This window comes from Lipophrys pholis (genome assembly GCF_963383615.2).
Source record: "Lipophrys pholis genome assembly, chromosome: 4".
In the NCBI taxonomy this organism is placed as follows: Eukaryota; Metazoa; Chordata; class Actinopteri; order Blenniiformes; family Blenniidae; genus Lipophrys; species Lipophrys pholis.
In genome coordinates this window covers 11,279,824-11,424,002 of record NC_137637.1, presented here as the reverse complement: position 1 = coordinate 11,424,002, position 144,179 = coordinate 11,279,824, and the positions used below count along the sequence as shown (strand labels likewise).

Genomic DNA, 144,179 nt, shown 5'->3' with positions numbered 1-144,179 from the left:
CCTCTTGAAGCTGATTTTCTCCGTCGATTTCCGTCTTCCTTCTTTAAAATGGCCGTCCTCCTCATGTGGCTCATCCCTACAAGTCGAAAAATTGCGCAACATCACCAGCTCTTAAAAACAAGATGGTCCTGTTGGGAATTGGCTGATAATTAATGTATTATAGTAAAATAGTTAAGAAATTATATCTACTAATTTCATGCACTTTTTATTTCGGCCATGAAAACTTGCTGTTCGTTTGCTTTCACATTAGGAAGAACTGTGTTTTTAACGTTTTTTTCTAATGTGAATCTATTTCCTTTTACTTCTGGACCAACTCTAACATTAGGATTGTCAATGTGTTTACTGCCTTAAACTCACATTACTTTTCCTTTACACTGCAGCTGTTTGTTTGTTTCTATGTGAAGACTGTTCCAAGAAATTCTTGAAGACGGAATTTTCAAAGGTTTAATGGACAGATGAAATGAGAGTGACTCTTGACGGACCAGATGGAGTGACCTGTGGCAGGATGAGAAATGGGCACAAAGCTCCACATCAAGGTGGAGGTTGGGTTCTCTTCTGGGCAGGTAATAGGGATGCAAAGATACCTCTTTTTAAAAGTGCAATACTAACCTTTGGCTACTTGCTGATACCGAGTACCGAAACAAGTACTTAACAAACGCCATAAAGCCTAATTCATACTCCGTAGGCAAACAATATGTGAAGGCTAAGTTGTCACGAACCACCTCTGCACCTCTCTATATTGATGATACACACATATCCAACAGCCTTAAAGCCTTAGGCAGTGCGTAGCATCTATCTACACACTGCCTTAGTCTCACTGTAGACAGACTGCAAGACCGAGTTCACTGTCCCACACACACTAGCATGCTGGTAATGAGTGTATCAGTCATACATTGATCCTGTTTAACATGTAGCATTGCTGGTTTGTGAGCCCTGAAACTATTTAGCATGTAGCATTCAGCACGGACACCCTGAGCAGTTAATCACCAGTGACGTTTGGACCAGTAGAGTTAGCCCGATCTTGCTCATTAGTTTTTGTTGCCAGTGTTGTACAAACTAGTGTTCGCCTCCTCTTGATATTTTGGCAGATCATATCTTGCAGTTTGTCATTCTCATTAATATAAAAGACTCTCCAAACTGCAGACATCTCTCGTGTTCTCTTATTTTCCTGCTGCCGAGGTTGCCGACGCATGAAGTCACGTAATAACCACGTGGTTGTGTTGGGTATCTGTAACGAGTATGAGTACGCTGTGCAGTATCAGACCCAATACTGGCGTAGATATTGATGCATCCTGAGCAGGCATCATTAAAGATGAATTTGCTGGACCTTTCCAGGTTGAGCTGGGACTTAAAACCAACTCCTAGAACTGCTGCCAGTTTTTTGAGGACACTTTCTTCAAGCTGTGATACAAAAAAAGGCCACATCTTTAGAGAAGATCATGCTCTATATGCACCACAATGCTCCGTCACATGCATCAAATGTTTACCAGTAAGTTGAACATTTACCATGAAGGAAAACCGTGCATCCATGAAATTGACAAACTCCATGGATGTAAGGTTTATGACGGCTACTGAAACGAAGGGTGGCTATACTGGAGGTAATGTTTACTTGTAGATTTTCAGTTTGTTCATCATCTTCACTGTAACAGATGAATATAAACAAGTGACTTGAGAAAATGTTTGTGTTTCATTTAGTTGCCAAGTAATTCTGTGCACCAATATTTGCTAAATAATTCTGCACTCTAAGATATTCTCTTAGAAAGGCAAAACTGGACATCAACCTCCTTAAATATTGAGGTTCAAGCTTTATTAACATTTTTCAGATTGAGTAAGAGCCGTGTAGTTGTTAGGAAGTAAAATAAATCCTCAAAAATATAACTTGCCTAATAATTGGGCACACACTGTATTTCACTTTTTATTGTCCGGGGTTGGAATAAATTAGAGTTGGGATTTTTGAGTCAAGCACAAATGAAATGATAAAGTCGAAGCAGATAGTAATGGAAGTTATGTTTGTTTAAAATCGTTTGATTCCGCAGCATCTGCTGTGATTCAATTTGTCTTTGGAGTGAAAACAGCAGGCGATGCAACGTTCTCACCAACTTCGAAAACCTGACGAGAAGTGAATCTTGTCACTTTGAAGTGTCTGTAGTTTGTTAAAAGTGTTACTCACACCTGATTTGGGTCTCTTTGAGTTCTTCAGTCATCTCGCAGTGAGAATGGAAGGATGGATGGATGGATGGCTGGATGGGAGGATGGATGGATGATAACTAAATAAGAAGCAGTTCAAATATAACCTGAAGTCTGAGGTGCATGATGACAACCGCATGGTGAGGGAGGAAGGATTTCCTCCGTCTGTCAGTGAAGCAGGACAGTGACAGCATCCCATCACTGAAGCTCCACCTTGTGCCTGGAGATGGTGCTGTACAGTGGATGCAGTGGGTCGTCCAGGACTGACAGGAGCCTGTCCAACACCCGTCGCTCAGACACAGATGTCAGACTGTAAAGTTCTGCGCATGCAACAGAGCCTGCCTTCCTCGCCATTTTGTCTGAGAGCGATTTGATTTCACCTGAAACGTTGCTGTGTGAATTGAGACTTTGTCGCACACTGAAGCATTTTGAAATGTGTAATTTCAACATGAGGGAGTTGTGACTGAATATGTCAGTGACTTTTCCGAGTCACAAAAACACAACTAAAGATTATATTTAGAGATAGAGGCAGAATCTCAAAAACAAGACAAGAAAATAAATGCAGTCCACAACTTACCATTAAAAACCATCTCTAAATATGCTAAAATTCTCTCTAACTTGTCTTCAAAAAGCTGTTTTAATCACAAAGATGTTAAGTTTTGTAATTGTAATTCACTTACAATGGTTTGTTTTGAGAAACACGGTGAAGCTCTTGGAATACATAGACTCACGTTGATCTCATAAATGTTTGTCTTCATTAAATCTATACGTTCCTTTTCTTTTATCAAACTCTGTCATTCCTTTTTAATCAAGATTTCTTGGAACATCTCTCCTATGATTTCTTAACAATTCACACCCTGTTCGCCACAAATATTTTTAGTTTTACTTTTGGTTGAGACCCAGTTTTGATACAGTAAAACATAAATGGACTCATAATGTGAGGCTGCACTCTTTGTTCTAATGGACGAGTTACTTGCATCTGCATTTACTTCCTGCACACATATAGACTATCCAAGCTGAATTGTACGGTTTCAAAGTTCTCTGTGAAGATCCTCAGCACTGAACAAACTGTAAGTTGGATTTTGGCTTTTTGAGACAAACTATCTGCGTGCCGGGTGTGGTAGAGCTGTCACACTTTGTCGTACCAAAATATTATTCCACTGTAGGTGTGACTGTCATTATCACTTGTAAAAAACTGATCAGCTCAACCTGGCTTTCAAATGAAACACCAGTAATCCCATTAGAAAAGATATGAGGGAAGTGTGAGGGGTATGAATGCACATGCTAACCTGCGCTGAAACGCAGCAGAACTGTTTAATATGTTCCGAAATGTCTCCGACTCATCGTGTCAGAAAAGGAGGGTGGAAAGGAATTCCCTAATGTTAAACGCTGTAATTGAGCTAAGATTGCTTGAAGTGGAAAACGAAAAAACGTCCTTACACGATTCATTCTTCTGCTGCATTAATAAACTTTCCAAAGCAGAGGAAAAAGGAATAAATGTGCTAACGTTAATCACTTCAGGGTGTTCAGCTTCAAACTCCTCTTGTACTACCAAGTATAGCATGAAAAAAAAAAGGAATTCCAAGTGTGAGTCTCAAGTTTGCTCGGAATTTCATTTCAGCTACTTATTGCTCGCATCTGGGAGAAGATTTATCATTAAGGCTGGTTAGGTGAACTTTGGCGTAATTCTTTAAAGTCATTTCAGTGGAAAATTCTTGAGGGAAAATTATAAAGCATGAAAATAATCATCTATCACTGTCTTGATCGCTGGGGGGGGGGCTGCCCAGGTGTAATTTTGCAAAAAGCGATGCCCTGTAATAAAAACTGCAATGGAAACGAATATTTTATATATAAAATTGTGGTGCTAAGAAAAGCAGTGATCCACTGAAGCATCCTGTGATTATCAAGTAACAATCCTTCAACAGTAGATCCCTGTGGAAGGTGCAAGGTGGAGATCGGACTTGGTTTTCCCACTAAAACCCACCAAAGCGTCACCAGATTGAGATATGGAGGATGTAGAGACCAAGTCAACACATCCAACATTCATGTAAACATGTAGAATGGAAGGATGAAATCGTAAATGTGGCAGGTTTTCAGGGTGAGACCATGTGTTTCTTTTATTCTCGTCATCACTGAAACTCTTGAAGGTAATTTCTAGTAGAAATAGCTTCGGAGAAAATCCAGTGATCCAGCTCAAAGTCAGTTTGGAACTCATGTCCATGTTTTAAAGCTCCGCGGGAGCCGTTTTCAAAAAGTTGCATTTCACTCCGTTTCCACGTTGACAGAGATGGAGGATTTTCAAAAAGTTGGGCCTTCCTTCATTTCAGCTACACGGTTTCCAAGCATTTTCAAAAAGTTCCACACTCGGAGCAGTTTTCAAAAAGTTACATTTTCAGTGGCTCCAAGCAACGGTGGATCCATACTTTGTTTGAAGATTTAATAAAGACACGATCATTAGGTATAAGTGGATGGGATTGGTGGTAAAAGTAACACTAATTTACATTTGACGACACACACGATGTCAGAAAGATTTCTAATACTCTCGTTAAAGTTACTCACTTTCCCGTTTCCTCACTTTCCCGTTGTCTGTTTCCAGCATATCAACTTCACAAAGCGATTTAAATACAGATTGAATCCTGCCCCTCAACAGACGCCACCGTAAGATAATGACTGACTTGTCAATGGATTTAATCTCATGAGTGGATGTCAAAACTTCAAGATGCTGCATCGATTTTAAGGTTCTTTTATTAGTTTTTAGGTGTCTTAATGGTTTTGCACCCTGCTATTTATCTGGCCTACTTTTACCATATCGACCCTCACGGGCCCTGAGGTCCTCCGGCGACGGCCTTTGAATTGTGCCTAAAACCAGGACCAAGACCCAGGGGGAGGCTGCATTCAGCTCCTGTGGCCCCCGTCTGTGGAACAGCCTGCCGGGGGGAGCCTCAGGGCTGCAGAGACCCTTGAGGTTTTTAAAAAAAGGTTAAAAACTCACCTTTTTAATCAGGCTTTTTAACTGATTTTTATATATGTGTATAAGTATATATATTTCTTTATCTACTTTTATCTATGATCTATTTATCTACTATTATTAGGTTGTTAACTGAATCTTTTATCTCCAGTGAAACTGTTAGCGGATGCTACACTGGTGGTGGCCACATTCCCCACTGGAGGGGCGTTCCCGTGGGTCCCCCCATCCCAGGCACCTGGTCGGTCCCCCACATATGTTGTGGGACTTGCCGGTCTGCCCGGGCTGGGGGGGTGGGGTGGGGGTGGGGGGTTTGGGGGGAGTGCCCCCTGTGGTTAGAAGCTGTGCCACTCCCAATGTGGACGGCCCCCAAATGTGGCTTTTCCTCACCTTAAGCCCTCAGTACCCTGCCTTGTCTCCAGACCACTAGGCATGTCTGCATGTGTGTGTGTGTGCGTGTGAGTTAATTTTATCTATTGTATCCTTGCACATTTTCAATTATTACAGCTAAGGAACAGTTTGTGGTGCAGCAGTGAGAGTAATGGATTATGGATTACAATTACAAAGAGTAAAATCAAATTTTTAACATTATTAGTCATGGAGGTGGGGTCTGCATGGCTGTCAAGAGACTGAGTGCTGCAAACACTTCGAACTGATGACTGTGTCCATCAGACCACACTACCCCATCCGTGAATTTTCCCAAATAACTGTGATTTTAGTTTATGGACCAGGTCCTAATTTTAATCAAGCTGCTGAGCACATATCTGCCTGTTCCCATAGAGCTGTCAGTTGATCTGGAGAGCAGCCAGTGAATTTACTGGGGGATTTTAATGAGTTATAAGTTTAAGTAATAATGATCTTAACATGCCGACGGGGTCCACAGGGGCTCACATGTCAAAGGCTAAATTATCTTAATCCTACCAAAATATTACTCCCATCTGTAACAAATGTAAAAGAGATGATGCTGCACTGATCCATATGTACTGGCTATGCCCCCAGCTTCAAAGATTCTGGAAAGATGTCTTCCAAACTCTATCAAACGTTTGAAGGAAAACCTTGGATCCTAATCCTGCCATGGCCCTGCTACATCTGACGTCTGCTGAGCGTCGTATGGTTACCTTTTGCTTTGCTGTCAGCAAGACGTGCAGTCTTGCTGAAATGGAAAGGTGCTGCCTCGTCTAGACTCATCAGACAAATTCTATAGAACCCAGGAGCCTTTCTTATCTTACTTCCATGACACTCAAACATCTGCTCAAAATATGTCCTGACTTGACCTTTGACCCACAATACACTGTGTTGTGTATTGTGGGTCTGTGGGGCTTGCCTTGCCTCACCACTTGCTAAATTATAAATATGGTGCCTTAGTTTAGTTTAATTTTGTTTTGAAAAGTTAAGGTGGGAGTGGGAGAGGGCAAGTGCATTTTTATTAACCAGGTTGCAGTTCTTTCTGCGACTGTTTATTGTACCCATTGCCACTTGTTCTCTGCCATTACGTACATGGAAATGTAACTGCCCAACTGTTTATGTTGTTATTGTATTTTGTTAATTTATTGTCATTTTTTGTTTGCTTTAAAAAAAAAAACAATAAAAAAATATTTGAAATCATATGCTGAAAGATGTGCTGACATCTTAGATTTTATTTTGTGAAGACATTGTCACTCCCACTGAAGGAATTTTAATACATCCGAACAATAAGAAATGGACATGAAAATCTGCCTGGTCCGAAAGAACAAGGCCTTCTTACAAGGAGATAAGCTCAGAGTGAGGGAGCTGCAGGAGTTCAGAAGGATAGCGAAGCTGCCAAACCACCCTCCGCCTCGCCCCGAGATGAAGCCCTCACAATCAACGAGCAGCTGGTGACCTCCATCTTGCACAGGGTCAACCCACACAAGGCCTCTGGCCCTGACCGGCTCAAAGGCAGGGTGTTCAGAGACTGCTCCACCCAGCTGAGTGGAGTCCTCACCAGACTCTTCCAGCTCCTTTTGGACTCTGAGTCTGTCCCTCATCCGTGGAAGGAATCCTCCATCATCAATAATCCCCCCAAATCTCACCCTAAAGAGCTAAAAGAATACAGATCCAGGGGCTTTGACCTCCATGATGTGGAAATGCATGGAGCGAGTGGCCGGAGACTGAATGTCAGACATTCTCTCACACAAACTGGACTCTTCTCAGTTTGCCTATAAGGCAAAACGTGGGGTAGCAGGTGCATGTCTCACACTTTTGGACACTGTCACAAAACAACTGGACTCTTCACACCCCCCCACCAGGATTTGATGTATGGACTACTCCTCTGCTTTTAATAATGTGCACAAAGACAGCTTACTGCACCACCTCTCACACCTTCAGGTTCAGGTTCACCCTGATTTTATGCATTCAGAATTTCTTTTACACGACAAGCCACAGCAGGTGTTTTTACACTGTTTTAAATCCAGCAAAGTGATTTTAAACACAGGCGACCCTCAGGGTTGTGTTTTATCTCCCATTCTCTTCTCTGTGTTCACGAATAACATCTCTTGTAACAGTGAAGGAATGACACTTTTTAAATACGCAGACGACATGGCTCTGGTGGCTCACCTGGGGCTGGCAACAGCGCCTCCACCCGCTGAGGAAACTGAGGGCTTTTAATTTCAGCAGAGGCATTTTTAACCTTAGTTTACACCTCACTCATTGAATCCATCATTACATTCAACATCTCATCCTGGTATGGCTTCTTCTTGATGAAACACCAAACAAAACTCTCCCGTGTTGTTAAACAGGCCAGCAAAATCATAGGTTCACCACAAACTCCGATCCCTGAACTGTACAAACGCTCTGTGATCAGGAAAGCCACCCTGATCACTCCTCTCACCCCCTCCATCACTCCTTCCAGTTCCTCCCATCAGGCAGATGCTTCAAAGTCCCTCTGGCCCCCCAAATACATTAACAAAAAATCCTTCATCCCAAATGCAATAGCCACTCTAAACAAAATGAAATAAGAAACCAGACTGCACATATGTATATCTGTGTTTCTTTTTTTTTTTATCGGCTCTTGTTTCCTGTTTCCATATAACATTTATTTTATGTCTTACTTTTGTCTTAATTGTGTTTTAAATATGTGTTGTATCTTATCGTTTGGGGCCTTGTCAAAGAAAAAAATCTATCTATCCATCTATCTATCTATCTATCTATCTATCTATCTATCTATCTATCTATCTATCTATCTATCTATCTATCTATCTATCTATCTATCTATCTATCTATCTATCTATCTATATCCATCTATCTATCTATCTATCTATCTATCTATCTATCTATCTATCTATCTATCTATCTATCTATCTATCTATCTATCTATCTATCTATCTATCTATCTATCTATCTATCTATCTATCTATCTATCTATCCCTGAATACGATCAGTGTGAAATCATCAAACCCTTTCGGTTGCATTTTTATAGGCAATACACTTAATGGTACACGTCAATTTAAGCTTTTTACAATTTGTTTTGCTTTATATCTACATTTGTTTACCATTGCTCATTAGCTAGTGATCCATAGCCCTAGCCCCCCCTATAGGCCACCCTCCAAATATCAGCTCAATTGAAAAAAATTTGTTAGCATGCTAACTAGCATGCTAGGCTAGTACCTGTTATCTACCTGACAATCACACAGGTTACTCCCCAGGTGTCCCTGACCTAGAGTCTGGTCTTATCTCACATGCTAATCTGCTGTGCATTTAGCCTAGCATTAGCATTAATAAGCATTAAAAGCATTAGCATTAAACTAACAAACTAACTAACTAACTAACTACCTACCTACCTAACTAACTAACTAACCTCTAATCTAGCTAATCCATAAATTTTTTACACACACACACACACACACACACACACACACACACACACACACACACACACACACACACACACACACACACACACACACACACACACACACACACACACACACACACACACACACACACACTAAATTAAATCAAATTCGTACTTCAAGGAAAAATTGGCCAATCATATCTTCTTTTTTTTTTCCTACCGACCAACCCCACAAAAAGTGCCTTGAGAAACTCAGAGAAGCTAAATATCAATGATGTCTGCTCTTAGTTAAAGGAAAAATTACCAATATTACATAACGAGTTACTTTTGTTTCATTGAGATACTTGCAACACAGCCTGTGTCAAGAAATTATATAAACAATGATATTTATTACTTAGAACTAAATACATTCAATGCAAATACATGTGAAATAGCAGGAAAATCCGTTCAGGAAGACATACTGCTTGTTTGCTTGCTTTCTTACTTTATGATAATCAGTCTAGTGGCCTTTGAAGTGCAGAATTTTACCATGAACTTTTCTCAGATTGCCTCCTTGCAGTTCTGAAGTGTGAAGTTTAGTAACACGGTACTGCCTTAAAAGATGAAATACATGGACAATCAAAGAGAGCAGTTGAAAGTGATGGTTGTCAATCCCATGCTGAGTGTCTATTTCATGCTCTCCCAAGTCAAAATATCTTCTGCTCCCACTTTAGCTCAGACTACATGATTGACTTGAGACACTTTCAGGTGTATCGCTGCTGATTGGACGTTCGTCATTCACCTAATGTAACGTTCAGCGGTGGTTATCACTCGCACAGTCCCTGGTGAAGGAATGACCAGGCCACCTTTGTTTCTGAGTTGAAGAAGGTGGTAGTTGTCGCTGGAAAAAAAGATCACCTACAATTTTAACCACACTTGGTCACACAGGGTCTTGAGGGGGTAAGCCGCTTTCGGGCTTCTGCCGCTTGGCAGCGGTAGAACGCCCGGGCCCCGCTACACCCCAAGCTACCCCGCTACAAGGGGTTGCTTGTTTTCTATCATCATTTGCTCAAACTCTGAAAATCATGTTCCTCTTTTGTTGTTGCCTCTTTGTTAATTCATGTTCCTGCTTCATGTTACTCTATAGATAGAGCTGCTCAGGCTGGTTTAATCTAATAACAGTTGGAAAGTATTTGGATCAGTGTGATACCTGCAAATAATATATGTAGCACGAACAAGGGTATTTTATGTTATCCCCCACCCATCACCCAGGAAGGTGTTAGAAGGCTTCCTAAAGGAGATAGTGAAAGGCGATCACGGTGGCGTGGCAGTCGGACAGCACTTTCACTTAGTGTGATCATAACAATGAGACGGCGGCGCAAGTTAGTGACGTCGACCATGATGGGGAAAGAACTACAAGTTTCTGAAAATGGACTACAAAAAGCGCATTTGGGTTTTATATGATCTAAAGTTGTTCAAGGCAGATTATTGCTTTGGTGACTTACATGATCTGCTCCATTTTTCCGACATCGTGAGTTTCCCTGAACGCTCGGATGAGTGGGTCCCTTTAAATGTTGTCGCCGCAAGGAATTGTGGGGCAGCAACGAGACACGCCACAGGTGGCGCCATAAGGCATCCAGTGTTTTATATCTATGGTTTTGACCACCTGCAGTTAATGATGTCATCAGAGTGGGAAAGAGGATGGATTTTATCTCCATATTATGGAAACAACTCCTCAGAATCCAGTTTTCGGGCAAATATTTTGATGAAATTATCATTTCTTGAGGAAAATTTGTTGTCTTTCAGTCTGTGTGGGTTTCGAAGCAGTCAGACATAAACTTTAGACACGAGGAGGCGCAGTTTGACTCAGACGCACAATTTTGCTCCATCTGACTCAATGATCAATGTGGCTTGAAATCGCCGGAACAAAAAAAATGACAGCGTTGTTCTCTCTCGTCAAAAAGGTCATGTTTTATGGAATTTTCCCCACATGAGTTACATTGTCTTGTTCGGCAGGTTCTTGACGCGCTTCTGATCTGCTCACTTTTGCGATCAGAGTCACAGTTTAGCCACAGTTGCCACTTGTTCAGGGTGTTCTGTCACGGCTGTTTTTGAGGAGACATTTTGGTTTTCCCATGTATTTGAATGAGAGGAGGGAGGCGGCGGGATTTGGCATTTGAAGCTTTGATGGCTAATAAAAACAAAACCGCTCAACTAATCAAAATGTTTAACTGAATCTTTGAGCAGGAGTCTCTCCTTTGTAATTTAATCGTTTTTTGAAGCCGATATGATATTCGCCCTCAGAGGAGATAGCGTTTGCTAATTTTATTTTGAAAGGCAAATTGTGGACTTCCTTTTGGATTTAGGTCCAGGGTATGAGCACGTGATTTATCGGTCTTGATGAGACGAACAATTGAGTTTTAGTTTGATCTCCCTAAGACATTCCTGCAGGCCGTTTAGTGTTTCTAGGTGGCGCTAGAGAGCACATTTTGGCACTCTGGGGGTTATTTTTTTATATTTCCTTCAAGTTTTCGCCAGCCTTGATTGAGTGTGCCAGATTTGGTGAGTTTTTGAGCGTGTTTAAGAAGAAGAAGAAGAAGAAGCATTACAAATACATTAGGGTCCTGGCTTTTCGGGCTCAGTCCTTAAAAAACAAACAAAAAAAAAAACATTCACTACCTGACAGAAAATTAAACATGAGATGGGAGCTTTGTCAAACTCAACTGAGTTCTTTTTTTTTTTACCAGTTGGATTTATTTCCAATTTCTTTCTCCAAATTATCTTACAAAACAACAACAAAGAAACATGCAGATTAATGCTGCACCATTAGTGAACTAATCATTTAATGTACAGCAACTGATCAGTGATAGAAATCACACTTTGATATTTACAAATGTTTTGCCTCTGGCCACTATTCCCTGTACATTTTTCAGATGTAAAGAAGTGAAATGAACAGAATGGTCCGAGTACCTTCCGGCCATTCGATTTTCCTTTTCATGTCGGAAAATGGGAACTGGAAACCATTGGTTTCTGTTTTCCAATTTGATATTGGTCTCTCAATATCAAATTGTGCAACCCTAAATGTGAAGTGCACAATGAGTATATGGACCTTGGTTCCTCTTTTCTGAAGTGAAGCCACAGTTTTCTGAAATCTCACCAAACTGTATATTTCAGCATAAAAAAGGCTGTTGGGTTTAATTAACATTGCTTGATTAGTTGGTACTTGACCATTTTGCCTATCTCACTCACCATATTTCACTGTTACGTGTCACTAACATTCTGCAGGACCTATGACAGTGGAGCTGAAAGTCCCTGGTCTGCAGCGAGTTCCTCTATGTCGGTTTGCTTTTTGTTCTCTGTCTGCCTGTCTTATCTTTTTTTCTCTCCATGCATCTCCTAATTCCAACTGGAACAGCAGAAAGTCTTCACCTCTCAGTCTGGTTCTGCAGGTTTCTTCCTGGTAAAAGGGAGTGCTTTTTTTTGTTTTATTTCCTTTCCACTACTTACTCAAGTGGAATTGTTGGTATTTCTCTGTGTAAGAGCCTTGAAATGACTGCTGTATTTGCCACTATAGAAATAAAATTGAAGTGAATTGAATAGACATTTGATTCAAATAGATGTTTGGCGTTTCCCCCTCTACAAGTCAAAAGGTTTGCTATCCTTGATGAGAGAAACAAATTCAATGATTGACTTTAAACGGTTCATAAGTGACAGCTGCGTCTGTTCAGCCCACCGGAGTCTGGAGTGATAGCAAATCCAGGTTCAGAGGATTTTAAAGTAACAGTAACTATTGCTGACTGATTTAGTCTATTGTTCATTGCTGGCTCTTAATTAAAACACCCTTCCAAGACGGATCGCAGGAGCAACATATTAAAAGACAGTGTTTATACAGTAAAAAAGACGTTGTATCATCAGGCCCAGTTCAATGGACACACCCTGAGTTTTCCTCTTAAAGGTCTGTAGCATTCATACAATGTCAACCTCTGGCCTGCTTCAAATGTATAGTTCAGGGGTTGCCAACAAATGGCTCCAGAGCTGCATCTTCGTCCCTCTGCAGCGGCTAATTGAGCCTCGGTCCCACTGCAGTTCATCCCGGAGCGGGGGAGGGCCGGGGCGGCACGGTAAGGCAAAGCACACCCAGAGCCAACTGTGTTGTGAGGCCCCACGACAGAGAGTGCGGTAAAATGGAGGCGGTGTTGTGAACAACGTGGGGATGTAACGTCATTACGCAACAATAGCGGCGTGAAGAGCGCAGTAGTTGCGGTCACAGCTCACGGTAGCAGCAGTTGCGCGTTGCAGCTCCCAGCGTGTTCTGTTCAGTGGTAAACGAGTCCAAATGGCTCTCTGAGTGTTAAAGGTTGCCGACCCCTGGTATAGGGCAAATAAAAGCAATAATGTCTGACAGTCACGATCACGTCGTTGCACAATCACCGTCCCCCCCCCCCCCCCCCCCCCCCCCCTCTAAGAAACCCTAAAAATTGAACAAGTCTGCACATGAGAGGGAAACACTTGACAAGTCAGACACACAAGAAGGAGAAGAAAAAGACAAGGACGTCATTCAACCAGGCATAGAAGGGACGCGAGGAGCCAACAGAGGATGAAGCAGGTAATTGCCGACAACACATGACGTGAGAAGAGCTTTGAACAATGAGACAACAAGGACTGTTTACATTTTCCTGCGAGGGATCACTTGTGAACGTGCAAACAGCGCAAAGTTGTCGCGGTTGCTGGAGAAAAATAAATAAATAAATAAAAAGATAGAGGAGGACCGGAGTGAGATCAGTGTGAATTCTTTAACATTTATAAACCACCATTTGTATCCTGTCTCACACCAAAGAGGAAGCAAACCTAGTGTAATTGTGCATGCAACTAATCCGTCACTACGTATAAGTAAAACTGAAGTGTGAGAAGGAACAATCGGTGTGATTTCTATCTATTGCTTCTCTCATGGAAAAAATGGTAGAAATTACAATTCCCAAACTGTTGGAATACTGTCTTGAAGGTAAATCTGACCCATATGTTATTCCCACCAGAAAAGAAATAACACAGAGTGTTTGAAACATTTTAGCAAAAATATCAGCATATTGATAGAAATGTAAAATCACGTCACAACAAAAGTTTGAAAAAAAATGTTTGGCACATAAAATAAAACAACTACTGATCACGTTTGGACGGAGGACTCACACACGCCAGACAGAGCAGTGTCGAGACAAGTGCTTCTTTTATCAAATAACACAGAAACACGGGGAACATAGCAGTCAAGAACACAGTGAGGCCCTGTTTCATACAAAAACACATTGTTTTTTCAACGACAACTACATAATTTTACATCTGAAAACAATGTAATTTTCATGTAGGGCCAATCATGGTGGCGTATAGATGGATGACCAAGTTGGATTACTATTCCGAGTGACTCTCAACTATAAAACTACCAAGTCTCAGGAGAATATGGACTGGGAGTCATGACTGTCTGGAGGTAGACATCTAGTCACTCATGCGTAGAAGAACATGGCACAATTTTACTCACTCAAGATGAAATTGGGCTGAAAGTGTGAGTGTTTGACCCCTCTTGTCTAGATTATATGTATAATCTATCTTGTCTGACAGGGATGCTGGGGATTTTCAGTCCCCATGGTGGCATCATATGAAAAAAAAAGGCTCGATTCTGCATTGAATCTCCCTCCAAAATGATTGACCCAAAGCAGCAGGGTCGTAGTATTCAGCCATGTAACATGGGGTAAAATAAACTGCACTCATCAGACAGAATTTTTAGTAAGTCCAACAAGAAGGAGGTGGATAGAGTCTGTAAATGTCATTACTAATTGCATCTGAACATCTTCACCGTTCGCCGATGATACGCTGCTGTACTAACATACTGAGCTCGATGTAGCTGTACAAACATAAGAAGCAGATTATATTTTAACTTAGCGAACATATAGTGTTGTCAGATTCACAACACTCACCTTATGGGCTCCCAAAAATAGAATAAATGCTGCAGTGGTTTGTTCTCAACACTTTCTTCTTCTCATCCAAGTCAAGTTCCGACAGTTCAGTATGAGAGTCTGTTGCAGAAGTAGCAGTTAGTGTAGCCCGGGGCCTTTAGCCTTGAGCACAGATAGAGTCTGGCAAGCTCACTTTTTTTTTCCATCTCCAGTAACAGATTTCACTAAGATTGCTGAAAGCAACTAAAAAGGAATCCTCTTCAATCTTTATAATGTATCCAGTTTTCTATCGTGCACTTCTTCAGCATGTAATTCATCTTAAAAGCGGTAAACTTAATTCCATTGTTCTTGGCGCAATTCCTCCAACTGCTGATTTTATATGATTTTTCTCTTCTTTCCTTTCTTTGAATAGTGGTTTAAAAGACGGATCATAGCCCCCACATGCCCAACTGACGAGTCAGTATCAAAGAACTCAAACGTTACAAACGTCAAACTCTCCTCCCAAAGACATTGTGCTTTGCAGAAACAAAACGGCTGATGTAGCACCAACAACACATTTCCACGGCTATGTCTGGAAGATCACATAATTAGTACTGAAAATAAGTGCAAGCTCAACATAAAGTCAATTTCAGTAAAACCTTCTGGTGCAAAATACAGTGAAATGTCAAGAAAAGAAATCCTATATCACCACCTTACTTGGTGAGTCTGTGGGGCCAGATTGGAGCCTTTTGCAGCTTTTGTTTGACTCCCCTGGTGTATTAAAGTGAAAAGTGAAAGTTAAGCTGAGAGGAGTCACAGTGCAGCAAAGCGTTGTGGGGGAAGAGAGCAATTTTGTGTTGCGCCAATGAAATTTTGTAGTATTTATATGACAATGACATTAAAATGATTGATCGATTGATCGACTACATTTCAAAATGAATATCCGGACACCACCACAAAGACCGAATATTCATATAATTGTTATGTGTTTAATGCCACGGTGTTCCTATTTGGATATGTCAAAATAAAAGCCTCTGCCATTAACAGTCGGCAAAAAATGAAGTGCTTTTTATTTGGAGAATATCTTTCATGTCGCATGACACACAAGTATATCCAGAGCACAATTCTCTCAATACTTTAATTTATTGATTAAATTTGTACTCAATAACAGATACGATTGTGCAATACACTACTTTTTTTTTTAAAACATACTCAAGTAAAAGTGAAAGCACTGAGTTTCAAAATGACTTGAAAAAGTACAAGTACACAAAAAAGAAGACTCAGTTACAGTAACACCAGTAAATGTAATTTGTTACTTTCCACCTCTGCTTAGGTCAATGACCATATCAACAGCTATTTACTTACAGGTTACTATTCTGACTTTGGTAATCCACTTTAGTCATGGTTATAGCAGAGGTGCCCAGACTACGGTATGTACTTCAACTGTGGCCCAATGGCCATTGTTCATTGGCCCCCGAGGAAGTTCTTCAAATATTGCCCATGCATGTGTGCTTGATGGTATTGCACTTCTGTGTTTTAATACAAGGTGGAGCATGAACAAGATAGGTCAGTGGTCAATTATGTTTTTGAATCAAGAGTTAATGAGAATACATATAAAATCCCAAAAGTTTAAAGTCTTGTTGTGTTTACTGATTTCAAAGAAAAATGTTGCACCTTGTAACCAAAAGTGGGAGAAGTAAACAAATGCAGGATAGAAGTGCACGAAAATTCTGACAAATTCAGTGATGTACCTCAACTCATTTACACGACAATGCTTTCAATTGAAAACAGAAAACTTTTGTTTCATTTTAGGGTTCAGTTTACATGACAAGGGAACTTTTCTAAAAACACTGCTACTGCTACTGTGCACCAAGTCTGTAGTGGATAGTTCTTCTGCACGTGCACAAGTAGATGGACAATAACATTGTTTGCCTCCACAGTGTCGTGACTCCCAGTCCATATTCTCCAGGGACTTGGTAGTTTAATAGTTCAGTCAATAATAATCCAACTTAGTGGTTTGTCCATAAGAATGTCCGTGTACTCACAATTGTCAATGCTTTGAGTGTATTGTTCTCTCTGCTTATAGATGAGTGGTTTTAATAGAAAAACAAACAGCACCAACTTGTGGCCTGGCAGTCTAAGTACATTGTTTTCAAAGTTTCTGTCGTGTAAACGCAAATCTTTTGCAAAACAAAATATAAATGATACGTTTTACTTTGAAACTTTGTTGTGTAAACAGGGCCTAATAATGACATCTGTGAAATTAATACTATCCAATTAAATGTAAGAGATAAAGCCTGAAACTTAAACCTTCTCTACTGCGTCACAAGCCACTATTGATGTTGGTTTCAATTTTTTTTTTTTTTTTTAAGGAAATGTTTTAGAAGTTTAAGCTTCAAACAATGAAGCTATGTCATTTTTGGTAAAATCTTTGTATAAGAAAAGTGTAAATTCCACCGATCTTTTCAGATACTATTACAATCCTCTTTTTTATCAACCTTTTAAAGGATTTGACACAACAAAGTGGATTATAGGATCATATTTCAATTGCTGTTTTCCTGTCAAGAGGAAACTTTTTACAAAAAAGGAGCAAACTTTCATGAAATAGTTCAATCTTACCTGTAACATTAAGGTGAGGGTCATTGATAGTTCCAGCTTCTGATTTTGAGTGTTCTTGATATTTTCTGACCTTCTGAAAAGGATTTACCTTGCAAGGTTAAATAGATTGCATTCTATTTCTTTCACAGCTAAGTCCTTGTTTGGTCAAATTCTGAAAAAAAAAAAAAAGTTTTTATTTGACCTGTGTCACCCTTTGAAGAAAAAATAATAACTATTTAACATGCAGAGTCATATGTTAACCTTGTTTTTCTAATTTGCAATCCTTTTCCCATGTGGAGATGCTATATGTCTACTCACACAGTTGGAAGCTACTCGGTCACAGTCCTCTGTCGTTGGCCGCAGTGCAGCCCCACAAGGGCAAATTGGGGTTAAGTGCCTATATCAAGGGCAGCCTGATGATAGTCATTAAGAGAGAGAGAGAGAGAGAGAGAGAGAGAGAGAGAGAGAGAGAGCAAGAGAGAGAGAGACGGGAGGAAAAAAAAAGATCTTTATTCGTTTTACTCATTCAGATTTTTCCAGCTGCTCTGTGTATTAAAGTGGAAACCATCACCTAACCTGGTCCAACAGCCCGGGAAATATATTAGTAATTGTCTCCTTGGCAATCAATCACGAAAAATCACATATGGTAGAGCAAGCAGACAATTTTATTTTTATTTTTTTAGAAATCTCATTCCTGCCTTGAATATGAATCTGTCATCTGACTGTCGCTGCAACTTGTGACAGTAGCCAGTCTCCTCTGTGCATTCGGCCTCGTGCTGCTCAGGCAGGACCTGCCAGTGGTTATGAAGTCACCCACAGAAACTTCCAGGGCCGAGCCACTGTCTCCTGGCCCTCCATGCCCAACCGGCTGACTCCTGTTCTAAAGCGGAGGGATCTGGGTGCTCATCGAGTGGTTTTGGCCTGAGCCCTCCCCAATGAGTCAAAGCTCCCTGGTGACCTCGCTGGACTGTAAATGAGGCCTTTATCCGACATTGCTGGATTTTATGTTGAAGGCTTTCCCCTTTTGTGTTACACTTACATGCTGAAACCTATGAACAGCCAGATGTTCATAATTCAAAAAGTCAAGTTGTTCTCAGTGAATTCAGGTTTTCTTTTTCTTTTTTCTCTTTCATCCAAAAGTATAACTTCCCACAGATCACATCCAACAGATGTACAAAGTCTTTCTGGTGTGTTTGATAGATGTGGGTAGCATGAACCTACTGCCCCTACTGTGGCTGGAAGATTCATGGCGACCACACTGATGGCTGTAATAATTATTGCCGGAGCAAAGAAGCAAGAGGAACAATAAGAGGGCAGGAGTGCTGAAATCAGGATATGATGGTATTCCAACCAGGAGTTTGATTTCTATGTAAAACTAAATGAATATATTAAGGCCCCGTTTGGTAAACTGCAAAACCTGATACATTTTGGGTGTCCATGGACTCAGCCACAGCGCTGAGCCAAATGCATCTCTTTGAAAACACTGCTGATGTGCATGTGCACCATGGCCGTGGTAAATAGTTCTTCTGCACATGCTCAGTAGATAGCCGATAACAACAACGGCAGCCACGGCGCGACTCCCAGTCCATATTCTCCCGGGATAATTTTATAGTTAAGTCACCGCAATAGCAATCCAACTTTGACATCTGTCCACATGAATGTCTGTGTTCTTGTCATCGTTGACGTTAAGAGCATGTGTGTGTGGTTTCATTACACAAACAACTCACCTTGCCATCTTGTGGCCGAGCATGCTGAATACATAGTTTTCACCATTTCCGTTTAAACGGATGTCGTTTTCAAGTGAAACATTTCTGTGACGAAAATGCAAAAACAATTCAATTTTACGTGAAACGTTGCGTAAACAGATACGTATCTTAAGGTGACCGAATAGATTTGTTGTCTAACCTTAACTTAGAAGATCCACTGTGTGGTAACATTATCGTTGATGCAAATAATGTAAAGAAACTTATATCAAACTATCTGCAGCACAACTGGCAACTTGGAAACAATTCTGTTAGTGTTTCCACATTTCGCAGTTGGGAGCATTCATATGACAACAACAACAACAACAAACAGACGAACCAAAAGAAAGAAAAACAAAAGAAGAACCAAACTTGTCACCTTAAAGAAATGTTAAAGTCGGTATTATTGATACAGGTTGATTCTACACATGTTAAATTCCTCTGGGTCTTGTTGCTTGCTAACTACGTGAGCCAAGCCAATGACATCTAACTTGTTTGACTTTAAATGCAACAAAGTTTGTTTATAAAAGAGCAATAATAATAAATACTATTTCTAATCAAACATGTGTGTTTATTGAGACCTATTGGCACATTCCAGCAGCTGCAAAATGATCAAACACCAATATGAGGAAAGTCACATTTCCCAGATGGCGGCATTCATACGACAATAACTACCAACTCGACAAGTCAGCTTCTTCACAGTTTGCAGATAAATGACAAATGCAGTCTCACATAACCCCAAACTTGGAAGAAATGATCCTTATGAAGTCAGTACTATCAATACACATCACTTCTGCACTTAAAAACTGCATTTTTTTTATTGCTCGCTAACTCGGTGGGTGGGGCTAGTTAAGTCTTGCTATTGTGACTTTATATTACAATAAGGTTTATTTATTACACGCTGAAGTAGTATGAAATACTATTTCTCATGTAGATGCACAAATTAGGGGATCACATCAACTTCCCACTGCATCATTCCATCTGTAATCTCCTCCGTCAATCATGATGATGGCTCGCTGAGTTGAATGTGATGCGTAGGTGAGCCGCACTGTGTGGACTACAGTATAACGAGTGCCTGTTCACTTTGAACGCATTGATTAGATCTGATACAAAGAATGTGTTTGATTACACATCTGGGAGTCAAGTCAAAAAACAACAACCCTCAAATATGCACTCTAGACAGACGCAAGATATCAAACATTAGGCTACAAGTGGGGATCATTTCAAATTCATCCCACATCAGCTGAAAATTAAATCTCATCCAAAATCAGATTTATTTATTTTTTACAAGGTGCATCACATTTCATGTCAAAAAATTCACCAGCTTTGTCAATATTCTGCGTGTCCCCTGTGCGCTTTAGTGTGACCGGATCTTTCGTTTCGTTTCTTTTTTCAGTGATCATAAATTGTTGAAATGAATTTAAACTCTTACTGTCATTGAAGGAGGAAGCAGCAACAAGGAAAGGTAATGCACAGTGACCTTCAGGAGCTCTTCAAGCAGAAAGTCCTCAAGGTTCATACTAATGCAGTGTGTACAGCAAAAGCTCCCTTTGGAACAATAGCAAAACATTCATATTTGAGGACTCAATTAGGTCTCAATAATTATGTGCTGTTTGAGATGATGATTTTCCTCTCTTCGCATTAAAGATTGCCTCTAAAAGCTTTACTCTGCTGGTGACTTTGCACAGTTCCCAGGGTGATGGATGGCGCTCGCCTCTGATCGCTCTTTCTCATATTGTTCTCTGGCCACACAGGGCCGGTACCCGCTCATTAATAATCCTCAGTGATTAATATCCCAACCCCCTCCTGTGTCCCTTCCCTTGTTGTCTGTGAAAAAGGCGCCCTCCTAATTAGTGAACACTGATGGAGCAACTATAATGACCAGAGACAAAGTGCTGCTGCTGCTGCTGCTGCTGGAGAGAAATCTATGAGTGCCCACCGCAGTACAAGTCTTCATCTAAAAGCCTTGTGAATCATATTCGTGACCATTTGACCTCCCGATCAAAGCTGCTGTGCTGCTGATAATTACCATGTCAGGATTTGCCTGACCATTATATTTGGAAAAAAAATATCGAGAATGCCAGCACTTTCATTTTAAATCTGATGCCTGTGTGTTGACATGTCCTTGTTTGATGAGTGAAATGTTCAATGTCACTCCTGTTGGTGATTCTTTGATTAAGTGACCTGATCTGAAGGCCGACCGCAGTTACGTGCAGGATTTCTATTTTCACTGTGAAAACTTGTCATCAAGGAATGACATATTATGTGTGTTTTTGATATCATCCCTGTTCTATACATACTCTGTATTTACAGTATTTGTCGAATTGATTCGTCCACCTTTACTTATTCTTCTGTCCATCCATCAATCTGTGCAACCATCAACTGTCCATCCTTTGACTCGTTCAACAATCAATCTTTCATTTTATGGACTGATCCATCCAGTCATCAAAGCAATCTATCTTTAACATTGATTCATCCATTCTGCCATCATCTCTCCATCCATCCGTTTATCTGGAGAACCGCCAATGCTTCCACTCATAGCTGAATTATGCTCATTTTGTCATTTCATACTTTAGGATTTTGTTTCTTTTAAGTGTCAAATGAGTCAAGTCCAGTCAAAGAACTTTATTTATCCCCTAGGGACAATAATATGGAGGGAACGATGGTATCTACCTTCATGACGAAGACTGCAGATGTCAGCAAAGTAAAACCCATCTTTCCCTACTCTCTCCATCTATATATTCATGTCGTACCATCAATCAGTCTGACCATAAACCCATCCATCCATCCATCCATCCATCCATCCATCCATCCATCCATCCATCCATCCATCCATCCATCCATGTGTAACCTTGTCTCCTAACAATTAATGTTCTGTGTGTTTTCTGATCTTTTGGTATCGTCAGTATTTGTCTAATTCATCCATCAGCCTCAGCTTATTCGTTTGTCCATCCATCAATCTATGCAACCATCAACCGTTCATCTGATTAGTCATTTATCTGTCAGTTCAACATCAATCTGTCCAATTAGTGGATTGATCCATCCATTCATCAAAGTAATAAATTTTTCCATTGATTCATCCATTCTGCCATCACCTCTTCCTCCATTTATTTTGCAAACCACCAATGTTTCCACCAATTCATCTGTTTGTGTGGCCATCCCTTTATTCATACTATACCGTATATCTTACCGTCAATCGTTAGTTATTAAAACCATCCATCCATCCATGAATCCATCCATTCAGAAGTCCTCTACACAAAATAATCCAGTCTGTCAATATATTTTCCATTTACTGTATACATGCAACTTGAATGCGATATTCGTTTACATTTAGAGTCATTCTTACTGATAAACATTGCTGCACATACACTTGAAAGGAATATGCAGTAATTCCTGCAGAGGCTGTTGATGGTATCAGCTGACATGGCCTTGACGGCTGCCGCTTGTGCTGAGCTACCTGAGTGTATCTGCACCTCGAGATTAACATCACAGACACTGAACCCTGAAATTTACACCATATAGCCTGCTATATCATTTACTTCTGCTGTAATCAAGCAAGGGAATCTATTAGAGGAACACTTTTTTTATCATCTCTCCACTCATTTGGTTTCTTCGATGAGTTGATCTTTGCCACTCTCATGTCTGTCCATTACGTTTCATTTCGAGCCAGGAGCTGGTTGAGAGTGTCTCACTCTCTCTTGCATGAGCTCGGTGGTGAAAAAGATGATTTCTTTTTTGCCTGGTAGGAATTTACCTCTGAAAATAGCAACATTCCGTAATGATTAACTCTCTCACACATTAATTAATTGTATTAACATGCTGGGATAGTTCTTACCTCCCTTCTTCTTACTTACTTACTTACCTCTTTGGAATGTCATTTTTTTTAAACAGTCATGTCACAGAGCAGCTTCCAATTATTTTATATTACCTGTGAGGTGTTTCAGCAGGTGGAATATCTCACAGCTAATCACATTCTCCTCATGCTATTTCAGCACTTCTGGAACATGTTTGACTTTTTTCAAATAAAAGACAGTTCTATTTTCAGATTCGACAGTTTTCCTTGCTGCATTGTGGGTTTTATTTGACTTTTGTGGGATCACAATCCCAAAATGTTCTTGTTAGATTAACTGCTAACTTTAGATTGACTGTATGTGTCAATGTGTGTGTGGAGGATTGTGTCTCAAATTGTGTTCGACCTGCGATGAACTGGTGACCTTTCCAGGGTGTACCATACCAATGACTTAACTGGCTCCAGCTCCCTTCAAACATGACATAGGAAAAACAGGATTCCATCATCCAGATATGATCACTTTGTAATTTTCCAGGATTTAAGGGTATCCGTCATCATAAATGCAAGGCAAATAATCCATGAGGAGGTCAATGGTCATGCTTATTTCCAGTGAGATAGCGGCGCTCCAATACAGACAACACTACGCTAATACATTGACATGTGAATACTAAATATACGTGTGAGTGTGTGTGTGTGTGTGTGTGTGTGTGTGTGTGTGTGTGTGTGTGTGTGTGTGTGTAGTGTGTAGTGTGTAGTGTGTATCCATTTACGTAACATACATACACTCATACAACAGTGATAATGATAGTGTCTTGCCCAGAGACGTTTCAGCACATGGACAGGTTGAGATGGAAAGTTACATCATCAACCTTGAAAGGCATTGAACTCTATAAATTGAGCCCGTATGTGAGGAAATGCATGCATTAATACTGATAATATAAGTCTGCGATGTGGCAAATTGTCGCATTGGGTATTTTTCCACTGAATCCACCATATTGTGCTAGTAAGGTTTCTTCATTACCCCTGATCACTGACTTGAGAATACTAAAGTATTCTCCACATCGACATCTCACCACGTCAAACATCGAGTCTGAGCTATGCTAGGCTTATGCGTACAAAAGCAGGTATTAAGTTGATATTGGATGCCAAAGGGTCACACTTTCAACTAACAGATGTGTAAAATAACATACTATTGATTTTGTGCATTTGCCTTCATGAATATGGAATATCAGGCTTCTATGCAAGGTTTCACAAATAAAAGACTCACTGATGCCAATAAGAGTTTGTATCAACAGTTTCATGTACAACAAGCAATGTGATTAGCAAAAAAGGAACAATTTGTTTACTGTCGCACCCGCTTTTTAAAAAAATTCAAGATTGAGTGAAGACCAAGGCCACAGCATTCCAAGACCAAAACAAGACCAAGACCAAGACTTTAAGGGGCTAAGACTGAGTGAAGACCAATATAAGACTAAGATTTTAGGAGGCTGATACCAATTCAAGAGCAAGATAGGAGAATTCTATGACCAAAACAAGACCACGACTTTAAGGTGTAAGATGTTGAAAATGTGGTCTCGAGGCCAGTCTCAAAACCAAGACAGCACTCGAGTACTACATTGGTAGTAAGAGACATTTGTTCAGCTAGATTGACACAACTTTTATTTGGAGACTTTATGATAAGATATTTTCTGTGTTATGACCCATCTTAGGTCATTTCAGGCCTTGGTCAGGGTGTGTCTCCTATATTTCCTTTTCTTTGTATTAAATTTGCCAAATCTTGATTTGTTTGCTGTGATACCCTGATATGTTTGGTAACTTTCTCTACTTACATGTCCAATTCCATGGTATTGCATTTAATTTATTTTAAGGGTTAGGGCACTAAAAGTGCCAAAAGACCCTCTTGAAATTGTAAAGATTAGGTGGACCGGCTGACGCAAGACAACCGGGAGCTCAGCGAGACCATCCTGGATGTCCAGTCGCGATAGATGGGCGACAACCTCATCTTTTCAGGTATCCCCGAAAACGGACAGGAGGACCCGGCGGAAAAGCTGAGAGCTTCTGATCACTGCTCTCAAAATGCCAGAGAAGACCGTAAGAAAACATCGGGTTCCACCGAGTCCACAGCCACGGGCAGAGAAGAGGCACCAGACAGACCCATCATCGCTAAATTTGAAAAATTTAAAGGGAAAGTTGTGGTAAAGGGGAAGGGTCAGGAGCTGAAAGGAACACACCCCGGGATGAACGATCAGTCTCCCCGGGAGATTGATAAGAGGAGGAAAATCCTTTACCCGATCCTCAGAGAAAACAGAGAGAAGAGAAAAAAAAACCCTCTCTGGTAGTGGATAAACTTTATCTTGATGGTCAGCTGTACAGAGACTCATCCACCATACACTGGCTCTTCTGAAATTTTTTTTAAAATAAGGATAACATTAAAGGACAAGAATATAAATAGAGACAGGTATCCCAGATATCTGATTATTATGAAACAAAAAAACAACAACAACATAAACAACAAACCTTACGAAGAAAACAATACAAACACCCTCAGGACGACCCTCGGGACGCTTTTACACTACTTCTTTTCCCTCTTTCACCTCACCTTTAAACCCCTCACTGCACAAAAGACTCTCACCACACGACTAACCCACTCTGCACTCCTCTACCATGTCCTCTTCCTCTTCTTCACATCTATGTCCCTCACTCATCCACCCCCATCCTCCAGACACACACTCTTCCTCCTGTTTTAGTGAATTCTGCTGCACTCATCCCTTGTCAATACACATACTTTTATAAATCTGCTACCTTGGCTCCATCCTCACAACAGTATTTACTTATTAAACACAACATCTTATACACTGACCACACTAGATGACCCCCATAATAACACATACAGATTAAACGGCACATATTCACTCGAAATGACTGCTCACATTGGTATTAGATGTCAAAGATATCTTTAGTATCCTGGAAAGTGCATGGCATTCGCTCACAGGCAAAAAAGATTAAAGTTTTTGAATTTGTGACGAAATTAAAAGCTGATATTCTTCTCTTACAGGAAACACATCTACTTCAAGCTGAAGATAAGATCCCTTACCACCCCAAATTATAATCAAATGTTCTCATTGTGTTACAGTAATAGACAAAGAGGAGTTTCTATCTTAATTCATAAAAGAATAATTTTTCTCTGGAAAATATGATAATGGATCACAAAGGTAGATACGTCATTATTCAGGCAACAATATTTAATGAACGTTATAATATAGTGAACCTTTATGCCCCTAACACTGACGAACCGGCCTTCTTTCACACGGTCTTTTCCAAAATATCGAACTTACCAGCTAATTCAACAGCAATAATTGGAGGTGACTTTAACACAGTCTTGAATCCTCCTATAGATCGTTGTGGGAATACAAAACAATTTGAATCAATCAAAACCAGCCAAAGTTTTAGAAGAATACATGGAGGACTTTGGCCTTTGCGATAGTTGGAGACACAAAAATCTGCCAAAAAGAGGATAAACTTTTTTTTCCTCAGTGCATCATTCATTTTCAAGTAGTGACTCACAAACAACTCACATATCAATAGGATCAGTCCCAGAATACGCCGATCATTATCAGTAATCATGCTCCAGTGTCGATGAGCCTCTCCCGTTGGCTCAAACTTTAAACCACCGACAACATTGAGATTTAGTATTTCCTTACTTAAAGATAATAAGTTTAACGAGATGATAAGGAGAGAGTGGGCAGACTTTTTAAAAACAGATGACTCCCCAAATATATCTCCATCGTTACTCTGTGAAACTGGTAAAGCTGTGATGAGAGGCAAAATAATATCATACTCCTCTTACAAGAAAAAACAAGAGCAACAGGCAACAATAGATTTGGAGAAAAACATTAAAGAATGAACAGAAAAATATGCCAAAGACCCCAATAACCATCTTTGGACAAATAAGACGCCACATGAACACAGCAGCAATCAAACTCTTACTGAAACCAAATAAAGATCCTTCACTGCCCTCCAGCTATCGCCCACTATCACTAACTGACATAAAAATTATTTCTAAGGCGCTAGACTCTAGACTGGAAACAATAATTCCATCCATCATTCATAATGATCAGACTGGATTCACTAAAGGCCGACATTACAACAACAATGTTCGTAGACTTGTAAATCTGATCAATTTGTCCCAGCGCTACGGCAAAAAAGCAATCGTTATGTCACTCGACGCAGAAAAAGTATTTGATAAAGTTAATTGGTTCTTTCGTTTTGCTGTGCGTCATAAACTTGGTTTTGGAGAATCAGTCAATCAGTGGATATCAGTCTTATAGAACTCTCCCAGAGTTACAGTTACGACCAATGGGGTTACATCACAAAGTTTCACTCTATAAAGAGGAACTCGACAACGATGCCCACTCTCACCTCTACTATTTGTCATATTCATTGAACCACTTGCAATAGCCATTCACCAGATCTCCAAAATTAAAGGCATTACTTCTACTTTAACGGAACATAAAATTTGTTTATATGCAGACGATATCTTGTTCTATCTACAAGAGCCGTCAACATCAGTACAGGAGATATTCAAACTTCTAACCAACTTTTCTAAGCTTTCTCACTATTCAATTAACTGGTATAAATCCATAATACTACCATTAACAGAAAATGCATGGAATCCTGCAGTCCAAACCCTCTTTCCTAATGGGTGTCATCAAATATCTGTGCATAAATATGTCACCCAATCTATCTGATTTAGTCCAGCTGAACTTCACACCACTCCTGGATAAAATCTGTCGTGACCTGAGCAGGTGGGACAACCTTTCCATATCTCTTTTGGAATGTATAGCTACAGTCAAAATGAAAATATTACCCCCAAATCCACTATCTCTTTTCAATGATTCCTCTCAAACCCACACCAAAATGGTTCCAGAAATTAAACTCTGCCACCATGAAGTTCTACGCAAAGAACAAAAAACCTAAAATCAGTCTATCCACCCTTCAGAAATCTAAATCAGAAGGTGGCTTCATGTACTATTACCTTGCCAATCAATTGCAATTCATCAGTAAATAGATGAACCCCACTGAAGAGACAAACTCATGGATAGAACTGGAACAAATCGACGCCGACAGAATTAAACTCGCCGACTTACCTTTCATTACCACCACTCTAAAACGACACATGTACTTCAAAAACCCACTGATTTTCTTCTACAGTATCTGCATGATGGAGAAGTCTGTTGGTTACAGGATCTACTCTGGAACCTTGTGCTCTCTCTCCAATCTGGCAGAACCCAGACTCTGAAAACAACAAAACAACACTGTATTTCAAAACAAGGGAACAGACGGGATGCATGCACCTCCATCATGTTTTTCAAGACAATACACTCATGACGGAGACAGAATTATTAAAAAAATTTGATACATTTTGTACTGTAGCCACAATTAAAGAAATCAATTAAAAAAAGAATCCCACTAATGCAGAATACATTACAACCACCTGATTTGATAAATAGCATCAAGATCTCTTCACAAAATAAAAAAAAAAAAATCTCTTCAAAATATAGTTACTTATAAAAACCGACTTCTGCTTTTCGTCTGATTCAGGCTTCTGGATCAGGATGTGAAAAAATGTTCAGTATGACAAGAAGAACCGATCTAATTTAAAATCCTCCACAGGACATACTTCACAGGTGGCCGTCTGTGTGGCCGACCTGTGGCGCCCACCCGGGTGCTGGGGTTGGTGGGACAGTCTTGGCGTCGTGGTCTGTGTCGGGGTGGGGGTTTGGGGTGGTCGGTCTTCCCGGGGGCCTTTCTGGGCCCTCAACTCTTTGCGCCCCAGCTGCGCGCCTTGCTGGGGGTCTGTTGGCCACATCTCCTTGTCCTTGTTGGTCCGTGCTCAGGCGGGCTTGACCCACACTTGCATCGCCTCCTAAACCACACCACAATCACCCCACACACACCCCAAAGCCCTACACTCGCGGAGCATGTTTTTAACACACTGAATACACCCACAACTGGGGTGAAGGAATCAGGCGGACCAGGGAGGGGTTTCCATTGGGGAAGGCGGCCAAGTAGTGGTGCCCTGCCGCCCTCTGATGGCCATGCACCCAATTGTAAGGCACCACATAGCACCTTAGCTAACACCAAGTCACAGGGTTGGGGAATGTTCCTCGTCAGGGATCAGGAACCATTAAAAAGGAAGGATGGTGACCATGACTTTTCTCGTCTGGCATGGCTTGTGGGGCCCAGCCCCCTCCCTGGCCGGGACACAGTAATAGGACTCACAGTGGGGCTGGTTGGTGCTCAATGGAGCAGGTCCCTGGGCACTGGAGGTGGGCGGGGGCGGATAGGTTCCGCAGATGGGGCTGCCCCCTTACCTCATTCCTTCTGGGTTGGTGTCCGGGGCCTCGGGGGTGATGACCGCTGTGCCTCTGGGTCTCCGGGCTTGCGGCCGTTCTCTCCGGTCCTTCAGGTGTCTGGGCGTTGGGTCCTGTGGCCCGTGGCCTGGGGTGGTGACGGTCTGGGGAGCTCCGCCACGCCTGGATCAGACCTCAGTACTCTTTTGGTAGACCCACATACATGGATGAAAATCACTCCGGCTCTTGACAAGACCCACGGACATGCAGAATCCCCCCAGGACTCACTGGGCATTGTTGGAAAACACTGGTTATCTGTATCTGTCACCTTGGTGGAGATCTAGACCACTGGTGCCATTGTCGACCCAACACTTAGTAACCCCTCACCTATCCCTCCGACACACACACACACACACACACACACACACACACACACACACACACACACACACTGAGGTGTGACACTACCCTCCCAGGGAGGGTTGGCGATGGTCACTAAAATGCCTCAAAAAAACCAAACAAACACCTATGATGATCACTGATTCTCCGAGAGCTTGGCAAGATGGAAATGTAAAACAGATGTTTTAAAAGAGGAGAAAAAAAAGAAATTGTACAGATTATTATTATTAACTCTTCATTTTCATTCTGTGAAAATGTTATTTTTGAGGGCCTAAACATACAAAGCTTTTTGCAAGACTTTGCACAGTCATCCCGCCTGACGAAAAATGTGAGAGTTTGGAGGAATCACACACGACTGGAAAAATGGCTCAACAGTGCCACCTGGAAAATCTGAAAGATTCAGTCCCCGGATCCCAATTCACCTAGAGCTACCAAAGTTGGCACACACATGTAACCCCCCCTAGATGCACAAAAAAGTCTGGTACACACACACACTGAAAACTCAACAGGAAGTCTCAATTTATTTTTCATATATATTGTATTTTTGCAGATTTTGGACCAAATTGAATTTTATAGAAAGAACTAGTCCGAGGGGGTAATTCCAAATGACCTGAAAATTGGTGTTGTGATAGAATAGAGATTGCTGAGCAAAGAATATCAAAATGGCACCATAATGTCTGAAAGCTTGGAAAAAATAGACGTTTCGCCACAAAACAGTAACTGTAATGTTAAAACAGTAAGTGACGTGTAAAAGGTCTTAACATCGCTTGATAGGCATCAAACGGCATCAGAGACCGGCCCTCATCACAACCATATGATTACTTTTGCTCGTATGCGATTTGGCGGTGTGGCAATGGCTAATCGCACCATCAAACAGGAAGTACAACGTTAATAGCCTGTTCATGGTCAGATCGGCCTCAAAGTTGACATATTACATAAGAGCCTGCCCCTCATCACAGCTACATTATAATGACGACCATCAGCTATAGCGCCACCTGATGTAAACAGGAAGTACGGTCTACATAACCTGTGAATTGTCCAACTGACCCGAAATTTCCCAAGCCTCATTAGATGACATACTGTACATACGCCGACTGACAGTCTCAGTCGGAGTCCCGCAAGTAGCCATTCAAGGCTGGTTGCAGCTTTAAATTCATTTTATGTTTGTGGCAGCGCGGCGCTCCATCCGATCACTCCATGGACAACTCAAGCAAACGAACATGAACCACCATTTCCAAGAGATTCTTCTTGTTCAAACAGTATAATGACCACAAATCCCTCATTTGAATACTCATTTTAGCATGGTCACTCATCTTCATTGATAATCCCTTTAAAACACAGGTGAACTGAGATATATTTGTGTGAGCATGCCATTTACATGCAGGATGTTGTTACCTGTTCTGGGCACCATATATCACTGATGTCAGTGTTCTTGCTAAACTGTTGACAAGCAAAAACAACGTTTCCCCAAATAAATGGGAATCTTACGTCACATCCTTGAAATAAATGTGGCTGAATTTATTGGAGCATGCGGAGAGTATTGCAACAGTCTCTCTCACTTGCATCAACATAGAGTTGTTTTTGTATTCACCTATTAGTTTTAAAAATTTTCTGAAAGAAAGCAGAGGCTATAAGGGAGGAAGGTCAGATTCTATGAAGAAATATGAAGCATTTACTGTGTAGAAATTCTGTCACATAAGAAAAAGCATTTAGCGTTGGATTTTGTAATTATTTATGGTGAAAGGACTTGTATGAAAGCCCAGAATGCTTTAATTATAATGTCTTGATGCACACAAGTGATTCAGAGATTCATTGAAAAGTATGAGATGACCTTATACTATTCTTAAAAAAATGTTGGTGAAAGCAAATACACTCTGCAAACACGTTAAATCGCACAGATTCTACTTGTCATTCGCCAGCCGAGCCGGTTCTGCTGCTTTTGAAAATAACTATGTTAGCTTGAAAGTGAATGCTTTGTAAAACATATGAAATATTCCTTCTGTGTTTGTCACCGTGTATTTGAAATGATTCACTAAAACTGTAGGTTTATATTGTGTTTTTAAAATGGGTAATCGACCGCGAGAGCGTGAACCGCGCTGCTCTACAGAAACACTTTGATCCACATTGTATCTCATTACAACAGAACACTGGTGGTGATCATTTACATGCATAATAGATTGCAAAACCTCATATATATTGTAAAAACCAAACATTCAGGGTCAACAAGGGTGAAAGAAAACGAGCAACCTCTCTGACATAAAAGCATGTCTTGGAATCCCACAGCTTACGTTGAGATGACCTCCGGTCAAATATAAAGAAATCGTCTATTCTTCATAGACACTGTGCCTGAGCGGGGCTAATGATGGGTAAAATGCACAGCAGAGGAGCCCGTGCAAAGCTGTGCTTTGATGAATCGGGTGATTATATTCTGAAACACTCCTTTGCTCTACAAACTGCTGTGGCATTAAATAATCCCGTTTAGATCTCGCTGACTATAAAGGACCCGCCTTGCTGCAACGTGTGAATCCCACATGCAGAAGCTTTCTGCCGGTTTGGTTTAGATTACGGGGGGAAAAGCGCTTCTAATTTAATCAAGTATGACTATGATGTTAAAGTTAATCTATGTGAAAGTTAATACTCTTCATTTACACATCAGGCTTTCACTTGATGGCTGTGAAAACCCTCCAGCGAACTGCCATGAATTATTCACCAGCAGGGTTTTGGAGCTCCACAGGTCTGTTTTACTTTACACCCAGAGTCAGTGGTGTGTGGGAATTCAGAAATCTACCTTTGTTTTTGTTGTTTTTTAATAGAAATATACACAAACATTGCAGAAACTTTCCCAAAACAATCTCTATACAGGTGCTGGAAAAAAAGCTGGCAAACGGATCGAAATCATGTCTCTGTCCTTATATTTTAAGTGATTTGTGCACTTTTAGAGCGGATTCATTCTCGAACTGACATTTCCAGTGAAAAAGCATTTTTTTGGGTGATTTTGTTTAAAAACTAAAAACAAAACAGCAATGTAGCAACTGTAACTGGTATAGTGGGAATCTTCCTATCCAAAGGTGGCTGGTTCGATTCCCGAGTTTGTGTCAACGCGTTCCAAATTGCTCTCGATAGAGGACAAGCTTCTTGCGTGGCAGCCATTGGGGTCTGAGAATGTGACTAACTCTGAAACTGTAAGCGAATATAAGGGATGTCTGTTTATTTGAAACTTTTCAAATGTATTAACAAAATCAATGTCGCGTTTCCTTCAGGTGCTAAATGACATTAAACATACCAAGCAGTCAGCATGTCTGAGATTCTTGTTTTGAAATGGAAGCATGTGAAAGACTGTCTTGTAATCATGTAATCTGCATGAACCAACCACCTTCCAGCTAAAGATGTCACAAATAGATCATTACTGAGGCACTGGAAAGCAGGACACAGGAACACAGACTGAAGCACTGGTGTGAATGGTTGTGGTCGTCTCACTCTCCATTGTGAACTGTATAGCTGATTGGCCTTCAGTGTGAGGCGCTATATTCACTGGATGACCTCAGATTATGAGGCTCCTCCTGCCTTAGGCCCCGTTTACACGACATTGTAACCGCAAAACTTTCTTCACTTTTGAGGGGCCCATTTACACGGCATTAGTGTTCAGATACGAAGTTTTTATATCGGCTCCCAGGATGGAAAGATTCTTTCACGGTCGCGATTCCCCCCTGCAGAGACTGCCTGGAGGCAACAGAGCCTGTTACTGCACATGCACATCTCTCCCCCTTCCTCCTGCTCATTCAGTTGTAAACAAACATGGCGGCCGCGTAGTGGTACGACCCGCGGTCTATATTCTAGTTTTATCGTCCAGATCAGTAGTTTAATAGTTGAGACTCACCCCTGATAGCATCTGATGTGTCATCAGTCCATGCGGATGTCGGGTGCTCTCCATTTTCTTCAGGTTTATAGAGTATTGTTCTCTGTACACACTTCTGTGTAGTTTAATTACAAAATCAAGCAACAGCGCCCTCCTGTGGCCCGGCATACTAACTACATCGTTGTCTCTGTGTCCGCTGCTGCAGTGTAAACGCATTCACTTTTTTTTAGCAGATTAGGTGTTGTCACGTAAAACGTCGTGTAAACGGGGCAAGTCACACCTAGTAAGAGATCTCGATCTCATTGGGCTTTCTTTTCCTGGTTTAATAAAGGTTTAATAAATTAAAGAGAACTTCCCACACAGAAACACAGGTGAGCCAACAAGAACACGCAGAAAATGCTCAATACAGTAGATACCACAGCCACCGGGCAAAGACAAACACACACTCAGGCAGAGGTGAAATGCATCAGGGCAGGAAGCAGCAATCAGACATGAGGAAAGAAAGTTAACGAGTCTGAAACCAGAGTCAGAATCTCAAAACGAACATAAGAAATTAAGTCTTAAACATGGCCAAACATATATTTAAAACCACCAAGACTACAGTTGGGCCATTGACACTGTTGAATCCTTTATATAAAACACAAACCAGAGTAAGCTCGCCCTGCCGCTGAGTGATGGCATGATTGGAGAAAGGTGGAGAGCAATTACCAGTGACGTGCAGTCAGGGTAGCCAGTGCCGACCCAAGGCTGAATGGAAATGGATGAAATATTAATTGTGATTATTTGTTTTAATTCTATTTACAATTAATTACAATGTATTTTTCAATTTCCGATAGCACACAGTACCTATAGATTTGAAAGTGTGAGCATTTTGTGCTTTTCATAGCCCACATGACTCAACACTGCTATTTCCTGGTATGGCAGAGAGGCTGCACAAGTCAGGGGGTACGTCTGAATTGTCCCTCCCATCTCCTTATCAATTGACTTTACCTTCACCCCTCATTTACGTAAAAAGGCAGATTGCTACGTTGTTGTTGGATGTAACCGTGCTATGCTAAATGCTATACGTAAGTTCACAGTGCATTAGTGAATTGATACAGCGCTGCTACGCTCTCCAGCTAGTTGGTGGGTTAACAGGCAGGATGACAGCGCTAGAGACGATAAAGAGGAAAAACAGCAGCTTTTAAAAGATGGGAGGCCAACACCTGAGCTACCAGACCTTCAGCAAAGGAAAGGTCAGAAAATTGTTTGTGCTTTCAGTGAGTTGCACTTTTTAAGTATTGTAGCACAAAGGTGCAGTAATGTCTGAAAAAAAAAGTATTTTATATGCCAATGCGACTTATATATATTTGCATTGTTTGACGGATGTGACTAATAATTAGGTGCAACCAACAGTATGTTGATCTATTACTACTCAATCTGTTCAGTGCTCACATTTAAATGCAAAGCATGGATTAAGGAAGCTTTGCTTCAAAGTGATGTGAATGTTTGACAGATTAAGTTTAAACAGTTTGACCTACACGGTCTCTGTTGACCAGAAAAGTCCCAATGCAGTACTTAGAACAATTTCTGCGGCTGCATTACTTTGCTAAATATTTATAAACCTAGCAGTTTGTTCTACCTGAAATTACACGTCTGGACACAAATCTATCAGAGTAATTTAAACAATGATAATACACTTCAAAATAATGGATTCTAACACAAGACGTGGTCACAGACTCAAGTTTAAATGTAACATTAAACGTGTATTCATTTATTTGTTTTAATACAAAAAATAAATAAAGTGCTAATGCGACTGGGTTTCGTAAATGAGGTTTCATTCATTTGGGCCGAAGCAGGAAGGAAGACCAGAATCTGGAATAAACATTTTTATTAAGTTATAGTTTTACAAAAAAATTCAACACAAATTCACAAACAATGATTAACATGCACAATTTTAGTATACAAGACAATACAGTTACTTTTCAATATGAAAATTCCCTTCTACTTGTCAGTATCTCACAGAGATCATTGATTAATACACCAGTATTAAGGTCAGAGAACACACTATATAAAAGCAGTAAGGTCATCTTTGCTGGCCATGTTTTAAAAAATATATGCAAGCTATTTACACTGCACCAGGTGCACTCCTATCTGAGCATCGGCGGACACAGAAACCAATCTAACTGAACCCACCTCATGGATATAAATAGATATGTAGTTTTCGCATAATCAATACATTTCAACATCGCCCACCGGCTCCAATAGCTTCTTTCACCTACATCCGGTTGTACTTTGTAGTATTCATAAAGCACAAGGCCAGAGACAAGAATGTTGCTTTAGATACGAGAGGCTCAGCTACGACCAACCATGTAAATAAGAGAGCTGTGAGAAAAAACAGCTTTTAGACTATTTATGTGCATTCTTGTCTTTGTGATTGTGTTTGGAAATTAAAGGATTCATTAACGTCACTCCGATCAACACACAAACTGCTTTGAGGCTTCGGCACGGCGCGAAATAGCACAGTGACGTTCATCTGCACAAGCGATTGAAGCTTGGTGGGTTATATGTTGCTAATGGCAAATATGCTATTTGCCCCTAGTGGTTTTATTCTAATCGCTAAGATTCAGGTGGTGGTGGTGGTGGTGGAGAGCCAGTCTGGTGTCCTGCCCGTTCACATCAGCATCAATTTCAGTTTTACCTCTAGCAGACTCAGGCCCTGTTTCAACGACGTTTCAAGTGAAAACGCATCGTTTTTGCATTTTCGTTTCAGAGAAGATCTTCACTTACACAGCAACATTTTGAAAATGATGTCCGTTTGCACGGAAATGGCAGAAATGCTGCAAACCATGTATTTTTCATGTCGGGTCACGAGTGGCCGCTGTTGGTTGTTTTTGCAGTCGCACAACACTCGCATATGCGCATCGGAACAATAGGCTATTAACATGAAAGAAAAAGTGGCGTTTTCCGTTGGAGCATTTTCAAAAAGGTCAACCTTGGGAGCCGTTCTTCAAAGGTTGCGTTATCAGTGGCTCCAAGCATCATTGTTGCGTAATCAGACCCTCAAAACACCATGAAAGGTTTCCATTTTCACTTGAAAACATTGGCGTGTAAATGGGGCCTAAATGCTTAAGCGTTTCCTTACACCATGTGGTGGACGATGGAATTGCGAGTCTTAATAGATCGGGGCTCATCGATTTGCTTGCTGAGTTTTGCAGAAATCCCTGCGGCACAACACTGTCATATTAGAGATGTTAAAAAAGTTATTTCATCACTTCATCATTTGTTTTAATCATTGTAATTTCATTAAAAATGTTCCCTATTGTACGTTTAAATCCTCACAGTTCATTCAAGAAACTGAAAAAAAAAACAAAAACACATGGGTGTTTGTAACCATCAAACATTTGTGGAGCTGCTTCTAATTCCTACCAAACATTAGGGCTTAATAAAAGCAGATATTCCCACACAGCCAGTCATTTTGTATTCCCGAGCTGAAAGCAACGCCAGCAGCACAAAAAAAAAGTGACAGAAGTCGAGCTCCGCGTGGAATCTCAATGCCTTAAATGCTGGTGTGACTGGGATTTTTCTGTTGTCTGGAGACAAAGATAGCAGTAGTCCTATCGCTGGAGCGCAGCGCTGCCCAACAGTGGGTTTATTTCAAAGAACAGCTCAAAAGAATCAACCAGCTAATCGATTTCAGGTCACGGGTCTGATTCAAAGTCACAATCTACCACTACAATACAAAATACTTAAATCTGAACAGCAAGTTCTGTGAAAAAAACCCGAAACAAAACAAAACTAAGCCAATACATTGAGATCTCTGTTCAAACCGAGAAGGAACACAATGAGAATCCTTGAAAAGTAAAAAAAAGGGAAATGCCTTTAAAGTCTGGATGTTAAGAAGAGAGGTGAAGGACATCTGAAACATCAGCGACTGTAACACAACAGAACAAGTGCAATAAGAAGTCGGCCATCAGTCAATCAAGCAGCTGAATTGTGACAGCTGTAATAATGGGGCAGGAAAATCAATATCCCATTGACTGGTCTGCAGCAGTCTAATCAACGAGCAGAGGGCTTTATGAAACCAGTCAAGGAGCAGATAGGACAGCCTGATTATGTCGGCCGCACTCGCTTTTTACGAGGCCTCTTGGGTCCGCGCACCTGTTCAGACGGTTAAGTGAGGACGTCCAGTCACCTTGCATCAATTCCTTGTGCTTTCATTCGACTTTGGGGCGGCAGATGCGCGTGTGCGGAAGGGGAGGGGGTGTGAAAGAGTGCAAAATGCAGACGACAGCTTCTCGCTAACAACTGTACGCAGCCCCGTGTTCGGCAAAGGCACAGCAAAGTGTCGCAGTTCAGCTGACTGCATCCCTCCATGCCAACATCGCCGGGACCTCAGCAAATCGGCTCGTAATTCTGGCTTTCAGACAGACTCGTCCTCATGATAAAAGGGCGTAAAAAGTAGCTCCCTCAGCAGAGCATTGGGCTTCCCCCCCCCCCCCGCCCGCTTCAGTCTGGTACGAATTCCACTGATGGAGGTGAGGTGGTGGTAAATGACAGTCGAGCCTTTAACTCTATTTCCAGTCAGGGCTCTCTCACCGTGGTATTCGCATCAATTATTCTGATGTCTTAATAGCCCATAAATTATAATACGGATGGAGTCATACATTTATTATACCACAGGCCATAAATACAAGGACTCAACCAAAAAAAAAAAAAAGGAGATTCTGCCATATATCTCAATCCGTTGCGGCTTTACGAAAGCTTCCAACCCTTTTTTTTGTCTCAGGTGCTCCAGCGTCTCAATGAAAATTTAATCAACATACCATTTCCAATAATGGGTTTTCTCTACATTCTAGCTTCTTTTTTCAAAGAAGGGGAAAAAAACGGAGACTGCCTGAATCTTTCTCCCAAGGTAGATGAAGAGAGGGGAAAGAAAAATAAAAAGATCGGACTCTAGTGAAGGCACTGTTATCTCATAGTCTGTTGTGCGCCGGGCCGGCTGGTCGTCTGGGGTGTAGACGGTATACATGTTCCGCGATATGAGGAGCGTATCTAGAACACAGGTCGTCTAAATGTAGAGGAGGAACGGTACACATGGGATACGCTTGACACAGTAACACCGCATGTCTCTTTTCTCCCTCCACAATCCAGGCCTTTCCACTAGACTGAGAGTGCGGCGTGTGATAGGCATTTATTATTTAGAGGAGCATGAGACAGAGAGCAAAATGGTGAGATCTATCAGGGTGTTGTAGGGACAGGGGAGGAGGGGCTCGGAAACAGACCTCGGGCTGTGGGGAGAAATGGGTTTCAGGCACAGTTATATTCAATTTGCGAATGCATCTTTGATATATTTGACAAAACTTTAAGCCTGAAGTGGACAGAGTTTTTTTTTTATTTGTATTTTTTGGCAAAAGCTACTCAGAAAAAAAAGAATTACGGTATTAGCAATAGGGATGTATAGAATAATGTTTGCCTTGATGATAAGGTGAATTCCTTTATGGGGAATGTACATAGGGGTTAAAGAGAAAAGTAAGCAGTCTCAGTCACCTACTTTGGTATTGACTGTATGTGAGAAGTCGCGGGGGGGGGGGGGGTTTAAGGCATTAGTATCGCTATAGATACTAAGATGATGAATCGCGTAGAGATCAGAATTTCTAAGCCTAGGGGGAGGGTGGCACTTATGACGCTGGAAGAAATACCAAAAAGATATCATGCATGCAAACCGTTCCATCACTATCTGCTGTCCTGTTCAAATAAAAAAAAAATTGGCGTGTGGTCCCTTTAATAGTTCGGTCCTTTCCCAGACTTTTCCCAGTCTTGCCACTGAAAGCCCGGGCCATGTGCCAGTCCAGTGGAGGGTTAATGTGGGACAGGCTGACTGAAGGGGGCTGTAGAGGAGAGGAGAGAGGGAGTGCGCTTCGTAGGCTGTGATTGGACATCACCAGACGGAGGAGAGTAGCGCGCTGATGAGGATGGCCGAGCGGCACAACAGACTGAGGCGGCTCGCTCCGGAGCCCCGCGCTCCCATGCCTGTGAAAACCACAGAAAAAAACAGCTCATGAAGAACTCAGAAAATATCCCGCTCTCCATCAAAAAGAAGGAAAACCTGCAGTTTGCTGCTCTATCTCCCTTTAAATTTCATCATCAATCAAAAGCCAACAGAATTCCACCCCCCCCACCCCTTTCTTTTTCCTCATATTATTGCTGGCTTTCAACAGGAGAGGCTATTTAAGTATCGTAAGAAGATAAAGTTGGTATCACATCAAAGCAAACTGAGCCGCTTCGCCATTTTGCACAGCGAGGGGATGGGAGCACAGACACTGCTTTATATGCTGCGGCGCTGTGCAGCCAGTCAACAAGGAATAATAACCCCAATGGCAGAGATGGATGACACCGCGCACGCATTTCTAAAAAGGTCGCATTTCTCGCACTCGAAATAAGTCTATTACACATGGTCGGAAAGGGATGCAATGAAGCCAAATGGAATGTTCTCTCTGAATTATTGAATTCTCACTTAAGCTTTATCAGTGGCCAAAGAGAGAGAGAGAGAAAAAAAAGAGGGACAAAAAGAAAAGACGGAACAACAAACTCACTCAATTTGTGGATGTGGATGGGTTCGCTGCCCTCGCCTTCGCCGCCCTCGCTCACGACCTTGATCTGAATGAGATAGTTGTCGTTGGCTGCCAAGCTGAGCTCGGCGGTGGTTTTGGTGGTGGCGATCGTCTGGATGTCGTTGTAGCGGTGCCTCTTCAGCAGCACCTGGGGCGGGGAGTACAAGATGGACAGTATGCTGTGATAATCACATTTATCAATCAGATTTATACGAACGGATGAGCTCAAGAAGTCCAACATTGGAGTTATATTGGACCTACAGGAATGGACGTTAGGTAGGAAATGCTAAGCATTGCAGTTTACTTCAGGGGTTGTATTTGAATCATTAAACTAACAATATTCATTTAGTAAAGAAGGCAAGCGTTCCAACAAGGTATAATGTGCAAAAAGTGAAAAATCTGAAAACTTCTGGAACATTGGGTGTACAAAAATAACTTGTTCGAGGAGGGCGGTGCTCAAGGGGTTAAACCACTATTATTGATAATACCTTATGAAGGGTCTAAGGCCCCATTTACACTGCAAATTTCAAGTTAAAATGGAAACTATTTGTTGTATTGTGGGGGTCCGTGGGCAGAGCCACTGAATATGCAACTTTGAACTCTGAAAATGGCTTCCAAGCTGTAAGTTTGCAAAGATGTTCCAACTCCGTCTGCATGGAAATGGGGGAAAGTGCAACTTTTTGAAAAGACAGTAGAAATGCCGCAACTGCACACGTGCGCCACGGCTGCAGTAAATAGTTCTTCTGTACATGCGCAAGTAGATGGAAAACAACAATAATATTTGGCTCCAGAGTGTAATGACTCCCAGTTCATAATATCCTGGGACTTGGTAGTTTTATATTTGCGAACCACCTGAAACAACAATCCAACTTTGGTTGTCTGTCCGTACGAATGTCTGTGTACTCTCATTGTTAGTGTTTATAGTGTGTGTGGTTTCATTCCAAAAACAATCCTTCTAGTGGCCCAACATGAAAACTACATTGTTTTCAGCGTTTCTGCCGTTTATGTGTAAACGGATATCATTTCCAAAACACGAAATGTTTCTAAAGCAAAAACGCAAAAAAACGACACATTTTCACTTGAAATGTTAGTGTTGAACCCTTCCTGTAGGAGAAAGTGACTGTGGCCTCTCATGAGTTAATTCTGAAGAAAAACCCGGGGTGAGTTGCAATGAACCGGTACGTACCAAATACCCGGTGACCTTTGACTCCGTCTCCATGGCTACCACGGGGTCCCAGTGCAGCGTGAGTGTGGAGCCAATCATTGTCCATTGTATGTTGAGTGGAGCTCGATCTGGAGCTGGAAAAGGAAATCAGAGGTCAATGAACGGGATATGTTGCTGACTATTTTCTGTGGTTGTGTCTCTGAAACACTTGCATGCACAAGGAACAATTTGCATCCCCGGATTAGGAAGACGTTTCACTTGCAAAACAAATGAATTGCTGTTTCACCCGAGCACTAATTAAGACACAGCGAATACTATGCAAGCATCTTAGTAACCAGCAGCAAATAGACAAAACTCTACCAAGTGTTTCGCAAACACGACTGGACTTCAGATTTTTAAGAAGTTGTACCTCAATTTCAGCAATTCTGGTGAAGACTGAGCTGATAAATAGGAAAGAGAGATGAAGCGTCTTCAGGACTTCAACAAAGTTGTTTTGGCAAAAGAATTACGTGTACCGTGACTGAGCTGACTGAAAACCTCACAGCATGTTATATATGCAGCCAAAAAACAAGATAGTGTGAGACCCCTGTGTGCCTGTGTTTTCAATTTGAATTCCCTACAGAGAAACTGCTTATTGTATACACCAGAATGCCTGTCATTTCATTTCTATACTGAGCCAAGGCAGTCGCCTCTAGCTTGGACATTACATGATAATGTAACTGATGTCTGCAGTCAAAGGCTTTGGCTCAGTGCTTCAATATGTGAGTTATATAATCCTATAATGATATCACCACGAAAGACGGGCAACGACCATCATTTGGAGAGAAATTGATACTTTTATAAAGCTGTACTCTTAATTCTCCTCTTACATACACCTAATACAAGACAAAATGACATTGAGTTGTCCAACAAGCCAAGAAATAGGAAATAGAATTTGGCAGGCTGTGGGATTGCCATAAAACTATTGTAATGAATCACCGTAATCAGTCTTGTAAACTGTCCTGTGTTATTATCATAACCTAACCTTAACTTTATCAAATTTTTGATACCTAAACCAAGTCTACTCAACCAATGAATTGACATAACAGTCAAAAGCAGTATAGTGTAGAACAGGGTGTCAAACTCATTTTACTTAAGGGGCCACATACAGCAAGACTCAAGTGGACTGGACCAGTGAATAATTACACTATAATGTATAAATAAATAGTACTCTAAGTCCGTCTTTGATTTAGTGCAACATAGTATTAATATTCCATTAAGAAGTTCACATTGAATGAACTATCTTTTTACAACACATGACAAATCCTACTAAAGCAGCAATACGAATCCACAGCTGTGCCCAGTGTTGGGAAAGTTCCGTTTCTACATGAACTAGTTCAAAGTTCAGTTCACAGACTTTAAAGTGAACTAGTTCAGTTCATAGTTCATAATTCAAAATGTTGAACCAAATTCACAGTTCCAAAAATTAACTAAGTTCATGGTTCTTTATTTTTCAATATGTTGCTGGGAGCTATTACCCTCAGAATATTGGCATTTCCACATTGTTGCCACCCATTCAGTCCACACTAGCAGCCAGCTGCAGCTTCCCACCACTACACTTTAAGTACTGTGATTTCCGGACTATTGAATATAAGCTGCACCTACCAAATTTAAACAGAAAAAAAAAAAAAAAGAAATATCGGAGTTACGTGATGCACCTGAACGCATCACCCACATATCAGTGACAAGAAGCTCATTAACCCTTAAAAAGCCGAGTCATCCGCCGCAGGGCTAGCGGCTTATCGTCCAGAAAGTACGGTATTCATAGGAAGATGAAGTGTTAATGGTGGAGGCAGAGTCTGAGGTGGTGCTGCTGTCTTCCATTTGTTTTAGCCACGATGCTTCACATTTTGATGACGCATGCGGCGGTGCCAATCTGTGTTGGCTGCTGTTGCCAGATTGGGTGTTTTCCCCCTACATGATATGGCCCGTTTACGGTGAGCTTTAGCCAGGTTTTCGACTGCAAGGCTCTATGGAAATCTGGCATCCTCTTAAACAACGTTAAACTGAGAGAGCGCCGTTCACAAACCCCAGAATGAGCGCCGCTCACAGTGACGTTCATCAGGCAGAAATACAGTACGTTAAGTTCACGTTCGCCCAAAATATGAATGAGTTTATGAATGAGCGTTCACTGAACTCCTTCAGGCACAACACTGGCTGTGCCATCGTTGAGCCTTTCCTAATTATAAACCACACTAGATAAACAATCATCTTTCCTCAAGCCCAAACCAACTCAGTCAACAAAGTCAATGAGAGTTAGCCCAGGAGTGTCAAACATGAGGCCCGTGCAGTGATGCCGGCAATATGACCCTCATATGACCACTTTTTTCAGTAACGACTAATCTAACATGTTACTCTCTCCAAACCAGTGACCAGATTAAAGTTACTTCTCCATGCCACTGTGCGTTACTATTGCAGCGTCACTCTAACGGTGCATTCGAGTAACACAAAAGAATAGGAACCAACAGAACATCGTCATTAAATCATTGCCACGACAACACAAGTGCAGAGTTGTTTCACTATTTTTTCTAATTTTAGTTATTCAAAAACATGTTTTGGCAGGAAGCACGTTAAATATACTCAGCGCCAAAACAAACATAACCTGGAATGACAGAAAAACCAACCGGTGGACCAGAGAGCAAACCAAAGTAAAAGACATCATAGTGTGCATCAAACAACAGAAGTGGAAATGGGCAGGCCACATAGCAAGAATGAAAAGAGGAAAAGATCTCGAGGAAGAAAACTTGCTGGCAAGATGCTCTAAATGCTATGATGGGTACCAGCTGGGGAAGGACAGCTCAAGACAGAAAAACCTTGGAAACATTTGGAGAAGGCCTACATCCAGCAGTGGACTATCTAAAGGCTGTTAATGATGATGACAAAAAGTTGAACATTTAAAGGTTATTATGGTACTTTTAGAAGGACAGGATAACCTGTTGTTGCCTGTCTAAGAGTCAAGGTGTAAGACTGTAGTTGAAAGCAACTGAACCTGCTTGGAGATTTGATTCTCAAGATCTGGTGAGGATTTTGTTATCCTGAGCTCTAAGCCAGGTCAGATGGAAGTGATGCAATCTTTCAGATGGAAGGTGAAATACCTTAAAATCTTAATGGCATTCACCTTTTTCAATAATTAGGCTGACAGTGAATGCCATGACCACTGTATCAGTTGGATTCTTAAATTTGATGACAAGTTGTTCTTTAAAATTTACATATTAAAAGTCAAACACTTATTCTCAGTGGATAGCATTCTTTGGCTCAACTTTGTAATTATTGCAGTTTTTTTTACAGTTTTCTTTTTCCTGTTTACATTCAAAGACTTGATCTTTAGCTAGAAATTAGTTCTGTTTATTCAAACTACATTGGACAAAATGAATGTCTTTAATCCATCTTCCTGCTGTGCTCTGGAGTGCTTGGAATCATTCCTCCGTCTTCAAGGGCACCTCAAGACCGCTCGGATTCACTGCAGGTGTAACGCAGTTGGCACCGGGCCTCCTTGTGCGAGGATGGAAATCTCTCTTGTCAGACTGATTTTCATAAGCGCCGGCAACAAAGCCTGAGAAGCGCTACGCCTATCAGGGCGAAGACAGCGCCACGTCATGCGACGGGCTTCGTGAATGGGTTTCCATTTGGAAGAGCTGTGAATGGCCCTCCGGGGACGGACTCACGTGGTTTCTTTGTGGTGTTGTTGATGGGTGCTGACTGCGGCCCGGGGCCAGCCGTGTTGAAGGCGGCCACAGAGAGGTAGTACACTGTGTTCGCTTTCAGCCCCGTGATGTTCACCAGCGTGTAGTTTCCAGTTAGGCGCACTTTGCCAACAGTGTCAGGCTTGGTGTCGTCTTCCCAGTACACGACCTGGCGGCAGAGAGAAAGACGGTTGGGAAAGGAAACGTTTGCAGGCTCAAGCAGCCACTTTCTGATAACGCGTCATTGAAATTCATATTCCTCCGTGAAATCTGAAATGCTGTTTGTACTACAGAAGTATAGGGAAGGGGAGATGCTGGATTATACATTTTTCACCAGTATAGTCTCAATTAGTGATGCGCATCCTCACGGCCGCACACAGTCACGTAAACAGGGCATCTAGAGGTCACACAAATACTGACCACGGACAAGAAAAATCCATCTCAAGTATTACAATTATTAAAAATGAAGAGGGTATGGAGAAATCTTTCAAATTTTTTCAAAAAAGCACTAATTGTACTGACAAATCACAGATTTCTACTGCAAAGCGAGATTCCCCCGCTCTTCCAGACACGATGCAGATCCTACCTTCCCCGAGGCTAATAGCCGACTTCTACAAGTGCCGGAGACGTGATGTTTGCAGAAGCAAACTGATTCTAGTCTGAGCTTTTCTTTGCATTATCTTTAATATTCATGCTTCTGGTGCTAACTGGCAAATTAGTTAAATCAATAAGTAGCTAAATTCAAACATGGACGCAGCCCTCTGGGAGATCCGTGGTTTGTAGTGGATTGTATTTCCAATTTGTTATCAATTAAAGCTTTTGTGTGGTTAGAGCTGGGATTCAATTGATGGTAACACAATCCTTTGAATGTGAAAATCCCTGACGGTGTGTGTGTGTGTGTGTGTGTGTGTGTGTGTGTTTGTGTGTGTGTGTGTGTGTGTGTGTGACCACAGCATCGTTTCCATACTGCTGGTCGATTGAGATTCAGCAGCTTGGATCCACTTCAGGACCTGCGTTTGGAGAAAGGACAATGTGGCCAGTGCTATGGCAACTGCACAGCTTTGTGCTGAAGGGCCAGAGGTGACAGATATTGAAAGAGCACCAAGTCCTCTTTGCATTCTTGAAAAAGACGAGGGACTCTCTTTTTTGCTCCTGCGGAGGTTTCTCAGTCGCCGCAATTGAAGGCCCTTTGCCGTGATATTATTATTATCGCTCAGGACGAAACCTCTGCGGAGGTACACGGGACGATACAGTGAAATATTATACGTCAAAGATGGAGGGAAACTAATTTAAAGGACAACAGAAGGATGGTTATCCTCTGATAAACAAGCCGCGGGGAAAAGCTCAATTATCATCTTATTTGGGGAGGGAGGGGGGAAAAAAAGAAAAGAAAAGAATGACTTTGCAGTGAGTCATACCTCATATCCAAGCACTCTTTCAGGGATGGAAGGGATAGCTTCCCAGATCACTTCAATTTGTGCTGCAGACACACTTCGAGCCCTAACCCTCTTAGGAGTCACGCCGGGGACTGCAGAAATAGAGCAGAGATGCAGTGAGAATCCCCCCACACACACACACACACACACACACACACACACACACACACACACACACACACACACACACACACACACACACACACACACACACACTAATAGCAATAAGAGTTAAGGCACAGAATAGACCTGTAGTTTCACTGAAAAGCTATTTCCCCCGCTCTGTTTTAATGGGATCTGTGACTGACATCAGGGAAGACTATCTGCCCGGCAAATTCAATTAACAGGATACCTCCCTGACAGCGCAGCGTGGTAAGTGTCTGCTAGGATTTCCTGTAATCTACCAGCACGATAACTAATATCCAGTTGACATTCCCAGCTTGAGAGGGGTGGGAAATAACAGCACAGGAAGAAAAAAAAAAGAAAACTCGTTTCATGATTACTATTCAAGGTCAGAGTTATAAGGAGAGAGATTAGAGCGTATTAAACTGTGAAGTCTACCTTCCTCCGCCGAGTACACGATGCCGATGGAGCTAAAGGGCCCCTCTCCACGGTTGTTGTAGGCTCCCACTTTGACGTCAAAGGGCGAGAATGGCGGAATGGTGTCGTTGCGGAAGGAGTAGCGCGCCACGCCCGGCGTGGAGATGACCGCCCGCGTCCACGTCACCGTGCCCACGGGCCGGAAAGCGATGATGTAGCCGAAGCCCTCTCCGTTCTGCAGTTCCTCGGCCACGGGCTGGGAGCAAAACACAAAACTATAGTGATATTAAAAGGCATACAGACAAAGAAACAGACAGGCCCGCCTCTGCACCGCAGTGTGACTTGTGATTACTGTGCAGTGAGTGATATTGTTGAGGTTAGAAAGCAGAGGTGTGACACGTACGGCCCGCCAGAGAGTCCAATCCGCTGTTGTGAGAGTTGTGAGAAATTGACGGCATTGTATTTATTTGATCGCTTCAGTCTATTTTATGCGGCGAATCAGTTCAGGTGATCAGAATTACTACACAGATGTCGGAATGTGTCAACATGAAAAGTAATTTCTTTTGATGCCTCTGTTATAAAGATAACATTTCGTTATATCAGAAAGATTTGCAACTCAAGGCCTGATCTAGTAGAGTTATTAAAACAGGTGCAAATTGTGGAATCTGGTCTACTAACAAGACGGTACTAACTGAGGAAAGTGCCTGAACGTGTCGAATGACTCACACCAAACATTCAGTACATTTAGAGTAACTGTCCTCATGAATCTGGAATATCAAAGATGCAAGCCAGAAAAGACTGCAAGGACTTTATGCTGACAGATTAAGCACAAAGATTCAGCAAAAAATGCCACTGTTATTGTGGTGAGAGTCATTTTCTCAGCTTACTCTAGAAGACTTTTATTTGGACTTTTCCTGTGTGTTGTACTCCTTGGGTTTCCCATTCTTTCTGAATCTCTTGTGTTACAAATTGTTCTCATGTAAGCATGGTCTATGCCAAGGGTCCTCAATTCCGGGCCTCGAGGGCCGGTATCCTGCATGTTTTAGGTTTCTCCCAGTTGCAACACACCTGAATCCAATAAGGGGCTCCTTACTTGGCTTTTTTACAAGCTAGATGATGACATCAACATCAGATCGAGGTGTGCTGAAGCTGGGAGAGAGCTAAAACGTGCAGGACACCGGCCCTCGAGGCCCGGAATTGAGGACCCCTGGTCTATGCCATACAAAAAATGCTCATTTTAATACTGCTGTTTGCTCGAGAGTTTAAGGCAATGCTAAAGCAGGGCTGTTAAACATATTTTAGTTGCGGGGCCACATACAGCCCAGTTTCATCGTGAGTCTGCTGGATCGGTACAATAGTGCTATGATAACCTTTGAATTTTAACTCAACAGTCCTTTCTTTGTTTTGTCGCAGCGTACATGTGAAGAAAATTTCTGCAAAACCCAAACAATTACTACCCCAAATTACTGCAATCTCAACATGAAGCCAATTTTAAAGAAACCTTCTGGTGCAAACTATAGTGAGCTGTTTTAAGAAGTTCTCCTATAGCTGTTACATTATGGGAGTTTTTAAAAACTTACCCCAACAGCATGGCTTTGAGGCTAGTTTGATAGCAACGGGACGATATATTTCAGCATCACTCACTCTTCTGGAGTCTCAGTGGTCTGTTGTGTCCACTAGTCTTCAGAACATTGTTTAAAAAAATCGGTGTTTTCTTTTATATTTGAATTATTTTCTTGGTGGTTTTTGGAGATTGGAGCATCTTGTGGGTCTGTCTTTGCCAATGAGAATTATGTTTGACATCGCTTTGCGAAACGCATGAAAACCGAGTATGAAATTTTGTCCACTTTATGAAGGATATCAATAAATAATGCTCTAAATGGGATGCATACATTTTAAGATCAATTATACAACAAAATCATATTTACAGATTTTATGGGATACTATGGGAATGTACCTTTGGCCTACTAATTGAGTATGTTTAAAGGTTTATCAAAATTACATTCATTTCACTATCTGCAGGTCAAAACTCACTAGATTTCTGCAAAAGATCACTGACTCAGTTATACCATCTGATGAAGTTCATGCAAACAAAACCTACATATATAAATGCATAATTATTCATACAGTCACTCCACATATGTGCACAGCAACATTTTTCATAGTGATGTTTTCTCCACTATAATTTAAGATTGAAAATATCAATCATGTACACTGAATGGTAGAAAAAGATTCATTACTAAAGCAAAGCGATAACACATAACAGCAGCACCTCTCTCAATGTTTAGCATGTCTTAATGATCATATATTATTTGATTCTCATCAATCTATGGTCAAAACCTTGAAAGAAACAAGGAGAAGCCAAAATAGCACCTGTTGGTCATCATTATCTCCTTTTCGAGCCAAAACATTGTTCTTTCAGTGTGTGTTACTGTGAGCGTCACCAGCCCTCCTGTGTACAAGACCGATTGTAAGAATGTAGTGCCACACCAAAGTGAATAAAATGGGGAAGAGGCAAGAGACAGACAGGGCAAGAGAAATTGAAGAGACTGGAAGAACAGGCAGTGTTACTCGAGTAGAGCGTAGTCCAAGCTGCTGTATTGACTCCAACACAGCTTTTACCAAAGGTTGGAGGGAGCATATAGGAGATGTAGGGGTACTATTGATAAAAAGTGGTCCAGCAGAGGAAAGGAGTTGGAATCCTGTAAACAGCGAGCATCAGCAAAGTTAGTTTGCACCTCACCAGCATCTGGCAAAAGATGTTTATTCATTTATTATAGATCATCCGTTAAAATTCCAAAAAGTTTTATTACGGAAAATCAAGAACACAAGCTGCGGTGTGCTGCGCACATGCTCCAGCCTGCTGTGGGTGAGTGTCTCAGTCATACGTTATGTATGACTGATACACGGTACATATCATGTTTAGCATGTTTCATCTCTGGGGTGTGAGCCCTGAAACCCATGTAGCATATAGCATGTAGCACCACTCGGAGTGAAATCCTGGATCTGCCTGAGCTGTATCAACTAATGAGAGACATCAGGCAAACTCTGCTGGTCCAAATGTCTCCGGTAAATAAAGTTGCTGCGAACAAGCTTTCACTTTCTCTTGATATTTTGATCTTGATAATTTATTGTCATTTTCAATAATATCAAAGAATCTCCAAACTGCTAACCACGAGCGCTTTCCTGTCCACCTGCTGCTGACATGGCTGGTGTTTTCACCAGTACTCTGTGCAGTATCGGACCCAGTACCCAACTTCAGTGCATCCCGACTTCTCAGTGTCCTCTTTGCTTTCCACACTCACCTCTTTATCGTTTTCCTCTTAAGTAATCGTGACGAAACTGAAACACTCCACAGAGGAAGTTCTCTCCATCTGTAGCTACTTTTAAAGGGCGTGTTGGAGAGAGAAATGGCACTCAAGAGGCTGAGCCAGATGAGAGGTGTCTCCCTCTAACGTGGGTCATAAAATTGCTCCCATTCAATTCTGCACAATTAAGCAAAACCATTACGCGGCGATGGCGAGAACAGTAAAATGTGACAGATGACTTACCTCCCATGTTATCACTAATTCAGACTTTGTGCCGCCTCCACCTCCGACATCAGTGGGAGCCGTATCGGGAACTGAGGGGTAAAGCCCAGAGGGGAGCAATTAGAACACAGTTTACAAAGCTCAACGGAAGCCTCCACTGTGCTCGTAGCCTTGTGACAAGGCCGCCCGCTGCAGACGCCGCCTCCTGTTTCATACCCCCTGCAAATCCCTCACTCCACGCAAACACAAACATTTCAAGAGAATTACAGATATTGCCAAAATGCTGCCGTGCATATGCGGCACGCCAAGACGTGTAATATTTTGCAAAATGACATTTGACTCAGCCCACTCCGTTTCTATTCCCAAACGGCCGCTTGTGCACCGCGGCATGCCGGCAAAAATGACAGTGTAGGTGGAGGGAGCACTCAAGCGTGTCCTTATAGTATCCTTTGGTATGTGGAGCCTGGCTTTAGTGAGCGGTGCTGATGTCTGATGCCCATGAGTGTTTAGTCAGTCGGGGTTGAATGGGGAGATCACACTTTTCTACCATACGATCATTGCCAAGCCTCACTCACTTTTCTCTTCTTATTTCAATTTATTAAAGAGCATCCATTATGCTTTCCTGTGTTTTTTTTTTTTTGTTGTTGCCTTGTTTACCATAAAGCACATTGGGACGTCATTACAAACATCATTGTGAGGTGAACCACATGTTTAGAGCTTTCTGAGCTGAAAGCCTGGCTAGAACCAGATTTTAGCCCAGCAGATATTTCCTGGTTCCCAACCTTTTTCCAGAGAAACCCACATTTTTGCTATTGTTAACATAGGCAACAATTGTGTGTACAATTCTTCACAACACACTGTATGTGAATTAATACTGAATGAATTTGCAATGATGAGTTACTTTTCTCTGAGGATGAACTCTTTGGATTTACACAGCGTCCCGTGGCGTTTGGTGGACTGGCGCTGCTTCAGCCTGCACAGTTTCAAACTTTCAGGGTTTTTTTTAACCACAAATGATGCATTCAGCTCTAATTTTGCCCATCCTTCAATGAAGACAATATTCTATGTAACGCTTTCAATAGTCTCACTAATTCTTTTTGATGGATTCGCCTTTCTTTTGAACTCAACACTTTGCCATCTATTCTCCCTGTATGCTGCAGACAAGATGTTCACATTCAAAAAGCCCATGTCCTTACAAGATTTGCCAAACCTTTAAATTGTAAAATTTTGGTCTTTTTTAATGCCATTAATCCCCTCTTACACAGAAACTTAGTAGTTGTTTTTTTCTCCCACAAATTAATCCATTATTTAAGAAAAGAAAAAAATGATTATGCTACTTCAGATAAAGAGTGACTATATCAGGTATAGCCACATATACCCTGGACTACACCACTGATGACACCTCCTGCACTTGAGGACGACCTAATTCTCAATTCAATTGAAGTGTATTGCAATGAGTGTTTTTATTCTGCACCAACACCAGAGTCACATTCAGTTATTGTCCGAAACCAACAGAGGTGGATAACTCATATTGAGAGCCAACGGCGGCTGAAAACGTAGATGGAATCTGGTGCATGCACCCTCTTCTGAGAAGAGATTTTACTGGTGATATGAACATTCCAGGCAATGTTTAATGGGGTCATTCAGTTTCCTGTTAAAGAGAAAAGAAATGCATAAATCTATGGTCAAAAATTTCAATGATCACAACAGGGCACCTTTTCACACAATTTATAACCATTTAAATTACAATCTATTGTTATTTTCACAGAATTTCTATCTGTTCCTGTATTAACTGCAACTCAAACGAATCTGCTGAAACAAAGTGGAGCTTAATGTGCATATGGAACAAGGTCATGCTTTACTTTCGACATTTGCATTAAAAATTAGTCTATAAAATATTCAATAAAGCATCCAAGCTCTCTGAGCAGCGACGACAACTTTTGGATGAAGCTTGGGATTTTGTTAACTTTCAGCAACCCAATTGCAATTCAGTCGAAAAAAGAAGGAAAAAGAAAGTCTAAGCTTGAGAGCCTCTAGAAGCTACACAAATTGTTCAGCTCTTCTGAAGTGAACAATTGATCTTTTGATCAATCCTCAAAAATGAAATAGTCTTCAACGCTTTGTTTCTTTTCTTGAAACACTGGCCAGGTGAGCCATTTACTCTCTTCATACAGTGAAAAGCACTGGACACAAAAGCAAAGTTTACGCTACGTTTCAAGTGAAAACGATGTCCGTTTACACAGAAATGGCAGGCCATGAGCTGGCGCTATTGGTTGTCTTATAAATGAAACCACACACATGCGCAGAGAACAATATGCTACAAACATTAACGATGGTGAGTACACTGACATTCAAATGGACAGACAACCAAGTTGCATTGTTATTACAGTGACCCACAACTATAAAACTACCAAGTCTGGACTGGGACTGGAGATGGACTGGATATGGACTGGGAGTCATGACGCTTTGGAGGCTGCCATTTTTGTTATTGTTTATTTACTCATGTGCAGGAGAACTAGTTACTATGGCTGTGGTGCACATGCACAGTAGCGGTGTTTCACAAAACCCGTGTTTTCCTCTGTTTCCATGTCAGACTATTTTCAAAAAGTTGCATTTTCTCCAATTTCCATGCGGACAGAGTCGGAGTGTTTTCGAAAAGTTCCACTGTGAGAGCTGTTTTCAAAAAGTTGCGTTTTCAGCGTCTCCAAGCACTGCTGTGTAAACGAACACCCAAAAACACAATGAAAGCTTTCCATTTTCACTTGATACTTATACTGGAGTGATCAAGTTTTTTGATGACAAAGCAAAATGATTACGACAACATTGATGTCTACACCACAGTACTGGTACAGGAGACATCAGTGATCTCACACCGTCACGTATGTGTACTATTAATGATAACGGTTGTGTCTTGTACGCTGCACAGTCTGTGTTCTGAAAAAAAAAGTGTTTGTCTTTTCTGTCATGATGATTCACTTGTTACATTCACTATTGTCGAGCTGCTGTCTGGCTGTGCATCTGAAAAAAACCCAAGAAGCCTCATTTCATGCTGAAAATACACTGGAGCAATGTGAACGTGTGTCACTGTGCCTCTGAGTGACCTGGTCCCTTTACTGTTGTGCAGCATTTAGCCCCATCTGCAGCGAGAGCCTTTCATACGCTCCCCAATTGTGTTCCACTTTTCCTTTTCTTGTAACCATCCATCTCACAGAACGATTTGGCTAAAACCTAGATGGAAAAGTGTGCAGACGAGTTGCGAGGATACTTTGAGAGTAAGAGTCCCACCTGCAGCTTTGAGCACTTTCAACTCCAGTGGCGTACTCTTAACACCTACATGGTTGAGTGGAGACACACAAATGGAGAATTGGAGCTGCTGCTTCTTGGCTAAATGTGCCAGCACTATGCTTTTTGGTCAATACATTGGATTAGGAAATTAAATTTCTGTTTGTATGGTCCAACTTGTGACGCATATCGCTCTCATACAATGATGAACCCCTGTGAGAAGTTACGATTGCTATTTCTATCCAAACTTTTGCAATTTTATAAGTTCTCAAGTCAAAAAACCTTTCCAATTGGAGAGTTTTGCAAAGGGTCTTTGATGTGCCTGCTTTTATATTACCTGTTTTTTGCTAAATACATAGAAATGATCAAATTTAAGAAGACACAGACATTGATTGACTCATTGCTGTTAGTGGTTTTGTCACTGGTCAAGTTGACTATTCCTGGCAGTTGAAAAGAGGGTCAGCCGTCCCTTTGAGGAGGGAACTGTTTTATTCATGTGTTCAGCCCTGGGTTGAACATCTCCTTGTAGATTTTATGCTATTTTTGTTGTGTTTAAGGCCATGATATTTTCAAATGTTGGCTGTTTGTGGATTATTAAAATGTTACATTTGAAATTCATGAAAGGATAGGTCACAATCTTCTCAGATTGCGTGTGTGTATTTAACACTGGAAGACTAGCAAATAACATTGATGGTCATATATATATATGAACCAAACAGATTTTCTTTCTAATTCCTGCCGGCCTACTGTCAGTAATAGTGCCAGAAATCTGTAGAACTGGAGGCTGAAGGCAGGAGAGAGAATCTGTCAGTTCAATTGCATTCATTAACATAGCCGGGCGACAGCAGGTTATTTGGGATTCCTTCTCCTGTCTCATGAGTCGGCGACCCGCGGCTCGCTCTTTCCTTTGCTGCAGCTCTTTGAGTCTCGGTCCCACTGCAGCCGGAGCGGGCCAGGATGGTACGCTAGGGAAAAGCGCACCCGGACCCAACTCTGTTGCCCAGTCCCACCACAGAGAGTGCGGTTAAAATGTAGGAGGAGTTGTGAACGCGACGTAACGACGCAAGTATGTAACATCATTACTCAACACTAGTCACGGGACCAACGCGGAAATTCTGGCCGCAGCTCCGCGGCCGTCCGAGTAACGCCGTGAGCCTTAACTCTCTGAGACAAACGTTCTCATTCTGAACAGCAGCGTCTAGATCCCACTGAATCTCCTCTCCTGTTATGGAGAGGAGCATCTGAACCTCGTCGGAAGACTGCGGTGCTGTGGAGCGTGCTGATGTTTCAATAAACCGAGTCAACAAAACAACCAGTGTGCGCAACCCGGCATATGAAAACAATAACAAGAAAGTTCATGGCAGATGAGATACTGCTGCTTGTTGGGAGTGACAATCGTCACTGCCAATCAGAAGACGTGTAGAGGAACGACGCTGATGAAGGTCCTTCACTTCTTCACCTCACGTTCAATAATCAGGATCTACACAACAACTGATGACACTGAAAGCCTCACACTCCTGGTTCTAAAATCCCAGAACTCTTGTGGTTATGACTCTTACCTGCCCTGCGGGGAGGTGTTGGTTCAATCTCTCATTGGCACATTCATTTATATATGTTTAGTTAATTTTAAAGATGCAGTTCTGTTTATTCAGTTTATTTTCGATCTGCCATTCTTTAGTATTTTTACGTCGCCGAGGGGTTAAAGTCGATATATGCAGTGTTATCTTCATTTTTATGTCCCAGTGTATTCTGTTCAATGGGAAATTGATCCAAACTGGTCTTCGAGTGTTGAAGGTGGACGACCCCTGTCTAATCTGATCAGAATTTGTGAAACTAACTGGTGTAAAGTGATCACCAAAGATCCTCAATAATACTCAATCTCATCTATCGCTGGATATCTTTTAGAAAAGAGCAGACTTCAAAAGTTATAGTAGTAGAAGGTAGTGTTATAGTCAAGACCACCTAACCCGAGACCATGTGAGAGTAAGACCGGAGCATCCTAAGACCAAGGCAAGACCAAGATATTAAACGTTTGAGACTGAGTCAAGACCAAGACCAGAGCATCCCGAGAGTAAAACAAGACCAAGCCTTTAGGGGGCCGAGACTGACTCAAGACCAAGATCTTGGAAATGTTGTTTCGAGTACTACTAAACTAGTAGTAGGTGTTAAGACAACTACAGAAAGCTCTTTTTTCAAGATAGTTTTTGAGGGTATGTCACTTTGTTTTGGACACACTCAAAAAACCCAAGGAGTTCCAAAACATGAGAGAGTTTAGGAGTCTAAAGCCTCAGTTATGCTCTGCGTACGGATGAAAAGGGATACATGTCCTTGAAACAGTTTAAACATCACAGCCTTTATATTTGCACACATCCAAAACCTTGGATTGAGCGAAACAGCCAGACTTCAAACACTCCCGCCACTTTTTGTCTCAACACTGCCCCTCATGGTTACTAGTGGTACTGCTCCATACATGTAAGCTTCCAAGAGACGGACAGAAATTCATATGAAACGAGAAGTACTGACACAAGGCCGAGTGCATATCCATATTGGTATCTAACGTGAGGCAAAAGAGGTATTATTAAAGAATGAAGTACTTCATAGATGAGGCTTTAGAACACATTTTCTATCCTCACAAGATATTTGGAAGGATGTAAACACAAATGTCTGAATCAGCTTTATTAGCTTGTGTTTTCTGTATTGAAAAATTGCATTATACAACTGCAGTAAAAACATGTCACGTAGTGCCCATACTTTCACCACAGCTTTAAGATATTTCCATTTTTAGCTGAATATTATTCAATTTGAAGACAAAACCTCAAAGAAAACTCAAAAGAAATCATTGCTCGGCTACTGCATGAGCCAACGATTTTTTGTATGCCAGGAAACCACCAGAAATTAAAACAAACACATTTCGTGAATAGATTATCCACGGTTATGTGGTTACAAACCAAGACAAGATGTCACAGGAAGGCATGTTCTATATTTCCAGTAAGATGTTACTTTGAAAGCAATAGCCGATCTGTCTAAAGTGTTGAGTCACACTCACTGGCATCCTCCGTCCTGGTCTTGGCAGAGGCGGGGCTCGGCTCTCCGAGGCCCACGGCGTTGCGGGCCACCACCCTGAACTCATACTCCACCCAGGCGTTCAGACCCACCACGGTGGCTGTCAGCATGTTACCGTTGACTACCTCTGGCACTGCGGAGTGGAAATTAGATCTTTAATGAAAAATCGCACTCCCATTCACCTGAACTCAAATTGAATGATAAATAAATAAAAACCCACATCAGGGAGTGTTTCTGGATACCTGTGTCTACTGCCTGCCAGCCCACGGTGAAAGGAGTCCGAGCCTGGATGATGTAGCCGGTGATCGGGCTGCCGTTGTCCCTCCCAGGAGTCCAGGATAGCTGGGCAGTGCTGTCAGTGATCTCCTCCACCGCCACCTTGTCCGGAGGACCGGGCGGACCTGTGTCAATCAGACGTCAAGGAAAGGTGAACCTGGAGTGTTCGCCCTCTTTGTCAAAGCGCCGCTCATCAAACTCATAAAGGCCTCTACACCTTGTTACACATCAAGGCCATTCCACTCGCTTTAATTACAGGGCTGCGTCCTTGATGTGTGGGTGTGTATTTGATGAGCAGAGCCGCTAAATGATGAGTGAAGACATGATCACAGGAAGTGGGAAGATGAACTGGATGGGATCATTTATTAGAAATGGAAATGGGAGCTGCAGCACAGGGAGAAGGAGAAGAAGGGAAAAACGCATGCTTTTGTTACACACTCCGGCTTTACCATGTTTGCTCTTGCTGCTCCATTATTCAAATGCCTTCCATGATATTTTGCAGATGTGTAAATGAGCCAATTATAGTCATTTTCTGTGATAAACATTGCCTTCTCAAAGCACCTGGGACAGCTATTATAGTTTGTTAAGGGCATGAATACCAATGTGAAAAACCGAGCCAGATACACCTCAGCCAAAGTCACACACAACAGTCAGCAAGAGAGTGTGAACCAATTTTTCTTTGACTTTTCAGCGGATAATGTAAACAGAAGCTGACTCTGCCTGATGCAGCCGGTATCCACCCCCCCCCCCCCCCTTTCTCTGTAATGTATCTTTGCAGGAAGCCTCTGGGATTGTTCGCACCTTACCGTCAAACTCCTTTCACCACCAGTGCTTTGATGCAACATTATTTTGCAGCAGGCTATTCATGCGCCGGGCATACACAAACAAGCTGTTGAAATCAATTGGTTCTCTTACCTTTGACTACCAAAATGGCAGAGGTGGACAGGCTCTCCACATCGGTGTCAATAACACAGACGTACTTCCCACCATGGTTCAGCTGGATGTTACGAATCATCAAATCGCCCGATATACTCTAGAGGAGATGGAAATAAATAAGGCTGAATAAGAGATGTGCTGTTGTTTCATCACTCAGCTGCTTTTCTGGGTCTGGTGTGCTTTAGCATTTATAATAGCATCTCCAGGCCAATGTCCCCTCCCCCCCCTTTTTTTTGCATCTATTTACACGCCAACAACGAGCATGGCAGATGTACTCTGTACAAATAACGCTATTGGCTGTCCTTCAGGCGCTACCCGACCATCCACCCTCCTCCCCTGTCCCCCTCACGCATAACAACCGGCAACACGCAGGACACACAAAACAAACACAGTCGAGCTAATTGGCAAGGCAATACCTAATTATTCTCTCATTACATAAGCTCAAGCTAGATATGAGCATAACTCTCCGCGTATAGAGCAAATATTATTTTACACAAACGGCATGTGGAAGCCATCAGGGACCAAAACAACACAGGAAATATGATCCCTCATTATTTGTGTAAAGGCATTAATCAGTTATAGCTGCATAAAGGAAATACCTTTTAACAAATCAATTTATTACAAGAATATGAATCAAATCGCATAATTCTTTGGTCTACCCCATCATTTCCGTTAAAGATGTTATGCTTGCCTTGCATACAGTGCCTTAAAAAGCCCATCTAAGGTCACAAAACAGCCAGACAGTCTAGAATTAGAATAATAGGTTATTATAGGCATTGGCTGTACAGCAGTAGCACATGTGACAAAGTCGTACTGTTTATATCCTTTGCAATGATAAAACATGTCATCCTGGGAAATCTTATGTACCACTATAAAAACATTGTGTAGAAAATTGAGCATTTCAATTTCCATATTCAAATAAACACAACAAGAGATCCAACACAATCCAACAAAAACATCACACTTGAATAAAATCTTTCGTTTTGTCACAAAAACCAGGCTAATTTTGTTGCATTTAACCTTGGTGTGTCGGGCAGCCACTGGACTGTCAGGGGTCACCATTGATGGTCGCATTATGGCCTTACAACAACAAGTTTCTTGGTTCAGCCTTTTTGGCCGGCAAACACCTTTTGTGTGGCGTTTGCATGTTCTCTCAGTTGTGTGCTTGGTTTTGTGTCCTTATAGTGTGAGTTTCTTACAAAATCGAGACATGTTAGATTAATTGGTAAAGTGAAGATATCTTATTGTATATTTCACCTTGTGCTCTGCTGCAGGAGTCAATATAGGCAAGGGATGTTAAATAAATGAATGAATAGATAGAAAAACATGGATTACACACCAATGTTTATTACTGCTTCTCATCTATGCACTTTTTGAAACTTTTTGAAAAAGACTTCCAAGGTGGAACCTTTCCAAAAAACTCTGTCTCCATTGAAACGGGGGAAAACACAACTTTTCTTAAATGCCGCTACTGCCCATGCGCACCACGGCCACAGTAAAGAGTTCTTCTGCAAATGTACGAGTAGATGGACAATGACAACAATGGCGGCCTTGAGAGTGTCATGACTCCCTGTCCATATCGTCCTGCGGACTTTGTAGTGCTTTGTATTGCTCAACTTTTATGGTTGAGCAATCCAACTTTTTTGTCTGATGATTTGAAACTGCCATTTATTTACTTTGTAAGGCGTCATTACGACAACATCTAAAAAACTTTCTAAGGTCCTTACAGGAAATGTGGAAGCCTATGAGTCTGATGAAGAATCCATCTTCAAAAAAAGCAAAGCAATCTAATGTGAATCTACAGTTGGACAGTCAACATACAATGTGCTGTCATTTTGGGATAAAGTATTCTTAACAAACAATTAAAGTATTCTTAACAAACAATTAAAGATAACAAGGGCGACTACAGACCACATACAGCAAAGAATGAAGCTTGGAAAAGTTGTGGTTTATGGTTACCAGTGGTGACGCTTTCAGTCAGAAAGATAAAGTTGAACCTAAAGTGGATCTTTCAACAGGACAGTGATCCAAAACATAATGTTAAATCCACCAGGAAATGTTAAAAAAAAGAAGCAATATAGGGTTACAGAATGGTCAAATTTGAATACCAAAGGAATATGGTATCATTTGAAATGGCCGGTACAGCAAATGTGTAAAACCCTGATAGTCCCGTACTTTCAAATCTTCCACAAGGAGCAATTTCTGCAAGAGTGAGCAATAGATTTTAGTGTCCGACAAATATGTGTTGATATTTTTCATTGAATACATTTTTGACAAGAGACCGTGGTTGTGTTCAATCACATTTCAATCTACTGTGGTCCACCCTCTGACTAAAAACGCCCACAAATTCGATGGATTATACATTTTTTACGTATCTACATGCAGTCTATATTTTTGAACAATGGCGCTCAACAGGGAAACAAGCTACACGAGCCTTTGACAGCAAAGACAATACTTGTTGTCGGGTGAAAAAAAAAAAGCTGTCACGAACAGAAATGGACAATCCGTGGGTCAAAGGTGGCAAAATCTTCAGTCATCAATCCAAAGTGGAGGCCTCAAATTACACTGCTAATTTTAAGTTTCGCTACCAATGATAGGTTGCATGGAAATGCGGCACAGTGCTTTACAATTATCCAAGCACAAAGACGAGCCCGGAAATGTGCATGGAATGGTTTTTTTTAAACGCACAACTCTGTCAACCCGACTGGGTCTGTCACCAACATATTATTAGCTCTATCTTGAATGGTGTGTAATTCAGTGAACCTGTTATTGCACAGTGTAAGAAAAGGAGAAAAAATAGAGTAACCTGTTTGCTGTACAGATTGCGGATGGTGTTTTAATGGTAATGTCAAGAGTCTCATCTGTTGAAGAAATGTGTACACTGGGGTATAAAGTCATTTACAATCTAGACAATGTTGCTGTGTGTTCCTTTTTTTTTTATATTTTGACTGCTGATGGGAGGTTTCTCTTGAAGTGGCCTGTCACTGAACATGTCAACCTGTGAAAGGAAGTGTGCTGCTTTGGAAAGCAGTCACCTGAGGGGGCAGAGGCAGGCAAAACCCGCTGCAGTCACAGTAGATTTCATCACTCCCAGCGGCTGCTGATCACAGTTCTGCTCTGCCATATCTGTGGGCACGAACGCCCGCGGATCCCCGCCTTCTCCTCGGCACCTGACAAAGCGGAGCTGAGCAGGATGGCACCTCTATGCGGGATGAAGCAACTGCCTCTTTTTCTTTTTTTTCCCATCTCCCTTTCTTCGCCTGACAGTTTAAAAAACCTCTGATTTTGCTCTCCGATGTCAGACGCCACCTGGCCAACCTTAGAGCTCCCGGTGGGACGCGAGGCCCCCCCAGCCTTGGCAAGCAGGAAGTGATGAGGCAGATTTGCTTTGATTATGTTAATTAATTCATCAGAAGCTGTTGAGCAGGGGGTTGGTAATCTCTCTGGACAGGGGAAACAGATTCTGTGAAAACTAGATCTCATTAAATTCCCGTGCACAGTTCAATGTCATTAGTAATTGCTCCTCGTATTCAGGGAGATACGAGTTTGGCATGACCACAATGCTGTGAGGGTATTCGGTTGTGACGTCAGCCTTTCACATGTGAACTGGCAGAAATCAGATTACTAACCTTGGATGATGAGTGGAAGAGAAAAAGAAAAAGAAAAAGCAAGTGTTTGATGATTTCTAAAGTGACAAGTGCCTGAACAATTACCTTTGCCCTTCTTGAAAGGTAACAAATACTTAACAAAAAGTCATCACTTATCATTATTTCAAGGCATAAGGATTTCAAATGAACATTTACTAGTAGCAGGCCTGCCCTTGGTGAATGCCAGCCAGCTCATTACTTAATTATTTCGGGGCTTGAGATTCATAAATAGGTATGCAAATTCAATTATGGCACAGGGAGATGATAAGGAAATGCTCTCCCTTGAGGTACGGGAATTAGAAGTTGAAGGGATGAAAAGTATAAAGACTTCATTAATGAGGATCCTCTGTGCCGCTGCAGTGGCATTTCACCACTATATTTTTAGAGGTGTAACACATGGCAGCTCACAGCAGCCATTCAGAAGGTGAAGATCCTGATTATTGGCCTGATATCACCGTTCATGGAGGGATTTTGGAGCGTGCCAATGACTCAATGTAAGTGACTCCAAACAGATGTCTCCATCTCTCTGACTGTCCGTTCACCACTCACCACGGGGAAACTTTCCGACGGACAAGCCTTGGCATGAATCGCTCTGCTCGGGTATTATTGGTGCCTGAGAAGCCCTCAGGCAGGCAGTGGAGCATACCCTTGCACATCACACAGTATGTCCCAATTAATCTCGGAATAGCTGGAAAGTCTCTGAGTTTAATGCTTGGAGTGACTCACCCCACCCACTCTTTCGAAGTGATCACTGTCTCGCTGGAAGTCGATGAGCTGGCCGTTGAATGCCCACGAGAAAGAGACATCCAGAGCGGGATCGCAGGCGATCTGGCAAGGCAGCACGATGCTCTCGCCAACAATAATCTCCATGTTAGTGGGCCTCATGGTGATTCTGGTGGGCTCTGGCCAGACAAACAGATAACAGTGCATGTTAATATCCCCACCGCCCGCAACCTGACACCCACCGTGACCCCATCTCGTGGCGCAATCAGGCCAGTGTCCTTAAAGTACCCGCATGTGTGCAGTCCGTGTTTTTAATAAGCACTTAAATCCCATGCTTGTCCATGAGCAACATTTTAATGTCGTCTCCGACTCGCACTTTACGTTCCCAGATCAATTTGGAAGGAAATGTTTGAAACAGGATTGTACAGAGATGGGAACACATTCCCACCGGTGGATTGGAGGCCTCGGAGTATGTCGAGGAAAGGTCACAGTAATTAAATTCCTTGACATTAAATGGTTCAGCTGTCAGTGTATGAGAAGAATGGAAGCTAATGAGAAAAATAAGTTAGGTGGCTACACACACAACAGATTAAACCCGGAGACTGCATGGACGTGTTATGTCACCACGCTCATAAATAATGACCTTTAGCAAAAATCAAGGATACTGTTTGCTTCTTGCTACTATATAATACTGACTTGCTACTGTCCAGATTGTACAGCAGCCACCAACATTTTAAAATGAGCTTGGCTATTCATGATACGGTAAAGAATAGAAATGGGAAATTCCCTTGAATCAATCAATTACATGTTTACATGAAGCACTCAAGTTTACTCACAGGCTGGTCTACTGAAGGTGTGCACAAAAAGTGGCAATGTGATATTTAGCACACACACACATACGTACGCACACGCTGAAGTTAATTCACAAATGAGATCCAGAGATGATTTCCATTTTTCACAAAATGCTGGGAGAGGTATCAAATATAAGGCCTGTGGGTCAAAACTGGTCCCCCAAGAGGCTCCAATCTGGCCAAACTACCAAGCAATGTGTCAAACACGCTTAGTTCTGGGACCACATACAGCTGGGACCGATGTAATAGTGCCATAAAAACCTTTACATTTAAAATGTTTAATTTTTTGTTTGTTTGGGTGCAGAGTGTATATGATGAAAATGTCTGTATTTTCACAATACCAAACAATTCCGAGTGAAAATGACTACAACATAAAGCCAATTATAATGAAACGTGGTGCAAAATACTGTGAAAAGAAAAAAAAACAACTTCTACAGCTGTTGCATTACGCATGTTTTTATAAAAACTCACCCTGACCGTATGGTCTTATAGCTCCGATATCTCCGCTCAGTGTTGTGTTGTGTTGTGTGCGCTACTCTTTTTTCAATCTGTTTTCTTTGAAATGTTTACAATTTGCCTGGTGGTTTAGCGGCCTGGATTGGAGCCTCTTGTAGGCCAGTTTTGGCCCATGGGCCGTATGTTTGACTCTGCTGCTTTAGTGGATGAACCATATCAACTTTTCAGAAATAAAAAGATTACTTGTGTCCCTCCTAATTATACAAAGGTGCCTCTCGGCTTTCATTCTTCAAAACACATCTTGTCACCTAACATTTCTATTCTATAAAATTCACTCTAATCCCAATTTGATCAAGCTGACAGAGTTAGGGCTTTTCAGTTCAGACCATTTCCTAGCTGCTATAGGTTTCGATTGCTCAAGGTTGTCTTGAATCCACTGAGCTCTTCTTTTTTCTCTCCATACATTCACACATGACCATTGCATTTCACTAATTCTCTGGACTTTCTTCTTTGCTCTCCGCTCTCTGTACTTTCCTGGTGGAAGTTTGTGATCTGGGCCTCCTGCGCCCATCAAGTCAAGTGTTGCTGACGGTCCTACGCTTTCTTCTCTTACTATTTCCTGCCACCTCTGAATCTGGTTCTGCAGAAAGTTTCCACCTACGAGCCTGGTTCCTGGTAAAAAAGCAGTCTGTAAAAATGCCACGTGAGGGCTATGCTGCAATTGGTGCTTCATACTGTGAATAAAATTTAATTGAAATTGAATTGCAGGTTGCCATGGCTACTATATGAGACAATAGACCTGTGTGCATAGTTTTGCAAAAGACCTCCCATCCACATTATGATATATATATTTTTAATCTTATATAAGATATACAGATAACGTACAGTATTGAATATATAGTAGTAAGTGTGTTGGATGAATGACTCCACAATTCCAAAAAAAGTAGTGCAAAATGCATAATTGCAACAAAAACAGAGGGATGTGCCAACCATGTAAAATGAGATATGAGTGGAGAAGAGCAGGACTCACCAGTGATGATCAACCTGCCGGTTGTGCTTGCCGTCCCAAACTGATTCTTAGCCACGCAAGTGTAGCTTGCTGCGTCTCGTCTGGTCACATTAGCAATCTTTAACGTTCCATTTGGAAGCAGCGTTATCCTGAGAGAGGGAAAAAAATAAGTTTAAATGCACTGATTACAGTGAAAAGAGTATATTCAGTGTGTGGAGTTGATCTGTGCATAAGTATTTCTATATACTCACACTATATTCACATAATGTAGGGTTTTATTTCATGCAGTGAGGCGACTCTCTAGCGAATTTAACAAAATTATATTGATGTCAAAGCAGAAAAGCCCGCACGAGGAAGCACATTGACCCCTCGAGCTGCTCTAAAGCTCTCCGCTGAATCCAGGAGAAATGAAATTCTTAAAGTTCCTCAGCAGGCGGGGTGACCCCTCGCCCTGACTCAGCGGTAGCTAAACTCTGGGAGACTTAATAAATGAAGAAATACTTTTTTACAAAGAGCATCCCTGAATACCTCACTGAATAAATAAATGCGCTTTAAAGGCCTTATGTTGCTCGGGTCAGGATGGGAGCTCGTTCGCACTGGGAGGTCACTGACAGGGCAGATATTTCATGAAAGAGGAGAAGTGCAACCGACATAGTGCTGCTAATGTGTTCATGGAAAGTAAAAACCTAACCTACACAAACGGTTAAAAGATTGATGTGGTCTTTTATGGTTTCATCATGAAGTGATTATAAATTATGAATAAACAAGAGTTATGCATTATGAAATAATGTCTTGCTAGACGAATGTGATTTGCAATGAATTTGCTTAAGTTGATGTTAATGTGTTTGTTTTTCCAAATAACAGTGTTCTTTCTCTTGCCCCTTGCTGTAACTGAGCCCCATCTTTTCTTTTTAGCTCCCATTTCTTTCCCAACACAAACGCTTCTATGGTTCATTTCAGACTATGCAGTAAACAAATGAAATTATTCAAAACAACAACAAAATAAAATAAAAACAAAACAAAACAAAACAAACAAAATAAGAAATGACCCAGCATATCTGAAAAGGAGTTTTTCTTAATTTTTCCTCCAAATTTTGGTCAAATTAAAACAGATGCACCGATACAATTTTTTTTAAAGGAGCCTTAATGGATGAATGGAAACATTATCTATCTATCCATCCATCCATCCATCCATCCATCCATCCATCCATCCATCCACCCATCCATCCATCCATCCATCCATCCATCCATCCATCCATCCATCCCTGGTGTGGCTGTGGTTCACTTGATAGCGTGGGTTTTCTTCCAAGGTTGAGGGTTCAATCCCACCTCTACTTAGTCCGTATATCAAGTGTCTTTGAGCCCTTGTGACTGGGATTGCTAAAGCAGTAAAAACAACCTGATTTAAGTGGAATCAACTTAATATGTTTGAGGGGATGTTATACTAATTATACTGTCTTCTATAAAATATGACAACATAATAAAACATACTTTATTAATTCCAGGGGGAAGTTCTTTAATTTCTAGGATCCAGTAGGGAGCCACATCAGGGCACTCTAGGGAGTTGATGGGGGCCAAGGGTCTTGCTCTGGCACCCACAGTGGTGACTACAGTGGGATTCAAACCTGTGAACTCCTGATCCCAAGTCTGTTCCTCCAGTCTCTAAACCACCACTGCTCCAAATGCTTTTTTTTTTAATTGAAGAGAAATCTATCCAAAACATTTACAGTATTTTGTAATATCTATTGAAAATAATTTATAATGTTTTGACTATGGTTACTGTAAAGTGAAGTGGTGAGTGGTCATCTACACCTATAGAGCATACCTTTATCTTTATCTTTATCCTTTATTACTTGTCTAATGAAATAGGAGTTTTTGTTTAACTAAAAAGTCACTTCGTCATGCTTCCAGCATCATTTCAATACTGGGTTGATATTGTTGTATGAGATTGTATATTAGGTGTTAGAAATCCTGAAAAAGTGGATAAATATGGCATTGCAACTAATTTATTGAACGCACTTGACTGTTTTTGCTTTTGCGATAGTCATAGCATAGCCACGTTGTCATGATGATTCCTGGTTAAAAGTGCTGATACTCCCATTTAGACATACACTACGTTGAATGAGACTATAATAATGTTTGTAAAGCATTTTAGAAGCTGCCGGGTCAGTGGAAAAGAGCTCTCAGTACCATGATTTACCATGATTTACATATGATGTTGTCACTTGCATTGCAAGTTGCAAAGACAAGAGGTTCGAATATAAAAACATTTAAATTTAAATGTCAATCATTTGGAGGACTGATCCAACTTTAACCGATGTGCTGTTCAGAGTTTAAATGTGTACTAAATCCATCTTTCTAAACACCGCTCCAATTTCCAGCATGACTGCATACACGAGGAAACATTTCTCCTCCGAGTGTCTGCATACATCCACCTTGAAAGCGTCCGTGGGCTTCACATAAACTGCGATAAATGTCAGTGGGCTTGGGAATTGGACCAATTTTCTACTGCTATAGATGCAGCTTTCCCCATCTGGAGCCAGCTGAAGCGATTCAGCGCCGTTTCTGACGAGATGCTTTGCTTGTATTGTTCTTTTTCAGACCTTCTGCACAATAAGCGGCATGGGAGTGATTCAAACAGCGTTTCTCCACAGCGCCGTGTGTGAGCTGTTTTCTCCTCAGCCGCTTGTGTGCATGTGTCTCGCCTTGAAGTGGGAGCTTTCAGTGGCTGTCCGATCTTTTCCCGTCGCTGCTCCGCTCTGATTTGCTTTTGCGAATTCCCACCTTTAATTGGTCCTTTCGTTTTCTGTGAAATCTTGCGACGTGTTCGATGAGAAATCAGAGAGAGAGCGAGAGAGAGACAACAAACTAATTTAAGCAGCCACTTTATAAAGCGGAAAAGTGGCCGCTTGATGTTTGCTTGTTGTCTTCGTCACGTCAGCTTGTGGAGTTTCCAGTCCAGTGAGACTCGAGGAAATTGCGTCAATCAAAGTCATGTATGGCTTTGTATGTCACGAGGAAGTGGGTAAGCAATTACAGCTTCAGTTTTACAGCTAAACTCTTTCTGTCATGGAAAAGCTGATGGATCCTCAGCGGTGAATCCATCTGATAATCTTTTATGTGCTTAACTCTTCATAGAGCACTCAATGAGAGATGCTTTTGGGGGGTTTTAATACAGCAGGGCTTTTCCATTTCAAATTCAGAGTGGCTAGATTAAAGACTAACACCATGAGCTGGAATATTTTCTGCATACAACAAGCAGAGGGAAATATTTCAAAGATACACACATGGATGTTGGAACACGGGTGTAAAACACATTGTAGTTCAGGGGCCACATCCACCCCAGTTTCATCTGGAGCGGGCCAAACTGGTAACACAGTACCATAATTACATTTAAGTTTTTTTTGTTGTGGCACCGAGTACGCGGGATGAAAATGTCTATATTTTCACAAAACCAAACAATTATTACCGAAAGTCACTCCAATCTCAACGTAAAGCGAATTTTAATGAAATTTTCTGGTGGAAAATGCAGTGAAATGTAAAAAAAACAACAAAATAATACTTCTATAGCTGCTGCATTATGGGTGTTTTTATAAACTCACTCTAACAGCATGGCTTTGAGGCCAGTTTGATAGCAACAAAGTTGCTTTCCTGGCAGCGTCACCGATGTCTCAGCTCGGGTCTCGGTGTTGGGTTGTGTCCACGACTCTTCAGAAATTTGAGAAAAAAAAATCTAGGTTTTCTTTGAAAACATTTTACCGTTTGCATTGGCAGGTCAGATTGGAGCCTCTCATTGGCCACGTTTTGGCCCACAGGCTTTATGTTATGTTATGACACCCCTGAATTAGACATTCAATGGCAACTTATTGCCACAGCAGAAAGTGCGTGAGACAAAATAATGGAGCTGTTCTTGAACTAACCTCGTTGCAAATACATTTCAAGGTGCATACACAACAATGATGAAAGTAGAACTATATTAGTTCAATAAAGTTCATGAAGCCTTTAGTTTGTTCAGGCAAGTAGGGTTTTACGAGATACCTTAGACATGTTTCAATTGTGTTCTTCTGTCTTCATCAGAAACATCATCTGGTGGTGGGTGACGTTGTCCCACACCTGGAGCAGCGTCATGACGGAGTGGACGTACAGCACGGGGTGTGACCGACCTGTCAAAAGTGATCGGTCACGCCACAGTAACGTTGTCCACCACTACCAGATGACGCTTCTGACAAAGATGGTAGAACACCGTTGAACCTTGTTAGAGGTACGTTGTTAAAATCTTATTTGCCTGAAAAGAGCAAAGCAACATTTTGTTTGACTCTATTTTTTCTTAGGAAATAACCACATTTAGCATGTACTGTTTGAGCATTGCCACTGAGGTAAGCGGCAAACTTTATATACTTGCATCGGAGTCTTCAATGTGGTGAAACCTGGTTTGAGTCCTGGTTGAGGCAGAAAAACCATCCAGCTTAAAAACAAGTCAAATTTAAAGTACAGGGCCCGGTTGGTCAAGACTCAGTTATCGTTTAAGCAGCCGTTAAATCCATTTAACCGACCATTAACTTTAACAGCACTGTTACCTTGTTGCTCAAAACCGGGTGTTATCTTGACGTTAACGCACCTCTGATCCGCCGCTAACTTTAAAGCAATGGTTCACTCTCACCATGCCGGTCACTGGACATGTTCAGGACGCCAGTTCAACAAAGTACCGTGAATTTAACTTTGATATAAGTCAATTCTCTAATGAAGAGTTCCGCCTCTATGGAGCCCTGGAGTGGCCATCAAAAAAAATGTATATCTACATATTTATATATAATGCATGGAAATTAGATAATAATTAGTAACCTCAAATTAATAACTCAAGACACCAAGTTACTATTTCGTTCCCTCCCATCATATTTTTTGACCAATGCCACTTCCATCCCGTCATATTTGCTGTTATGGAGCTTTGAGATCAAATAATACCGACCACATTAGATATTAGTGTTTTCTAACTAAAGCATATGAAATAGTGAAATTACAGACATGTTAAACTCACCTTGATTCAAAAAGAGAGGATCTAATTCTCAGCAGCTCCGGATCACATATTCCCTCCTTACCATAAATAAATGAGGCTGGGGCTTATTTTTCAACATTTGGGAATTACATAGTGAATTTCTGCTCCTTTCACCTTATTTCTGGACGTGTCTGAATCAAATGCTTCAACATGGAGGAATGGAGGTGTAGAATGATAGGACGCAACTCTACAGTCGTTTCCAATAGCAACCTGTGTAAACACATGCTGATTGACAATGAAAGTTCTCTTTCACATGAAGCCTTTAAAAGGCTCATTTTATGGCAAAAAAATTAACCATAGTGTTGTAGTTTGTTTGTAGTTACTGATGAACCAAAAGAATGGCTTCATTATAAAGAAGTGCTGTGGGGCGTCTCAAAGCGGAGCAACGCAGCCCGCATACAGACCTCTCCCTTCGTGAATCTCGCGGCCAGAGATTAAATGATCTCGTTCCCTCGCTTTATTAATTTGAGGTAACGACTCATTATCTCGTTCCCACGCCTTATTATTATTTTTCTCTATGGCCACTCCGGGGCTACGTATAGTCCACTTTCTACATCGTTCTCTAGGGTAAAAATTGGCAACACGATGCCTCATCCAGCTCAGTTTTCATGTTCCACTTTAACATCCTGGTAGCAGCGTAGTTTGTCATGTTTTATTGTAGTTTTATAGACGTCCACCACAACGCTTCAGACAAAACGCGGAAGCACGGAGACTTGAAAGTGGGCGGAGCCTTGGGCGGAGTGGCGTCAGGGACGCTAACCACTATTGTTAACCTCACAGTTAACTTTGACGGCGACGTTAGCTAACGGGATGACTAACCATATTTTAAACAAGGCATGTTTAACGGTTGGTTAGCTAACGGCAGGTTAAGGATTTAACCGGTGGTTAGGGATTAACCAGTGGCTAAAATAACCGAGTTTTGAACAACTGGGCCCTGGATGCAAAAACCTGTTTCTTCAATCTTTTGTTTCAGGGTATGAAAATATGTCGTTTTTTGCTGTCTGAATTCAGTCAGAGAAGAACTCCAGTAGACATACTGTAGGTCTATAAATGATTTCACATTTTTCAGAATTTTTCAATGTAACCATTCACACATTCACGCTGTCTCTAGGTAGAGGAAGAACAACTGATCTTTCAACCAACAAATAGAAGACAAAGGCTACTCATCTTTCCAGTACAGTAACATCTGCAGGTGATCACATGTGCAAAAGCAATGTATTGGTTTTTTTTTCAGGTAAAACAGTTAACCTCTTCAGGTATGCAAGAGATGGGATAGAGAATCCCTACCCCCTTCCGGAACCAGAGTTTGAACCTCCCTCCACAATCTGTCTGTCTGTCCTCTACTTTTCTCTCCTTCTATCCACTAACCCCAACCGGAACAGCAGAAAGTCTCCACCTCTGAGTCTGGTTCTGCAAATTTCTCTGTAAAAGTGCCTTGAATTGACTGAGTTGTAATTGGTGCTACAGAAATAACATTGAATTGAATTGAATTGAATTGAATTGAATTGAATTGAATTGAATTGAATTGAATTGAATCGATGTAAAGAGGGTTGGGAAAACAGGTCTATTAAGAACCGTTTAATGATTATTATAAAAAAGGGTGCAAAATACCCAAATACCATGTGATCCTTTTATTGTCACAAAAGTAACCTCATTATGTGCCATTTATTGACTATAATGTCAGTTGGAAAAGTCTGAACCTGATTACAATCCCACATATTTAATGGTTTACAGGTTAACAATGTGTCTAGATGTTAAATATTTTAACTATCTTACTGTAGTAGAATATAAACTCTCATCCAGTCGTACAATGTGATCAAGATTTACGAGAGGCAGCTAAATGTGTCCGTGATCAAATATGGTGCCACAGTTCTTTATGTTGTCCAATTAAATGTATCAATCAAACGCACCGATCGGGACTATGAGGTCATTTTCAAAGGCAATGGATCAAACGCACATCAGCTTATATGTGAATGTATACAAAGTCTGAAGAACAAGTGCTATTATTTACACAAATTCTACAGATCCATTTTCAATGTGTCACACTCTGTATATTTCATCTCCAGTGAATTCATCAGCATTTGGAAGAAATTGTGAAACTGCAACTGCTTCTCTGATGACGGGTTAAACATTACAAATGCTGTGTTGATAAGACTCACATCCTCATCTCGCACAACAAGATATTTGCGAACGACGGCGCTCACAGATTATTAGCCACATGGAGTTTTCCTCGCGGATACAGGGCTCCGACTGTCCTCATTAGCCTTTCCCTTTATGCATCCGCACAAATGCCAAATACACCATTGGCACGGCACTGAACGTGTATGAAAGTACGCACTCGGACTTTTATCCTACCTTTCAGTTCTCTGCAGGATCTCATTCCCTTTCTTCCACAGGCTAATTGCTGAGGGCGAGGCCTGAGGCTTGCATTCGAGAGTGACTTCGCTGCCTGAGCGAGCTTTTAGCAGCGGCCTCAGCGGACTTTTGGAGAAGCTCGGAGGTGAAGCTGCGAGTCAGGAAAGAGAGACATAGAGACAGAAATACAGGGAGACAGAGAGACACAGAGACACAGAGAAGGAGAAGCATGAGATTCACAAACAGAGGCAAGGTGAAGAAGCTGTCATGGAGCCTGGGCAAGTGACTGAGGTACTAACCCTAATGTTTCCAGCAAAACTTAGTGCTGTCAATCGATTAAAAAAAACCAACTAATTAATTGCACAATTTCCTGTAATTAATTGCGATTAATTGCGTTGTTTTTCTACTGAAGACTGAAGCTTGTAATGGATATTTATTCAGGGAAAACCATGGAATTAATGTCGACTACCCCTAACACACAGAGACTATATTTAAATTCAAAGATTATTTTTATAACGTCCTTTTAGTTTCGTGTGAGACTGTTTCTGTCCAAGATTAGCAAAATAATGAAAACATAAATGAATTAATAAACATCGAACATAAGTCTGGGTTTTGTTAGAGTGCATTTGAATATTTCTAGAAACAAAGTTGTGAATTTATTACATTAACAAAGTGGCAATAATATACTGTAATATATACACACACACACACACACACACACACACACACACACACACACACACACACACACACACACACACACACACACACACACACACACACACACACACACACACACACACACACACACACACACACAGTATAGAGGAGAGCCAGGGAAAGAGAGAAGTAGGAGAAATTAATATTTTATCAACAAGTATTTTCTCCAGCTTGAGCAGTTTTGTGGCTGCTGGTCAGCCAACATGGCAACCTGCTGTTTTGCTGCAGTATAACTTCTGTGGTCATTAAATTCAGCTTTTCAAAGTAAAGCTAAAGACTCACTTTCTCAATCAGCCGTCATTTTTTAAAGTGAAACTTTCTGCCTGTATATTAATCCACTCGGTATTGTGCTGCTCTGTAGTCACGGTGCTGCATCCAGAGTCGCTACACATGCTGCTGCTCCGGTAAGGAAGTAAACCCCCCCCAAAATGGAAGTAAACAAAACTGCGTTTATTACGATAAAAATTCTAATGAATTAAACGTTTCAAATCAATTAATTAAATTAACACATTATTTTTGACAGCACTAGTAAAAACTCATACTTTTTTTGTTTTCTTTTCTGAAAAATTTCACATTTACATGGCAATGTTGTGAAAATGATGTAGTTAGCATGCCAGGCCATGAGCTGGCACGCTATTTTTGTAATGAAACCACACACAAACGTTAAAAATGGTAACTACAATTGGTAAGTGGAATTGCTATTCCGGGCAACTGAGAATGTGTCTATGATAAAACAATTACAAATTCCTTTTTCTTACACAAAAAAAATGCAATAATCAATTGAATACAGTTGGAGCTTCACATAAAAGTAGAGACACTTTACTGAGAATGTGTAATTCAATAAATAACAAAAACACAATAATAACCAACATACAGACAGATAAGAAGGCTCCCTTTTATTAGGGGCTATGAAAGCACCACAGGTATTGAGGTATGGAGGCTAATGCTCATATGGCCTACAGTTGGTCATCAATCGTGTTGCTGTGAGGAAATGGAAGCTTTCTTACAAGTGAAAACAGTAAACTGTCATTGTGCTTTGGCTGTTCGCTTTCATGACAACAGACTTGGGAGTCACGGAAAAAGACATCCCGAGCGTAACATTGTCAAAACTACATTCTGCATAGAATCTGGGAAAGTGCTGAGACTCACTGTACTATACAGTTGCACTTCCCATTCAATAGTATCTGGGCACATGTGTCTGTCAGCCAACAACAATAACAATAGCAGATTTCTGACAATTTGTGCTGCTCTGAGAATGTGTACATTTAGTACACCATCGTCTGCATAAGTGGGGACTCATTTCCAACATACAGCAGATACTGAGAGGGTCTATACACTGAAGAAAGACTGTTTGAAGGACTTGGTATGTGTGGGTGGTTGAATTAAAAAAATTTAATAAAATCACAGAATCAACTGGTGGCCTGGCATGCAAACTACAGTTTTTCATCGTTTCTGGTGTTCCTATGTGTTCGGTTTCAAAACACTGCCATCTGAACATGAAACTCATCTGAAACTCATCTGAAAAAGGATCCTGTTTCCAGCTGATTGTTCAGGATTATTGAGGGTAAGGATTAATTCAGTGAGACGGTAAGCGTTAAAGCTAAAGTCAGTTAGGTGAACCACACAGGAAGAAACAACTCTTTTTGTTACTGGGTTATGAATTGTTTAGCCATCAGTTGATAGCACTACGTTACTACCCAAACTAGCATCATCACAGTAATCGTCCACGGGATACGTCCTCTGTGTGCTGCTCCTCTTCTATTAAGCTGCTGGAACTCAAATTTCCCTGACGGAGTCATCCCCAGGGATAAATAAAGCAAAGTCTGAAGTCTAAACTCTAAAGTCTAATCCATCACCGGGTGAAATGTTGATTCTTTCATGAGAGCAGACTGCCGCTCTGAAGTCCACCGGGATCGAGGTCGACGCCCACCCATCAACAAAATGAACACCGTCCACCCTCTTCATGTTTCCAGCCAGCAGCCACTGTCCACACTCATCATCACATTTTGTTAGCAATCATTAGGACCCTTAAGTGCCATGGCATGTGTATCAAGGCAGAATTGGATTTCTCATCGAGTCAGTCAGATGGAAGTCCTCAAAGCCTTGCAAATAAATCAATATCCCGTCTACATGAGGAAGCGTGCACAATACCACAAAGCAATGTGTTTGTCGTATCCAAATCAATAGATGAAACGGCCCAAAGTAAAATGAGACACTCTATCAGATTTATATTTTTGCCAGCAGAGCCCATGGTGACATCAAATGAGCGTGCAGACTGATTGCTGAGGAGCGCCATAGCAAGGCTGCGGGTTTTTATCTTCAGAGATGATCAAACGCACAGACAGATAAGCAGGATAAAAGCAGAAGGAGGGAAGGCAATCTTACCTAACACCATTAGTTGGGCACCGGAATAAATAATGCCATGTTTGTTTTCAGCCACACACTGGTACATCCCCGAATCTGACAGGTTTAACGCGGTTACGGAAAGGGCCCCGTTTTCGATTTGCACCCGACCCTGCGGAGGAGAGAGAAACAGTTCTGCATATCCATTGCAAGGCCAGCCAAAGGCAACGCAGCAATTACTGGAGCACCGTGAAGGGAGGGGGACAGCAGGGGAGGAGAAAGAAGGAGGAAGACAGGAAACAAAAGGCCTGAAGAGGCTTGAGTAATTTCACATAGACGTCCAGCTCAGAATAGAAAGAGAGAAGCCTGTTAACCTGCATCGTGGATAAACAGTGAGGGAAAAAACAACGTCGACGAAAGCAGCGAGTATTAACGCGCCATTTAGTTTCTGCGGTTGTTCATCTGGAAAAACGCTGTTGAAAGCTTGGATGATTACTTCTTTTTTTCTTTACCGAATATACTCATCAGGGATCCTCAGTGCTACAGTATGAGAGGAACAATGCCACCCTGATGGCAACCACACACTTTAAACATCTACTATATATGATCCATTATCAAGGCAGAAAGGTAAAATCAGCATTGACATTCAGCACAGATCCAATCACAAAGCAAGATTACCTGCAAAGATAGTCGAACGTGCATTCCAGTCCCAAGGTGGTTTAAGTGAGTGCACGTCTGGGATCAACATGCATTACCCTTTATCCAGTTCAGAGACAATGCATAACATAAAGGATAATACATGTGATCTCCATCTGGATGACTTTCAGATAGAGCCAGTTTATGATTGCCACCCATCAAAGCCCAGCGACAGCCAATTGCCATATGTTGAATAAATTAAACGTAAATGCTTGTTGATTGCCGGCATACATGCAAAGAGATCACACATCATTATCGAGATAATGGCACTGATGGCACATGCTACATAGCTTGAAGTGAGGATGTGATCAGGATCTGTTGCATGAGTCCTCCACAGTATCAAATCGTTTTAGGCCCTGTTAACGTGACTACGTTTTCAATTGAAAACGAAACACTTTCGTTACATTTTGGGTGTCCATTTACGCGACAATGGCGCTCTGAGTCACTGGAAACGCAACTTTTCAACAAAACGTTCCGACTCCGTCTGGGTGGAAACGGGAAAAATGCAACTTCAATGCACACCACAGCCGCAGCACATAGTTTCATAGTGTCATTACTCCCAGTAAATATTCTCCTGGGACTTGGTGGTTTTATAGTTGAGAGTCACCGTAATAACAATCCAACTTCGTCGTCTTTCTATTTGTGCGTCTGTGTACGTATTGTTCTCTGCACGCTTGTGCATGTGGTTCCACTACAAAAACAACCAACAGCGACAACTTGTGGCCTGGCATGCTCACTGCATCATTTTCAGCGTTTCTGCCATTTCCGTGTAAATGGACATCGTTTTCCAAACGTTACCGTGTCAGTGCAAAAGTTTCGGAAACGAAAATGCAACAACGATGCGTTTTCACTTGATAAGTTGTTGTGCAAACGGGGCCTTAGTCTTAGTGGAGCCTCTTGTGGGCTGGTTTTGGCCCACGGGCCCTATGTTTGACACAGCTGACTTTTAAGCAAATCCAGGTATTTAAAATTGTGATGTACCATAAAAATGACATGAGCAAGATTTTGAGCATATAAAGCAGCTATATTACAGCAACTACAAGAACGGATCACAAAGCATGATCCAGGTTAAACATCAGAGCATAAACTGTACAAAAAGGAGCACATGCACACATGAAAGTGCAGGCTGTGCATTCTCTCATCTCATCTCATCTTTTCTGCTCCGGTGACACCTCCTTACCTCGGATGCCACTGGGTCCCCGTTCTTCAGCCAGCTGTAGGAGGGTTTGGGCTTCCCGTTGGCCTTACACTCCCAGAAAAGGTTCTCCTCTATGGACAGGGCTGTGTCCGCCATTGTCTGGAGCCAGTGAGGTTTGGCTAGAAATAAATGGAAAGGATTACCTGTTCAAACACGTGTTTTAATTATAGGAGCATTGGATTAGTGAAGAAATCATGGAGCCTTAAAAGCCGCTTCACACCCAAGTTTAAACTTGTGACAAAGTTGAAATCCAACAAGGATTATCAGCATGAAGCGGGAAGAAAAGTTGGTAAATATTGAATATTGACTGTAAATTATATAAAGCCTGTGAGATAATATTCACTGCTTCCTGGCAGTTTTTCAGTCAGGTCAATGGGATTGAAGACTGAGGTAGCCTCCATGTTTCCATCCATCCCGTGCGGGAGAAAACTGGAGAACCCGGAAGAAACCCACGCCCACATGGGTAGAACATGCAAACGCCACCAGAGAAACAACCAGCTAGTGTTTGAATCTTTACCATGGCACTCTGAGGCGAGAGCACTAACCACTGCGCCACCATGCAGCCCTAAAACTCCACCAATGGAGCCGCCGCCATTGGCGTATGAATGTGATAATGTAAAGTGCTTTGGACACTGCTCAAGTGGTGGAAAAAGTGCTATATAAGTGAAACCTGTTTACTATTCAAATATGCTCTTCGACCAAATATGTCCTATACGTGTGTGAATAGCTGATCCACGTTCATTCAGTTTTAAAAGCTCACTTACCGTGAAACGAAATACGACCCCGTGCAGCGTTTTTGCCGCGCCGATTCTCCGCCATGCACTCGTACGTCCCGGCGTCTTCCTGCTGGAAATTAGGGATCTCGAGGACAGCGTTTGAATTCTTCATCTTGACTTTGCTGGGGAACGGGACGCCGCTGGTTCTCCTCCAGCTTATTTCTGGGACGGGGCTGGAAGAGAGGAACAAAAAGTTCCCGGGATTGCAACTGTCAGTGGCTGTGATCAAAGCGCGATCAGGCACAGAAGGGAAGGAGGCAGACGCCTTGTGAATCACTGTTTCCAAAAAAATCACAGTGTGATTGCTCACATTTCTGATGCTGTTAAAAGAACTTTGATTCCTGCTCTCTTGTGTGTGTGTGTGTGTGTGTGTGTGTGTGTGTGTGTGTGTGTGTGTGTGTGTGTGTGTGTGTGTGTGTGTGTGTGTGTGTGTGTGTGTGTGTGTGTGTGTGTGTGTGTGTGTGTGTCTTTTAATGCCGAGGCTCCTTACTAGCCAAGCTTTAATTCATGCATGAGTCAACCTACACACACGCATGTACACAATCAAGCTGACTTACTTTCCCAGAGCAAAGCATTCCAGCTTCACCACCGACTCCTTCGCAGCTGGAACCGAATCGGGAAAATGAACTTCTATTTTGGGTTCGTATTCGCCCATTACTCCTACAAAAAGGAGACAATACATGGCAAGCTTTTTACATCAATGATTAACAGAAGACATTGCTCGAGGATCAAAGAGAGTCAAAACGCAGTGGGACAGCAAACACCAAGGTCTTAGAGCGAGCGGAGCCAAAAGTGACCAGCGAAGAGATTGTAAAGAGGAGAGAAACCAGAGGTGCTTCATAAAAGATTCAGAGGATGCATCGGGGGAAAGGACTTGCTTTGGAAGAGATTTATCACATTTGGCAATGTGACTTCATTTATGACTTTATTTATATTCACATCACTAGGACGAGTCAAAGACTTCTGTGCACAGATAGGAGTCTGCCCTTTAGTATTACCCATTACAAGCCCACAGTCTGGAACAGGGCTGCAGTTCAGCACATCTTTCTCAACCTACCAGCCATATTGACAGACACATTGAAATAAAAACATAGAACAAATAAATAAATAATCATATGTATGTGCATATATATATATATATATACATACATACATACACATATATATGAAATACCCAGTTAAATGTGTCTGACAATTGAGCTGATTGAATTATGAGTGCACTTGTTTCATACTTTACAAGGAGGTCATGGCTGTGACTGATTATTCGGAATCACTTCGACATTGTTTCAAAGAAACTAAAACCAAATGTGACTATTCATTATGTCAAAGGAGAAAGAATTGTAGGGATCAAAGACGTGAAGGTCAAACGCATTCATACATTGGTCGAATATAAATGAAATAATCAATGAAATGAAAACGACAACTGGAGCAATTTAAAACATGCATTGAATTAGTCTCTGTTCTTTTGAAGCATTGCCTCACATACTGAAAAAGTGGATGACATACAGCCAACAACAGGCTCTTCTCTGTCCAAATTTGTAGCAGGAGTGTCAAACGTAAGGCCCCGGGGCAAGAAGAACCAATCTGTAAACTGTAAAAATGTCAAAGAAAACATAGATTTCTTTTTTTTTTTAATTAATTAAATTTCTGAAGAAGAGTAGATATCACACAACACTGAGACCCACGCTGAGATATCCGTGATGCGACCACGAACGCGAGCTACCTCATTGACATCAAACTCGCCTTGAAGCCATGATGTCAGGGCAAGTTTGTAAAAACTATTGTAGACTGTGGACCGAGGGACGCTGCGTGCCACCACACGCTCCAGCTGTTACAGTGTATCGGTCATACTTTCGTCATATATATATAACTTGTAGCATTGCTGGTGGGTGAGCTTCACTAACTGCTGGTCCAAATGTGTCAGGTGATTCAACTGTTGGTGTTGTACAAACTATCTCTTGCCTCCCCTTGATATTTTGGCAGAACATAATTTGCAGTCTCTCTTACTTTTGTCACTGTCAATAATATCAAAGAATTTTCAAACCGGTAACACGACCACTATCACTAGTGCTCTCTTGTCTACCTGCTGCTGATGTCTTTAAGCAGGATTGAATGGGACCCCCCCCCCCCCCCCCCAAAAAAAAAAAACACAACAACTAAAAACTATCATATTACGGTTTTGAGTGAAAGCACAGGGAGAATCAGCCCTGTGATACAGAGCTGGAATCAAACCACAGACCTTTGTGACAATAATGTAGGCTACCTACCAAAAAAAAACAACCTCCTTGAGCATTACTATTCAGATTTAGTTACACATTGACAGATAAAGAAGAAGTGGCTGGAAAAAAAGGAAAGAAATATGTGTGGGTGGTATATTTTGGAATGCACCAGCCCCGGTGGCAGGTTGACCAAAAGTTCATTTCCAACTCTGGTCTGGAGGCGAGGGCTGATTAGAAGTCAGAAAAGATTGCACTGAGTGAACAGAGTAGAAACAGTGTGGAAAACAAGCTGAATACATAATCCACTCCCCTTCAACATGCAGGTCTGATCATCTCAATACTTCACAATCCTGTACATTTGGACAGCAATATGTGCCTCGAATCACGAAGAACACTGATCAAGGCTGATTTAGTGGAGACGTGGGCAATCTATTCATAAACTGCAAATTTATATATGCTATTAAATCACTGATGAAGGAGCACCAGTTGAAGTGGGAGGATAAACACACCCTACGTTGCACTTAAATATATGTAACAAGTCGTTTTCCTCATCCTGAGGAGTGACCAATCTAATGCTCTTAAGTTCTTTTTCTAAGCTCTGAACAGTAACTGGTCTTAACAAGCTTTCCCAAGTGAAATGTTAAGCCAGAACCTGCTGACTTTGCTGGCCACAAAGACGCCATGAAAGTTAGTCAGCCTTAGCTGAAAAAAAAAAAAAAAAAGACTCCCTGCTTTTGTGGCGGTTTTTACTCTATTGGCTCCCCACAGCATTTATTTGAAGACTTTATGATAACATATCGTTTTTATTGTACCTCAAATTTTACTTTTGTGACTCATCAACTCCCAATTCCGTCTTCTTCTGTTCTTTTCCCCCCAAAAAAGTATACCTATATATATTTCATAACTTCCTCCACTGAAATGTCCAACTTCAAAGTATCTCATTTTTATGCTTGTGGCGGCTCAGCGATACATTCCCACACAGTTTCCAATAAGATTGCTTTTACGCAAACAATACACAAATGCCTGCAAAAACACTCTATTAATAGAGTGTATCAATACCAATAATAGTGGCTCTAGTGTGTCATGACTCCCAGTCCATATTCTCCTGGCACTTGGGAGTTGAAACGATCAGAGTCCCCCTTAATAACGATCCAACTTCCTTGTCTGTGCATGAGAATGTCCGCGTAATCCCCATCGTTTATAGCATATTGTTCACATGTATGTGCTTGTGCATGTGGTTTTAATTAAAACAACCAACAGTGCCAACTTGTGGCCAGGCATTTGTAACTACATCATTTTCAGTGTTTCATTGCTTTCAAAACTTAAGTAACGTGAAAGTTTTGTGAAATAAAAATTCACTTGAAACTGAAACTCAAAACGCGACCGCGAACGTAATTCAGTAAGTAATTGCTTCACGATGCGAACAATAACATCTGCGTTCATGCCTCAACAATGTGAAATGCTTTTTGTGTTTTTTTACCTGCTCAGAACCTGTACGGATGTAAAAATTGACACAGAGTCTTAAATTGCTTTTTTTCGTTTTTAATAAATTGAAAAGCCTCGTAAAATTAAAAATCCATTTAGTGTTTTTATTTTTAATCCGATGTCTGTGGGTTAATTGTTCAATAATAGTTTTTTGACAACAATTTGGCTCAGAGCAATATTGAGTGTTTTCTGAACCAATTCATCCCTTGATGAGTCATCCTGCACTGAAGAGGATTGTTTAATCCTGCCTGTAATAGACGTAACCTCTCAAATTTCTACACCCCTGCCCATGGCTGCTCTTCTGTACCAATAAGATGTTGGCTCTCGGCTTCTGACTGACTCCAAATGGTAGTGCCAGGTAAGACAACTGATAATGACCATCAAATCTATCAAATGTCTATCTATGTAATCCAAATTATCCCAAACACTTTTCGTATACTCTGTCTTAGTACTTTAATGAATTGCACAAAAGTTGTTGTAGAAGTAGATCATTGGTCCATTATGTCATTTCCAATCAAAACAAGCTTCTTTGGTATGCATTGCACTGACAGGGTACTGGTACTAGTACTGGTAGTACAACTGCAACTACTGGTACTAGGTGCTACTGATACAAATGGCACTATTGGTATTGATACTAGTAGTAGTACTGGTACTACTAGAGACTACTGGTACTAGGCTCTGCCTGCAGTTGAGAGTCACTCGTAATAGCAATCCAACTACAAAGTCTAGCCACACAAATGCCTGTGTACTCGCCATTGCTAATGTTATTGTTCTCTGTGTGCACGTGTGTTTGGTTTCATTACAAAAACAAACGATTACACATTAGAAATCCTTACCATCACTCCTGAGGACGAGCGGCGTTGGCGAGCTGAGGACCTTCTCTCGCGTGACAGTGTTGTTAACCACACAGGTGTAGTTTCCAACATCCGAGGGCTCCACTTTGGCAAAGTACAGACTCCCCGTCTCTTGAGAGACGAATCTGCGACTGTCTTGTTGGACAAAGTACGGGTATTCGTTGAAGATCCATGCAAATGTCAGTTCTAGAACAGAAAGGAAAGCAGCTGCAGTTAGTGTGTTTCTGTCACACCTCACTGATTCCACATGTGAGACACACTTGACTCTATGGCTGCGATGGCTGAATCGGAAAAACTCGGCTGCAGCCCTAAAATGTTGGAATATCATGTCATATTTCTCTCCTTATCTCGGCATGCTCTAAAAGAGATACTGAGACATGGCGGATGTGAGAGCTATCGGTGCAGAAAAAATGGGAGACCCTAAGGAAAGGGAGCGAAACAAAATGGATTACAGCGCGTCAGTGGCCCTCCCCTGACACGTGGCCTCCATTCCCCCGGTCCCCGAGTGACTCCAGTCCCCTGGTGGCATGGAGGCACAATCCAACGGACGGATTGAAGGATGTCAGGATTGACATACAGAAGTAGGAATATGCTACCCTGCCCTCTTTCACGAGGCAGGTCCACCGCGAGAAAGGAGTAACCTGCCATGATGAATCACCGTGTCATTTTCGAGAAGCGCGCGAGGCGCAAACTTCCAACAGCGGAGCCAGCACTGTGTGTAATCTACCGCTTCGGGGGTGAGGGGCTCCGGGTCAAAAGGTGCATGCAACGACTGTCAATCACTCCCGGCTGGCCCCCCTCCCCCACCATGCCCCGAGGAAGCGAGCCACTCGGATGGGATGCGGTGTCCGAGGCCGAGCGCAGCGATGCAGATGCGAGACTCCTTCTGATTAGGCCAGCAGGAGTCACATAGTTCAGAGTCAGCACAACCTGCGTCTGAACTATGTGGCTGTAATGAGCAGTGATAGAAATGTGCAGAGCGGGTTCTTTGTCAAGCGAGGGCTACAAAAAAAATAAAAACACTATGGCTTTTATGCAACGGAGTAAAGTGCTAACAAATGTTGACGCTGGAGTACACAAGTGACACAATAACATTTGCTTGTGACAGTTTTGTTTTAAATTTTTTATGTTCGGCCCCTGTGATAATGGCAGCGAAAGCAAACAAAAACAAAAAAAACAAAAAAAGACTTCCAAACATCTCGAGCGTAATGAAAGCCAATGAGAGTGCCACATGCTGAACATGGCGGATAAAGTTCAGGGGAGTTCAAGGTTATGCACGTTAATGCGTTCAAAATTGAAGAGAGGAAAATGGAAAAATAGTGAAGGCTGGGGGCGTGGGGGGGGGGGGGGGGGGGGGGGGGGGGGTAGGCTCGACTCCCATTCACTCCTGAAAATGTGAGGAAAACACAATAGAGCCACGGTACCAGCAGCCAACCGCATATAAGCTCGTGTCAGAGAGGGGGGCTGTCAAACTGTATTTCACACGGAGTACTCCGACCCATTATCCCATAGACCAGCTGTACAATGCACTGTGCTACAAACTGTTTGCTTGTGAGGGGAGATGCGAGCTATTGTATGTAGAAGAGAGACGAGCTCGGCAGCAGCCTCTGTACTAGTTCTCATGTCTTTCTCTTTCTTTTTTTTTCAGACTTGCAGGAGCGGAAGGGCTCAGCGGCCGGGGTTAGAGCATCTTTATCTTCAGCTTGTATCCACTCATTTTCAGAATGCTGTTTTCACCTCTCATTTTGAAACAATTGGAGCACCATTTTTTGGGGTCTGCGAGGTACAAAAACAAGAGGAAAGTACATCCAGCCAGGTTCGGCTACTTCATTTGGAGATAGGTGTGTGTGAGGATAACGTTTCACTATTTTGTAGCGACAACGGAAAACAAAAATTCATCAAAAAATTTAACCCCATGGCTGCTACGAGACAGGCACTCTGAACGACCTTGAGCTAATCCTAGGGAACAAAAATAGGCAATCTGGCTCATAGGTACTGCAGAGTGGTGCATTATGGGGGATTTGGAAGTGGATGTACGGAATGCTGCCTGAAAAATAAGTGAGTATACATTATATACCCACATAAACCCTGGACTCCCCCCACTGCCTTCAAGGTAATAGCTGCAGACAGTGGGGACGTTTTCAAAACTTGATTCATTTTCATGTAGACTTGAAATAATTTGCCCGCCAGTGAAAACTGCTTTCGCACATTTCTTTAAACGTCGAAAGTAAATCTATGATTCCTTTCAGAGCAGCAACTAATCCACTGTTGATGAGTTCACATTTAAGGTGCTGTTCAGCAGACAGTGTCACCTTTCCACAGCAGCAGCCTCTCTGGGCTAAGCTGAGCAAGCCATCTGCTTACTCTGGCTTCATATTTACAGACAGGAAGGGGAGAGCGCACCAATCTTCTCATCTAAGTTGAATAAAGCAAATGTGGATTTGAGTGGATTTCATTAAACCTAATTTGAGAAACACACTGCTATAATTAAAAAACATAGAAAAACTAGGCAAAACAAACAGCCGGGTGAGGAGCTGATTTGTCAGCATTCTGTATAAACAACATTAGCGGATGATTATTAAAAGCATGTGTGCACATAAATGGGTGTAAAAACAGATTAAGTTTGCAGCAAGGCAGTAATCCTTTATCAAAAGGGCGCAAGGTGAGACGAGTGGAGGTAAATCCTGTGAGTCATGTTTGCGTAAGAGGAGCCAGGCTGTAGGGAAGGAAAAAGAACAAATGGCAAACTTACCTCCAGAGTGAGGAGGAGGGCCACAAAGCAGAACCACTCCCTGGCCCTCGCGGACGTTCACGGCGCTCCTCACCGTCTGAGTTTTGAAGTTGTCGAGATCTGAGGGGAGTCAGAAGAGATGGAATGAGACCAAATGAGCTAAACTATGAGCACCTCGGAAATGGCAAGCACATAGGATTACATTTTTGGTTATGTTTTTTGATATTGTTTCAATTGCACTTATTTCCAACCAGTGGCGCCGCCAGGATTCAATTTCATAGTACGCACAGATCGGAAAGAAAGGCGGAGCTGAAGAGGAGGAGGACTGAAGACTTGGTTATAAAGACACAAAAAGCATAAAGCTGCACAGCCACACTGAAAACACAACATTTCACTCATAGATGTCGATTTGCTTCAGTGTCAGACTTCAACAGAGGGAAAATTTAATTTGAAACAATAGTTTCATGGTCCGGTCCACTCTCCACCAAGAGAAGAACAAGGCTACTTCTTCTGCTCTAATCTAATACTGCGGTAGAAGTGTGTTTGCCACCTGGTTCAGCACCCTGGACAGCTGCCAGAGCATGAACTGGATGTGGGAATTTGATGCATTTGAACCCGCGACATGTCGGTCCGAAAATCTTGTTTTTGATTAGCCTACCTGTGAATTTAATTTTAATTGAAAATTAAGATTAAACACATAGTGACTGTTTATTATCCCCTCACCAAAAACAACAAAAAAAACCCTTTAAAATATAAATTTTTTCACACCTTAAAAAAAATTGGACGCACAGTACGTACGGGATTCCGGCTGGCAGCGCCACCCCCATCGCCCCTCCGAAGAATCACCATACAGTTCACAGCACAGCCAGAAACACCGGAGACGTACCGGCAAATTGTTTGACAGATTGATGACTACACTGGACTGTTGTTTATGCCAGCCAGGGAGCATTAGCAGTATTTACCCAGGTACAGCATGCTGCCGGTAACTGAGTGAGTGACATCGGTCCTCGCTAAAATGTGTCAGTTCAAGACGGCGCTTCCGCTGCCTGCAGAGAATTGTGATCGCTCACAGACTTTGGTCTCCTCCGAGCACAAGGTGCCAGGTAATTACTGTTAATAATTCCTACTTTCATCCTAGACCTATTTTACACTACGAGTTTTTGCAAAATGTTCAGATTTCTTTGCTTTATAGGACGCGTGAGGGGGAACTCATTCATCCGGTGGTCATAAAAAAACATTTTAGCCTCTTTATCGGGGTGTCAAATGTAAGGCCCAAATTGTCCCACACAAGCGGAAAAATTGTAAAAAAAAAAAAAAAGTCCAAGAAAACATTGATTTCTTTAACACATTTTCAGATGAAGTACAGAACACAACACTGAGACTAAAGGTGTGATGTCAATGAGGATGCCAAGAAAGATAGCAAACTAGAATGAGCTTCAAAGCCATGTTGTCAGGGCGAGTATGTAAAAACACCCATAATGCATAATTCATTAAAATTGGCTTTTTGTTGAGATTGTAGCCATTAGCTGGAGCAATTGTTTGGTTTTGTTAAACTATTGTATTTTAATCATGCATACTTTGAGCCACAACAACTTGTTGTGATGAAAATTCTATATTCAACAACAAAAAAAACTAAACTTTTAAGTTTAAATTTAAAGGTTATTATTGGACTGTTTTTGTTCCAATCCAGCCCACTCAAGAGGATATTAGGCTATTTGTGCCACCGCTACTTTTTTCACATGCTTTGAACGCTACGGCTTAAACAATGACGCAACTAACTTCTTACAGGTTAACGAGCTTCATGCCGCCGATACATGGGTGATGCGTTCAGGCGCATCAAGTAACTCCGACCAGCCTTTTTGTTCCTGTTTTTCTTTTTAAATTTGATGGGTGAGGCTTATATGCAGGCACACTTAATACTCCAGAAATGATGGTATTTGACACCCCTGATGTAGAGCAAACTTTTTAACCACGAGTGCCAGTTTGATAATCTTTTGTCAATGATGTGCCAAAATCACGAGCAGAATACAACACTTAAAAAATAAACTGTAGCATTACTGCTGAAAACAAACTGTAGCTCTGTTGCTAACTAATGCATTGAAATGAAGTGCATTGAAGTAACGTAATTAGACACAGAACTTTTGTCAGTGCACCCGAGAAAAGTTTCTTTCAGTTCCGAACATAGCAACCATCCCAGCACAGCAGACAAAAAAACATAGTTATATATGAGTAGACATTTTGTAGTATTCCCCCGGTTGTCTAAGCGATATTGGTAATTGACAATAATTTCTGGAAATAACTGTAAAATATAGACCTTTTCATCACACATACTCTGCAACCACAACAGAGCAAAAGATAAAAGTAATTATGGCATTATTTTACCGGTCCGGCCAACTCAAGATGAAATTGGCCTGTATGTGGCCCCTGAACTGAAATTAACTGAAATTTCCCTTTTTGCTGAGTCACTAAGGCGTGGCATTTGATGTTACATTTTGCACATCATTTTTAGAGTCTGATGTCCTAAGACAACCTCCCATCACCTTCCATTGCTTTCAAAGGCATCTGGGGTGTTGATAAGATGTATGGACCCAACTTGGTGACTCTTACCCTGCGACACCAGAAGCAAGAAAGTACACCGAAATGGGATAAAATGAGGTGGGTGGGAGGAGGGGGACAGAACAAACATGGCAGGGGAGCATACGTGACAAATGACAGTTTGTGGTGCCAGCAGCAATAAGTAACATCATTATTAAATGTGGTGTAATCTTGCACTTAAAAGCATTAGCTTCCCCATCAATACTCTCAGCACAATCTATCCCCCTGCAAATGAATGAGCAGTTGCTGGCAGACAAAACCCCTAAACCTGGGATGATAAACCACCCCTGGCTTCATGACTGATGGAGGGAAGCTGCCGCAGTCTGCTCTGTACTCTGTCTGCACACACTGGCTACCAGCCTGGAGTGAGCCTTCCAAACACAAACAAAAGAAAGTCAGTGTGACCGATAAGGGAAATTAGGAGGGGGAAGATTATGGAGAGAAGTGGGACGGAGTGTTGCTAAGATTAATGAGCTGCTCTCTGATGACCGCCGCGGTATCAAACAGAGCCAAGTCACGGCAGGACACCGAGGAGGCCACAGGAGGAGATGGCTAACTTGAAATATAGACTCGGGCAGCATACTTATGATCTCACGAGGTCGACGTTTATGAATCCGACGAGTGACAGTAGAGCGAGGTTCCATCACAGAGCTGATGATAAAGCTCAGCCTGACAGCAGCTGGTAATTTTAACAGCGTCTTTAGAAGTGAATCAGAGAGACGCTGATAATTACAATGCGAAGGATGACTCCTTCACCCATATCGAGCCGAGTTGCTCCAGGAAGGGTCTCCATGCTGCTCTGGCTCTGTGCCAGAGGAGATACACTTGGTTATTCTGCGGACTCTCAGTGAGAAAAAAAAAATAATAATGGGCTGACCACACACTAACTCCGAAAGCTCGAAGCCAAACTCAATGTAGCTGCAGTGATTTCTTTGTAAGCAGAATCCGTCTCTGCCGTACGAGAATAGCCGGCCGAGAGATGACAGTGCGCGACCATTGCGGCTCGAAGATGATTGGCCTGCTGCTGCCCCGTTACACACAGTGTGATGTACAAGATGATGGAATTCATTCGACTCGATACTCCATCATGCAATAACACAATACCTGGACGGCCCTTACACTTATGGCCGGGTGCCTTTGCGCTCTTTAGTTCTGCTTTCAACGCCATCATTCCCGACCTTCTGCTGAATTAACTGTGGCAGCTCAATGTCCCCAATGGATGTGCAACTTCTCTGCGCTCCCCGTTCTGCTTTACTCAAAGAGCAACTGGGGTACACTTTGTTCAGCACGTGGCAGGAGTGAGTCTTGTTTAAAATGACGAAGATGCGACAGATTCTGGAGGCGGTTATTGATTTCACAAATAAAGCCACCTCACTGTCTCTAATGAAAGAGCAAAGTTGCACATTCTTGTGTCTCACCAATCAAAAGCATTCAAAAGTACAATGAGCCGTGCCTTCTTAGGCCCTGTTTACAGCACAAAGCTTTAAGTAGAACACACGTTACTTTACCTGTGTACCATTTACACAGAAACAGCACAAATGCTGAAAATGATGTCGCAAGCATGCCAGTGGATGCTGTTGGTTGGTTTTGTAATGACACCACACATATGAAACAAAAACTCAAACACGTTTCATTTTCACTACGTCTTGTAAACGGGGCTTAAGAATCTTTGGAAGGAAGAGTCTTTTTGCATCTCAAATCAACTGAATTTAGTCAAGTACACGCCAATATATATTGTTTTATCCTAACCTTTTGGCATTTGGCATCGTCTTCATCGGTTCACACCATCCCCTTGACTCGGCTGGTTATTTTTGGTCCACTTCCAGTAAGTGGTGAATTCCAAATGTATGAACCAACCACAGATTTTTAAATGGGTGTGTTCTTCAAGCAGAAGTTCTTTGTTTCTAGTGAGGAAATTCCAGCACCGTACATGGCTCCTTTATACGTTTTTATATAGTTGGTGTGAAATCCACATTGCACCGCTTTATGTTGCAGACTGTGTCATGATATCTGTCTGGCATGCCAGTGTGATTGCATCAGCATCAACACAGCAGGCACTGCTCTCCAGCTCCACACCGGACCCACGCGACATGAGGCAAATCGACTTCTTTCCTCTGGGTCAACTGTGCATCTTCACACTCTGAGGGAAGGGGAAATCTTCTTCTTTCGGCTCTGCAATACTCTACTCATTTTAGATAAAGGACAAATCGGCATTCATGGTTATCAACTGCAAATCACTTCTATCTCCTAAGTTGCGACAGTTCTAAGGATTTTGATCTTTCTTCAGTCCTCTTTCGCCCATTTCCAATTCATGCCTTTAAACAGGAACGTCACTACATTAAAATGCACGTAACTGTTGTTTATCTGTTGCCATACTCCATTTCTCCTAGCATGTTCTTTGACTTTGTGTGCTAACGCATCTTTTTAAACAGTATAGCCTTTAAATATTGATGTACTACACTGCTTGAACACCTGCTACTTGGCGAAAGCAAAAATTCTCAGTGTCCAAAAGAGTTTGTCGGTAGAGCTACGATGACCTGATCCAGATGGTACTACAGCTCAGCTTTCAACCAGTAAATATTCAATTTAAAAGGGAACATTTTGATTATTTGCAGCTGAGGTCTTTCACCAGAAATTAGATTCAAATTAAATGATATCCTGGTACACACTATACCGCCTGGCATCGCTTTCCATACAACCTTGTTACACCGGGCTGAGTGCAACAGGGGGTTTGGAAACATGAGAGTCAAACAGAATGTAAAAGGGGAAAATGGTTTAAAGATAATAGTTGGACAGTAAGAGTTACAAAGTATCTAAATGACTGGAAGTCTTTCAATCAGACGGCAAAAACCACTGCAGAGTTGAGCGAATAATGAGGCAGCACACTGCTTGTCTAAACTAAAAATGTACCAAGAATTAAATACAGTAATGACTATATATAGGTCAGCACTGAATACATCACTTGAATTAAATGTCCTACCAATGAGATAATGAGGGAGGTGTCAAATTACAAACTGCATTCATGAATTCACTGCATGCACATACTGGTAATGGGAAGTGCGCTTTCAGCAAGGGAAGGATTTGTGTGAAGATTTTCAGAGGGATGCAAAGAGAGCTAGTTTAAGATAAAACAGGATTCTCTTTAAAACTGTGAATCATTAAAAAGCTTCTCTGGTGGAATCTCAGAATCGAAGAAAAGGGAAAAAGGGGCCCTGCAAATGAGCATAATAGGTTCTCTTTACATTTCACACACTGCCTACACCTTTGATTTGTTCTGAAAAGAGTGAAAGCTCTAAATGTTTGTAACTACTGGCAACTGCCATGAAAACACAAAGCCGATTTTTTTTGGTCAGTGAGCATGTGTTTAAAGGCACACGGTGAAAAAATGCTTGCTTTCGTTTGTGTTACCACTCTCCTAAAGATTGTGCAAAGGGACCATTGACGTGACAGTTTGCTTTGACTTAATATGCACTAACAGGGATTCACTGATTTGTTGGCCCCTTTTCATCAGTTTTCCTCATTTAAACTGACAGAATATTGAAAATCAGTTTTTGTCTCGTGACACAAAAGATACCGCTTTTTTAAAGGATGAGTACAAGTCCTAACCTTTAGCTCCTTGCCAATACCGAGTATTGATACGAGCACGAAGTAATGTCATTAAGCCTAATTCATACTCAACATCCAAACAATATGCGCAAGCTATGTGTTGCTGCAAACCACCTCCAACAGCCTTGAAGGCTCCGGTATACTACTGTGTCTACAATACGCACAGAACAGTGCGTATCATGCTATCTACACTCTGCTCTATACGTAATGTATACTGTAGACCAAGGGACCGAGCTCGCTGTGTGCCGCGACGCACTCCAGCTTGCTGTCCGTGAGCATATCAGTTGTACTTTAATCATCTAGCATGTAGCATCGCTGGTGTGCGATCCCACAAATCATTAGCATGTAGCATGTAGCACGGCTCAGGGTAAAATCCTCCTGGATCCACTGAGCAGTTAAACTACTGAGTGACATCAGGCTAAGTCTGTTGGTCCAAATGTCTCTGAAGATTAATTTGCTGGTATTGTGTGAACTAACGTTTGCCCTTATTCTTGATATTTTGGCAGAATATAATTTAGTCTGTCTTACTTTTGTCATTCTCATTAATATTAAAGAATCTCTAAACCATGGCCATCGCTCATCCTCTCAGTGTATCTGCTGCTGATGTTGCTCATGCATGATGTCACATAATACTCGCCAGGTTGTATCTGGGATCTTTCAAGTCCGGGTACGAGTCCTCCGTGCAGTCTCGGACCAAATACGCAATACTGGTGTTGGTGCATTCCCAGTTTCAACATTAACTTTGGTATTGGTGTTGTGAAAATGGGCTGCGGAAGGACATGCTTATAGCAGCTGTAGCTGGATTTTGAAAGCAAAGCAAAGCCACAACATTTCTATCTTAGCCCATTGGCCTCATTACAGCGAAAAACACAGTATCAGCCTTGCTGATCTCCTGGACCTCCCTCACTGTGCATTAACCAAGACAGTAAATGTCAAGCAGCTCCGCTCTTCACCCAGTCCCCACAAGTGAGATTCATTACCGAGCTATAGGGATAATGGCAGTCCATCTCCTGAGAGGAAGCGATCGGCTCGGCTCTCTATCCTTGGGACATGATCAATAGTCAGCGGGCTTGATCAAGAGAGGAGAGGTGCCTCTGCGGTGCTTGTCTGGAAGGTAGGACCCCATCCTTAGCATCACTTCCCAACCCAGCTTTTGTCTTTTGAGCTGGCAGAACAGCAGACAGCCTGTCACCGTCTGATCTGTGCACAATCTCACGCATATATTACACAAAAAAAGAAGTAGACGGCTATTATGTGGCTACATACACACCTTTAAGAATTTTTTTTTGCGTGCTTGTCTTCTCTAAAGTCCAGATCACAGGGGCCGCCCTTACACTTGGAAAAATATGAGTCAGTTGGTATAGAGCACACATGCTGTCAGAGTTGGAACCACTAATGAGAATCAATGTAGTTCAGAGGCTACCTCACCCACTGTGTTTGTTGCATCTGACATTTCACTCGATTACCATTTCCCCTCTTAGAAATCAATTCCCAGGCCATCTCAATGAGAAATCGGAATAATAAATTAAAAAATAAAAGAAGAACAAGAACAAGAACAAGAAGTAAAACAAGAACAAGAAGGAGAAGAAGAAGAAGAAGAAAAACAAGAAGTAAAACAAGAACAAGAAGGAGAAGAAGAAGAAGAAAAAGAAAAAGAGGCACAAGCATATCACAAAGGCCGACACATGGCGAATAACAAGGGTTTCCACAGTGTCATGACTGTATCAGAGGGGAGCCAGAAGCGTGTTCGTCGTTGTGGGATCACTTACATGCAAATTGGAGGCTGGCTCTGCGGCTGAGGATGGACCCATGCGTGTTGAAAGCCGTGCACTGGTACACCCCGGAGTCTTGGTCCTTGTCCAGGTTGCTAATGATCAGGCTGCCCCCAGACATGTGACGCCGGTAGTCATTCCCCAGATCAATGAGTGTTTCGTTTAGTGACCATCTGGAAAAACGCAAACACAATCAGTAGCTGAGGCCTCTGGAGACGAGCACTTGCTGCGTTTATCACAGAGATCGATTTGATCGGTCCACCCACATCATGCTGAGAGGATAAAAGGTGAGTAACAGGAGTAGGGTTTTCTATTATTAACAGAGCTATGTAAAAGGCTTCTGCAGCAAGTGTAAAAAAAAAAGGCATTTTGTTCAATGCAGACAGCTATGAGTTCCAGTTTACATCAGTTATGCTTCATTAAATTATGTAGCTTTGCTCAATTCAGGCAGAAGTCCAAAAAAACCAAGCAAATTTGCTTTGGTGACTATTGATTTTCTCCCACTTGCATTGGTGAAGTGAATTTTATTTCATCTCAGTTTTAATTACGTCCTCCTCCAGGAGGCTTGGTGCAGCTTGTGAGGCTGTCTGCAGCATATCTGGGAACTTCATTTCATTAATGGAAACATTAATGACACATCTACAAAACTGTGTCAGCATATTCCAGGGAAACTTCTGGAAGGTAGCGTTGTAGGACGGAGCGACTATTTCTTTCAAGGAGTTGGTCAGTGTGGAAGATACTGCCACGAACGTCTGTCGAGGTATTCATGGTATCTAAAGGATGATTGCTATTGATCATTTGGCTCAACGGTTATGTGTAATCGCTCAGTTCAGATAGATTGCTATTGAATTCAGCTGAGTTCATCATGTCTGGATAATTGGTGACCATTTGACTTTTGAAGATGTAATTTCACTGGACCACAGCTCGCCTGATTTCCACTCAGCTCTGATGCATCATGGGACACTGTCTCACTGGGCACATTGACAAATTACTTTTTCACTTTAATTAAAGATGGGCTTTTCGCTCTTTAATCATTTTCTTACATATCTATGTAAGAAAATGTATCATCACATGTGTGGACAATATGGTGTCAATGCGCCACAGAAGTTTTCTCGGTGCACCTGACAACACTTCCATTCAGTTCCAAACATTGAGCTGACACTAGTGATGCCTCCACCAATATTACACTGTTGGGGACACAAAGTGGATGAACACGTAATCAAATCATGACTTCAGACACTCTCTTGAGGTGAAAGCTCAAGATCAGAATCTCTGATCGCTCTGACTCATCATCACTAATGTATTCGCTTCAGACAAACAGCAAAAGGTGAAATGGGGATGTAACAGGTGTCAAATTACGAGCATGATGAAAGAGAAGCAGACCAAAGCAGACCAAAGGACTTGTACAACATGAAAAAAAGGTTTCTCAAATTCACTTAAAGATCAGCAGAATAAATCTCCATCAACATTGTGAGTCAGTAATAGTAAAGGCTGGTAGTGATCAAACAACGACAAATTCTAGAAAAGCTAGAACTTCATGTCACAATACACCCCTACGAGTAGCAGCTGGCTTTAGACACACATTTCCTTTAAGGGTGATACATGTATGTGAACATAAGTGAAACTGTAGACCTCAGTGGAAACATTCATTTATGAGTCTCGTTGTTGTTTACGACTCGCCTGCAAATTTGGAGATGTTCCCATAAGCCCCAGCTCAAAGTGCTCACACTAATTACCATATGTTAGCACTGGTTGTCGAAAAATGAATTAGAGGGCGAATAATTCAAACAATGAAGGCTCACCAGTGTTTTCAAGCTGGCACTAGTGTCTTCATTATATTGTTTGAATACAAATGTTCTACTAGTGTATATCCTGATCACTACAAAAACTAGGGATGCACTGATACAACTTTTTTAAGGGACAGGTATGAGTACTAATCTAATACCGAGCACCGATACGAGCACTTTTAGAATTATGTATAATTTCTTCCATGCACAAATGATGCACAAAGGCTATATGTTGTCGCGAAGTACTTCCGCACAGCCTTTGCAATAATGCTACGCACACCTCCAACAGCCTTGAAGGCTCCATTATACTTCTGTTTCTACACATAATGCAGTACACATAGTACAGTGGGTAGATAGATGCTACACCGCTGTAGACCTAGCCACCAAGCTCGCTGTGTGCCGCCACACACTCCAGCTTGCTTTTAATGAGTATCAGTCGTACTTTAATCATGTGTAGCATGTAGCATCGATTGTATGTGAGCCCTGGAGTACTTTAGCGTACAGCATGACGCATGTAGCATGGCTCACAGCAAAAACCGCCTGATCCACTGAGCAGCTAAACTGATGAGCGACATCGAGCTCAAGCTGCTGGTCCAAATGTCTGTGGAGATAAAGTTGCTGGTACTGACGGTGCTGACGGATGACATCACATAATGTTCAGCAGGTTGTATTAAAGATCTTTAACGAGTACGCTGTGCAGTATCGGACCCAATGCCCGATACTAGATCTCTAATTAAAAACAATAACAAAAGCCTGATGTCAATCTTGATATTGAATTAATGTGTACCATTAGCATTAAACATGGTTAATATCAGCATTCCAATACTCGGATTGCTGCATTCTCCAACCTATTAGGCCATCACATGATTGCTTGAATGCAACAATCCTCCAACAGTTTCTGTGCGATACGGCGCAGGGCTGAATCTAAACGGTGATTAAAACCTCCTAAACATTTCACGTTATCAAAGCTACGACTCCACAGGACGGTGCAGCCTTGGCAGATTTGCGGGCTCTTTGAGTGCTTTCTAATTAGTTTCCTGTTTGTGCTTTTGTGTTTCTGACTTATTGCTTTCTGACACCTTCATATTGCATTGTCAACAGACCATTTCCTTCAGAGAAAGGTCACGAGATACTCCGTCATGCGAGCTGAATTCACAAAGTGACAGCTATTAATCACCGCTACCATCGGAGACAACGTGCTGAATGCCGCTTGCATCAAACAATGGGAAACACTTCTCTTGTAATTCACTGAAATCTACAGTCTGTCACTGCGTCGGTGACATATTTGAAGGAGATGAAAACTCCAATACCATCCAGGGAAGCTACCGGGGGCTTTATCTAGGAGCATGAAAACAGATGAAAAATTACATTCCTCTATAGGAATTGAAGAAAAAAAAAAAGAGAGAGAGAGAGAAAGACACTCGGAATGGCATGTGTAAATCTGCCTCAGCAACAGTGCTGCCAAATGACAATTCCAATGATAAGGAGAGAAAAAAAATACAAAACATCAATACCATTTTTTTTTTCCTCCCAGGCAAACTAACAGGCAGTTAGAATGGTGCTGCATGCAGTCTTAAAGCCAGTCGTGGCTCTCCGCGGTTTTCCTGCCTGACAGACTACAAAAGACGGAGCTGTCTTTCATCTTGTAGCCTGCATTATTCATCTAACAGCCTGTGCCAGTCACTTAATCTGACTGATTTTGTCACTGTTCCAACAATATTACTTTTAAATGCTGCTACGCTTGTCAGGAAAGAGCTGAACTTTTCCAAGAACGTACACAGAAAAACAAAACAAAATGCTCGATTTGCTATTAGAGTTGATTGATGCTGTCACTGCATTGCTCAGTGTGAATCCCGCATTGGGGAGGATTACCGTGTGAGGTTAAATGGGAAAGGATGGAGGGGCGAGTTAGAAAAGCCAGCATGACTGAACCTTAATAGGAGAGGAAGGTGGGCCGCCCGGACACATCGTGCCCCCCCCCCCCAACACGGGGGTGAACAGCTGGCTGAGCGCGGTGGTGTCTCAACACAATCAGAGAGCACACCCGCCCACTCTCTACCATGGAAACACCTGAGACCGGCTTCGGATATTAGCAGACATGGGGAACCTGTCAGCGCCGAGCTCCTGTTTGCCTTTTTCAAATGGGATTTAAAGATAAGGAGAAGATCAACACAGACAAATGAGCCGCTGTCTGGTTTTTTCGTCAAAAACCGTGCCATATGTCGCCTCACACTTGACATAAAAGCAGTCCTATTTATGGGATAATTTTTCTTTTTTTGTAGAAAAGTGGCTTTGTTGCTTATTGCCAGCCAGCTGCGAACAAAATAATAAGGCTGCATTTTGCCGGTTCTCCAGCGGAGACACTGAGCGGCAAGTGAAAAAGGGTGAACCTTCACACTTTGGAAACATGTGAAGAAACGTCCACGTGGCATGCCGCTCCTTCATCACACCAACGAGGCTGTGATTACTTTACACTGATAGCACCAGAGGAAGAAGAAAAAAAAAGAAAAAAGGGACGAGATCTCACTTTCTCTTCATCGCCACCCCTTCGCAGCTGTTTCGGCCCACTGTTTGGAATCTGTGCATATGTTCACATTTGCTTCTCTCCATCAGGTGGAAACGCTTCACAATCCTGATTTCATCGGAGAGAATAGGACAAACACGTGTGTCGCACTTGTCGGCTGCAGCTGTCCGCGTCCCTCCTGCAGACACCGCCTGATAATCAATGGAGGTGTAAGATTGCACAGATCGCTTACAGCTGCATCCAAAATCATGAATTCATTCACTGTTTAATAACTATGTAGGACAGGATATTGTGTGTCAGCTGGCAGGAGTAACATCATTCCAGACAGGTCATTTCTCACTTCTCTATCAAGATCATTAAACCGTCTTTGTCTTTTTGGAATATATTAATGCATCCCAACGTAAGATGAGGGACTTATTTGTTTAGTGGCCAGAGCTCATATGGGTGATGAAGGTCCAAGGCTTATCCTGTGTCTGTCAAAGAAAAATGCAATGAAGCAATTTCTAGGATATAGATCAGAGGTGTGAAACATAAAGCCCGTGGACTTTTTCAACACATATTTGGAGATCCAAGCTGAGATGTCAGTGATGCTGCCATGAAAGCTTTCTACCTTGTTGCTAACAAACTAGGGATGTCCCGATCACACTTTTTGGCCCCCGATACCGATCCGAAATTTCAGAATTGAGTATCGGCCGACCGGATACTTACATTGCTGTTGCAAAGATACTCAATAGTCTACTTTTGGAGCAACTAAGATGTCTGAAGCTAAAAGCACAATTGGCAGAGATTTTGTTTAGCTAGAAATTATTGTAAAACTCACTTATTGAATCAAAATTCTTCTCAGAATGACTTAAGAACGTATTTAAACTTTATTCAGTCATAACAACGAAAACCCAATTACACTCTGCAGTCTTGTATCTCTTATTTATGTTAACTTCAACAACTTCGCCTGGATTTTGTGGCAAATAAATCACTATGAACACGGCTCAACACAAGGCTTCAGGGCATGTAGTACACATGCCACGCCTTGAGGGGCGCTGTGACTCAGCAAGCACAACAGACCACATAGAAATTTCGAAGTAGACTCCTGCACAAAAACACATAAACCACTATATATAACTCCAGTTTTATAGGTCTATGGCCCCGCTCTGCCTGCTTCTAGCTTCTGCAGCTCGACCGGAGCTTGTCGTCCGTGATTGTTGTGGTTATTAGGTGACGTTGCGAACGTCAGTTTACGGCAGGTCGCAAACGGGGCTCGCTTTACGGCAGCTGATGTGAAAAAGTTGTTTGGTTTTTTTAGATCGGCGGGGTGATCGGCTGGATTCGCCGATTCCCGATCACCCACAAATCACCAATATCGGCCCTGATCCGATAGCTACCGATCTGATCGGGACATCCCTATAACAAACTATCCTCAAGGTCATGCTGTCAAGCTGAGTTTGAAAATTTGAAAAAAAGTATCATTAAAATTGGCGTTATGTTGGAATTGTAGTAATTTTCCATTTTAATTTTCAACATTTTTCAAAAACGTGACATTTTCACACACACACACACACACACACACACACACACACACACACACACACACACACACACACACACACACACACACACACACACACACACACACACACACACACACAGTATAGAGGATATAGAAGATTTGTAAATTTGGTTTCAACTGTCTTTTCAGCATCTTACACTGATGTCTTTGTCAGTGTTTTGTCCTGGATGTATGTTGCAAAGCCAAAAAAAAGGGACATTTTCTTTGCACCACAAAAAAATAAATTAAAAGTTTACATTTCAAGGTTCATAAGGCTCTATTTTCTATTTCTATTCAGCTCACTCAAGATGAAATTGGGCCATATGTGGCTACTGAACTGAAATCACTTTGGTCTAGAGCACCCTTTTTAATATCGAGTGCCAGTTGAACAGTCTTTTGTCAGCGATGTGTCACAATCACCAGCAAAAACAAAAAAATCAACAGCAGCATGATGCAAAAAATCAAAAATGTGAACGAAAAATGATTACAAAATAATGTGCTTAAAATCAAATGCATTGAAGTAGAGCAATTAATCTGATGCAGGACTTTTCTCAGTGCGCTAGAGAAAGTTCCTCTCTGCTCTGATCATAGCGATCCTCCGAATGCAGCAGATGACAAATAGATAAATATGACGAAACACCTTGTTGTCTGTCGGCAACTTCTCTCAGAGGAAACACCTCGCAATATTGTGATATATCCTTCATTCTGCAGACAGGGGGGCTACAACTTGTCCCTCCCATTATTATTGATGGGATTTTTCTGAGGATGCACCGATCCACATTTTTTCACGTCAGATCCGATCCCGAAACCTGAATTTTGAAATCTTCCGATACCGATACTATTCCGATACCAGAGCTCTGTTTGGTTTAATGTTATTATCATTATTGTTGATTTTATACGAGGCTGTAAAAAACTCCTCTATACAGGCAAGTATGAAATGTAGGAATGCATGTATTCTCTCAAAAGGCAACTTGAGGTTAGTATAAAGTCAGAAAAGGAAGCAGTACAAACTGTTTTTGTTCAATTTGGGGGTCTATGTGACGCCATCATCTCATAATATTCAAGTTCTTTCTTTAAAACCTCAGAATCACTTTATTAACCCCTGGGGAAATTCTTTAGCAATGCAGCACAAACAATCAAGACTCTTTTCACAGAGTTTTACGTGAAGTAGGACGCAGCTTCACGGAGGTGTGAATCACCTGCTACAGCGTGGAGGAGCTGCTTCTCATTGTTTTGATGCAGTGGTCAGTGCTGTTCTCTGATCTGGCGTTTAAAACGTTTTAAAACGGTGACGTCTGGCGGCAGAGCGGCCGCTCTGCTGTACTACAGTATTGTAAACATTGCACGTTGCTCTGTGGTGTTTTGAGCGTAAATTATGTCCAAACAGTGACATGTTATCATGAAAAGTCGGATAGCACAGTGCTGCTACGTTAGCCTGCTGGCTGGCTGCAAACTGTGGAATGGATTTCCTGACTTGTTACTCCGCGTCTCATTGAGACCCGCCTCCCTTCAGGATATCCAGTCCACAGTTTGCAGCCAGCGAACTGAGCAGCCTGCAGGGAAACACTGTCGAGTCATTTCAACAGACAGTAAAGCACAGATGCGGCTTCACAGATCGGTACTCTCCACAGGTTGGACCGGAAATTTCCGATCCGTGAATTATGTTGGTGTCGGAACCCGATACAGTCAAAAAAAGGAATTTGGTTGGCTGCTACATTTACTTAAGTGAAATATGCATTTTGTACAATACAATCTCATGCTTACAAAATTAACATGAATAAATCCTGCAGGATTTACTTGAAAGGGAACTGCTTAGCTTTTATTTGATTCAATAAAGTCAAAAGAACAGGACACTATCAAGTTGTCTCGCCCTTCCAGGGAACGGATGACAGATATCGCAAGAACACGTCACGGGATCAGCAGGGACGCGAGGACACTACCTGTCCCGCCGGAACATTCCCGGGTGGCGTGCGGTTGGAAAGGTAAGATTGTTCTATCATTTGCTTTTAAAATGCCTCAAAATGCAAACGAAGCAAATAAATCCCATCAAGCAATATTAAACGCGATATTAGTGTATTTCGACCTAATTTAATGTTTTCTTCAGTTAAAAATGGCAGCCATCCGCTATCTGCATGGCTATGATGTCGCAGACGGCAATGTCGTTATCTGCAGATTTTACTACTTCACGAGGTTACTTTGTTAACTAGTTTAATTCCCCAGTAACGTTGTTCAAGGCCCCAAAGAGCTCTGCTCTTCTCGAAGAGCTGAGCTAAACGTTCTGTCACAGCACTGCCCGGTCCTCGCGGGCAGTGGGCTTTAGACTGGCGCCGGGCCCACGGGGAGGCTGGCGGGGGTATCGTGAAGGACCCCGAGCCCCCGGCAAACTGTGCCCGTCGGCTCATATCGTCTTATTTATCTATTTGGCGCTTCGCACCCCTCGTGCACAGAGACACGTTTGTTGGCGTATGAGATCAGTGTTAGAAAATTACCCAGAAAATATAAGGCTGCAGTGATTTTGCGTTTCATTCACGTTATCAATTAATACTTTGCCACATATTCACATTTGAAGTAATCACACTACAGCTGGATGGAGCTGCAGCAGCAGGTTCCCAAGCTGGGGTTCGGGACCACTGAGGGACACCAGGTGTCACAATGAGGGTCCCAGGTTTTGCCTATGAGGTCATCAAATGAGAAAAGAGCGGGAAAGAAAATGAACGTTGTCTACTATGAAGCTAAATCCAGAACAAAACGTTTGTTAATTTGAAAAATAAATGTGACTGAAATTGTTTTTATTTGGAACTGAATGTTCAAGGTTTGATCGTGAATTTCGACCAACACTGTTGAAATTGAATTGGTTGTTCAACTGACTTTTAGTATTTTCTCTGGCATGTATTACTGTAAAATTAAGTTGAAATACCTATATGAAATTAAAGTAATTTTTTCTTTATCCAATTATTTGATTAATTACCAGAATGATCATTAGAATACTCGATCACAAAAATAAATAAATGTTGCAGGCCTTGACATACATCATCATCCAAAAAAAAAAACCCTAGTTATTGGTGAAAGAAACCAATAAAAATAAATTCTGTACAACAAGCAGATTCATTTGATGAAAGTAATGTTTTCCACTCACTGATATTAAATCATCTGTCTGTTATAAATATTACAGCCGTTGCTTTCTGCCACCATCTTCTGCTGTCCACCGACACGTCCCCTGTCAAGATGCACCCATGATAGTTCATTTCAAAACAAGGTGGCCAGCACCTTCACAAACGATTTGATGACCAGCACTCTGTCTTTGTATGCAGGGAGCTAATTGACAGATATGTGGATTATGCATTTGCATGACTTAGCTGCGATAGGAAATTTGAGCTTCGTGTACCTTTGTTTTGTTTTTTATTGTCTACAGGTGTGTGCAGAATTCAAAAGAATCACAACAGTCCATTTGCAGTCGAGGTCTTCAGTAAGGCAATCCTGACTTTAAGTACCAATACAGATTCCTTGTGGGCTCACAGCTTTGAAATTGGTAAGAGGCTTTCAGAGATCTTTGTAATGTAGTATCAGCTGCTCATAATTTGAGCTTGTCTATAGTTCTCAATAGACGCGGTGCTGGGCAACATAGCCTAAAATCTACATTGCGACATAATTTGAAGCATAACAATATATATTGTGATAGTCCTTTCGTGTGTGTCCGTGTGTGTTAAAATGACTGTTTGTGAGCATACTCACCAGATACATTTAAACAGAATTAACACACTTCAAAAAAGTATGGATTGCCATTTTACGAACATCTATTGTTCAAAACTTATTTTTTAAAAAATACCTTTGGCATTTTGTAACATCAATCCACCACTTCCTGTTTCCACCTTTTTGGAAAAGGGGAGATTAGGTGGCACTCTTCTATTGGGAACTATCCAGTCTCCTTATTTCAGCTGTTTTACAGTAGTATTGTTTAAAAAAAATGCTTTCCATGAGAAGGGATGTAATGAACACCAGTTAATACAATGTTTTTATTTGTTTGTCACAGTAGGACGACGAAAACAGTGAGGCAGCCATGGCAGAGACCGTCTGTGGCATCTATGTCATTGGACACGAAGGTGGGGAGACCGGTGATGCTTCAGAGGACGTTGGACTCATTGTGGAGGGGGTGGCAGTACTCAGTCAGTTGCAGAACGTGCCTTTTGCATTGACCATCTTGCCTTAGTTACCAAGAACTGAAATACACGTTTGAAGCTGTGCAGAAAATAATCCGGGAGCTTGACTGGAACAGACTATCTGCAAAAGTTCAGGCACTAAAAACAGTGAGATTAATTTGTTCACATGAGGACAAATCTTTTTGTTTGGTTATAATAACAGATTCTAAGTTCACTATCGAAGTGTTTGTCAACACAGGATGTTGTACCTGACATTTCAAGGGACAGTTGAAAGTTATTTGATTTTGAGTTCAAGTGGGTTGAGAGTGTATTTCCCCTTTTTCCAACAGCATTTATGATTTGCAGAAGCAAAGACTCTTGTAATGCTTTTCATTTTCCGGTATATTGTGTACTAAGTTCCATCGTAATTATGATCTAAAACAAAGTAGTTCTCAACTGGTCCCACATTTTTTACTGTATTGTTTAAGGAAGTTATTGTAAAAATTTTTTAACTAATTTTCACTTATTTATTTTGGCCAGTTTTGTTGTTTTGGTAAAGTAAGCTACTGTTCTTTTAATTAAAATACTGTTCATGACATCTCTTTGTCTTGTCTTTTGTTTACACACTTGAGACCAAGTCTGTTGGCATTAGAGATATCCTTTTTGAGTATTAACTCAATTGCAATACTTAGATTTTCCTTGATTATATCATGGAAAGAATTTCCACAAGATTAAATGTCTTTCTCTAAACATTACGCAATTCCATTGGACCAACTCGATAGACTGAAGTCGGAGCAACTTAAGTCACAAAAGTTGATCCAAGCCTATGAAATTGGGTTTTACTTACCTGAGTAAATATACTTGGATCCAAATCTTGTGAACAAATTGAGTGGCCCTAAGTAAATTAGGTTAAACCAACTTAAGTTTTGTAAGTTAGATCAAATGAAATGTTTCATGTTAAATGAAAGATGTATGATCATGTGGAAATTCTTTCCATGATTTTTTTTAAGTTCATCGAAAGAGTTAATTTTTTTAAGCGTACCGATACTGGATGGGATCGGCCCCATCCCTAGATTTTACCCACCACCTGGACAAAACATCAAATAAAGGCATTTTAAAATCAAATTAAAGCAAGGCTGCCGACTCTCACACCCCGGGAGTGAAACTTCATGAATAATAATAACTATTATAATAACAATAATATTAGTCAAGTAGGACATATGAGTTGATGCCATGATTCCTCATGTCTTTCATATCGAAACAGTTTACTGGTAATGACTATAATGAAGTATAGTCATGTACTGTATGTATGTTGTCACGTCCTTGTTTGACTTTTTGTTTTTGCCTTATAATTTTGTTTAATAATTTTTATTGGCCTCACTTTTTTATATAATCAGTTTTAAATCCCTCCTCCTCGTTTTAATCATGATTAGTTCTCAGAAATGACCAAACGAGACAACCCTCCCTTTAGCTTACGAACAAATTGATGATTTGTTAACCGGTCAGTAGTAAAAGGCCTAATTTAGGTTTATTATTTTCGAGTTGAAGCCAGAGATGGTGAGTAATGCTAATGGCGCAGATCAATAGAAGGTGATTGTGCTTTTAATGAAGTCATCTGTACTGCAGGTATGAACACCAATTTGTAAGCAGCTTACACGCAAGTAAATTGTAATCAGTTGTTGTGAGTTAATTAAAGTGTCATCACAGTGATTTTTATTTCTAACAATTAAATTGTCTACATGAGACCAATCAAGCACTGAAACTGTTCCTCATTGGACGGTGGCACCTTTAAATCTTACTTAGCTATTGATAGCACAGCATTTATTTCACAACACTCAGGCCCCGGCTCATACGGTTTCAAATGAAAACACACCATCGTTTTTATTTCCGAAAAGTACGTAAAACTAAGAAAAGTAAGAGCGTGTGCAGAATAACTATTTACTACGGTCGTGGTGCATGCAGCAGCAACGTTCCAGAAAAGTAGCAGATTCGCCCGTTTCCATGGAGACATGGAAGCATTGGAGTTGGAGCGTTTTCAGAAAGTTGTATTTTCAGTGGCTCCGAGCACGATTCTCACGTAAGCTTTCTGTTTTCACTTGAAAAAGGGGAATGTGAATGACTTCATCTTTTCTGTATCTTTGTGACCAAACACCAACTTTATCAAACGGTAAAGATTTCCAGAATTTCTGAGCGATAGATTGAATGTCTGCATTAGTTCAGTGAAAGAAGTTGTCTGGTTTTGAAAGAAATTCCAGCGTCCAAAAGTCGATCTTTGGTCGATCTGCTGACAACACGTATTCATAAGTTGTGTCAACCAGAAAACACTGCATCCTCCAAAAGCCAAATCTTTGGGATAAACAAGATTCAGCTAAATTAACTATAATCAATAACCAATTTCCTGCGGCGCACGCTCAGCAAAAATCTAGTAAGCACAAGCTATGATAGCACTAATTGTTCTCACTTAGAAAGTGCCGCCCATCCAGCTGTAAACCTTTCTTAAGCTGAATGTGTAAAACAGATAAGGTGCAGGTTTATAATGTAAGCCTGAAGTGAAGCTCGCTGCATACGGGAGGACGCCAGCGGCCAGGAGGAGCTTACGGTGAATCAGACTGTGCTTTTCCTGCCGCTGTGCTGCAGGCGCGGTCCAATCTGAGCATGCTCTGCAATGAACTCCTCGTGACCTTGAGGTCCGCATCAATTTTGCATGAGGCGTCCTCATCAAATAGACTGGGGGGGGGGGGGGGGGGGGGGGGGGGGGGGGGGGGGAACTTGTGCTGCAGCAAGCGGCTCACCTGGCTTTCCTCGAGGCCAGACGCCCCTGGAGGCGGTGGTGACCACACAGACCACATGCTCATCATTCACACACACACACACACACACACACACACACACACACACACACACACACACACACACACACACACACACACACACACACACACACACACACTCATGCGCACACTCACATGGTTCCCAGTTGGTAATGGAAATCCAACTGCTGAAGCATTGCTCCCTGCAATTACCTGCAGCCAGTTATTGTCGATGCTTTTTTAATAAATTCATGCTCATTTGGTTTTGAAGCAAACTGTAAGCCTGGACATATCCCTGAAACCACCTTGTGATCACTGTGTGTGTGTGTGTGTGTGTGTGTGTGTGTGGTGTGTGTGTGTGTGTGTGTGTGTGTGTGTGTGTGTGTGTGTGTGTGCGCGTGCGTGTGTCTTCCTGCTGGATTCATCACAGGAAAGGGAAGAGGATGGAGGGGAATAAAGAAGGAGTCAGCAAATAGTGTGACGCAAAGAAACGATTTTCCACTTTCTACCAAATGAAATTCATGCACTTCACTGCACTTTTTGGATGTTTTACATTTCATCCATTATAGCTGTTGTAGCCAATTTAGCTATATTAGCAGTCTGAGGCCCAGCTTACGCTAAAACGTATCTGCCTAACACGAACTGTTCTTCTGCACATGCTCAGTTGATGGACAGTCACAACGACGTTTGCCTCCAGAGTGTCGTGACTTCCAGTCCATATTCTCCTGGGATTTGGTGGTTTTATAGTTGAGAGTCACCCGGGAATAACAATCCAACTTAGTGGTCTGTCCATATGAACGGCCATGTACTTGCCAATATTAATATTTAAAGCATATTGTTCTGTGTGTGTGTGTGTGTGTGTGTGTGTGTGTGTGTGTGTGTGTGTGTGTGTGTGTGTGTGTGTGTGTGTGGTTTCATCAAAAGAAAAAAAAAATTACAGCACAAACTTGTGGCCCAACATGCTAATTTCATTTAAAATGTTTCATGCATTTCCATGTACATGGACATTCAGACGCACTCAGAACATTGTCGCGTTAAACATGAAAGTTTTCTGAAACAAAAACGCAAAAATGTTTCGTTGTCAATTGAAATTGTGTAAAGGCTGTCTGAGCTGATTCTGGCAATTGAAGCTGTTTCAGCTTTCAAAGCTGTTTTAATTATTGTGACTTATTCCATCTATTATTGTTTGTTCTTTTGTGTGTTTTTTTCACCATTCTTGTAACTGATTTTAGTTGTTGAGGTTGTTTTTAGCCATTTCAGCTGTTCTCCCCAATGAAGCAATTGAATCCATTTGACTTGTTTTAACTGTTATAGTCATGTCAGCACATTTTGCTGTTTCACCTTCTAAAGCAGGTTTTATGAGTCCTTTTAGATATTTTTTTTTGTTCTACCATTGTTAGCCATTTCAACTTTTCAAGCAGCTGTTTGAAATATTTTAGCGGTTTTTTTTGTATTTTAGCAGCTATGACACTTTTTTTAAGCTTGTTTTTTGCTGTTTTCTGTTTCAATATTATTAGCAGTTTTACTTTGCTTTATTCGTTTCTGATGGTTTTAGCCTTTTTCTTCACATGAAGTATACAGGGAAAGCAGCATTATTAGCAATAAAAGGAAACGAGCGAGCTCTTTGAACTCATCTCTCTGAGAATTTTCCTTATTTGGTTGTCATCGTGCTGAGCTTACAAGAGGTGCATTTAAATCAACTCAGCATTTATAACCTGAAGCGGAAAGGAAGCGCTCGGGTGACATGGCGGGATGTGATAGACTTTATTGAAGCCAATCTTTAATTTAAATGTCACATTTGTCGCCTTGAACTGGGAGATAAGAAATAAAAGGAAAATAAAGATGGAAATGTTTATTCTGATTGAATTTAATAAAGATCCATGCGGGTTGAACCCCGCGTTAAGACGCACAGAGGTCTGACGCTTTCACTCAAATCAAAGGCCAGTCGTATAAATACAACTATACTTTTCAAGCACCGACAGAGAAAATCGGTCCATATTTCTACTTCCTGAAGCCACAGAAATAGTCTCTCTTTCTGCTCACAATCCCACATCTTTCCAGTTTACTCTGCTGGAGTCGAAATGATCTCACAAGGCAAAGGGTCACGGAATTTTTTTCACCCTATAAAAGGGACAAATAACCCCTCTAAAGATAAAAATCGATCATACTTGGAAGGGCTTCTCGATCCTGTTATCTGGCCCTGTGCTGCAATTGAATTCTTAAGAAAACGAGTGGGGAAAAAAAATCTCAGAGCATCACCCCCCCACCCCCACCACCCAACCCCACCCCCACCCCACACACACACACACACACCTGTTTCGTGCTTCTATTTATGCCCCTCTTACCCCGTGCCAACCGTAAACAAAGCTGGAGTCATACATCTGCGTGAAGTCACATTACATGATGGCAGACACTCGGCAGAGCACTTTTTTATTCTCCCCCCTCCCCTTTCCAATCACTACTGTGCCCTTGATCCTGCGTTACAGCAGATTCATAGTAAACACAGTGACAGGTGTATTCATAAAGCAGAGCTCGGGGCCCCGGAGTGCGCTCCCGCACTAACGCTGGAACTATTTGTCAACTGGAGGACTGTCAGTGCCCCTCCCCACCACCACCACCACCACCACCAGCCCACCCCTCGTCCGCATAGACGCCGTGTCACCGGGGTGTGGGCAATGTGAAGGTGGAGCGCAGTCGCTGGAAACAACAAAATCAGGCGGCGTGAAGCCAGCCAGCGACTGTAACTCGGGAGGATTATGAGGATAAACACAAATGACAACCCCGCGCGCTCGTCTCAGCATATCTGCACTGTAATATTTAAATCAGCGAGACGGGAGTGTCAACTTGTGAGGAAGCCTTTTAAAGGACTAATCCACGGCCGTATCCCTGGTAAATATCACCAATCTGTTATATTCAAGCTATTACAGGAGAATGAATGTCAGGGAGTTCTTGGTTTGTTTGTTTTTTTTTGTTCCATTTCCAGTTTGCCTTGTTCACTCAGGGCCGGATTTATTAAGACCCTGTCGAAAACATGATGAATTTTGCTCACAGCTTATCGACAAAGATTAACACGATGAGTGATATCCCACACAAACAGGAGCGTATTATAACCTGTTTGAATGGCAGAAATAGCATAAATGGCATGATTGTTTGCTTGTGTTGGACATGGAGCGATGAGACGAGTGTCTGAGCCTCCACAAGCATGACATAACATGTGATACTATGGAGATGGACGTGTTGTTGGAGGAAGTTATCAAATATATTGGTATGTTACTGTCCAAAACAATTTAAAAAAGGAATTTCTGAAAAAAAAAAAAAAACTGAAAAACGTAATCTGGGAAATGATTGGTGTGTGTTTCTCATAAGTTAGAGTTTAAAAAATATCTCTAAATAGGCTCAGATTCTCACAAAATGGTTTTCTGAGTCCCTGCCCCCCACCCGAACCAGGGTCTGTATGTCCTCTATCCCCTCACCCCAATCGGCCAGTCCGGTTCTGCAAAGGTTTCTTCCTGTTCGAGGGAGTTTTCTTTTCCACCGTCGCTCATGTGGATTTGTTGAGTTTCTCTCTGTTAAAAGTGCCTAGAAATGTGTTGTATATGTTGCTATATAAATAACGTTGAATTGAATTGAATTGAATTGAATTGAAAAGGTTTTCACAATCCTGTTGTTTCATCTTGATCACCAGATTGTGCGAGTGTGCTGCAAAAAATGTATTATCAAAAACAGTGATCTTTTTTTAATTAGAATTGTTTCAGGTGGTTAGTTTTAAGGATATAAAAAAAATATGGAGGTGGCCATATATACGCACATCCATCCATCCATCCATCCTCCATCCATCCATCCCGTTCAGGGTAGCGAGGCGGCGGAGACAATCCCAGCTAACTGTGGGCGACAGCAGGACACCCCGGAACAGGGCACCGGTCCATCACAGAGAGACAGACAACCACCAACATGCTCACATTTGGCATATATGGCCACTTGCCCCAAAACCAGTTCATTTGTTTCCTTTCGTGTATTTATTACTAATGAATTAATGACTGAATCAGTTTCTTTGAGCTATTATTCCCAGATAGGATTTTGCCCTCGATCCACTCTTCATTGTAATTTGGCTGCTTCAGACGTGAGGAAAAGAGTACTTCATATTGTGTCTTGGCCATTTTTGGACAGTGGCTGTAACGGAAGGCTGCTCATATTGTAAAGATTTCGATTTTTCGGTGCATCCAAGGCTCAAATCCTCTACCTCGGTACCACGAAGGCTCCGTCGCTGCCTCATGACAATTAAAAACACATCAGCGAGCCACACCAATGCAAAGGGTGACACGTTTCTTTATTGCCGCGTCCATGAGCGGTGCTGTTTATCCTGAATCGATCTCACAGCCGCCACCCTGCGGCTGTAAATCCACGGCGAGCCCGACAAATCTGTATTCATCTCGGCCCAACAAAACGAGCCAGACAAAAGCGGTCTTTACTCTTGTTTCCGCAACCTTTCTGGCACCCAGCTGCTTGAGGAAATTACGGAGGCTTTTTTTTTGGTTTTTTGTTTGAAGGAAAAATGAAACTGTAAATTTGGGCGTTTTTTTTTTTTTTTTTTTTTTTTTTTAGCATTTACTCTCCCAGCAGGAAGCAGGGTGTTTGGGCTCCATAAGAAAAAAAAGCAGATAGGATTGAAAGGAGGATGCTGTCGAATGGCATTATTTGGTTTAGTCTTTTCACAGTTTGCACACATTGAACAAAGAAAGCTTCAAGGTGTCTCATCTTATTATATATAGTGTGCTACTCTGCAGACACAAAGGATGTTTTCAAAACAATATCTAGTTACATGAATGCTGAAAACAATGCTGTTTTCCTATACAGCCACTAGGGTGTGCTTTGTGTTTCCCCTTGAAGACATGTCAATGGCCAACCGAACTCCTGTGGCTCACTGCGGACAAGTTGTGCACTCACAGCAAGAAACTTCCTAATCCAAACCGACCGAAACTCTGTGTGGAGTTTGCATGTTTACCCTTGGCTTTGATTCTCTGCCTTCCCTGGACAACAGATTACTGGTGACTCTAATTTGGCTCTCGGTGTGGGTGTGTGCATGAGGGATTGTGTGCCTCTCTGTGTTTGCCCCATCCGCGGGCTCACAACGCCCTTTTTGCCAAAATCTTAGCAGGGACTGGCTTCAGCTCGCCAGGACTTGGCTGAAATGCTAATAAATAAATGAATGGGGTTTTTGTGACAAGAAACATTCTCCTACAGGCACGACAATTCCCTGGAGGTAAACACAATGGCAACAAGAAAGAAAATCACCAAAAATGTGTGGAAGCGTTCCACTGTAAATCTTCAATCCAAGCCTAAAATGTAATCATTCAATTCTGCCTGTGTATTTATTGTAAATTCATTGTATTCTTCAGGGGAAACGCTTTAGCAAAGTAGCTGCAGATTGGTTAATCTAAGCCAGTGGCATTTAAATTCCTATTTTGCTTCCATTAAATCTTCAGGCCCTGTTCACACAAATACATTTTAAATTGGAATCGGACAACTTTTAATGTATTTTGGGGTTACATTTGCACAACAATGGTGTTCGGAGCCACTGAGAACACAGAACCGTTTTTTTTAAGACAGCTCCCGAGGTGCAACCTTTAGAAAATGCTCCGTCTTCGTGTAAATGACAAAAATCCAACTTTTCTAAAGTGCTGCTACTTTGCATGCGCACTATGGCCGTCGTTATTAGTTCTTCTGCGTGCGTAGATGGATAATAACAATAGCAGATTCAGAGTGGCATGACTCCCAGTCGGTATTAATAATCCGACTCTCTTGTCTGTCCATACGAATGTCCCTGTACTTGCTATTGTGGACGTGTACATCATACTGTTCTCTGCGCACATGGGTGTGGTTTCATCACAAAAACATCCACCGGTACCAACTCATGACCCAACATGCTAACCATATCTTTTTCAGCGTTTCTGTCGTTTCAAACATCGTTTTTCTAAACATCGCAGCGTAAATGTGAAGCTTGGCGTGCAAACGAGCACTAACTTTAAGTTGTTAGCTGATTATAATCCACTTAACAATTGCGCGATTCATTTAAAAATACTCAGGTAATAACAAAGTTATCTAAATAATTTCACAATAAAAACAGTCAACAGCTCTCTTGCACACTACAACGCAAGCGTACTACCATTGAGCCAAATACTGACCAATCGTGTGCAGTGCAAAGACACATAGGGTGTTTTTATCATGATTAGCGTACATTTAGGATTATACGTTGCAAAACGCTTCATGTCAAGGAAAAAAAACTGACATGTCAGTTGCTTTTATTTCTTCATGCAAGGATGAAACGGCACCATCTGTATGTTTCAAGAACCTTTTGAGAATTTGTTCCTCAGCTTTTAGCTCACAACTATCCTTTTTTTTTTTTCTTGAACATCTGATTTGTTCCAGTCCCTCACAAGTTTGTCACACACTCAAAACTTTCTACTATATATATTTTTTAATTTTTACATTAAATTCTCTGATCCAGTTTTTTTTCTGTGGTACTGTAGCAGCATTTTGTTGTTATGTATTGACATCGAGTAGTCTGAGATGGTATGTACCTCCAGCGGTGTCGTGGTCCTGGAAAAGTGTGTATCCTCTTGATTTTCACCTTCTTTTAAAGCGGGCCAAACACATCTTTTTGGGGGGGAAACAGTGGCATGTAAGACTACTCTACTTCGTGAAAATCCATCCAGAGTATTTGCTCATTGTCACATAATTTCACTATAATTTATCGGCTAGCAACATTTGCCTCGTCATGACCCGCCCTACTCTGCATCTGATTGGCTCATCAGCCATCGCACTACCAGGTAAACATAGACATCAACCAATCAAATCAGTGAAGAGGTTTAGTAGGGTGGGTCATGGATTCATCATCCTAGGAAAAATAATATATACATCATTTTGTGATGCCAACAACACTAATAAAGATTTTGTCACTCCTTATTTTATTCTCCGTGTCCTTATATTAACTGCGGCACTATTTATTCACATTAATGTATAACATATCCACCCAAACATATTTGAGAATTTTTCTTTTTATTTATTTCCAACTGACCCGGTAGGCTGAACTTCTGCTTCGTTTGGCCTATTTCCACTGGAATCAGAATATGAAACTGATCCAGGTAATATCCGCTTCCCCACTGTGCCATTCAACAGAGGTAAATTACCTCAGATGATATCGACACCATGCGATACACTGTAATGTTGGCACACCTAATCCTGAGTGAGCTGACAAGACCACCGCGGCAGCAACTTCCTGCCAAGGGTTAACGTCATCTCCTCTGACAAATTCAATATAGTGTGGCCCAATTCTCAGTGTGGGTATCCAGCCAAATGGATGAATTTTACTTAATAGCTGGAGTAACTGAGGAAATTAAGCGCGCAACTCTGAATGTAATACCCTCTCGCCTGGCATATCTAATTATACAAATATAGTTCATTTGCGGAGTGTGGGCTCTGTGCAGAGTTTGCAGACTCTCGCTGAAAGTCAGAGCAGGACCATTTGCTCACAGCGTTTCTCACAGCCAGCACGGGGACTTCTCAAAACTCGACTTTCAATGCTAGTTAAATGAAATGCAGAGAATTTAGGCTTTTTAGTTTATCGCCAACACTTAAAAAAAAACGAAGATTGTTGTATCTTTGCCCAAAGGGAAACAAGTCAGGGAAAATCACTGTCAGAAAAAGTGATGAAACCCAAATAACATTACACAAGACCCCTTTCTCAAAGTGAAATTAAAGCAAAAAAAAAACAAACAAAAAAAAACAAGTACCTTCAAAAGCATTACCAAAAGTGCCAATCTAGAGTGTGAGGGATTCTCTCACACCAGCATCAAGTCTTTCTTTTCAACCTGGTTTCACTTTCAAGCGTTCATAACGGAGGGCAGTGACTCCTAGCAGGAGAGCAGCTGACCTCCACGGATATCATCAGCGTGAGATATATGTGTTGTCACTGTGCGGCCAACAGGAACTGAGAGCTTTGAAGTACTGTGAAATCGGCAAAAGGACACACATTTTCCAGAGATGAAAAGGCCCCTGAGATGAAGTTAATTGAAGATGTACTTGAAATCGCAGCAAAGCAGTCGACTGCATCTGCAGAAGGTGTGAAGGTTCTGCGATGTTGGGGTAAATATTCGGGCTGTGGTAAAGAACCACGTACGGTATAGTGTAACATCCCTCCAGAAACTAAACTGGCCTAAATGTCACCTTTTACCTAGCTCAGGCTAATTTACATCTCCGTGCTAATACATTACGATTTTCGTCTTGTGACATGATAAATGAACTCCAGTAACCCAAAGCCTAACCCTTCTCATTTGAATGGCTTCTTACTTTTGCTAAATCTTTGACTTTACCCCCCCCCCCCCAAACAATAATGGTAGTAGCAAGTTAACATTCAATATTTCAAATTAAGACAAAAATTTATTGTATTTTCAGTTTCATCCATGTGCACGAGTTAAAATATTGTCTAACAAGGTGTATACCTGCTCTTGCACAATGTCAGATCTCTGCGGGCTCGGCTGAAGAAGAAGAAGAAGAAAAAGCTGCAGCTCATCCTGACAACACTATTCCCCAATGTGGCATTAACACCACACTGAGCCCGAAAGAGAAAACCTCTCCAAGTACACCAGTGAGCATCAGAGGGGCTTTAAGTTGTGGGTGAAATAATGCCAGTGATGGTTTCGCCTTCATGCCTGGAACGGCTCAGGTTGCACAACAAGTATAATGATACACCCCACCCCCCCCCCCACCCACTCGCTGCTGCTGCAGCTTGGGCCATGTTTTCAACACAGACACATTATAGGAAATGTAAGCATTTAACAGAGAGTCACTCACAAGGTTATTGCCTCTCCCCCCGCTGCTTGCTGTGCATCTACATGGTGCTGACCAAGCTTCGAAATACAATCTACCATCACCCAAAAAAAAAAAAAAAAACCTGCAGCCAGCTGCCATTTTCTGACTGCCTGGATACACCACCAGGGGAATAGCCGGAGAGATATCAAAGGATCTCCGGTGCAAATGAGTCACGAGAATCTCCTCATGATTTCTTAAGCCGTGCACCATATTATAAATCATCAGCTTCGGTTTGTGCTGCAGCTTAAATCTTATCGTTAATAAAGTTAACCCCACTCATATCGGCGGTGGCCGGCATATTCATCAACCCCAGTGGCGGCTCGCTGACTCCCAACTCCACATCACAGACTGGAAACAGATAAGCCTTTCTTTTTTTTTCAATTAGAGATGGTGGCTCAATTATGCAATTACTCTTTGAAGTCCGCCTTCTTGTTGGATGGTGCGCAATCTCTCCGTGCATATACACCCAGAAAATGTTGTTCTTTAGCAAATTTATGACAAACAGCGCTATCGGTAACCCCCCCCCCCCTCCCCCCACACACACCCCACACTCTCCACCTCCCCTTTTTGATTTTCGCAGAAGCCCAGACAAAGATTCACGAGCAATTAAGCGGAATCGAGCTTCCACCGCATGAGGCGGGCTCGGGGGTGCCGGGGCGAGGTGGGAGCAGGTCGAGGCCGGGGCTTGTGGGGAATGTAACTTTGATGTGGTAATTTACCTGTACTGCGGAGGAGGGCTCCCCTCTGCCTCGCACATGATGGTAGCCTGGTGGTCCGGGGAGTTGATTGGTAAAATGAGGTCACTTGGCTCCGTCCTCCATCTTGGCCCTTGAAATATGACATCCTCTGTACAGGCTGGAGAAAGGAGAGAAAGTCTATAGTCATACAAGCCAGAAGAAATGTGTCCCTTCGACCTCAAAGAGAAAATATGTGAAGAATGCATTGAACTCACACCCTGTGGGGAGAAATAGTTCCATCTTGCTGAAATATAGCAACTTCCTCAACACCCACTGTGTAATACTTTTTCCAATATGCTACACACAGTATATCACCTCCTGTTCTCAAAACAGTGTTGTGCTTTACAAAGAAGTGCGAAGAATGCATCCCGACACTCCTCATCATGTGTTGTGTACATTATTTGCTGGCTGTGCTGCGGGGAAAGTAAATCCCACTTCAACATTGTTTGGCATTAACCGCTAATGCTGACATATTTGGAATCTGCTCCTCTGCACGCTCCAGCGTTTTTCCAGAGGAATCTGACACTCGAAATAGTGTGTATGTGCGTGTGTGTGTGTTGGGGGGGGGGGGGGTAATGGCACTTATGTGTATTTACTCCAGTTTTGCATACTGGGACAGTTTTCTTGGACTCTCTGTGTCACTTCATCGTCATGATAAATCAGCACTATGCTGCGAGCGTCCTTCACATGATTTATGCTCCTCTGTTCCCGACTGCCTTGTGAAAACGGAAGAAATACTGTGTGGAACACGCTGCTTTGATTGCGGTGGAATTGTTTCGCTGGCTAAGGTGTTTGCGAGTTTCTGATGGAGTCGCGCAGAAGTCGCTAATCCTAAACCGCGCTGTTCGACAGTAATTCCTTGCCAGAAACAACATCGTAATGTCACACAACAGTCGAGAGCTCAAGTCGAGTGCCTAAAACAACAAAAGCCACACATTTTCCACGTTAATTAATGAGCCCCGGCACTTGACAGGGCAGATAAATAAAGCCCAACAATCTATTTTCAGAATATCTATGTCATACTACACATGCACCAGTTAATTGAGGCCATAAGGATCTGCCAGCAGCCTAAAAGGAACGGATGTGGAACACAATCTGGTACTAAATGAAAGCAGAGTCAACAGACGGCCAGAGTAGGCCTAATTAATATCCTACTGCTAACAGATTGCAGCATGTGGCTAGCAGTTCTACATGTGGTTTTAGCCGGTAACAATGTGTCAGGTTGAAAAATGAGACGGGACCCTTGAATCACAGCTTCAACACCATGCGCAAGCGAGGAAATTGTTTGGACCGAGATCTCAAAACTTCCGAGAGATCGTTGCACAATAAGCTGTTCATAAAAGATCAAAAGGTGCGTCGCAACATCCAACTGTTTGCTTTCACAGCCTCCTAAAGTAAATTTGCATGAAAAGCCATCCAGGCAAACATCTGAAGGTGTCAGTTTATTTTGGAGAATTTGGCACATCGTCCCAGAATGTGGAGCCAGGCAGCGTGTCACTTCAGATGTTGATAATGAAGCAGCTGTACTGTGTTTTTTTAGAGGTGCTTCCAGTACGATCCCACACGCTGAATAAGATCTAGCACCTACAGACACAGCCCTGAAAAACAACAACAACAAAAAAAACAACACTTGTCCGCTAGGAAGGTGAGACTGCTTGGATCTCACTCCCTCGGGGGACAGGGGCGTGAATTACCCATGGGCCAATTTGAATAACATTCATTGGGATTTACAATGTCATTTGAACAAGGGCTGACATTCCGGCAGTGTCGCTGCTTCTCGCCGCTCCAGTCCCAGGTGGCCGAGCAAGGGCAGAATGAGGCAGGGTGGCAAGTAGATTGTGCTAAAACGCGAGGCCGGATCCGCTGCGTGGATCGTGATAACGATCTGGAGCGGCAGTAAACAGGAATGGGGATTGGGCTCCCAGTTGTCTCTGGCAGTGTACTGTAAATGTGCCGAGGGGGACGCCACGCTGGGGAACGGCGAAGGGCATCGAGCTGGAAAGCTGTTTGTGTAACGAGCACAACTTAATCAGCTTTGGTTGGGAAGTCTTTCTGAGGTTATTCAGAAGTGTTCTGATTATATCCTCTCGTCGCTAAAGAAGCATATGTTTGTTTAGTTTATTTTCTTTATCGAAACACCACTTGCAATGAATGAGACACACGTCCCTCCCATCTTTCTTCGGTACCAGTGCTTCTCACCTTCGCTTCCTGCTCGGCGGGGCGCATAGATCATAGGAGAGGCTGGAGACATTGCCTGCTCTGAAGCTGTCATAATTAGATTCACACATGTCAAATCAAACAGAATAAGTCACCTTCAAGACACTACAGTCGATCTGGGAAACTGGACTTTTCCTAGCCTTTCTGTTTGTGTGAAAACATTCTCCAGTGAAAACGGTAAGCCTTTTCCGCCAAAATATAGTGAATTATCGGCTCGAGTACACAACTCACCACTCACTTCCGGTTTGTATTACGCCCAGTAATGAGCAACGGGATTGGTCAATTGATGCAATGTGGTCTATACGATTTGAGAGGCAGCCTCTGATTGGTTCGTAACTCTCTGACTCGTCCTGATGCGTTCAAATGCTGAAGCAGAGAGAAGGAATTTAGATGAATTTCCTTCCCAAGATGCTGAGGAATTATATCTGCAGAATCCACACAGGTGGGACTAAATCTATGGACCAATGATCGATCTAACTTTTCATTATCAAAAAGTTGACACATGTTCGGATGACTGCACATCAATCATGCTTTTCATTGAAGAATAAAATATTTTTTGCTATGAAAATGCTGATTTTGATATAAATGCTGACAATCATGGGTGACACTGACATTCTAAGGTCTTGGGTCCAAACTATAGGTGGCCTGTAGAGAACAAATAAGCATTGACTATTCAATTAAAAACTAAAAGAGGATAATATAAATTATTTCAGAGTTCAGAGTCTACAGGTGTACAGTTTAGGGGTGCAGAGATAGAAGCAATGTGTGAACTACAGGGGGCATAAACAAGTACATGTATTGAAGTTTGGAGTGAGGTGAGTCAGGTACAGGTACAAGTGAAAACCATCCCCTATGAAATGAAGATATTACCGTAAAAGAAAAAAAACACAACTTTTTAACAAAGCAAGAAAGTGTACTGGATGCATCAGCAAACATGTCAAGGAGAAAAGGAAATATATTACTGTTAAGAAGCAAAATCTACATGTCACAAAGTAGTACTTAGTAGTCAAGAATGCATTAGGATGCACCATTTATGGTCAATCTCTCACTACTATTTTTTTTTTTTCAATCCATCTTGGGAGCTATTTTCAAAAAGTTGCATTTTCAGTAGCTCCGAGCACCACAGTCGCATGAACAGATACCAAAAACGGAATCAAGGTTTTCCGTTTTTCACCTGAAAACGCTGTCATGTAAACAGCGACTTAATGCACATTTTGTACAGATCGGTAGTTCTTCACAGGTCAACACAAAAGGCCACTTAATCCAAGATATTTCCAACTATGGGCAAGTTCTAAGAGTTACCAGTAACAGTACCTCAAGCAACCAAACCCGTACTCATACTTATACTGTCAGACTAAGATAGAATGAATAAACAGAAGAAACGCACAGTGAGTGAACTGACATGAACCCAGCACAACAAGAACCAATGAGATTTAAATTTAACATGTGTTAAAATATCTTACCTGCAAGGCATCCGGTGAGTGATAGCAGAACAATTTGTTTCCATGGTAACATCATCTTGAGTTGCCCAGGGCTAGTAAGACTCTCATCCAACTGCTTGTGAATGGAAGGTTTCTCCCTTGAATGCGAGAATTTTAATCTGAAGGGAAAGTAATTATGGAAGTGATTAAAATATGACATTTTGATCCAAATACGACAAGCATTCAACACCAAAAAAGGAAGAGGAAAAAAAACAAAACATCACAGCACTACTAAGTTACGTAATTGGTTCTTATTATTTTTGAGTTGCTGTAAGTGAATGTTGAGGAAGTGAGAGGCGACGGATGAGAGACACACACACACACACACACACACACACACACACACACACACACACACACACACACACACACACACACACACACACACACACACACACACACACACACACACACACACACACACACACACACACACACACACACACACACACACACACACACACACGAGAAGAGCCAGAGGATAAAACCAGGCAGCGATATTTTTTTTTTTTCCATTCAGGTGGCACAGGAGAAGAAACAGCTGCTAAATGGATGTGTTTTCTTTAACTGTGCGTGTTTCTCATCCTGCCTAACAAGCTCTATTCTGCGGCTTTAAAGCGAAGCGAGGAAGGAAGTGATTGACCTCAAAAGATGCTTCTCTCTCCCAATTTGACTATTAATAGGAGCTGGCAGACTGTGTACCAGCACTCCACAAAATGCCACTTCAGACTTTAACAAAGAGTTTGGTGGCCGACTGAATGTAAGCAAAGTGACTGTTTTCATTTGTGTGTACATAAATCACGATTCCTTTAGATCAACTAAATAAAGTACAAGAGGGCCACGCACCAAAACAGGAAAACAGGCGGTGTTGAATGACAATGTGAACACACTGCAGGGGGAGAGGGATGTGTCATCCCATGCCACTGCTGTCGAGGTAATTATTATGTAAAAGGGGCACTCCATTTATTTTCCACATCAAAGTCTTTACGCGTTATATTTCTTAGGTTATTCTCTGCTGTATTACAACCACACCCACTGGCCACTCACATTATTAGACACGCATAGACACTAATGTAAAGCAGCCCAGTCCAGATAAAAGTGGGCCTGAAACTTCAAATCTGAACGAACCACTGCATATCCGAGGATTTGCACCGTTCGTCTCTATAATTTCTAGTAGTTTTCATTTGCTTGCCTCCATGTGGTTGCCGTCTAAATGTTTGACAGAAAAGCACAATTATCATATGATCCAAGAAAAATCTTCAGACTTGCAGTGTTGCGATTGTTTGACAAATACACATGATGTATTATCGTCTTTGTGCTTTAAGATTTGTTCTTAATAACAATAATAACAGAAATTGCAGCGCTCTTTCACTTGCCCCCAATAACCAGCTGTGACTTGGATTGTCTTTCTTTCTTTCTTTTTTTTTTCTTTCTTTCTTTCTTTCACACACTCACGGAGCACCACACACTCAAATTTACCTGATGGACAGTGAGGGCTTCTACTGATTAGTCAAATATGTTGAGATGCAGAGGTTGAAAACACACTGCATGGATTCAATCAAGTCCAGTCAGTCTTTTGCTATATGCTTATTGCACAAGTAGATTTTGTGATATATTTGTGATATATTGTGTAGCCCAGAGTTAGTTGGGATTAGCTCCAGGGCTTTGCTATCCTGAATGAACGCAACGGATTGATTGAAGGACAGACAGACGGATGTTCGCCCTAAAAGTCATGGAATGATATTTAATTAAAGAAACCTTGTGAAATGAAGACACTCCAATCTATGAATGATTTTTCAGGATGTCAAGCGGAAGAATTAGGCCCCATTTTCACATTTCAAGTAAAAACGCAGAATTTGTTTGATTTCAGTTAAGTTTCGTGTTGATATAGCAACATTTTGAAAACGATGTCCGTTTCCACATAAAGGACAAAGGCGTTGAAAACGATGTAGTGAGCATGACAGGCCCCGACATAGTGCTGTTGATTTGTGTAGGTTTTTGTAATGAAACCAAACACACATGGGGTTACATCATCGGAGAGTTTTCAAAAAGCTGCATTTTTCCCTGTTTACACGGAGACAGAGTCAGAGTGCTTTCCAAAAGTTCTACTTTGAGAGCCCTTTTCATAAAGTTGCATTTCCTGTGACTCCGAGAAATGCTGTCATTTATACTGACCCCGAAAACACAATGAAAGTTTTCCATCTTCGCTTGAAAATGTTGTGCAAACGGTGGCTTAATGTCATGTTCTTCTTGAGAAACCACAGTCCTCAAGGAGCTGTGTTTCTGTTTTCGTCTACTCATTTGTTGTTAATTTGTGTATCACGTACATATCTAATAGAACGCTTGATTTTATATGGCTGCAACCTTGCTCCGGTCTTTCCTGTAAAAGAGATTTTTTTTTTTAATGTCAACGAGGCTTCTAGGTTAAAGGACGGTAAATAAATACAACAAAGGATATACTGTTTAGTCATGGTTGAGAGGTTTTTAATTAAACTCTATAGTCATTGTGGAGGTGGTGGATTGCAGTGGTGTTCAGCTGGAGTACACTGCGTCAAGACGAGTGTCTAATATTATTAAACTGAATGGCAAAATATTCCAACGTTTCGGTTTAGGTTTTGTGTTTGTGACTAATGAAGTGGAAAGTGTTTTTACACAACAGCGCTTAATAGATTTTATGGAGGGTTTTCATCATTTTCACAACAGCAGGTTAACTTGCCTTTGTCCAAATGGAAGGAGAAATAACTGAGTCAACTTGTTTCCTGGAAAGCATCGACTTAGAATAAAATGATCAAATATTTCTACCGGTAAAGACATGTACAACACAATTGTCAGTCAGGACGAGGCTTTGATGGTTACTCAAAGTCAGTGTTTGTTTATTGAAAAGTAGTTAAATGTAATTAAAAAATAACCCTTCAATCAGTATAATAGCTCACTTTACATCATAATATTATAATTATGCCTCCTGTTAGAAGCATTGAGTTTCTCTCCTGTGTTCCACACTGTGTGTGTGTGTGTGTGTGTGTGTGTGTGTGTGTGTGTGTGTGTGTGTGTGTGTGTGTGTGTGTGTGTGTGTGTGTGTGTGTGTGTGTGTGTGTGTGTGTGTGTGTGTGTGTGTGTGTGTAAAATAATGTATCAACTCACAATCACAACTAAATACTGGTAAAACTGCACTGGAATGGAATTATTGAGGGTTTTGGTTTTTTTTTTAACGATTGTGCAGCCATAGTCAAAGAGAGTTGGTGTTATCTATAGAAATAAAGCTAAGGGAAATCGATGAAATGTTACATTTATATTTGTATTTTTTGAGAGAGATGTCACAGGAGACGCCTGAGGTGTAGTTACATAAAGCCAGAACATTTCTAAACCATCAACACTGGTTCTCAGCTAGATACTGTTCATAGATATTAGGATTTCAAGAGTTGGCCTTTCTAAGACGACTTTAAACCATCTTAATTCTTGCCAGGAAGCTTATTTTGTTGAAATGGAAGGATATTCTTCCTTCAGCAGATGGCCAATGGATTAGAGAGGTTGTGTATCAGTCATTTAGAAAAAAATGGATATACCATCAGGAGTTCCACCAGAAAATTCTGTTACGTCGACATGTAACTCAAGTGGACATGTCCCTGTTATCTTTTATTTCATTGTCAGTAGTATTTGTTCTTCACTTTTTTTTTTTAATGTTCCGAAAATAAAGTGACATTGATCAATAGCCCTCTTAATTCTAATGTATTTATGAAAATATTTCCCACTGAAAATGAAAAGCCTTATTATCAGATGCCTTTGCTTATTTCTCAGGTCTCACATATTGTTCTAATATTAGTGTGTTACCACAGAGAGGCAGAAGGTGAAAGCGACATAGATTTGACATATTGTATATTGCATATTCTTTTTCCATGAGTTACAGTTTTGTTGCAATTCTAGTTGAAACAAAAGATATTTAGATGATAGAGGGAGTGTCTGCTGAAGAGGCTGGACTGTTCAAACCCATGGGGGTGGCAAAACATTTTACTTAAGTGGCCACATACAGCTCAGTTTAATCTAGAGTGACTAGTAAAATAGTGGCATCACTTTGACACTTTACCTTTAAAGGTTTTCTTTGTTGTGGCTCATGTTGAAAACGTCTATATTTTCACAAAACCAAACAATTACTTCAGAAAATGACGACAATTTCAACATGAAGTCAATTTTATTTAAACTTTGTGGTGCAAAATACAGTGAAACGTCCCAAAAAATCTCCTATAGCTGTTGGTTTTTGCATGTTTTTACAAACTCACCCCGGCAGCATGGCTTTGAGACTAGTTTGACCGCAGTGAGGTATCCAGCTTTCATGGCAGCATCGTCGATATCTCAGTTCAAGTCTCAGCGTTACATTGTGTCCGCCACTTAATTTGTTTGAAAAAAAACCCAACCATTTTATTTATTTATTTATGTTTAGAATTGATTGGTGATTTATCAGGCAACATTGCAGCTTCCTTCAGGCCAGTTTTGGCCCATTAGCTTTATGTTGGACACCTCTGGTTTAAAGAAACAGAAAAGACAACATCTGCTGTTACAAATATCACAAAGATTACTTGCTGAGGAGTAACCAGTCGTGAATTTAAAGAAATAGCCTGTGTGACAGACTGTGGATTTGGCTCTGAAAACATCCTATTCCTAGAATAAAGTCGGTGGTTTCACTCTTGATTGGTGACAGATGTGCTTGACTGAGATTTGTAAGTGCATTTATTACTTGTGCCTTGCCATAATGAAGCAGCAGGTAAACCAGGTTATGTGAAAGATGGCTGGTCAGGAACTATTCGACCATACCCTGTGAGTTTCTTCCAGGCTCAAAAGTACCAACTGTGACCATTGCTTGTCCTACAAGTCCTTCATTTTTATGCCTTTGTCGCTCAAGTGCAAATTTAATGTTTGTGGCTGCATTACGCCAACGCCAGTAACTCCCCAAGTGGAACTGCTTTATGGTGAGACTATATTCCCTCTCTGGTATGGCTAGAAGCAGACATCCAACTCTTTATATCACGCTCTCAACACTTTCCATGTTGTGAAAGTACACTGTCGTCAAGGATTTTATCATTCCTCTCATCCCCATTTAAGGATCACAAGGAGCTGCAGCAGCTCCCTAACCCGCTGCCAATGATGTGCCTTGCCATTAAAACTTTCCCTACATGAAGGTGGGACGGAGAGCTTGAGGAGTGCAGTTTCATGGGCACAGAAGGGGCTTTGCTCAAGCGCTGACCTACATCACAATGAGTGGAAACTGATACGTCTCTCAGGATTAAGAATTCAGCCCGACCTCTCATCCTTACAATACAACCCTGTCGTGTGGATTAACCCAGGGCTATCTTTGGAATTCAAGACACAGACCTAAATACTAACCACTCACTCGTTTCATCAGCTTGTAACTATAGGATTTTAGCTGTGGGTTTGACACGAAAGGCACCGCCAGTGCGAGTTCTTGCACAGTAGATAGAAAAAAAAAGAAAAAAGGAAAAATGATTCCATTTGCTTGATCGAGACTCAACGGTCAGTGTTGGCTTATCTGGAACGTCCCGGCGCCAGTAATTGTTCCTCATCTTGTGTAATTGCGAGCCCAGCCAGATTCAGAGTGGATTTCCTGGTGTCTTTCAAAATTTAGGGGGCGTTTTGCCACTCTAAAAACCCATCACATCGGATTACACGGTGAGAGATTCCACTGGAGGAAAAAAAAGAAAAGAAATAAAAATGTGTGCTGCATTTCTCAGTTTGAGTGCGGTATTAACCGCCATCCACTTTCTGAAGGATCCCTCCTCGTCAACGTCATCCCCGACCCATCAGTCCAACGAGCGCCGAGCTGGCGAGAGGAAAATCTCTTTAAAAAGACTTTCTTTGCAAGTTGGGTGTTAGTTATTGGAGCAGTGTCTCTGGTGAAATAATGGGTGTTTGTCCCTGAGCACAGCTTCATCCTGCAAGCATGTAAAACCGGCCGTGATGATTTGTTTCTGACTTTTTAAAAAAACGGGGTCCTCAAAAAGCCAAATAAGTGCATGAAGGATGTGTCATTACGACTTTGCAGCAGTTTTTCCTCCGTGCTGAGTTTACAGTGCTACGCAAAAGTTTCACGCACAAGTCAGAAAAAAATGTCCACTGTGGGATATCAGGGAGGCTCCAAACATATTCTGCGGCGGAGGAATACATCTCCAAACATCTGTGGTGAGCACGCCAACACGTTTTTGGAAACAACTTTACAGTCAATTCCTCTGACAACTGCATTCCATAAATATACTCTTCTCAAGGTGAGGCATGAGGATATATCATCTTTCATTCACTTTGTATATTGTATAAGTATTCTTGCTTTTCTAGCACGTGCTCTCACCAGTCAGTCACAGTCAGAAACGGGACAGAGGGTCCAGAATGTCCATTCTATGTCAAAATAAGTACTTCCCGAGCACCCCAAAAAAATCTTTACCATTGCCCCCAATACTTATTCACCTTGACACCTGCCTACCATTTCTGTGCAGTGATGTAACGCCCTGCCCGGAGTTCTCTGGGTTTCAGCATCGACTGTGGGGAGCCCAAGTGTGCCCGAAATGAAGTGCAAGTGGCAATGACTTTCCGTGGTGAACTTCAAAAGGCAGCGATTGACTGTGGCCCCGTTTGCACAACGTTTAAAGTGAAAATGCATCGTTTTTGCATTTATGTTTGAGAAAAGTTTCGTGTTTGTACGGCAACATTTAGAAAACAATGTTGGTTTACACGGAAACGGTGGGAACGCTGAAAATGATGTTGTTCATGTAGGGCCACACAACCTGGTGCTGTTTGTTTTTGTAATGGAACCAAACACATTTACTACATGTTAAGAAGAACTATTAACTACGGCCATTGTGCGGATGCACAATAGCAGCTGTTTCAAAAGGTTACATTTTTCCTCGTGTACACAGAGGCGTTTTCAAAAAGTTCCACCTTGGCAGCTGTTTTCAAAACGTTGTGTTTGCAGTGGGTCCGTGTAAACGGACACCCAAAATCCAACAAAAGTTTTCTGTTTGCACTTGAAAACGCCGTTGTGTGAAAGTGACCTGCATATGTCTCCTGTTGCTCCGATCCTTCAGCTCGAGCCAACCTTAAGAAATCTTTTATCCGCAGAGTACTAATATCTAAAGTCTCTCCAGTATGCATTATTCAAGTCAAAACCAGCTAAAAGTAATCATCATATTGTTGCATAAAAATCTATTCAGCGAGCTACAACCTGATCAAGCTTACATTAACACTTATTACGACAAGAAGGTGCATAGAGGCACTGAAATCAGAATCGGAGCAGTTTCTGACCAAATTAAGTATACAAACTTTGGCGAATGGTGGGACTCAAAACAGTGAGTTTTGACTGACTTAAAAACAGTTCACAGGAATCAACAGGCCACAACGCTGTCTTTACTTAAATCTTATATATACTGTTCCTTGTAATTGTTTGACCTTCAGAAATCTGCGCCGAGCGTCTACTGACGCTTCATCAGAACCAAAATAAAGACGGACCAGGAGAAAACAACCCCCTCTCCGCAGTATGTTTATTTGCCTCAGCTCTCACCACTGAAATGATGAGCAAATGACTCCTCCACCAAATGAAATGAGGCGTCACACTTTCACCTCCACAGAAGCTAAACCTAATGGAAGTCGTTGGCTAAACGTATTCCTCAGCAAATGAAATGACTTCCTGGCTCGCGGGGCCGTTGTTTGGCGCATAATTGATAGAAAAGGTGGTTTAAAGGCATCCATCCCCATTCCCTCCACCCCCCGGGGGAGGGGGGGGGGGGTTAGCGTAATTGCAAAAGAATCTAATATGTTGGAAAGGAGACCTGCTATCGGAGCGGTGTGCACGACTCAAGGTCTGCACTCTGCATATATCTGATCACGCCAAATCAACAAAAAGCCTCATTCTGTCAGAATTGAGTGGCTCAATGAAGTCACTGCAGAAGCTGATGTATTCATCCTCATGTAGGTATTGTCTTTGGCTATCTGCTGTCATCTCGTTAAATCACACAGCGGGGGGGGGGGGGGGGGTCTGCCGCCGCCACCAGGGGCCGGGCTCAATCTGAACCCACAGCTGCTCGGTGCCTCTGAATGAAGAATTCACAATCGACCTCACACTCAAGCCTCCTCATTTACCCCGACTGACTGAGGACTGGCACAAGTCCATTTCACAGGAGCCGGGATGGGATTTTGGGGGGGGGGGGGGGGCGGGGATAAAATAAATAGATGAGTGGAGGTGATTACCAAATAACAGCGATTCTCTGCACCGGCAAACACGGGAGGAGAAATGAAAGGAAGGAGCAAAGAGGGGGAAGGGGAGGGGTTGTATGGTATTGATTGCACCATAACTCTGCATTAGTGCTCTCAGGTGAGTGACTAATGCTTCCCGTTGGCAAATTATGCATTAAGGTTTCAAATAAAAAGGCATTTGATGTAATAGGCCCACATCCACCGCCACCCTCTCCAAAGCCAAGTCTCAACAGCTGTTACATTAACATTCATGAAAGCAACGGTTGCATGCATGCTCCCTCCTGAGATGTCTCTTCCATTGCATTACAGCCAAACAGTAGCCGCTATAACGCGTGTGACTGACATGTCGCTATGTGGGTGCATGAATAATAAAAGGAGAAAATAAAGCGTGGTTAGGAGTGTGGCTGAGGGTCAGGAGGGCTTCAAGAAGCGTTGAATACAAGCGAGAGACGTGTTTGTCAAATATCACCGGAGTTAAAAAAGCGGGGTGCGTGACATCACTTCACACTCAGTTGAAAAGGAGAAAAGAAAAGACTGATTTCACATTTATGAGTGACCTTCTGTGGCTTTGGAAAAAAAAGAAAAAAGAAAAGTGTTTATCACAGTAGAACTAAACATCTGTGCAGGACGCTCTGCAGCTGGATATTTCCACGTGAAAAATCACCAAATCCCTGGAAGCCCGCCCTCATGTGACTCCCCACGGCTGCTTCCCCTCGGCAGCTGCCTCCACACCGGGGCAGCAAAGGAAGTGCACTTAGACAGAGCAGGGAGCAGCAATCCATTTCTCAGCCCCACTACCATCACCGTCGTCATCATCATCACTGGCCAGACCCTCATCCTGGATGCGGCCACACATGACTCCGGGTCAAGGATGAGGAGCACAAGACACTCAGGAAGGCTCTTTACCCCCCCCCCCGTTTCTTATGCCATTCAATTTGTTTCAGTTTCACAGAAAGAATAAAGAAAAAGAACAGTCTGCAGAACGTCACTGCCACTCCGGTTCCATCAAAAGGGGCTTTTGAAAGCAAACGGTGCTCCAGTACAAACTCATCCCCGCACTGCCATGCTGGAGGTTGTCGCCTGATAGAATAATTCACTGCTTCAAAGACGCGTCTCACCTCTCGTTTGGTTGCCTCGCTTGTGATTCTGTAAATATGTGCAAAAGGATGTATAAATAAACATGAAGTTGGGGGGGGGGGGGGGGGGGTGGTAGTGGAGGAATATAGGTTGGAGGGTGGAGGTAGGAGGATACTTTGAAGATGCGGCCGCCTGCATTTTGTCTTCCACCCTGTTCCTTGTCCGTTGGCAGTCTGGGAACAGAGTCGAGGAAAGGGGAACAGCTGCAGGCAGACCACCTCCGGGCAAATATTTGGTCATCAAGTCAAGATAGTAAATAATTGATCGTAACAGCTCGGATCCAGTTTTCTAAGCATTGCCTGTGGGCTTCAATTATCACGATCCTGAGAGATCGAGAGAGAAATATGTATCAGATTATCTTCGGGGATGTGGGGATACAATTGAGCATCAAAGAATTACTTCCTTAAATAATCCAGCATTTTTTTTTTCTCTTCTTTATGTCGCTCAAAGCACAGACAGAAATAATTGCCTGAAACAAGTTGAGAGGGAGAGAGAGAGCGAGAGAGAGAGAGAGGGCTGGTTCTCCAGGCGGACAGTCCTGATGCTGCTTCTCTGTGTGGCTGAAGCAGCGCAGCACCATATGGGCTTTTTGTCCTGGATGAGGAGAGGGAAATGAGCCCCAGCAGTAGAAATCCCAGTAGGACCATACGAATCAGCAGCGGCAGCAGCAGCCGCAGCAGCATCCTGCATGTGTGGACTTCTCTCAGCTCCTCTCAACACGTTCAAATCAAGACATCCCAGCCCTGAGGATGGAGCTTTTTTTTTTTTTTTTTCTTTTTTTTTTTTTGGTCCTTCCTTATTCTGTTCTACTCATATTAAGTTGTTTGCTGCAGTTCTTCTGCATGGAGAAAGGCACCAAACTTGCACGGACTTTATGCATGCAGGGAGTAAAAATGAGGCAAAGAGAACGACACGCACGCACGCAGAGATGATCTCCGGCGGGTGACTTACTTGTCCGAGGATGCAGATTTTTTTTCCTCTTCATTAAACAGCTCTGGTTGTAATTCCACAATCCGCTAGACGTCTTGCCTCACGCGCATTTTCACACCAACTCCCGTCCTCACAGGATGACAAATAAGGACCCAGTCGAGTGTGTGAACGTGCCTGAATGTGTGTGCGCGCGCGCGCTCTGCTCCGAAATTCTGCTGAACAGTGAACCTCGTAAAAAAAAAGAAGAAAAAAAAAAAAAAAAAAAGGAAGGAAGAAGATGAAGAAGAAGAAGAAAGAAAATCCGGAGTCACAAGTGATGATTTGAGAGGCAGTATGAGAGGCTTTTCCTCGATCTCCTCGTGTTACACTCCACAGCATAGATCTGTGTGTATTTAAAAGAGAGAGAGAGAGGAGAGAGAGAGAGAGAGAGAGAGAGAGAGAGAGGAGAGGAGGAGAGGAGAGGAGAGGACAGCGGTGCGCCTCTGAGCGGAGACTCACATTGTGCGCATCCCTGCGCTCTGCTCCTCTTTGTGCGCAGGAAGAAGCGCCCACTGGTGACGCGTGAAAACACCACTCGCAGCACAGTAATGCGCCACCAGCCTATGGGCACCTGCCATTCCTCCGCCTGGAAGAAGGGAGGGATTTCGGGGATGTGGATCGGTATGCAGCGATCGGACGGAAATGTGCCCAACAAAAAGGGTCTAAAAAAGAAAGAAAAGAAAAAGAAAGGAAATATAGGGTTTTTCTTCTTTTTTATCAAATGCAAACTGCAGAGAGAGAGAGAGAGAGAGAGGGGGGGGGGGGGGGGGGGGGGGAGAGAGAGAGAGAGGAATCTGATTAAAATAAACTGAAAAATATTTTCATAACCAAACAAGCTCACTTTAACTAGTTCAGTCAGTGGTGAAAGAAATTACTGAAGCTCAGTACAAGTAAAGGTACAGAAATCGAGAAACTATATAACGATCCTACTTCAGTAACAGTAACATGTAAGTGCTATAACTGTTTTATTAGAAATGAAAATTGTACTGTTGATATTGTTGATGATATGACTGTATTGACATTGATGTTCAATTAGGAAAAAATATTTTTGGAATACAAAAATGAAGTTAATGGCAACGATTTAAAGGGGTAGGATTAAATAAGTTTTAATTTCTTGTTATTCATTTTCCAACACTCAAAGCCAGATTGGCACATATTGTGTTGTCTCTTCTACATTGGTTCACGCTTTAGGATTTTTTTGTTTGTTTTGTTTTTTTATTTACATTTCTATAATAAAGATATATCAAATCATGTACCTACCTTTAAATGTACTTTAAGTGTTAAAATTGAATTTTAAAGGACTCACTCATTGGGTTGTCTCTTATTGTCCAGGCCAATAATTCAACAAATAAACATCGTATGGTGTTGCTGGTAGTCAGTGAAGGCCCAAATGGCTCACTCATTATCAGCTGTAATAATTGTATTATGTCATTTATACCATATTTATTTACATCAGGATGACTGTACTAAAGTCTGACATTTATTACAAATATCACTTTTCCGTATGGGCAGATATGTGAGAGCAGACATTAATAAAAAAAAACAATCTGTGTTATTGTCTTTCTTTATTTTAAATCTGTGCGCCTATGTCTTTAAGAGGCAAGGCAAAGATTATTATCCTAGCCACCCAATTAATGAAATTTCTTTTATTTCTCTAGATAGCCGACATTTTGATGTGTAGAAAATTCCGGAATAGTGTGCTATGCCTTTTGTAAATGATTTCGCAAAGTGTTTCTGCAAAATTTGAAAAAATTTAAATAAAAGCCTGTGAATAATGTGCTAGTCAAAGCAGATGGGATTTTAGTGCAAAATCCAAAATGGAGGGGATACTACTCAGCACCAAGCGGGAGGCACACACAAAAATTCATCAGAAATGTTCCAGTTATTATTATTTATTTTAAGCCACTTGGTGGAGCAGTGGTTAGCGCTCTCACCTCACAGAGAGAAGGTTGTTCATGGGTTGTAAACCTGAATTTGGTCACAGCTGGCCAGAGAATAAACATCTTTCACAAGACAGCTGTGAAAGTGAATCAACACAAACCTGGAGAAAAACACTGCGGTTTATTTGGCTTCACGACAGAGTTTCTGGTAAAAGAAGTATCAGAGAATTGTTCTGCTACATTTCTGTAGGACAGTCTCAGGGTTCTGAAGAAACAAACAAAAATGAAAAAAAGAGTGTGAAAGCAAATGCTTGGGTAACTGTTTAAAGCCTACTTTCCACTGCAGAGAATGTGACAGAACAGGATGGAATGGTAGGGAAAAGCAAAGCACACCTAGACCCAACTCGGTTGCAAAGTCCCACCACAGAGTATGATTGAATTGTAGGCGGGGTTGTGGGCTTGTCGAGAGTGAAGTAAATCACTGACCAATCAGCAGACGGCTGCGTTTTGCTCCTCAAAATGGGAACCGTTCTGTAGTGCTTGGTACCCCAATGGAAGGGTGAAGGCAGGTTTAAGTGCAGTCTAAGGTGACAATTCAGACTATTTTCAAGTTCAAGGTTCTGTAGGCAGATCAAAAACATTTCCCCACATTGAATGACCTTGGTTTGATGAGTTCGATTAACATAACATACAAACAATGAGTAGCGCTGTCGCTTTACAGCGAGGTCATGGACTCAAATACCGGCCACAGCCTTTCTGTGTGGAGTTTGCATGTTCTCACCGTGTGTGGGGGGGTTTGGTTGGATGGATGCATGGATGCATGGATGGATGGTTGGATGCATGGATGGATGGATGGATGGTTTTGTTGTCAGTATCCATAGGGTTAATAAAATCAAAGGCATGTATATTAGTGGATTTTCTTTTCTTAGTTGCAGGCCTGCAAGTGTTGTACCTGTTACACATACTTTAAGTTTATTGAGTAGGTTGTTCACTATATTTGATTTTCTAATGTTTATTTGTCTTCTAAACATTGATATGTGAGTTTGAAAAAAATATAAAAAAACAGAGACTTGTTTTAACTCCACAGCAGGTATTCTCACTTCCTCAGCTGAATCGGCATTGATCTCACAAGTCAAACTGGAAGTGCTTGTAAATTAATTGATGTGAATGTCACCTGGCTGAGATATACAGAGGGGCAGTGTGCTGATTTCATTACAGCGTTGCCTCTCCTTGTTCATGTGTGTTCTTATATGGAAGTATTGACTTGGCTCCTGTGGGGTAAGTACATGAAAGCGAAAGACAATATTCAGATGTCATACAAAGCACTTTTAAACCATGAGAGGATTTTCTCCTGAAGCCCCTCGCTGCTGCTGGATGTGCATTATTGGAGGACCACAGGCGAAGGTGCCATGGAGCCTTCTGGTTTATATAAACATGATGTCACCTAGTTTCAGCTTCATTGTTTTCATGATGCAACCATCTGAAATCAGTGTTCTTTGCTGGATTTTTCTCTCCCCCTTCAGCTCTTTGTAAAAATGTTTTCAGGGGGATTCAATCACATGCTCATGAGCACATAAGTTAATGACTCTGTTTGGCTGGATAGCAGTGCGTGTGTGTGTGTGTGTGTGTGTGTGTGTGTGTGTGTGTGTGTGTGTGTGTGTGTGTGTGTGTGTGTGTGTGTGTGTGTGTGTGTGTGTGTGTGTGTGTGTTCGGGGGGGTCAATTAGGTTGAAGTTGCACCAGCGGTGTGCAGAAGTCCTCGTGACACATTGAGGAGGTTACGCCATTGCAACGACACAACACTGCAACTTCGCGCAACCCTTGTCAGAGTCATGCTGCACTGATGAGTAACTGGGAAATGGGAAAGCTCCAATTTCAAACTGGGAAAAATAGACCTGAATAGTCAAACTTGGAACATTGCACTAGGAAACTGGGAAGTTCAGGTCTTCTAGTGACGTAGACCTTCTGCAGAACCAAACTCAGAGGTGGAGACTTTCTACTGTTCCACTTTAGGTCAGGGGAGAACGGAGAGACAAACAGATTGTGGGAAGGGTGTTAAAAGAAGGGAGACATGGAAAACATGCACGACCGTGGCCCTCCAGGATCTGAGTTTGAGATCCCTGGTTTACGCGGAGATGGAGTGTTTTCAAAAAGTTGCATTTTCAGTGGCTGTGAGCACTTTTGCCGTGTGAACGGACACTCAAAACACAAGAAAAGTTTTCAGTTTTCACTTAATGTTAAACAGGGCCTCAGTCATCAATCCAACTTCCCTGTCTGTTAAAGTCCGATGATTTTGGTTTGACAAACAAAGGCAGAACATTACCTGGTTAACTGCATTGTCTCAGTTGTAAACCTTGTTAGAGGAGGTATTATAGTATTTTTTTTTTTACATTTATTCTAACTGGGATTGACTTCGAACCCTGAGCTACACTGGAGGGAAATCTTAAAGGGGACATATCATGCTAAATCCACTTTTTTAGCCCTTAAATGCATTTTGTTGTATATTTAGAGTGTTTAGAAGTACAGAAAAGTTCAAAGTAGTCTCTTCAGGTGCTCCGTTGATATCTTTATATTCTGTTTTGGTCATATTTTGCGATCGGTTTCGATTTTTCTATTCTCTATTACGTTTTTTGAACAATGACGTCACATATTCTCAGCGGAACTGCCAAATTAGGACATCGACATTTCGAGCAATCCGCCATTTTTGTTTCTCGCTGCGATTTTGTAGTCCAACCGAAGTTACGAGAGGATAAGTCGAAATATTCGGTTGTTGGATGTAGTAACCCACAAGCTTCGTTACACCGTCTCCCAGCATCAGAACCTTTTCGAAGTGCCTGGTTGAGTTTTATTTTTCACAGAAATGTACCCACATCTGTGGGTAAGGTCATTTTTGTGTGCGCGAATCACTTCAAGAATGACTGCAACCTCCGCCAGTATAAAGAAGGATTTGCCGAAAGACTTTGTCTGATTGAGCGGTCAGTTCCTTCTATCTATGGAGACGACGAACAGAGGACTTCGGTAAGCTGTATATAACGCTAAAAAGTGTGATGATAAGACGTCCCTGTCATTGTTTTGTTAGCATTAGCAGTTGCACCGTCTTCATATGTTAGCGCTGTGTGCTCGTTTTAGATTATAATGTAACTTCTGTGTTAAATAGTCGTTGTAATACAGGCAGTATTGTAGTAGTGGGCATGGATGGAGAAGTTAGTGTAAATATAGTAACACACCATTGCGTTACATCCATATGAAGACGTTGTTCTGTAGGTGCATCATGGTCATTTTCATCTCGCCCCGCCGGGTCCGACTCTGGCTCCAACATGTATGGCTGGATGGACAAATCTTCCGTTGTTGACATTTTGTAAATAATGTGTGAATATAAAGTTTCTGCGCCGCTAGATAATTGTATCTGTTCTATCAAACTACAAAGATGGCCGAACAGGGTGACGTTGAACCGAGTGTCACCTCTGCAACCTGGAGAGGAGGCGGGGTATGAAGTGTCTCATTTGCATTTGAAGAGACCGCCCCAAAACCAGTTGCTCTCAGAAGCACATCAGAAAAGGGGTTGAAAAGGGGCCTGTGGAGCTCTAATAATGAGGAATTCAGACCCAAGCATTGCAGTTCCGCGTTGTATAGACCACAACTGTATGATTTATATGTAAAAAGGAAGGATTTAAAAGCATGATATGTCTCCTTTAATGCGTGAGCTCGCGGACACATTTTGGAGAATCCTCTGCTTCCAACGTCGTAGAACACACTTTAGGGAAGAGGTCCTTTTCTGCTCAACCATGACTGTGCCCCAGTGCACAAAGCAGGCTCAATAAAAGCACGGCTGGGTGAGTTTGGAGTGGAAAACCTTGACTTGGCCTGCACGGAGCCCTGAACCTCACCTCAACCAACACCTGGGGGACGAACTAAAATGAAGAGTGCAAGTCCTGTATCAGTGTCTGACTGAACCCGTGTCCGTCTCAATGAGCGGGGGCCAGCATTCTGACAGCTCCCTCCTGAAGCCCTGCAGAACGCCTCGCGAGAACACAAGTGTGTTAGCATTTACATATAAATCCCGGAGTGTTGTTATGAAACCTGTGTGGATTTGATGCGCCATGGCAGAGTTCTTAGTCAACGAAATAAAGGGAAGACTTGTCTATGAATGTTAGAAAACATGTTAAATTAATTACAAATTAAATACAAAATTACCATTTCCCAACAAATAATACCCAGTTTGGAGTCGTGGATCTCTGTAGGGGGTTTTTAAGTTTTTTCCCGACTCTCGCGCTGTTAAAAACTTGCACATGTCAATGAAAACCATAATGAAACACTTTCAATTACCTGTAATTGACTGTTGCTTTTTATTGTAAAAGCTTTTGGAGTGGTTTCTTAGGGGCAATCTTGAGGAGGAACGAGGGTGTCCAGGGAAAAAGAATAGTTGGAAGCTACCATTTTAAACTGCTCAGGTCATAATGTCAAGTTTAATTGACCAACAAGATTTCACACCGAGTGGTGTGATTAGACGTCCTCTCACAGGGAAATTGCACAGGAGTGAGCAGCCCGTGGATATCCAAAGAGATAATGCAACAATGTGACACTACTACTGTGATTTCGGTCGTCGTAGTGCAGCCCAAGTGGCCCAAACAATGGCAGAATCAAACATTTGAGACTCGTTCTCGTTAAACCTCGATTAAAAAAACTGAGCTGCTTGGCACTTTGAGCCACTTTAACCACAGCACTCTGATGGATGACACTTGAGTTTTTTGCGACTCTTATGTTGTCAGCCTCTGTGCAAAAAGGGCCTGCGTCAGTTTTGGTTAAAAGTGGGATATCTCATTTTCGGAAAAAGACTTCATGTGCCGCGCCAGCGATTAGCTTTCTAGTTAAGGGAAGCCTTGAAAGATGCGCTGTCGTCAGATAAAGAGGAAAACAGGAGGGTGAGTGGCAGACATTCAGCTTCGTGTTTCGCCAACTGCCACTCATCACGCTAAATAAATCTCACTATCGCCGCATAGATAATTGCTGTTAGTTTTATCCAGCGCAATCCATTTGATTGACTTAAATATTAAAATGATGGAAATATGAATATTTAATGTTTCTGGGCACCGAGGGACTGCGAGCACAGAGGGGAGGAGGGGCGAGACCGATGGAAAATACAGAAGAGGTGAAACTCCATTAATTAAGGTCATTTGGTGTCTTATTGGTTGAGGAGAGGTGCAGAGGAGTTGGGGTGGGGTGGTTTACGTTTGGGGGGGAAAATGACAGATCAAGGTCAGCGACGATATGAGGCTATCACATGCACCGGCGCCACACATAATCTGCCCTCATCCACGGGAAACTGGGGTGGCGGCGACGAGCGGTGAGAGCATCCTACGTGCGCAGACGGTTTTCTGAATCTTCCTGCTTCGGCGTCCACAGATCATCTAGATTTGGCTGAATTTGACCTCCTCCTGGAGAAAGGCAAAAGGAAATTAATTCTTTCTTAACATAATCTCAGGGTGACATTATATATCACATTTTTAATAATATGCTGGCCACTTCGATTGTTAACCGACGTATACATTTCCAACCTCGGTTCTGGGACACCTTCGGGAAGGCTAGAAATCACGCATGGCCGGAAGGGTTTTCTTTTCTATAGTTTTCAAAAACCGGTATAAAACCTTCACTATCATTTAGCGCAAATTTGGGAAACTAACATTTGCTTTCAATTTAAAGACTCGTTTGTTTTTTTTATGGTCATCACAGTGGGCGTGTCTATCAGTGGTTGTGTTCACTGTAATGTTTTGGGAAATGAGAATTCAGAAAGAAGGTTTACAGCCATTTTTGATATGACAAAACACAAAAATGATAATTTTTGTGTTTTCGTTCCAGGAAAGTTTAACATTTGTAAGGAAATGGCAGAAACACTGAAAACAATGTCGCGAGTCATGCCAGGCCATGAGTTGGCACAGAGAACAATGCGCTATAAACATTAACAATGGCGAGCACACAGACATTCATATGGAAAGCCAACCAAGGTGGATTGCTATTCAGGGTGAGTCTCAACTATAAAACTACCAGGTCCGAGGAGAACATGGACTGGGAGTCACGACACTCTGGAGGCAAACATTGTTGTTACTGTGCAGAAGAACTAGTTATTACGGCCGTGGCGTGCATGCCGATTTTCCATGAAGACTTGGCTTTTTCAACAAGTTGCGTTTTCCCCTGGTTACATGGAGACGGGGGTTGGAGCGTTTGCGTAAAGTTCCATCTTGAGAGACGATTTCAAAAAGTTCTGAGTTTTCACTTGGCTTAAATATGTTTACGTAGTATATAAAGGATTCCAATTTAAACGCAGCCTTATAGAGGCAATCTAGGAGGCTTCAGAAAACAGAAGACGTTGTCAAAAACTGGCTCAGTCCTTTGTGCTTGTTTTTATGAATATAACCGTCCTACTTTCTGCATACTGTCCATCACTGTCTTCATACTCACACACGCTGACTTGCATGCAACACATGTATTATATGTATGGCTTGCTGGATGAAGCATTAATATGTTTTCGTCAAACCTTTCACAGATGGTTATCTCTTTCATTATGAAAATGTGTTATTCTGGATTAGACTGATATGATTTTTGATGCACATCATTCGTCTCCTGTGTGAATCGTTGTGTACTTTTAACCCCTTCAAATGGATTTGGCACAACTCTCTTAACCTTATCCCTCATAGGTCTTGTTCATGGCCTCCCTGATAATATTAAAAAAATGTTTTCCCATATTATGTGTTTAAAACTGTATTGTATACACATGTATTCTGCAAAATCTAAGATGTGTATGATCTTTAGTAGGCTGCATGGTGATGCAGTGGTTCACACTATCACCTATTTGTAGAGTTTACATATTCAAAGTCACATTTTTTGGTTAAATATTGACTCTGACTTGCCTGTAGTTGAGAATCTTGTTTTTTTTTTTGTAATGAACCGCTCACCTCAGCAGAATCTGAATTCCTCAAACCTTCATGAAGTGAGTTTTGATGATGAATGGATGGTTGGTTCTTTAGATTCTGAGATAGATGAAGAAATTATGTCTTTCGGGGCCTAAAGTTGCATATTTGTTCATTTATAAGCTTCGTTTCTCCAACGCCAACCCCATGTGCTTGAAACGTTGACACATAATTATGACGCATGTACAACCATGTACCATTTGACCGAATTAAATTTATAAATCACGAATGAAAATTTGTTCTCGATACTGCCAGCATATTTCTCTTGTATGACAAAAAGTCGTAACATGAACATTTAGGATTTTCCAGGCCGCTCCTCCATTACAGCGACAGCCCCAGAGGCAGTTCTAGATCCGCTTCAGCAGACTTGATAGACTTTAAAACATGTCAAAGATCATTTGTTTCAGATCCAGTATTTCTGCAACCAGAAATATTCTAATCTCTCAGTTCATGTCACCTATTTCTGTGACGACCTGAAACGGCATTTGTCCTAACGTGTCATTTGAGCCATCAAAGTTAGTGTTTCAGCTTTTGGCTGGATTGATGGTTTCCCCCGTAGTCTTGCTGATATCTAAAAACTTCCTAGGTCGTAAAAGACTTCACTGCAACAAAACATTAGTTGCTCTGCTGTGTGAGGAAGGTAGGATTTTATGAGCACAACAAAGTTGAAGGTCCATTTTTCAAAAAAGTTCTACCTTAGAAACTGCTCTTAAAAAGTTGCATTTTCAGTGGCTTCAAGTACTTTTGTTGTGTAAATGGACACACAAAACGGAACGAAGGTTTTCCATTTTCGCTTGAAAACATTGTTGTGTAAAAAGAGGATGTTATTCAGACAAGCTCGCAATTAGTGACCTGGGAGACACCAGTGCACTGGAATAAAAATGGCACTTTTTTTAAATCACTTAACAATTCCCTGGATGAACATCTAACTTTGTCACTCTTCATCCGGTACATTTCACCTCAGTGGTTTAACTCCGTTCAGGTGTTCACACTGCTTCTTTCACTTCAGCGCATCACTCTAAAATCCCCCCAACAACTTTACAAGGTATGGTCTCCTATTCAGTCACATGACCTTCTTACTAAGATCTGTTTTTCTTTGTTTTGTTCTTTCAAATATAAGATAAGAAACTGGAAAAAGGGTAAAGAAAGTCTGAATGTAAAGCTTTTAGTTAAGTTAGTTATCCCTGAGTAAATAAAGGTTGAGACTAATAAAAAAAAAAAGTTCATGATTCCTTTGTCTTTTGCACATGGTGCATTGGATTAGAAAAAAGTTTTAACTCATTGGAGTGTCCATTTAGTCATTTATTCAGACTGAAGGCCTGATCTTTATTCTGTTTGGGCTTTTAAACAAGGTTTAATCAAAACGCCAGGACCAGTTTTCTAAAGAACCACCCACCGCTGTGCTTTTATTCGACTTCTGTGTCCCAACAGCACCTCATTCAAATGAACCAAGCGTTATCAGGCCTCGTCTGAGCAGAGGATGCCTCCATTCATTTGAGTCAGTTGCACTGAAGCACGGAGACATCTGAAAATATGCAGGGCAGCGATCCCCAGTAGCCCAGACTGAGAAACATTGATCTGCATTATATGAGCAGTGAAAGGAAAGAAGAATCACATTATATGGTAAACTGGAATCAGTGAAAGAAGTCGAGGCATTATGCAGTGTCTGTAATGTTCAACACCGCAGATCCTGTAATCGACCAGAATAATGTTGCAGCGATGTAATGGGTTTCTTGTTGCAGGCAAAATTAAGAGTAAAATACATTGCAGAGAACAGCCCCCTTCAAAACAATAGCGAGCAATAAATGGAGCCCATTAGCATAAATTTATGCTCTGTCCAAATACTGTTCAGTTTGTAAGAGAGTGTTATTAACGGTACCGTGTATGATAGGGCTCGTATACGCGACGGTTTAAAGTGAAAACTTTTGTTTTATCTTGGAGGTCCGTTGACATGGCAATGGTTCTCGGAGCCACTGAGAACTCAAGTTTTGGAAAATGGTTACAAAGGTGGGACTTTTAGAAAACTCTCCAAAGAGAAAGGAACCTTTCTGAATCACTGCCACCACGCATGAGCTCCACGGCCATAGTAAATGACAAAAACAATGATGGCAGCCTTCAGAGTGTCATGACTCCTGGTCCATATTTTCCTGGGACTTGATAGTTTTATGGTGGAGTGTCACCTGGAATAACAATCCAACTTGGTTGTCTGTCCATATGAATATCCGTGTATTCCCCATTATTGTTTATAGCGTATTGTTCTCTGCATGGATGTGTGTGTGGTTTCATTACAAAAACAAACAACTGCTCAGCCACTACCATCAGTCTCAAATCATTGTTTGAATAGGGCCATAATCTTGGAATCAGTGTTTTTATGTTAGTTATTTAACTAGCAAGACATAGTCGGTTCAGTTATAGTTTCTAAAACAGCACAGTAAAATGCTTCGACAGTCAACAAACTGCTGAACTCCCAGGAAAAATGACACACTTCTCCTATAATTTAAATCTTATAAAATGCATATTCTTAAGATCCATTTGAAAGATCTTGACATTTCTCTGGTCAAATATCTTTTTTTTTCTGTATATGTGAGTTCATTTTACTTTCAGATAGGCCGTCTGATAAAATGACAGAAATCAAGGTTTCTCTGACTCAGAGAAGTTGTTATGGTTGTATTTTTATCTGTTGATGTCAGACTGTTCACATTCTGGAGCCTCAACACGAGGTACATTCTTGTCCTCAAGGCAATTCTTCTCATTTTGAAGTGCTTTCACTCTTTACACATGATCACCCCGTGAGTTCACACACTCAGTATTTGCTGCACTCGACATGCAAAACGCTGTAACTTTCAGTTCTCTCAGCTAAGGCCGTGTTGAAAACAGTTCAGGAGAAAAGCCAGACTTTATCTGTAATTTTGCCAAATCTGATGGCTTTTTCTCCTCCACCGTCTTAATCATGATACCCATGAGGGCTCCATGAGCTCAAAGTCATCAATCATTCTATACCTTGCTCTTATAGCAGCAGAGAGGGAACTTATTTGCTGCAAGGCCATTGTAAAAGAGTGATAATAGGCTGAAGTACCACGGCATGAATGAAATGTGAAGCATGGAACTGTCTCTTTGCCCTAAGTGGGGCAACGTCAATAGAAATGGCTGGCAACAAAAGAGATGTGACAAAATAGATATGTGCCGCAGGGTTTGGAAATGGTCTGAACTTGAGTCTGAGACCTTTCAGAGAGAAATTTGTTGGTTTTCGCCGTCTCTTCCTCTCCCCTCACAAACCAAAGATATATGTTAGGTTAATTGGTGACTCTGTTGTGAGAATGTGTGGGTGATTGTGTCTCACTCTGGTAGCCTGTATGTACCCCGCCTTTCACCCAGTGCTAGATGGGTATACACAGCGGAATCAATTATTTTGCAGTGTTGCATTGGATGCAATGACTCAGAAAAGTCAGCTTTCTGAAAATAAAAACAACATTGCTCAGTTCAAAATTCTACTTTCCAACAAAGCCCAGCGGCTCCTTTCTGATAAGATTTGCTATTGTGACTGGTCATCACTGGCATGGTTGGCTTTCCCTCCCAACAAACAAACCTGATTCATTCCCAGACTTGAGATATTCTGTGTGGAGTTTGCATGTGTTCCCTGGTTACATGTGGGTTCTCAGGTAGCTCAGCTGAGAAATAAGAGTCCCGTTAAAAACTGCAAAGTCCAAAAACCAAACGGGTAACACTGGGAAGCCGGGACTGGGACGTGGACGAGACAGGTTGACAAAATGAGCTGACACAGACAATGGCGAACGGGAGGCTTAAATACACTGGGAAGGAGTGGACACAGGTTGAACTCAACAACGGGAGCACACAGAGGGAGAAGGCCATTGGTTAATAGGAAACATGAGGTGAGACACACAGGGGCAGACACAGAGACCTGACAAGCTTTCTCCCATTCACCCATGCATTATTTATACTGGTGACTCCAAAATGCCCATAGGTGTTTTGTGTACCCTGACTGTAAATGGAAAATAGACTTGATTGGTAACATTCGGTCATTTGCACACACTATCAAACAGACGCTCACACGCCAAGGGAGACAGCTGTCGTGCAAAGTGCACAACACTCGGTCGTGCCTGAGGACGCTTCGCCGCATGGAGAGGGCAAGCTGGGGGGCTCGAACCGCTCCTCCAACCCAGCTACAGCCGTCTGAATGTCAGCTGGGATTGGTTCCAGCCTTCTGCAAACTGGATGAAGTGGAAAAAAATGAATGGAGGGGAAAAGCTATTAAAAATTAAACTGAAATAAACTGGGGGAATTCGTTTAAACGCTATGTGTTGATGACAACAGGCAAATCAGTGTATCAGCACATTTTAGAAAGAGGTCACCAGGCTGTTAGGCATCAAAATACATCTCTGAAACACAGCATGGAGTTTCCCAGAAAGAAAATAAAAATGTCCATGTACAAGGTTTGTGTACCACCCTGGCTTGCTCTTTCTGACTATTTTGGACTGGGAACCAAAGTTCTGACCAGACACCACACGGAGGAAAGTTTTGAAAACCGCACAAACAAGTGAAAAGTGATGATGAAGATGAAATACACCTGAAGGTGTCCAGTGCTTCCCAGTGAGATTCACAGCTTCGGCTGAGAGAATGCTGAAGTTCTTCAGTAAGCTCGGGGCTTGGCAGCATCCAGTGTACTGCTCTGTCTCATTGTTGTTTTTGCCAGTTCTGTTAGGTTGGGAGGTATAACAACATCCACTGGCGAGAATAACACTTTATTGTTTTATTGGTGCACTTTGGGCCTGTGCTGTGAAGGAGAACAACAACAAACAATAACAAAAAAAATAAAAAATAAAAAAAAGAAGCAGGGATATGTGGGCAAAACCTCAACTGTGAATGTGTCAAAGGTGGACTGAAAAGAAAAAGTCAAACAAAAAAAAAAAGGCACAGAGAAAAAGGATTCAACACTGTTACATAATGTGCAACAGTCCAGGGTATCAGGATTTGGACACTGAAACAGTTTTTGCTCTCCAGGCTCTGCTTTTTCAACACAGTCAATCTCAAATAAAATGTAAGCTGTCCAAGAAGCTTTTAGCAGCCAAGTGTCCCTGTGCTTATGAACCTTTGCAATCAGGTCTCTGTAGGTTAGAGGTTACAGCTCCCACACAGCTCTTTGTGTGTTTGCGATGAGATTTGGCACATTTAAATGGTATCAGTACTCTTGTGGTATTATAAAAGCTGTATAAGGATTCATAAAATGGACTTCATATTTTTCATCTTGTGCAACCAGTCCTAAGGAAGAGACATCTAAATATGAAGTATTCAAAGGTTTTTTATCTTATCGTGTTGATTTGGAGAAATGTTCAATCTTTAAATGTTAATATATTCATATATTTTATTTCACAGACTTGATTATTGACAGAAAATCTAATATGACACAAATAAAGTTCACAAAACAACTTAATTAGGAACCTCTTTGACAGGGATTAAAGTATGAAAAATTTCCCTGAACCCTTAAATGCAAACTGAGAATTTTTGCATTTGCCTTCTTTGGTCAAAACAACTTGATGAAATTTACACATTGCATCAGAACAACAAAGAATGGTGACTTTGGTTGTCGAGCTGAGTATTTCAGAGACTGACAACGTAATTTGATTT

General features: G+C 41.8%; 1 protein-coding gene across 1 annotated transcript; it reads right to left on the bottom strand.

Moving 5' to 3' along the window:
• Positions 1-39,521: 39,521 nt before the first annotated feature.
• cntn3b (contactin 3b) lies at positions 39,522-119,373 on the bottom strand (the record flags this gene model as incomplete). The annotated part of the gene is made up of 22 exons (XM_080462520.1): positions 39,522-39,613; positions 40,177-40,342; positions 41,381-41,493; positions 45,064-45,250; positions 46,500-46,609; positions 47,079-47,313; positions 50,609-50,679; positions 56,916-57,065; positions 57,175-57,333; positions 58,124-58,241; positions 62,518-62,693; positions 64,852-64,979; positions 72,239-72,389; positions 75,344-75,473; positions 77,178-77,314; positions 77,960-78,144; positions 78,529-78,631; positions 82,512-82,715; positions 85,282-85,380; positions 93,231-93,406; positions 115,621-115,756; positions 119,319-119,373. The coding sequence occupies 22 exons, from the start codon at positions 119,371-119,373 to the stop codon at positions 39,522-39,524; spliced, it is 3,081 nt and encodes a 1,026-aa protein (XP_080318646.1).
• Between the last annotated feature and the right edge of the window lie 24,806 nt (positions 119,374-144,179).